Genomic DNA, 144179 nt, shown 5'->3' with positions numbered 1-144179 from the left:
CTTCAATCTTCCTCCCTTATGTTCTTCTTCCGCGCTGCTGCTACTTCACCGTAGCTTTATGTCTTCTTTGCTTCTCTCCGTCTTCTGTTACACTCCCTTCTCTCCGTATGTCTATCTGCTTCACGCCTCACGCCTCTTTTTATTCTCTTAAATGGGCCTCCTCCTTCCTTTCCTTTTTAAGCCCGTGTCCAGTAAATAAAGTTTAGATAAGATATTTATAAAAATTTAAATAGATTTTTCCAAAATTTCAATATCATCAAGGAATAGAATATAAGACTATTTTATTTCTTTTCTTTTGATATTTTGTTCCCTTTGAAATCTAGTAAATTTATATTATCTCTCAATTTAAAGACTTTTCACTTTTATTCAAATCTAAAATTATTAATTCAAACAATCACATAATTAGGGATAAAAATTCTAGATAATGGATTATAAAATTAAATCTCTAAAATCTTTGCAAGATTTGGCCTTATCAATGACCCAGAAAAGTACATGGACAACCCGGATCAGGATAAGCTTACAGAAGGGGCTCATGAGTAGCCGAGTAGGAGAGTGATAGAGACATCATTTATCCAGACAATCAGAGGCCTGAGCTCTCGGGCAAATTCATGGGTGATGGTTCTTTACCCAAGATGTCTCGATAATAGCACTGCACTCGAGTGCACAAGCATATAATATCTTCTCTCGATAAGAGTGCCTGATAAAATCTTGCTGATTTGATATAATGAGAAAGTCAAGACCACGTGACAACAAGTAGGTGGCAGCTACAAGTGATAGGTAGACACTGAAAACAAGGAAAAATCATCCTCTTCCTTCCTATAAATAGCAGGTTTGCTTTGGATTTATTTCATTCAGACATATTGACATATACACACCAGTAACATTTATTTCTATATACTGGTTCACTTCATATTTCACCTGCTAACTTAAGCATCGGAGTGACTACGCCGGACACCCCTCTTGCGCTCATTCACGAGTTCATCTTCTTGTTTGCAGGACACGGTTATAACCGTACCACAGAGATAAATTTTCCACCGAGATATATCTTCTTGCTCATTTTCCCTTAGTAAAATTCTCACCAGATTCAGTGGATTGGCCCGACCCAGCTCACTCGACTCACCTGGATCACATCAATTGATATTAGCTTAAGTCCAATTTTTGTTGAATCTTTGGTTAGATTTTATAAGAATTACTACTCTAATGATTCATCACTCGATTAATATACGTGTTTAGATATTCTGGTTTTACCTGCCATTGCTCACTACAAAACAAAATAGATGTTAGTGGCGGTTTTTCCATTGATGTTAGCGCTAGACTTAACTAGTAATCTAATTACATTCAATTATTTATTTATATTATTTAATTGAATTCCTACTTTATTTTCATTGTAATTTTTTATTTATTATCGTAATTCTAGACAATAATAATTCCAAAATCGTGTTCTTATTTCCGAGATATATATTTTACGTGGACCTAAATATTAGCACGTGATTAACCGCCTAACAAGAATTCTATGCCCATATGCTTTGGTAGGACTTAGAAATTAAAATTATAATTATAATACAAACAAAAACCAACGAAATTTCTCGGAAGCAACAGCGCCGCGCTATCTACTATCGTATAAATTTGAGGTTATCTCAAACATCGATTAAGGGACTGCAAACTTGGTCATCATACACAACACATTTGACATTTGTTTTATCAGACCTTTTCGGCATTCTTACATGCAACAGTACTGTTGATTAAACACGAGAAAAATTTGAGAAATGGCGGAAGCATCGGCCATGGAGAACGGGATCATCAAGGGACTGATCAGCAAGGATATGAGACATGGCCGCACAGCGCACAACATGTCCTCGTCTTCCCTGCGCAATAAATCCGATCTCACTCTTGTTAACAGAGTTAGGGTTGGGTTTCTGCGAAGTTTCCTGGCAAACCTGCAGGAGGTTTTGCTGGGAACCAAGCTCTCCGTGCTGTTCTTGGCAATTCCTTTCGCCATTGTTGCGCAGTATCGCCATTTTGGGAATGTGAGTATACATAATACCACAGACACCACCATCGTTGCATGATGATTTTATATGTTTCAGCATCTCCTCTTATCCATTTATTTGTACTTGGATTGAGTTTTTTGATGGGTGGAGAAGTGGGATTTTTGAAAAAAATGCAGCGTAGAAAAGTTAGAGATAGAGATTATTTTTTTTGTTTACTTCATCGAATATAAAAATATTATTTAGGTGTTAAAGAAATTAGCAAAAACTTTACCACAATATATTCTTAGTAATTTTTTTAGTGAATATTTTTCTTGATTAATACTCATCATATACACTAATTCTCTCGATCATCTTCTTCTCAGCCTTGGGTATTTGCTTTAAGCTTACTCGGAATCACTCCCCTCGCCGAACGAGTCAGTTTTCTCACGGAGTAAGACCACACACCGATACCACACATATATTTCAAGAAATTTATTTATTATCCACTTATAACTATCATATTCCATATTTATTTTCAATTCTAACAATATTTAAAATATTAATTCGAGGATAATTTAGTAATCAGCATCAATCATTCACTCCCTAATGCAGGCAAATCGCTTATTACACAGGGCCAACAGGTAACTAATTATTCTATGCAAATAAACTGTTACATCTCAACCATTTATTTATTGTGTGTGTAAGATTAAAATAATCGATTACATTTTATGTAAATTTGCAGTTGGAGGACTCTTGAACGCAACATGTGGAAATGCTACAGAGATGATAATAGCCATACTGGCACTTGCTAACAACAAAGTTTCTGTGGTCAAATACTCTCTATTGGGATCTATTCTCTCTAATCTTCTTTTGGTTCTTGGCACCTCCCTTTTCTGTGGTGGCATTGCCAACATATCGAAGCAGCAAAAATTCGATAGAGTAAGAAAATATAAGACATATATGTGCCCTTAATTTGCACATACTTAAATGTAGCTAAGAATTCAATGGGATAAGAGTACACAAGACATCTCTGATGATTCACGGGATCTCTTTATCCTAATATAGTTGTCTGTTCGGATTTTTTTCTGTCATTTGTTGGCGTATGTGAGAAAAGAGGGAGTCAGAAGTTGATCGTCGATAAAGATATATTCTTCTTTAATCATGTGTGTGATGTCTAAAAAAAGAACGTGAAGACTTGAATTTGAGTCATTAGCAAGTAAAATGAGCAAATTCTATAATACCCTTGTCCGAATCGAGTTGGAAGAGACATCTGAGTTGATATTGTGTTAACATAGACTCATACACGACGATTTGGATTAACCATTTTTCGTGGGGATTGCATGGATATAGATCGAGTAGTTTCTTGTGGAATTCGTGATGCTCATATAATTGCATAGGCTTGCTTCCAGTCATGGTAATACGAATATATCATTTGTAGGCATTAATATTTTGCATTTAAATGATTTTAGATCCAAACTTATCATAACAGTAAATTTGGGAATATTTTATAAAATCGAACTTACATACTTCAATTTGTGAATGAATGAGAAATTGACCTGATACATATGTAATTTTTTTCTTTCAAAACTACAGAAGCAGGCAGATGTCAACTCATCGCTTTTGTTCTTGGGATTATTGTGCCATGTCCTGCCTTTGATGTTTAAGTTTGCTGGAAAATCTGTGGAACAAACCGCAGTTGGAACACTTCAATTGTCTAGGGCAAGCTGCATTATCATGCTCATTGTATACCTTGCATATCTAATCTTCCAGTTATGGACTCATCGACAATTCTTCGAAGCTCAAGAGGTGAGTCCCTTACAAGATTTCTTTGGCACATTACTAATCTTGTATGAGAACTACTTGTTACCCTAGGATTCAATAAAAATACATTTTTAAAAAACGAAAAGTTAATGAAAAATGGCTTGTTTGCAGGAAGACGATGTTTTTGACGACGATGTATCAGATGACACCCCAGTTATAGGGTTTTGGAGTGGATTTATTTGGTTAGTTCTCATGACCGGAATCATAGCTCTTCTGTCCGAATTCGTAGTTGCCACAATCGAAGTAAGTACACAAACTTAAAAATGCTTATGTTAAAAAGTTTAGCATACTTTGGTTCTTATGTACAATTATGCTGCAAGCTAAGAATATCAAATAATTTGTTCATATTCTAATATATCTTTTGTTCAAAATATACATAGGATGCATCGAATTCTTGGGGGTTATCCGTCAGCTTCATCAGTGTGATTTTACTACCAATTGTGGGAAATGCAGCAGAACATGCCGGGGCCATCATTTTTGCATTCAAGAACAAATTGGTGAGTTTTATTAACTATTAATTAAATATGTGAAACACAATTGATCTGTGATGATTGTTTATTTGTGAATTTTTATGATTTTAGGAGAGAATAATTTTTATGCATGTCTAGTTTATGACTAACAATTGAGAGGAATTATTTGAGAAAAAGACTTGATTGTAGAAAGATAGTTTTATTACTTGAAGAACTTTATACAATTTGTGTTGTCTCTGTGGATACTTGATTGTTGGATTGTATTTTTTCCGATGCTCAGCAAATGAAGGTGTTGGTGCTCTCCCTATTTACAAGTGAATGTCTAATGTGTGCACGCATCGCGTGTCAAGAGATACTAGTTAATACAATGTTATAGAAAATTTTGTACTACTCTAGTATGAGTCTATGAAGTATAAGACTATTGGATTGTTATAGAAATCTCCAGGATTTTCCCTAGTTTTCAAGAGTATTCCAGTCTTCTAAGGTCTTTCATATATAATCTTATAGTGCCTTCCAAACTCTTCACCATTTTTCTAGAGTATTCCGGTTACTTCTACACAATTCTAGAATCTTCTAGAAAGGTGAATCACCATTTAACAGAACTAATTAATATGTTGTGAAACATCATTATAGTGAATTTTATCTAACTTATCTATGGTGCAGGATATATCTTTAGGCGTGGCACTAGGTTCAGCAACACAAATTGCCATGTTCGTGGTACGTTTATATATACATCATTACTCGAAATCGAAATTATTTATAATTAAATCTTCAGAAAATTTATATCTTTTCATTAAAAACAATTTTAAATGTTTAGGTCCCAACAAGTGTACTCGTTTCGTGGATGATGGGTATCGACATGGATCTCGACTTCAGTATCCTCGGAACAAGTACTCTTGCCATATCAATTCTGGTCACAGCATTCACTTTACAAGTAAGTCGTTTATAATATTGATGAAATCTTGTCCAAGAAACAAGGGGAAAAAATTTATATTGATTAAATTGCAATTTTAATTACAAACCCTATAAAAAATTTCGATTTTGTAATGTATTGAGACTAATTTGGGAACTTTTTACAGGATGGAACATCACATTATATGAAGGGTTTGGTTCTTCTGCTGTGCTATGTTGTCATTGGCGCATGCTTCTTCTTGTTCAAAACCAGTAAGATTTTTATTATCCTAAGAGGTCAAATAATAACCATACTACGGTGAAAAAGGTTTAAAAAAGGGAAAAAAAAACAAAGTTATTGTACTAAGAAATTTTTTTTGACAAGTTAGAGGACAAAAATTCAAACGACAACTTAGAGGATTAAATTGATTATTTGCCAAATATTTGTGTGTCCTTTGTTTAACAATCTTATAACTTAATGTCTTTGTTTATTAAATTTTGTTCGCGTGCAGACGAAAGTGGTGCAAACTTAGAGCTTAGCACCTCCCAGGGTCTGGATATCATGAGAATCTGAATCGATTTCCAAGTGAACGCAGGGAGAGTCAGCAGAGTATATTGCTCCGGCAACACATCGTTCATTACTTCAAGCTTTTAGATGGAATCGGAAATCGGGGATCAATGAGATCCATTATTATCATTCTTTGATCGAGATCCCGTCCGGTTCTCAAATTCATGGATGAAACGTAGCTAAATATGTTGGAGTAAATCTGTTTTTGAATAAGGGTTTCCAGATTGTTTTGAGTGGCTTCTTGCTCTGGAATAATACCTGTTGGGCTGTTATATGTAGCAGCCAAGTTGGGGTTTGTTTGTTCTTATCTTTTTTTTTTTTTTAAATTATGGGGTTATTATCTTAATGTTTTATTTTATATTGTATGATAAGATAAAGTTGTAATTTTGGTTGTATTGTTCTTGCCAGTGTCAAATTTTATTAAAATTTATATTTGGTGTTGTATTTTCTTTAATTATTAAAATTTATATTTAATGTGGCTCATGTTAGGGTAAAACCCAGACCCGCAATGGACCCGCCCCATCTGGACGGGTTTGAGCATATTAAATGGGTCATGGGGAGGGTCTCGGGTCTAATTTTTCAGACCCTTCTGGGTATTGGGCGGATCATGGGTCTTATAATACCCGTCTCATACCCGCCCCGTATATGTAGATATAAATATTATAGGGTTTTAGTTTTATTAATTTTCATTTTTAAGCAACCCACTTCAAGGTCAACCATAGACATATTTGATTCTTTAGGTTAATTGAATTTTTAATTGGGTTGGGCATTAGTTTATTATCCAAATAGGTAGATCAATTATAAATAAAACCCTACACCACCATAACTATTAACTATATGCTAAATTCCATCTCCAAAATGGTTAAACGGCATTTGAGAAAAGTTATGAGAAGAAAATCCATTTGTCGTCTATCTATCTAGTTTGACCGATAGTGTTTCAAAGTATCTCTCAAATTATTGTATTGTTAAATGTTACATTGAATAATTGTGATAATTTGGATTTAGGAAACTGTTTTTGAAAAATACCGATTGATTTTGAAGTTAGTCACGGCATTTAGGCCACAGAATTTGATTGATGCCATGTCATATGCTTCTGCTAATCTGCTGCTTCCTCTTGTGTGCCTTCATAAGAAATCAAGATATCAAGAACAATATAATGCCATTACTTCAAAGAAAATTAATGAAAATCTATAGTTTCAGATTACCTTCTTAATGATGCTACATACATATTATATTAATATTCTTGCCTAGTCATGTGCTTCATTTCCTCCACTTCTTTCTGGTAGTTGCTAATCTGAATTAATATTTTGGAGGTAGTAAATTATTATGAGAAATACAAATATTGGAATATTTAATCGAAACATTTTATAAAGCAATTGGCAATCAAGATCACTGACAGGAAAATTTCAAAAAATGTGTTGTATTAAAAATTGGTGTACATAAGTATGAAAAATATCAAAATTTAGGTAATGTATTGTATTAAAAATTGGTGTATTACATACAGATGGAATCTCAAGATGAAGATAATTTTCTATCTTCTACAAATCTTCATGATAGCAATACAATGATTCATTCTCAAGAGAATAATGAAGGTGAAGGTATTGAAAGGAATAAAGATGGTGATGTTAACATAGAAGCTGAGGAGATTTTAGAAATTAATGGTAAAAGAAAACGTACATCAGACGCTTGGAATCATTTTTCAGAAGAGTAATTGTGGATCAAATACAGTATGCTGAGTGTAATTATTGCAAAACTCGTTTGAAAGCTTCTCCGACTTATGGTACTAATCATTTGAGAAAACATTACGATAAGGCTTGTAAAAAGAGACCTAGGAAAATGGATATTCGTCAAAGTTTTCTACTTTCTAGCACGAAAGTTAATGGTAGCCAAGAATTGTCGACACATATTTTTAACCAAGAAGAATCAAGGAACGAGCTAGCTAAAATGGTCATCTTACATGACTATTGTCTTAGTATTGTTGGACATATTGGATTTCGGAAATTTGTTGCTAGTCTTCAAACTTGCTTTAATATGATTTCAAGAAACACACTTAGAAATGATGTTTTGAACATTTGTCATGTTCAAAAGAGTAAGTGTTATAGGATTTGGACAAGCTTAATTCCAGAGTTGCTATCACTACTGATATGTGGACATCAAGCAATAATAAGAAAGGTTTCATGGAAATAACCGGACATTATATTGATGATTCATGGATTTTTCGCAGTTGCATTTTGAGGTATGTGCAATTTTATATTGTCAATCATATATGTTTTTTAAAAGAAAAATAATTACATTTATTTATTTATTGTGGGTTTATGTATGTTCCAGCTCCACATACGTCAGAGGTGTTGTCTGATCTATTGGTTGAATCATTTATGAAGTGGAATATTGATCGTAAATTGTCAACAATCACAGTGGATAATTGCACCACCAATGATTCCATGATTCATCTTCTCATGGACAAGCTTTCGAATCGTGATTTCTAATTGAATGGAAAGGTACTTCATATGCGTTGTTGTGATCATATTCTAAACTTGATTGTGAAATATGGTATGGAAGTAATTAGTGGTGCAATTGAAAGAATACGTGATAGTGTTATCTTTTGGAGTGCTTCACCTGCTAGAATAGAAAATTTTGAGGATGCTGCTCGTCAGTTGCACATCGAATGTACTAAAAAATTATCTCTTGATTGTAAAACTCGTTGGAATTCAACTTATTTGATGTTACAAACTGCTATACAATACAGATATGTGTTCCCAAAGGTTAAATATCGAGAGAGATACTACAAAAATGTGCCAACTGATGAAGATTGGGTGAATGCAATTGATATATGTGGGAAACTGAAAACTTTTTATCAAGTAACTGAGATGTTTTCTGGAACACTTTACCCCACATCTAACTTTTACTTTCCAAAGATTTGTGATATCAAATTAAAGTTAGATGATTGGTTGAAGAGTCCAAATCCAATTATTCGAGGTATGACACAAAAGATGTTGGAAAAATATGATAAATATTGTGATAATTGTCATATTATGATGGGGGTTGCTGCTGTGTTGGATCCTAGATATAAGATGAAGTTTGTTGAATTTTATTTTCCCCTAATTTATGGGGAAAGATCACAATCTAAAGTTGATCAAGTTCGACAGAATTGTTGTGATTTTTTGGTTGATTACCAATCCAGGACAACAAAATTTTTGGGAAATAGCGGTGGTTCAAGGATTGCTGGGACTTCATGTGTTTCTAATATTGATGCATCTGATAGTGATATTTTAGATATGTATGATAAATTTGTGGCTTCAAGTTAAAGCCAAGCTGCGTCAAAATCCCTAACCGAGTTGGATATGTATCTGGAAGAAATTGTCTTGCCAAGAACTCAACATTTTGATGTTCTTAGTTGGTGGAAAACGAATGGTGTCAAATATCCAAATTTACAGAAAATGGAAAAGGATATTTTAGCTATTCCTGTGTCAACTGTTGCATCTGAATCTGCTTTTAGCCATAGTGGAAGAATAGTTGGTCCTCATCGTAGTAGGCTTAATCCAACGACTTTGGAGGCATTGATGTGCTCGCGAAGATGGTTGTGAGGTGAGGTGAAGGTAAATAAATCACATTTTTATTTTGTTATTGTACTTCATTTTAATTTTGTTATTGTACTTTCTCTCTTTAAATTACTTTTTTTACCGTTTTAAATTACAGTTTTATTTTTTCAATATAATTTCTCTCTTAAATTTGTAGGTAATTCTTCAAATAGTTTGCCAACTTGTCCCACCATTCTTTATGAAGAGGAAGATGATCCTGAAGAATGTTTCTGAATTATTATTGATCTGTTTAAGTTCTGTTATGACTTATTTTTGGGGATGTCAAGATTTTTTTTGGAGAGCTAATATCTCTTTTTTATGTAATTCTTTATGTCATAAAAATACTTTGTTTTTTATTATTAAGTGTGGTTGAAGATATGAATTAGTTTTCTATTGTATTGTATTTAGAAACTTTTTTGTTTCATAATTCACTCATGTGAGAAGAATATTATTGTTTTCATTTTTAAAAAATTTGGGTCTCATGGGTCTCACGGTCTACCTGGCCCTGTTTCGTATTCGGGGTGGGGCGGGTCCGAAGAATATTTAACCGAGGTGGGGTGGGTAATGGGTCTAAGTTTTCTTCATGGGACGGGTCTTTGGTTTAGCCATACCCGCCCCATTGACATCCCTAGGGTCTAAGTTTTCTTCATGGGACGGGTCTTTGGTTTAGCCATACCCGCCCCATTGACATCCCTAGGGCAGAGTGCTATAAAATATGAATATTTTTTAAATAAAATGAGATTTGACAATTTGTTTACAAAAGTTCGAAAATGATATAATTTGATACCCCATGGGCCCCCTAAGGCCAGATTACATTTTGGAGGCCCAGACCACATTTGGGTGGGAAGCCCATCAGGGACCAGGTATTCTTCTATAAATACTAGGTTTGGGCGTATGATTTAGAATTCACTATATTGTTTCCAGCAGCACCTTTAGCTGCTCCCCTCATATATCCTCAGTCTCTGACTTGAGCGTCGGAGGGGCTACGCCAGAACACCCTCCTGGCCCCCTTCTAACGGTCTTACTCGTGATTTCAGGCTCGGGACACTTTTGAAACCTGCGTCTGGACTAGTGACACTTGCTGGAATCGGACCCTAAATTTCTCGTGAGTATCACTTGGCGCCGTCTGTGAGAACTCTGAGTTGAGACGTAGAGATGGTAGGCAAGAGAGGGAGTAGAAGAGCTACCTCAGCATCATCGCGTCCTGAGAGGGGACCCGAAAAATCTCATGTTGAGACAAGACAGGAACAACCACATTTTGAGACGAGACAGGAACAACCTCGTCAAGAGACAAGAGCCGAGCAGCCCCTTCACGAGACAAGGGTCGAGCAACCCCGTCCCAATGAGAATGCGGGGAACTTGACCCTGGAGCAGTTGGGCCACTTTATCACTCGGACAATAGATGAGGCTATGAAAAGGAACCAAGAATCTATGTTTGCTGAAGAGCAGGCCACTCGCCATGAGCAAGAGAAAAATGCTGAGGGCCACCAGTGCAGGGTTGAAGAGACACAGCCCCACCAAAGTGGGGAGATTGGTGAGATGAGGGAAATGTGGAAGGAAATACAGATGTTGAGGCAGCATTCAGGAAGCAGAGGCCCGACAACCATTTTCATTAGCCATTTTAGAAGGACTTCCTCCAAATTTTCGACAGTCGAATGTGGGAGAGTACGATGGACATACTGACCCCGAGGAACACTTGGGGAGATTTGAGAATGCGGCCCTGTTACATCAATATTCAGATGGGGTCAGGTGCTGGGTATTTCTAGGCACGTTTGTGAGGTCATCCCAGCAATGGTTTAACACCTTGCAGCCCAACTCCATGTTAGAGTAGGTGCACATCGAGCCAAATGTTGGCCGAGTGTTCACAATGAAACTCTATGTATAAACAGTATTTATTTTAATAATATTAGAAATTATTGTTTTGGCACTTCTTTATCTGTATACCCATGCTAGTTGCATAAATAAAGTCCTTAAATATACAGATAGTAGAAAGAATATGAGATGTTCATATGATGAGTATCATGAAACTCATATTTCGAATAATGTATATTCTAAATAGTTCCTAGTTGATTCAGCCGCCGCTAAGAAGGATATAGGCTGCTCGAGTTCGAGACTAGTACTTGCGATGTGAGTACCATGTTTCATTGGTAGGAGACATTGTAATTTCCGAACATGCAGATAGGTGCTTCTTGTAGAGTGCACTGAACAACCCTCCATAAAGGACTTTCCAAGTGGTTCTAACTTATCGAGTGGAAACGTCCTAGTTTATGGTTGTACACCATTAGTCCTTATGACCCGAGACAACATTGAGACTCTATGTGCTAGCATTACACTTTGACTTGTTTACTGACTCTCATGGGGGCATCAGGTGGCAAGGTTGGGTGTTCTGTCGAAACATATAGGAGTCGATGCATTGTAATCGGGGATTCACCGCTTACCTTCGGGTATGAATATCCTATGTGATCTCATGTGTATGTAGTTTGAAATCTCTGGTCAGAGTATGGTGGTAATTAAGAAAGGGGTTTCTTAAATTACATCATCGATGCAACTACGATATGTTTTATTTTATATTGTATGATAAGATAAAGTTGTAATTTTGGTTGTTTTGTTCTTGCCAGTGTCAAATTTTATTAAAATTATATTTGGTGTTGTATTTTCTTTAATTATTGAAATAGTATGTGAAATTGCACTACAAGAAAAATGATTTTCCGCAGCACGTCATCAACAGCGTGCATTAAACGCATGCTGCGAATACTACCTTTCACGGCGTGCACCCAGATGTGCGCCATTAATAGTGTTGCACTTGATACTATTAACGGCGTGCATTAAAAGCACGCTGCAGATAGTAACTTGATACTATTCACGGCGTGCATTAAAAGCACACTGCGGATATTATTATGTACGGCGTGCATTAAAAGCATGTTGCGGATAGTAATATTTGCATTATGTGTGCTGTTAATAAATTATATAAACGACAGCGCACAATAAAGGCACGCCATTAAAAGTATTATTAACGGCGTGCAAGTTTATGTGTGCTGCAAAAAGTAAATCATTTTTTTTAAAAAAAATCGTGTTCAGAAATTAATGGCGTACATTAATCGTACGCCGTCAATAGTAATATTCACGGCATGCATATTATAAGCACGCTGCGGAAAATGAGTTCGAATTTTAAATTAGCGACGGCTTTAGTAAAATCATCGCTAACTATAAAGTTGCGACGATTATAAGGCCACATTTAGCGACGGTTTTCAAGAAACCGTCGCCGATTTAAAGCAAATTTAGCGACGGTTTAGAACAAACCATCGCCGATTCAAATCGGCGACGGTTGATGATTAACCGTCGCTAATAGACTTACATCGGCAACCGTTTAGTAACAAACCGTCGCTAAAAAATCGTAAATTCTCTATTTATTTCCGATCTCCGTTCCATTTTTCTTCACAACACTTAAAATTTTTTCTCTACTTACATGATTTAAGTTTCGATTTAAATACCTGTTTTTGTTTCAATTTTTGGTTAATTTTATAATTGTTAATTAAGATCATGAGTATTTTTTAATTGTTAATTAAGATCATGAGTATTATTGTTATAGTTGTATTTTATTTTTATAAAAATGTATTAAATTATAAAAGTTATTTTTTTTAAATTTACGGAAAATTTAGCGACGGTTTTGGAACCGTCGTGAAATTATAACACCGTCGTTACATTTTAAGACCGTCGCTAAATTAGCAACGGTTATACACCGTCGCCATTTTGCGATGGTTTTTGGCAAAACCGTCGCTAATATTTTTTGGTTTTATGACTATTAACGGCGTATATGTGCACGCTGCAGAAAGGTGTATTAACAGCGTACATCTGCACGCTGTCAATAGTTTAACTATCAACAACATACTCTGCACGCCGTTATTAGACTAAACCGCAGCGTAAATTGCACGCCGCCAATAGTGTCAAACTTAAGACGGCTTTCAACTTTACCTTCGTCGCAGCGTGCATACCTTTCCGCGGTGCATATTGCACGCTGCGGAAACCCACTTTTCTTGTAGTGTTGTTTAATGGAAATTGTGTTTAATGTGGCTCATGTTAGGTTATTGAAACTTGAAAATACAGGAAGATTTTTGTATCAGTTAAAACAACCTAACTCAGTTTGTTTTAGGTTATGGTTAGACGGATTATTCCATCAATTTTTAAAAATAAAATTGCTACGGAAAAAACCACCACCAACGTATTCTATGCAATTCAACTGTGTGTTTAGAAGAGTGAATAAACAATCTTACAAAATTTTCAGCTGATTGAATTGGGTGAGAAGTTACAATCAAATATATCTCAATCTAGCCGAGTTGCAAATCAGCACGGGTGGAAAATGCGGTGAAATAGATTTGCAAACTCAGTTGAATTAATGATACTTGGGCTAAGTAAATTTGGAAGAGTGCTATAAAATATGAATATTGTTGAAATAAAATGAAAGTTGACAATTTGTTTACAGAAGTTCGAACATGATGCAACTGTTGTTGAATAGGTTAGTGTGTCACAGTGAAGAAAGGAGTAGCAGAAGGGAAGGATGGACCAAGAAGTCAGTGGGTGCCACAAGCCATTGAGTTGGTTGCATCGGTTATATTCTGTTATCCTTGAGGTGAGAAAAAGAAACGGTTGAAGGAGTAATTGGCTAAGCTGTGTCTCTGGACAAGGGATCATGACCTCTCCGTGTATATATATTCAAAGATCTTCATATTGCCCAATACAAAAGAGATTCAATTGAAAAAGACTAGAAATGTTATCAAGGTCTAGTTAGATTTCATCTCGAGAGGAAAATAGATCAAAGAGAAGTAGTCTTGATTGTAAACTCTTGAGTATTATGTTTCTCTCATGTCTTTGTAAATCCAAAATACTTTCTAGTGGTTGAATACAAGAGTTGGTCTTCTTTCTCCCGTGGACGTAGGTCATTTCAGGACCGAACAACGTAATTCATTTCTTGTTCAATTTACGTACGTGTTTGTGTTGGGTGATCTTGGGTGGACTAGAACAACAAGCTCATACCATAGCTATAATCGTTATCTGTGATTTGGTTCAATTCATAACAAGTGGCACCGTCCGTGGAGAACGAACCACAAATCGATATGCAAAATCAAGAAGATGGGGTCTATGAAATATGACATTAAAGAATTCCATAGTTAAAAATGATTTTGGGTTATGGAGAGTAAAGATGCGTGCAATCTTGATTCAGCAAGGACTTTCCGAAGCTCTGAAGGGGGATGAATCATCAAAAGAAGACTCGAAGGAGAAGATGGACAATGCAGCCAAGGTACAAAGTGCCATAAGTCTGTGTTTGGGTGTGAAACCCCTTCGTGAGGTCTCCAAGGAAACCACATCAGCTGCTATGTTGTGTAAACTCAAGAAGTAATACATGACCAGTCCCCTCAACATTAAGCTCACCTGCATCACACACGGCTAGTGAGTCTAAAGACTCAACACACCTGTACCAGGAATAAAAAGTACATATACATGACACACAACAATGAAAAATACCATACTCAACATATCTTGCATTAACTTAAAAGCATAATATAAATGTGTCGTATAAAAACGTAACGTGTCAAAGCATGTCTCATCATGTCATCATATACGTATACATTTTCATTTAATTGAATTCAATTCATTAATTGTGACTTTCGTATCAGCTCTATCATATCAGCTCTATTCGATGGATCTATCTACGTGTAACCACGGTACCGCGGCGAGGACATCAGCGACAACATTACCCGTCCACTGAGCCTTGGCCTGAGCTCATCATATCTCATGTCATCGTATACATATACATCGTCAGTCACAACCAATTCCCTTCCTTCAAAACGTGTCATCATATTCACCATTTAAATAAAAGCATGCATATACATAATTTTTTATTTAAACCAAGCATGCAATCTATTTATTATAATTACATAAAAAGCATAACCGTGATGCATAAGCCTTTAAAACATAATAAAAATGTGCTCAGGGTGCTGCTAGGACCAAAATCTCACCCCGGGTGCAAAATGACCATTTTGCCCTTGGAAACCCAAAATTACAGTTTTACCCCTGTACCTTTTAAAATTTCGACCCAACTGAAGAATGATTTTATATATGATTTAAGGAGTTTGGTAAGTTTCGGGTCGAAATTTACCAAACTCCTTAAATCGTATATAAAATAATTCTTCAGTCGGGTCGAAATTTTAAAAGGTACATGGGTAAAACTGTAATTTTGGGTTTCCAGGGGCAAAATGGTCATTTTGCACCCGGGGTGAGATCGAAACTTACCAAACTCCTTAAATCATATTTAAAATCATCCAAACTTACCAAACTCCTTAAATCATACTTAAAATCATTCTTTAGATGTAAACATGAGCTCGTTGCAAAACTTAATCGATTCGTTTTAAAACTTGGACCGGGGTCCTGGTTTTAACCTGAATCGAACTGAAATTTAACAAAACTTTTCCCAACTCGTTACCACATTTATAAACATCAAAAGGCCCTAAAATTCCCAAAACCAGACCCCTAAACACTAGGAACAGCCCTCACCAGCTGCTGGAAAATTCAAGACTTCCCATATCCTACGAATCCTACTTAGCTCCTTCCATACTTGCGTCTCTAGCCTACAACCGATGGAACCAATGGCGATTCAGCCTACCCTAGGCCAACCTAGGACCCCTCTGGACCCAAGGAACTCACGGCTGCACACCCATGCAAGCCACGGCTCAATCCCGAACGTTATTCTCCCAAATCGCTCAACCCGAGACCAAATCCTTCCCTCCCGATAAGCCGCACTTGGGGTTGGTTCCAGAATGTGTTGAACCCTTCCATGCCTTGTCTTAGACCCACCAGAGTCTGGTCTAAGGCTCGGCTTGGTCCTTGCATTGCTAGCTAACCCCTGCACGCTAAATACCCCAAGAACCGAGCCAAAACTTCAAGGAATACACTCAACTCTCTCCCGCCCCACAACGACTCGAACCAGCTTACCAACCTTCCCTTACTCGGTGATAACAGACCCTCAACATCACATGACAGCAGCCCCCTTGCAACAAATCATGAAAAACGTGAGAGTTAAATAAAAAAAGCAATAATCACATGTAAACTGAAATATTCTTCATGCAATAGGATAGATCGGAATTTTTCATGCATAAATACATTCTCCAGGATATAAAACGTGTGTGACGCGTAAAAAAATGATACAATGCGTGCCTTGATGAATTCCACGCAAGAACGTTGAAGATCGAACATCGGGAGAGGGCCGGGGAATTTTTCTTTGCAAGAAAACTATGGCCGAAGCTTTGCATGTTTATGGCTGATGAAACCCACGAAAATGCTGAAGGGGAGAGGGGTGTCGACCGAGGAGCTTAGATTTAGGTTAAATATTAATTTGATGTTAGGTTTAAGTTTAATTAAAGGGTTAATGAGCCCTAGAATAAAATAAAAAGGTAGAAAATGGATGGGGAGCCCATTAAGCTTAAAAGTAAGCCCATTAAGTCCAAACCCACACCCAAAAAATATTTCGTGTTGGCAAGTTTTTCAAAATAATTCCTGAGCCCTCAAAAGTCCCTCGTTTCGAAAAAATTTGCGTACCGCTGAAAAATATGCTCTGTCGGGTAAACATATCCAGCAAAGACCATTTCTTGAAAAATACCTTTAAAACTTCTTATATTAATTAATAAAAATTAATCATGTAATAAAAATATTTTTTTCCTGATAATTCCTTTATCTTCGTTCCTCGTTTGAGCGCGAAATGCATCTAGAAACCCTAATGCATTAAGTTTTAAAATTTCATGAAATAAATCCTATCATGCAATATTTATGGATAAAATGCACAAAATAATTAAACCCATAATATAAATAAAATACTAGATTACATGCATTCAGGTTACGTGAATTAAATTCTTGGACCTTTCAATTCTCCTCCCCTTAAATAAAATTTCGTCCTCGAAATTTAGAACGTACCTTATAACTCCGGGTAGCGACTCCTCATCTCGGTCTCCCAAGTAGCCTCCTCCCCGGAATGATTCAGCCACTTGACCTTGACCATCTGACTCACCTAGTTCCAGAGCCTCTTCTCTTGCCAGTCCAATATTTGTGTGGGTCTCTCCTCAAATGATAGGTGCGGTGTCAGCTGAAGTGGCACATGGTTAAGCACATGCGAAGGGTTTGACATGTACTTCCGCAGCTTGGAGACGTGGAACACATTATGAACTCCTGCCAGATTCGGCGGTAAAGAAACTTTGTACGCAAATGTCCTCACTCTCTCTAAGATTTCCAATGGTCCGATGAACCTAGGGCTAAGCTTGCCCTTATTCCCGAATCTCATCACAACCTTCATCAGTGCGATCTTTACGAAAACCTGATCCCCTACTGTGAACTAAAGATTTTGCCACCTCTGATCTGCATAACTCTTCTAACGGCTCTTTGCAGTCTTCATCCTGTACCGAATCTTAGCCACTAACTATGCTATCTTTCTGACAATTTCCGGACTGAACTCTACTCGCTCTCCTACCTCGTCCCAATAAACTGGTGATCTGCACTTTCTTCCATACACTGCCTCGTATGGAGCCATACCTATCGATGCCCGATAAATGTTGTTGTAGTGAACTCAACAAGAGGTAACTTTGGCTTCAGCTTCCTTGTAAGTCGATCATGCAAGCTCGGAGTAGGTCCTCCAGAATCTGAATCACCCTCTCTGACTAACCGTCTGTCTGAGGATGGAAAACATTACTGAATAGTAACTTCGTACCAAACGCCTGATGGAGACTCTTCCAGAATGTAGACGTGAACCTCACATCACTTTCTGACATGATGAACACTGGAATCCCGTGCAGTCTGACTATCTCTCTGATGTTCAGCTCTGCGTACTGAGTTATGGTGAATGTCTTCATGATCGGTAAGAAATGAGCTGACTTAGTGAGCCGATCAACAATCACCAAAATGGAATTAAATCCTCCAGTAGTCCTCGGAAGCCCTGTCAAAAATCCATGGTGATATTCTCCCATTTCCACTCGGGAATAGGGAGTGGTCTCAGCTTCCCTGCAGGTCGCTGATGCACTGCCTTGACCTGCTGACAAGTTTGACACTCGGAGACAAATCGCAGAATATCTCACTTCATGTCCAGCCACCAATACAGAGTTCGCAGATCCTTATACAACTTCGTACTCTCTGGATGGATGGAGTACGGGGTGTTGTGGCCTCGCTCAGGATATCTGCCCAAAGGGAATCACTGTCAGGAACCCATAGACGGCCCCTATATCTAACTATGCCAAACACAACTTTATACAGTCTCTGGCCCTTAGCCTTGTCCCTCTGTCTCCACTTCTGTAAGTGCTCGTCAGAAGTTTGCCCTGCTCGAATTCGGTCTCTCAGAGTCGGCTGCACTATCAGAGTAGCAAGATTCGGGGCCTCGCCCCTGGCATAAACTGTAATCTCAAATCTCAGCCTACAACGGTCTCTGCATTGAAAAATGAGCAATCACTGCGTGATTCCTGCTCAAAGCGTATGCAACCACATTAGCCTTACCCCGATGGTAGTTAATGTCACAATCATAATCCTTCACCAGCTCAAGCCACCTCCTCTATTGCATATTCAGCTCTTTCTGTGTGAAAAATTACTTCAGGCTCTTATGATTTGTAAAAATCCCGCACTTCTTCCCATACAGATAGTGTCTCCAGATCTTCAGGGCGAATACCACTACTGCTAGCTCGAGGTCATGAGTCGGGTAATTCTTCTCATGGACCTTCAGCTGTCTGGACGCATAGGCTATCACTCTCTATCTTGCTGCATCAGAACTGCGCCCAAATCAAGCTTCGATGCATCTGTATACACAACAAACTCTCCTTGCCCTGATGGGATAGCTAGTACTGGAGCAGTGGTCAAAGCCTGCTTCAATCTGTCGAAGCTCTCCTGGCACTCAGATCCCCAGATAAACTTGACATTCTTCTTTGTCAGGGCGGTCAAAGGCACCACAATAGAAGAGAAGCTCTGAATGAACTTCATGTAGTAGTCAATCCCAAGAAACTACGGATCTATGTCACGCTCTTAGGAACTGACCAATCTCTGACTGTCTCTACCTTGCTGGGGTCGACCTCTAAGCCATCATGAGATACAATGTGGCCCAAGAATGCCACTCTGTCAAGTCAGAGCTCACACTTGCTGAACTTGGCATACAGTCGTCTGTCCTATAGAGTCTGCAGTACTGTCCTCAGGTGCTGACTGTGCTCATCTCTACTCCTCGAGTAGATCAAAATATCGTCCATGAAAACTATGACGAACTAATCCAAGTATGGCTGAAACACGTGATTCATGAGATCCATGAAGATCACTAGCGCGTTCGTCAGGCCGAAGGACATCACAATAAACTCATAGTCCCGAAAACGCATCCGGAAAGCTATCTTATGCACATCAGACTCCCTCACTTTCAGCTGGCGGTATCCGGATTGAAGGTCTATCTTCGAGAATATAGATGACCCTTGAAGCTGATCAAATAAGTCCTCGATCCTCAGTAACAAATACTTATTCTTGACTTTTACTCTGTTCAGCTCTCTATAATCAATGCACCGTTGCATTCTACCATCCTTCTTCTTGACAAAAAGAATTGGTGCGCCCCAATGAGAAAAACTAGAACGAATGAAGATATTGAATCTGATCTTTGCGCTCTTTCATCTCTGAAAGCGCTAACCGGTAGGGTGCTTTAGATATCAGAACTGTGCCTGGCATGAGCTCAATAGAGAATTCCACCTCTCTGTCTGGTGGAACGCGTGAAACATCGTCAGGGAAAACACAAAGAACTCCCTGACCACGTCAACATCCTCTAGCCTCTGCTTGACTGGCTTAAACACTGACATGATTCTGGCCAAAAACGCCTGGCAGCCTTTCCTCGTAAGCTTCCTCTTACACAGCAGGAAATGACGTGCGGCATCTGCTAATGTCTAGCTGCCTAAAAAAAAAATGGCTTCCCACTGGGCGGTATGACAGACACTGACCTCTGTCAAAAATCTATGACTACTCCATGAGAAGATAGCCAGTCCATGCCCAAGATGATGTCGAACTTCGGTAATGGCAGCACTATCAAATCTGAGTGCACCGAATATTTCTGTAACCGAAGCTCCATTCCCTTCATTATCTGAAAAGTGAACATCTGATCCCTGGATGGGATCGATACTCTAAACCCTGAATCCATCGATACTGGTATGATTCTTAGTCGCTTGAAGAAAGACTCGGATATAAACGAATGCGTAGCCCCTGAATCTAGCATTGCATGCATGGCTACACCTGCAATAGATATCCTCCCTACGACAAAACATACCATCAAATCTAACAGTGTTGAACTTAAGGAATTTCTTATAGGCAATTAACCCAAAATCCTCGAATAATCACTGAAATAACCCAAACATTGATTCCAAAAATTCTATATTTAATCCTCAGAAAATCGAAAATCGAAATTTAGCCCCTTAAAGTTTTGAAAATTGCACTTGGATCCTTCAACCTTTTGAAATTACAATATGAACCTTTCTCAATTTCGAATTCAAATCCTAAAATTCTCGATTTTAGCAATTAGGTCTTCAAATTATCGGTTATTACAAATGAGCCCCTAAAATTCTCAAATCAAATAATTAATTCTTCATCCAAAATAGGTAGAGCATGCATCCAAATTCCTTCTATGTCATCAATCCCGAAATTTAATCCTCATGCATGCATAAAATCCATGCAATTATACGACAATTAAAATCTTAAATAAAAGGGTTACCAGTAATCAGTGTCGAGTCTGGCTCTGCCTCAGCCTCCTTGGCAAGCATCACATAAGACCGGCCAGTAGTGGGGCCCTTGTTCCTAAGGCAATCCGCTGCTTTATGGCCCTCCTATAAAAAGAAAAGCATTTAAAGGTTCCCCACCTGCACTCGCCGAAATTGAACTTGTTGCATTGACCGCAAGGCTGGCCGGCCTCTGGCTTGGGCGTACCTGGCGCCTGTGGAGGTCTCTGTTGCTGTGGCCTCCTAAACTGCCCCTGGGGATTCTGCTGCCTCGGTGGCCCTGAGACCTGCTTCTTCTGAGGCTGAGAGCTAGACTGAGGCTGATGTGTCTTCCTCTGCATCTCAAAGTCTATGTCTCGTAGTGTCTGCTCTGCCTGGAAAGCGCAGGCAGTGGCCTCATCATAACCTGTCGGCCTCATCAGCATGACATCTCGACAAAGGGTGGGTCTCAGTCCATCTAAGAAATGCCTCAACTTCTGGGCGGCATCTCCCGCTATCATGGGAACAAATTACAACCCCTGTCAAACTTGCGGATAAACTCCTTCAAATATAAGTCCCCATGCCGGAGACTCATGAACTCTCTCATCAGGCGGCCCCTGACGTCAGCTGAGAAATACTTCCCGAAGAACATCTCCCAAAACCTGGCCCAAGTGAGAGTAGCCACATCCACTACATGTGCAGCTCCCTCCCACCACAATGACGCGTCATCCCTCAGCATATAAATGGCGCACCTGGCCTGATCGCCATCCATCATTTGTAGGTACTCGAAGTGTAACTCCAGAGACCTAATCCATCCCTCTGCCGCAAATGGATCGATGGTACCCACGAAATCCTTCGAGTTAAGTTGGCAGAACTGCTCAAAAACATATGTCTGAGGCCTAGGAGCCTGCTGTACCTGCTCCAATAGCCTAGCCATACCCTCCAGAACTCGGGTAGTTGGGTCCAAAGGCGGTGGTGGGGTGGAGGGCCTCTGCCACCTCCTAGAAAATCAACTTGTCTGTCAACACTGGGGTCGCGTCTGGGAGGCATGATCTGAATACAATCCAATTTATAAATGTAACCCATCATGCAATTAATCTAGTTTTTAAAATAATAAACCTTAAATCACAACAGTAGTTAAACATGTACAGTAGATCACCGTAAAGCGTAAATCATGTTAACATGTAGGTGTTAACAGTAAATCATTTAAAATGTTTGAAACATAAAAGCTTACAGACTTGAGGTTTAAAGACTGAGCGGCAGAAGCTGGCGGTGGCATAACCCTATACAGGACCCTTGCTCTAATACCAACTGTAACGTCTAATCATTTAAGTGCGGAATATATTTTTTTTAAAGCTCACATTTTTAAATAATATTTAAAATAATCGTAATTTTTTTGACAGTAAAAATAATGCAGTTTAAATTAACCGAACTCATTCAAAATCATACGTAGACATAAACAAGTAAAAATCTTAAAATCATCAACGTAATAAAATATTCATCTCCTCTAAAATAATAATCAAAATGCAAAAAATATGCGGTCCTCGGGTCATGTCACCCCACCAGGTCTGCCTACTCAGAGTTCGGCACCTCCAGTCCCCTCAGCATCAAGTTCACTGCATCAAACACGCCTAGTGAGTCTAAAAACTCAACACACCTGTACCAGAAAAAAAAAGTACATATACATGGCACACAGTAGTGAAAAATATCATACTCAACATATCTTTCATGGACTTAAAAGCATAACATAAACATGTCGTATAAAATCGTAACATGTCAAAGCAATTATCATCATGTCATCATATACGTATACATTTTCATCTAATTGAATTCAGTTTATTAGTAGTGATTTTCGTATCAGCTCTATAGTATCAGCTTTATTCGATGGATCCACCTACGTGTAACCACGACACCGGGCGACGGGGACATCAGCGACAACATTACCCGTCCACTGAGCCTTGTCCTCAGATCATCATATCTCATGTCATCGTATACATATATATCGTCAGTCACAACCAATTTCCTTGCTTAAAAACATGTCATCATATTCACCATTTATAAAAGCATGCATATACATAATTTTTTTTTAAACCAAGCATGTAATGTATTTATCATAATTACATAAAAATCATAAAATTGATTCATAAACGTTTAAAACATGATAAAAATGTGCTCAAAGCGCTTCCAAGACCAAAATCTTACCTCGGGTGCAAAATGACCATTTTGCCTCTAGAAATCCAAAATTACCGTTTTACCCTTGGACCTCTAAAATTTGGACTCGAAGCTTAAAAAACTCCTCAAATCATCCCAAAACATATTTAAAAGCATTCTTTAGACGTAAACTCAAGCTCGTTGCAAAACTTAATCGATTCGTTTTAAAACTTGGACCGTGGTCTCGGTTTTAATCCGAAACCAAATTTTTCCCAACTCTTTACCCCATCAAATAAACATCAAAAGGCCCTACAATTCCCAAAATCAGACCCCTAAACCCTACGAACAGCCCTCACCAACTTCTGGACAATTCAAGACTTCCCATATGCTACGGATCCTACTTGCCTCCTTCCATATTTGCGTCTCTAGCCTACAACCGGGGAACCAGTGGCGAGTCAAACAACACTAGGCCACCCTAGGACCCCTCTGGACCTAAGGAACTCATGGCTGCACACCCATGCAAGCCGCAGCTCAACCCCAAACGTTATTCTCCCAAATCTCTCAAACCGAGACCAAATCTTTCCCTTCCGATCATCCGCACTTGGGGTTAGTTCCAGCACGTGTTGAACCCTTACAAGCCTTGTCTCAGACCCACCGGGGTATGGTCTAAGGCTAGGCTAGGTCCTTGCGTTGCTAGCTAACCCCTGCACGCTAAATACCCCAAGAACCGAGTCAAAACTTCAAGGAATACACTCAACTCTCTCCCGCCCAACAAAGCCTCGAACCAGCTTACCAACCTTCCCTTACTCGGAATAACAGACCCTCAACATCACATAATAGCAGCCCCCTTGCAACAAATCGTGAAAAACATGAGAGTTGAACAAAAAACAGCAATAATCACATGTAAACCGAAATATTCTTCATGCAATAGGCTACATCGGAATTTTTCATGCATAAATACATTCTCCAGCATATAAAATATGTGTGATGCATAAAAAAACTATACAATGCGTGCCTTGATGAATTTCCCGCAAGAACGTTGAAGATCGAACGTCAGGAGAGCGCCGGGGAATTTTTCTTTGCAAGAAAAATATGGCCGAAGCTTTGCTTAGTTATGGCTGCTGAAACCCATGAAAATGCTGAAGAGGAGAGGGGCGTCGGCCGAATGGGAGCTTAGGTTTAGGTTAAATATTAATTGGATGCTAGGTTTAAGTTTAATTAGAGGGTTAATGGGCCTAGTATAAAATAAAATGGTAGAAAATGGATGGAGAGCCCATTATGCTTAAAAGTAAGCCCGTTAAGTCCAAACCTACACCTGAAAAATATTTCGTGTTGGAAAGTTTTTTAAAATAATACCCAAACCCTCAAAAGTCCCTCGTTTCGATAAAATTTCACGTATTGCTGAAAAATATGCTTTGGCGGGTAAAAATACCCAACAAAGCCCATTTCTTGGAAAATACATTTAAAACATCTTATATTAATTAATAAAAATTAATGATGTAATAAAAATAATTTTTCCTGATAATTCCCCGGTTTCCTTTCCTCGTTCGAGCGCGAAATGCATTTAAAAACCCTAATGCATAAACTTTTAAAATTTCATGAAATAAATCTTATCAGTAATAATTATTCATAAAATTAACAAAAATAATTAAACCCATAATTTAAATAAAATCTTAAATTGCATGCATTCAGGTTACGTGAATTAAATTCCTTGACCTTACACAGCAGATTCAAGATGAAAGTTTGAACACCCGGGGAAGGACTGAATGAAAGAAATAAAAGGAGAAAAGGGGCAGATCAAGATCGAAGAGCCATATTAGATATAAGTGCTTCATATTCCACAAAGAAGGACGTTTCAAACGTGAAGGCCCAAAACATAAGAAAAAGGGGTTACACAAAATAAAGGATGATGGCGAGGCATTAGTGACCTCTGATGGTTTTGGATCGGCTGAGGTTCTTGCTATCACATATCAAGACACAATGAATGAGTAGATACTAGACCCAGGGTGCACATTTCACATGTGTCCTACAAAATTATGGTTTGAATCCATGCAAGAATCAGACTTAGGTCTGGTTGTTTGGAGAAACAACAAATGAAACGTCAACTACTCGTTTTTCTTTAAAATGTACTAGAATTTTTTTATTTCCTAAGATTTCGGCCGAATAGGCACACATATATACATACATATATATTTTTAAAATACCTTTCCGCCATTTAAAAATAATCAACCAACGTATTATTTGAAAATCCCAAAAGTACGCAAATGCAAAAAGTGAAATCGTAAAGTGTAACGTCTACTCATTTTAAAAGTGCGAAAATATTATTATTATTTTTATAAAAGCTCGCAATTACAAAATAACATTTAAAATAATAATATTTACTTGACAATAAAAATAGCGTAGTTTAAAATAACCAACATCATCCAAAATCAACGTAAACATAAACGAGTGAAAATCGTAATATCACCAACTTATAAAAATGTTTAACTCTTCTAAAAAACTCATGAATCTATATGCGGAAAATCAAGCGGTCCTCAAGTCGTTTCACCGCACATCCTACCTGCCTGCTCAGTCTTCCGCTCCTCCTATCTCCTGATCAAAATTCTCACCTGCATCACACATACCTAGTGAGTCTAAATATTCAACACACATGTACAAAGAATAACGAGTATATATATGTAGCACACAGCAGTGAAAAATAACATCATCAACATATATTTCATGTCTGCAGTAAAATCGTATGCGTAAACGTGACCTGTCAAATCATGGTAATAATCATATCATGTATCATTGTATCAACATATACGTGTTAATTTTTTAATTTGAATTTCGTTCATTAGCTGTGATTTTCGTATCATCATGTCAGTCGATTGATCCATCTATGTATAACCACGGTACCGGGCGACGGGGAAATCAGCGACACTCTCACCCGTCAACTGAGCCTTGGCGTAACATATAATCATATCATGTCAATTGAAATACGATCATAGGGCTCTCTCTGGGGCCTTCTCCCCTAAACGGGCTCCTCTTGGGCATTTTCCCTCACGATATCTCCAACCATATCATCGTATCATCATATTAATCATAACCAACTCTCATATTTCAAAAACATGTCATCATATTCACCACTTATAAAAATCATGCATATACGAAATTTTCTTTCAAACCAAGCATACAACGTATTTTTCATAATTTCATAAAAAGTCATATACATGATCGTATAAACATTTAAAAGCATGATAAATTTGTGCTCGGGGAACTGCCAGGACTAAAATCTCACCCTAGGTGCAAAATGACCATTTTGTCCGGGGAAACCCAAAATGACCATTTTACCCCTGAACCTCTAAATTGACCCGAAGCTTACCGAACCCCTTAATCGATTCATTTTAAAACTTGGTCCATGGCCCCGGTTTTAACCCGAAACTTAACCAAATTTTTCCTAAGTCGAACCATGACTCAAACCTCCATGACCAGCCTCTAACCCACTTATTTCAGACCACTTAGGACCTAGAAACAAGCACAAAGGTTGCTGGAAATCTCCAGCGTATGCGCACAAATTTTTCATCTTGAGCGATGTTACGATAAAAATAATCTCTCTCTCATTTCTTATCGGAAAATTACGAATTTGATATCGAATCGAAGATAACAGAGAGTGCTACAAATCATATGTTGAACACATTTCCAGAAAACAAAACAATAAGTCGCAGAATTTTAAATAACCGAGGGTGACGGGTTTTGAGACGTAGAAATTTCACACCTTGAGCGACTTTACGAGAAACATCATATATCCCTCGTTTCTTATCAAAAATTTACGAATTTGATATCTAATTGAAGATAACAGAGAGTGCTACAAATCATATGTGGATACATTTTTCAGAAAACCAAAAAAAAGTCTCAGAACCGAAATAAAAGAAGTTGACGGGTTTTGTGACACGAAAATTTCACCCGAAGACTCAAGATATCGATCGGCCCTCTCCTAAAACACACAAAGCTTCGACTCCAGCCTTATGTTCCCCTCTTACTCAACGTGTACAACCATCAACAATATAAAAACCGGCAGCCCCTTTGCAACCATACAAAAAAACGTGAGCAACATGCAAAGGAACCGAAATTTCATGTCAAACTTTCGCAAAAACGCAAGCATGGTGTAGATCATAAAATTCTCATACAAATATATTAAATTCAGTATATATATGACGTGTCAGATGATGAAATGAAAATACAAGTGTGCCTTGATGATTATACGACCAAAAGCTCGAAGAGATGAGCGTCGAGGAAGAACCGGAGGAGCAGGAAGGGACTTGCTTGAAGAAGATGGTGGGGGCCGAATTTTGCAGCAAGGTGCTGCTGGTTTCACGTGAGTGAGGTAGCTGATAGGTGGAGGGGGACGGCTGTTAAGAGGGGAAATGGGTTTAGGGTTTGCTAACAAGGTAATTAAATGGCTTAAATAACATTAATAGGCCCTAACATAAAAATTAAAGGATAGAAAATGGATCTTGAGCCCATTAAGCTTAATAGTAGACCCATTAAGTCCAAACACACTCCCGAAAAATATTTCGTGTTGGAAAGTTTTTGAAAATATTACCCGAGCCCTCAAAAAGTAAAAGTCCCCCAATTCGATAAAATTTACGTACCAGATAAAATAAAATCATGCGGCTAAAATACCCGATAAAATACATTTTTGAAAAAATACACTTAAAAACACTTCATATTGATTCATAAAAATTAATCCTTTCATAAAATAATTTTTCTGATAAATCTCCGATCTCCGCTCCTCGTTCGAGCGCGAAATGCAACCTAAAAATCTTAATAATGCATGAACTTTTAAAAATATAATGAAATAAATCCCTATCATGCAATAATTATGCATAAAATGCATAAAAATAATTAAACCCATAAATTAAATAAAACCCTAGATTGCGTGAACTTTAAATAAACAATGAATTTAAACACAAATTAATGAATAAACATCCCTTTAATGCTTTAAAACAATTTAATAAAATACCAAAGAACTTTAATAACTTGCACGTGGACCATCAAATTTTCGGGACGTTACATAAAGCATCCAACCAAACCTAAAACTAGCATTTTTCAAAATAAAGCATAAACTCTAAAATATCTCAAAACCACTCCAAACATCATAAGTCATAAAATATTTAAAGTAAACTTAAACGAGAAACATAATTTTGCGGAAAACTAGCGCAATCCTCGGTTTGTGTGTATTTTCAGTCCAGCTAGATCAACCATCAAGTCCTCCATTAACATCAACATCATGCTCGCCTGCATCAATAACACGTAGTGAGTTTAAAGACTCAGCAAACCTTAGCCATGATAGCAAGTAATACATATACATTAAAAGCAACAGTGAAAATACTTTTAATAAAATGATTTTCATGAACGTAAACTTAAACATATTTCCTTTCATCGTATACTTTTTTCTTTTTATCATATAGGTATACATTTTTCTTTTTATTGAATTCATATACTCAATTGTAACTTTCGTATTAGATGTAAGTCGATGGATCCATCTACGTATTACCACAGTACCGGGCGACGGGGACATCAGCGACACTCTCACCCGTCGACTGAACCTTGGCAATACATATCATCGTATTAGTCACAATCAATTCACCTCCTTCAACTTTTTTATATTTCCATCACTTATAAAAATTCATTCACATATAAATCATTTTTCTTTTAAACAAAACATGTAACATGTATTTTAGCATTAGCATTTCATCATAAAATTCCATAACACTTTAAATAAACAATTTAATTTATATTATAGCATTCAGAGCACTGTCAGGACGTTTAATATTTTTCAGGTGTCAAATGACCATTTTGCCCTTGAAACTCTAACTTTCCCAACGTATCCTTAGACCATAAAAAGACGACCCAAATCATTCCAAACTTAACATAACACCCTAAAATAAATCCATAAATATTTCTTATATGTAAACTTATGCTCCTCGACTAATGTTCCAATTTGAATTTAAGCTTAGACATACATCTCGATTTTGACTCGTATTGACTCGAAACTTCACCAAACCTTACAAACTTGAACCAAAGCTTATTAACACCTAATTAACCCTCTTTCATCCAAAGCCAAGCCAATTAAACCCTTGAAATAGCCTAGGACACCTACTGAATTTCTTTGGTGCATGTTCGAAAACCCTAGCTAACCAACCTTGAGCCTCTTCAAGCCTAAGTCCTAACCATCAGGTCCAGCCCCTAACCATCGACCCTAGGACCCTAACCGAACCCATAGAAAGCTACTGGACTGAAGCTAACACCACACACATGACCAGCCCTTCACATGTGCCCTAGGAAGCTATGGGCGTCTCCCATGGCTCGGATCGTGCCTAGCCTTCGCTCCAGCCATCTTATGATCAACCTAGGACCTTGGCTAGCCTCTATTTGGACCCTTGAATATGGCCCTACAACAGCGAAGTGCCATGCCCCTCTAGGAAGCCTTGGTTGAAACCTTAACCCCCATAAAACTCCAATTTTCGTTCAAGCCCTCAACCTTAAATGCACAGCCCTTATTTATGCATATATTGACTCTTAACGTGTTTTAAAAACATCCTTTCAAGTACCCTACCATGGCAGCCCATTTGTACATCATTAGGAAGAGTTTTTAAAAAAGAAAACTCTACTTTTATGAATATTAAGCCATAAAAACGAAAATAGAAGTGGTGCATCATATTTTTCATACAAGAATAATTAATTATGCATAATATGGTGTAAAAGATGTTTGAATAAAGATTAAGGTGTGCTTTTGTGATGTGAATCTGGCCGGGCATGGTGTTCAAATTATTGATAAGCAAGGGAGAAGGGCTCGTGATGCATGGGAGCACGTTGGAAAGCCGAAGGAACATTATTCAAGCATTATTTTGAAGAACCGAGGCTGCACGGACCCAAGCACGGACCAGTACACGGGGTCCGTGTCCATTACACTTGAGGAAAAGAAATCCCGAGCCTACACGGACCCGAGCACGGACCTGTACGCGGGGTCCGTGTCCACTACTTTCGAGACATGAAAATTACAGTGCCTACACGGACCCCCTTCTGGACCTCTACACGGGGTCCGTGTCCTTTACGAATTGGAGAGAAGATTTTTCCTATTTTATAGTTTTATTTATTTTGGCAAGTAGATTTGATATCTTTTGATTTTGAGATAATATATACTCGAAAATTTCATCCTTGTAAAGAACATTGATTATTATTCATCTTTTATGATATTGAGAATTCTCTCAACACAAGCTTAAGTTTCGTTATAACTTTTGCGTTGTATCAAATCAAACTTATCAAAAGATTTATCTTTTGTGGCGTTTGTCGATCGATTTTCACGAGGGTTGCCAAGGGCGGGTTCTTTGGAGGTTCTCTTGAAACACGATTGTTTCTCTTGTTGATTAATTGTTGCTAGACCGCATGATCTAGAGGCGATTATCACACCTATCAATTACTTGTTTCAAAGATCCGGAAAACACAACCGTTTCTTTATTCCATCGAATCGAGGGCGTGACCCGAATTTTGAGCGCGTTTGCTTTTCGTGTTGAAGAATCGCGTCACGCCCTCGATTCGATGGAATAAAGAAACGGTTGTGTTTTCCCGATCTTTGAAACAAGTAATTGATAGGTGTGATAATCGCCTCTAGATCATGCGGTCTAGCAACAATTAATCAACAAGAGAAACAATCGCGTTTCAAGAGAACCTCCAAAGAACCCGCCCTTGGCAACCCTCGTGAAAATCGATCGACAAACGCCACAAAAGATAAATCTTTTGATAAGTTTGATTTGATACAGCGCAAAAGTTATAACGAAACTTAAGCTTGTGTTGAGAGAATTCTCAATATCATAAAAGATGAATAATAATCAATGTTCTTTACAATGATGAAATTTTCGAGTATATATTGTCTCAAAATCAAAAGATATCAAATCTACTTGCCAAAATAAATAAAAATCTAAAATAGGAAAAATCTTCTCTCCAATTCGTAAAGGACACGGACCCCGTGTAGAGGTCCGGAAGGGGGTCCGTGTAGGCACTGTAATTTTCATGTCTCGAAAGTAGTGGACACGGACCCCGTGTACAGGTCCGTGCTCGGGTCCGTGTAGGCTCGGGATTTCTCTTCCTCAAGTGTAATGGACACGGACCCCGTGTACTGGTCCGTGCTTGGGTCCGTGCAGCCTCGGTTCTTCAAAATAATGCTTGAATAATGTTCCTTCGGCTTTCCAACGTGCTCCCATGCATCACGAGCCCTTCTCCCTTGCTTATCAATAATTTGAACACCATGCCCGGCCAGATTCACATCATTTTGCGTTTATTATGCACAAAAAACGGCTTGCGATGCAAGAAACGTTGATAGAGAGGGACCCTTGCTGAATTCCTTTGACTTCCACGTGATTTCTCTCCCAAAAATCTCATGATGTGTGTGTGTCTTGGCTGATGAAGAGTCCTTGTGTGTGTTTGTGTGATGTGTGCGTGAGTAGTGTGTGTATTTGTGAGGTTTTTTTGGCTTTTTATTTTAACTAAAACACATGGTGCAAGCTTAGGCCCATTAAGCCCAATAGTTAATATTTAAAATATTTTATTTAGGAAAGTTTGTGAAAATATTAGCAGAATTCTCGAAATTCTATATTTTTATCGAAAATCGGTTACCGGTTTAAAATATGACCCGATGTATAAAAACACCTCTTTTTCGAAAATTTCATTTAAAATACATAGCAGATTAAACAATTAAAAATTATTATTTAATAAAAATATTTTTTCTCATATAGTCCCCGGTCTTCGTTCCTCAACGCATCTCGAATAACATTTAAGACACAATTTTATGCATTCTAATAGAAAACCTTATTTTAAACATGTAATCATACAAATCATAATTAATTCATGCCATTAAAACCATTTAATTAGTCATTTTTTCATTTTTCTCAGATTTGCATGCAGTTGGATTACGTTATCGTATTTCGGACCTTACAATAGGTCATGTATAGTGAAGGGAATTGGAACTATAAGTGTAATATCCAAGCTTTGTGAACGGTAGGGTTTAATATTTCTTGTGTTTATGGACTATTTTGTTAAGTTTAAGTATAGTTTTGATGTCGAGAATTGTGATTTATGGTTTATAGTATTGTTGTTTTTAGTTGATGTGTGGTTATATTGTAGCGTCGTTGCGATTTAATTCATGGTAATTTGTATGTTGAGCCAATTGGTATGAGCCCAATTGGGGTGGTTAGATAAGACATAGAGGTGCAACTTTCTTGTTGGGAGTGTTGCCAGATTATGAAGAGAAGCAACGTTGCGATTCAATTTTAGTTGCAAAGTTTATTGATGGCTTCACGTGTCAGTGCACCAGCACTCCATTTTGCAGTGAACTCGCGGTGATTGGACAGAGGCGTCAGTGCACCCGCACTGGAAAAGCCACCGCACCCGCGGTGTTTGGGCAGAGCAGCCACCGCACCCGCGGTAGAAAAGGAGAGCACCCGCGGTCGTCGCCTTCGGATTTTTGGAAGTGGTACAGATTGCCTAGCGCACCCGCGGTAAGAATTTTAGCGCACCTGCGGTCGTGAAGAGTAAAGTCGTGTTTCGAGTTTTAAGTGATATAAGACAAGGATTTGGCTCATTTTCCCTCATTATTTCCTCTACTTCTCGAAATTTCAGCTCAAGGGAGAGCTAGGGTTCTTATCCCTTCTTTCATTTCTTTGATTCAAGTTTATTGTTGGATTATTGAAGTGAGAACAAGGTTCTTTTGAGTTTAAGGAGCTAAGGTAAGTTTGTGGGTTTGGTTTTTATTTGGATTATGATGTTGGGAAATCATGGGATGTTTAGTTGTGTTGTTTTTATGGGTTTCTGATATGGGTTTGTGATTATTGAGATGTTGATGGTTCAATACATGGTTTATTGTTGTAGGATTTGTACCAAGAGTTTAGAATCAAGTGCTCCAAGTGTAGTAAGTAGAATTCATTTCCTTGTGCTCACATGATAATATATGTATGGTGTTTCAATGGTTTTAACATGTTATTCCCTTCCATTTGATTCATATTATGTATAAATACACTTTGTTGTATATTAGAGGCTTTTATATGTCTCAATTGTGTTAAAGGGAATACAAAAGAAAAGAGTATGCAAATTGTTTGATTTAATGCGCAAAAGAGAGTTCAAATGATTTATTGGATTGATAGATACATAGTCAGAGATTGCATGCAATTAGTTGATCAACGACCATAGGCTTATATCCCAACAGAGTATTGATTTATATCGATGGGATATAGGTACAGAGACAGAGATACTATTTAGATATCAATCCAACAGAGAAAAGAGAAATACCATCATTATTGTTATGTTATACTATGTTATTCATGTTTCAAGAGTTAGATGGTATTTAATGATTTCAAAGCCATGTTTTATAGAGTATGATATGTATCCATTGTTATGTAAGAGTTCCACTTGCTGAGTTTTATACTCATTTCAGTTTCATGTGATGCAGATAAGAGTGACGGGCCATGACGTTGGTTGGAGCCGAGGTCATATGTCTAAGGCGGTGACATATAAAGAGATTGTGGCTAAAGCATTGTTAGCCGAGCAAGATGAGAAGGACATTGCTAGAGAGAGACAGGCAAGGCAGCAGGTTATTACTCAAAGAGGTCAAGGTTCAAGCCAAAGAGGGAAAGGGAATTTTAAAGGGAAAGGGGAGGTAGAGCCGAGTTCTAAAGCACCGACAGTTCTATTTGATCCAGAGAAGCCGTTGTGTCCCAAGTGCAATAGGCATCATAGGGGAGAGTGCAGATTTGGTAGTCACACTTGCTATCGATGTGGTACTGCAGGCCATATTGTCAAGGACTGTCCGAGAGGATCGAGTAAAGAGAAGGTGCAGGGTCGCTTCTTCACCATGACGAAGGAGGTTATAAACCATGATTCTTCTGTAATCTCTAGCACTATTTTAATTTCAGGCAGAGTAGCTACGACATTGATTGATACAGGTGCTACTCATTCTTTTATGTCTGAACTATTTTTGAGATTTTCGGGTTTAGTTCCTTCTATTCTTCCCCTCCAGTTTAATGTTGTTTTGCCTTCTGGGGATGTGTTATGCCCGACGTCTATTGTGTATGCGTGTTTTGTTCAAATTGATGAGCGACTGGTTTTTGCCGATTTTATTGTTATTCCGATGGTTGTGTTTGATATTATACTTAGCATGGATTGGCTATCGACTTATCGTGCAGTGATTGATTGCGTTGCCAAGACTTTGAAATTTGCAGATGATGGAAATAAGGAAGGTATGCTCGCCAGTGCAGGTACTTCGCTAGTCCTTCCTTTTATTTCGTGTCTTGAGGCTAAGAAGTTGTTGTTTAGATGTTGTGATGGGTTTTTGGCTTCGATTATTGTTATGGATAGAATTGTGAAGTTGAATATTGATGATATTGATGTTGTGAGAGAGTTCTCTGATGTATTTGAGGATGATGTTCCGGGTTTACTGCAGGACAAAGATGTAGAGTTTGTGATTGATCTAGTCCCCGGGACGATTCCTATTTCCAAGGCTCCATACAGAATGGCCCCTACAGAGATGAAAGAGTTGAAGACGCAATTGCAGGATCTATTGGATAAAGGTTTCATACGGCCGAGTTCTTCGCCTTGGGGAGCTCCGGTTCTTTTCGTCAAGAAGAAAGATGGGTCTTTGCGGCTTTGCATTGATTACAGAGAAATCAACAAAGTGACTATCAAGAATAAATATTCGTTGCCACGGATAGACGATCTTTTTGATCAACTACAGGGGGATACAGTGTTTTCAAAGATTGATCTGTGATCTGGCTATTATCAGTTGAAAATTAGGGAGTCTGATATCCCTAAGACGGCGTTCCGGACCAGGTACGGTCATTATGAATTTCTTGTTATATCATTCGGTCTGACTAATGCTCCTTCAGTCTTCATGGATCTTATGAACCGAGTGTTCAAGCCGTATTTGGATAGCTTTGTCATTGTTTTCATCGATGACCTATTGATTTATTCCAAGACCAGAGAGCTTCATGTAGAGCACCTCAGGGTTGTTCTTCAGTTGTTGAGAGAGAAGAGGTTGTATGCTAAGTTGAAGAAATGTGTGTTCTGGTTGGAGCAGATTTCTTTCTTAGGCCATGTTGTCTTGAAAGATGGTATAGCTGTTGATCCAGTGAAAATAGAAGAGATACAGAAGTGGCCTATCCCTACACTATATCAGAGGTACGCAGTTTTCTTGGTTTGGCGGGTTATTATCGTCGTTTTATTTCAGATTTTTCCAAGATTGTCATGCAGTTAACCAATCTGACGAGGAAGACTGTGAAGTTTGAGCGGTCCAATGAATCCAAAGTGGATTTCAAGAGTTGAAAGATAAGTTGACGACAGCCCCGGTACTTGGATTGCCTAGTGGTTCAGAGGACTTTGTTGTTTTTACCGATGCCACAGCCCCGGTACTTGCATTGCCTAGTGCTGATGCAACGTGGAAAGGTTATAGCCTATGCTTCTCATCAGTTGAAAGAATACAAAAAAAATTATCCTACGCATGATCTGGAACTGGCAGCTGTGGTTTTCGCCTTGAAAATCTGGAGACATTACTTATATGGCAAAAAGTGTGAAATTTTCACGGACCACAGAGTTTAAGGTACTTGTTTTCTCAGAAAAAACTCAATATGCGTCAGAGACGGTGGTTAGAGCTTTTCAAAGATTATGATGTGTAGATTAGTTATAACCCAGGGAAGGAGAATGTTGTAGCAGATGCATTGAGCCGTAAGTCAAGTTCTTCTTTGAGTTATATGATTCAAAAGCCGTTGTTGTTAGATTTGCAACGAGATGAGATAGTTTTGATGGTTCCGGGAACCATTGCTCGCTTTTCAGCATTGATCATTCGGACTACATTGACAGACAGAATCCATAGAGAGCAGGTCAATGATGTATAGTTGAGAGCGATGAGAGCCAGAGCAGAAGAGAGAGGTAATTCAGATTTTGGGATGAATAGAGATGGTTTGATGACATTCAGAGGCCGTATTTGCTTTTCTAATTGTGATGATATTCGACGAGACGTCTTGACAGAGGCACATACCGTGCAATACTCGATACATCCAGGTGGTACCAAGATGTATCAGGATCTTCGTAGACTCTATTGGTCGCCAGGTATGAAGAAGGATATTGCCATGTTTATTTTCCAGTGCCTAACATGTTAGTAGGTGAAAATCAAACACCAGAAACCTGCTGGGACATTGCTATCATTGCCGATTCCTCAATGGAAATGGGAGCACATTACAATGGATTTCGTGATTGGTCTTCCCAGAATGCAGAAAGTTATAACTCTATTGGGTTATTGTTGATCGATTGACCAAGTCAGCGCATTGTCTCCCAGTCAAGACGATGTATTCCATGAACTAGTATGCCGAAGAGTACATAGCAGAGATTGTTAGACTTCATGGTGTTCCTGTGTCGATTGTGTCTGATCGTGACCCTAGATTTACTTAAGAGTTTTGGAAGAGTTTACACAGAGCCTTGGGTACATGGTTAGCATTCAGTACATCATATCATCCCCAGAGCGACGGTCAATCAGAGAGAGTTATTCAGATATTGGAAAATATTCTCAGAGCTTGTACTATCGACTATCCTGGTAGTTGGGATTCCAAATTTCCTCTTGTTGAGTTCACGTACAATAACAGTTACCAAGCGACGATTGGCATGGCACCATATGAAACACTTTATGGCAGGAAGTGTAGATCTCCCTTGTATTGGGACGAGATTGGCGAGAGGAAGACGTTGGGTCCAGCGTTGATCCAACAGACAGCTGATGTTGTTGCTGTTATTCAATAGAGGATGAAGACAACACAGTCGAGAAAAAAGAGTTATGCTGATGTCAGACAAAGGCCGTTACAGTTTGAAGTTGGCGATCATGTGTTCTTGAAGATTGCACCTCTTAAAGGTGTGATGCGGTTTGGCAAAAAGGGAAAGTTGAGTCTAAGATTTATTGGCCCATTTGAGATCTTGGACAAAGTCGGTGATCGAGCTTACAGGTTAGCCCTACCGCCAGATCTTGACAGAGTTCATAATGTTTTTCATATCTCCATGCTCAGGAAGTATATTGTGAATCCTTCCCATGTTCTTCGTCACGAGCCATTGGATTTGACACCGAATTTTACGTACCAAGAGATTACAGTCCAGATTTTGGATCGCAAAGTTAAAGTGTTGAGAAACAAAGAGATCGGCAGTGTTAAAGTACTTTGGAGGAATCAATTGATTGAAGAAGCCACGTGGGAACCAGAGGATGAGATGAGAGAAAAGTATCCTGAGTTGTTTGCGCAATGACGTCAATTTCGGGGACGAAATTCCTTTAAGGATGGGAGATTGTAATATCCAAGCTTGGTGAACGGTACAGTTTAAGATTTCTTGTGTTTATGGACTATTTGGTTAAGTTTAAGTATAGTTTTGATGTTAAGAATTGTGATTTATGGTTTATAGTATTGTTGTTTTTAGTTGATGTGTGGTTATGTGGTAGCGTCGTTGCGATTTAATTCATGGTAATTTGTATGTTGAGCCAATTGGTATGAGCCCAATTGAGGTGGTTAGATAAGACATGGAGGTGCAACTTTCTTGTTGGGAGTGTTGCCAGATTATGAAGAGAAGCGGCGTTGCGATTCGATTTTATTTGCAAAGTTTATGTTGGCTTCAGGTGTCAGTGCACCAGCACTCCATTTTGCAGTGCACCCGCGGTGATTGGACAGAGGCGTCAGTGCACCCGCATTGGAAAAGCCACCGCACCCGCGGTGTTTGGGCAGAGCAGCCACCGCACCCGTGGTAGAAAAGGAGCGCACCCGCGGTCGTCGCCTTCGGATTTTTGGAAGAGGTAGAGATTGCCTAGCGCACCCACGATAAGAATTTTAGCGCAGCTGCGGTCGTAAACAGTAAACTCTTGTTTCGAGTTTTAAGTGATATAAGACAAGGATTTGGTTCATTTTCCCTCATTCTTTCCTCTACTTCTCAAAATTTCAGCTCAAGGGAGAGCTAGGGTTCTTATTCCCTTCTTTCATTTCTTTGATTCAAGTTTATTGTTGGATTATTGAAGTGAGAACAAGGTTCTTTTGAGTTTAAGGAGCTAAGGTAAGCTTGTGGGTTTGGTTTTTATTTGGATTATGATGTTGGGAAATCATGGTATGTTTAGTTGTGTTGTTTTTATGGGTTTTATGATATGGGTTTGTGATTATTTAGATGTTGATGGTTCGATACATGGTTTATTGTTGTAGGATTTGTACCAAGAGTTTAGAATCAAGTGCTCCAAGTGTAGTAAGTAGAATTCATTTCCTTGTGCTCACATGATAATATATGTATGGTGTTTCAATGGTTTTAACATGTTATTCCCTTCCATTTGATTTATATTATGTATAAATACACTTTGTTGTATAGTAGAGGCTTTTATATGTCTCAATTGTGTAAAAGGGAATACAAAAGAAAAGAGTATGCAAAGTGTTTGATTTAATGCACAAAAGAGAGTTCAAATGATTTATTGGATTGATAGATACATAGTCAGAGATTGCATGCAATTAGTTGATCAACGACCATAGGCTTATATCCCAACAGAGTATTGATTTATATCGATGGGATATGGGTACAGAGATAGAGATACTATTTAGATATCAATCCAACAGAGAAAAGAGAAATACCATTGTTATTGTTATGTTATACTATGTTATTCATGTTTCAAGAGTTAGGTGGTATTTAATGATTTCAAAGCCATGTTTTATAGAGTATGATATGTATCCATTGTTATGTAAGAGTTCCACTTGCTGAGTTTTATACTCATTTCAGTTTCATGTGATGCAGATAAGAGTGACGGGCCATGACGTTGATTGGAGCCGAGGTCATATGCATAGAAGATGGAAGGAGGAAAGATATTTTGCTAGCATTTTGACATGATCAAAAATGATATTTTGTATTTTGTTGCCACACTTTATTGATCATATATATACTTTTGATTGTAAATGTTTTATGTCGAGAAAATTTTTAATCCTTCTTCCCTTCAAGTAAAATTTTTAATTTCCGCTGTGTTATTTTATAAAATTGGTCAGTGGTGTTACAATAAGGCTGAGGATGAATGACGGTGCTGATAGAATCTTGCAACAAGTAAGGTATGTTCCTGAACTTAAGAGGAACCTCCTCATATCCTTAGGCACCCTTGAGTCGAATGGATATTCCTTCAAATCCAATAATGAAAGTATGAAAATGCTCAAAGGGTCTTTTGTTGTCATGAGAGCTGTAAGAAAGAACTCTCTATGTATTATCTTTGAAAATACAGTCATAGGTGGATCTGCGAACATTGAAACCATGACATGAAGTCAAAACTTTGGCATTTGAGACTTGGTCATATAAGTGAAAAAGGGCCACATGAGCTGTCCCAACAAAATCCTCTTTGTGGAGACAAGATACAAGGTCCATAAACTTGTGAGTACTATATTCTGGTAAAGCAAAATGAGTAAGTTTTGGACAAGGGAGCCATTCAACTACCAGGCCCTTTGAGTACGTTCACTTTGATGTGGGGGGGAGGGGGGGGCTTTCAAGGATAGTCACACATGGTGGGGGAAAGTATTTTATGACTTTGGATGATTACTCAAGGAGGCCGTGGGTATAAGTTCTGATGTCAAAGGATGAAGCCTTTTCAAGGATCGAGGAATGGGTGATATTGACTGAAAATCAATTGGATAAAAGGCTCAAACACCTAAGAACATACAATGGCCTTGAATATTGCTCTGAACAATTCAATGAATTCTGTCGGCAAAAGGGTTAGGCACAAGACTGCTTCTGGAACCCTACATCAAAATGGACTTGCAAAACGATTGAATAGGACTTTACTTGAAAGCAGTAAGGTATATGCTATTAAATGCTGGATTGCCAAATAGTTTCTGGGGAGAGGCTGTAACCACTTCCTGTTACTTAATTAATATAAGTTCATCTAGTGTGTTAGGTTTATTTTGTCCAACAGATATCGAAAATAATAAAAAATATCAGTATAGGATGTAAAACAGTAAATGTGTGTTTTATCAGAATTAGGTGTTGTGCCAGATGTTACCACATCTCGGACAACATCTACATGCAGCGGAAAATTAACTTTTATAACACAAATTCGCTTTAAATAAATAAATGGACGAGATTAAATATGCACAAGTATAAATACTTGTGCGATGCCTTATGGCAAAAATTAATCACTAGAAAACCACACTGTTTACACAAAACCTATCACTAGTGATTGTACCAAAATCAATTTCCTCAACGAGTTGAGAAAACAAATGTTTTCTAAAACCAAACGACCATAATAAAAACCAAGACAAGAAAGCAAAATGTGATGCCAAGAGGAAATCCACGAAAACAGTCTTTAGCCAACTTCTCCACAGATGTTGTCTTCAGATGTTCCCAACACTTAAGGCAACTCTTGCTATCGGCAGTCTTCACAGCAGCAGCAATGTTGACACTCTTTTTCCCTGAGATTTTTGCGTGCAAAGTGCGTGTATTATATTTAATAATGAACGGCCGCACTTCAAAGTCCTAGGTCTTCCTTTTTATATATATGAGCCTTATCTCACAAGGAAACCTATTAATCAAGGAAAGTAAGAGTTTTATTAGAAATAAACTCTATTAAACATTGATATCATATCTTATCAAATCATCCACATAAATATGAGATCTTAACTGTGTGCTCAAATATATTTTCACAATTATCTCGTTATCCTAATGAAGGCAAAACCACATAATATAATCATACTTAATTTAAATCAAAAGATATAGTTAGAGAAATAATTTAGCTCTATAATTCTTTTATACTTGACAATATTATTTCCCTTCGATCTCCCCCTTTTTTCCTTTCTTGGACAAAACGAGATCAAACCCATTTATCCTTTGGCAGCTCAAAACAAATCCCCCTGAATTCAAGACTGTTTGTCTCCCCCTGAATAAAATACTGTTAGTAGTAGTGTTGTTAATAATGTTGGCAACATTCAGAACAACACCTGCACCAATTCTTTGATTACACAAGGAGTAAAAACATAAGAACCTAGTCACACTGAGAAAATGCAAAATAGTAGAAGAGCGAGCCGATATCTCATAAACATTACAACAGTAACCCTCATTCATCATCCTCATCACTATCAGTATCATCCTCCTCATTTTCATCACTGTCATCCTTAGTTCCAGAGGGACCAACACCAGCATCAATATCTCCCCCTTTTTGTCCATGAAAGACTCCGACTGCCAACAGTGCTTGGATGGTAATAGTCACATCCTCATAGAAAGCCAAATCAGCTTTGGCTTGTGCTATCTTCTTAAGGGCATGATCAAGAAAACGCTGAGCACCAGTGATTGATATCTTCACATATCCAGACGTGGAGGGAACAGATGTAGAAGGCTCATTAGAAGGGGGTACCGAGGCAGAGGCGGTTTGAGAGGGTCCTGGCGTCGGTTCTGGAGCTGACTCAGACCAGGGGAGGTCAATCTTTCTAGGTCCCTGAAGCAGGACAAGAACAATTTTTAGTAACTGTTTAGGCTCAGTAAATGGTTCTGTGATATCCTTGATGAACCCTTGTGCTTCCAAGATTCCGTAAATAAGAGAGGGAAACAGGAGCTTGGATAATTTGAGACCCCCATTGGCATATTGTAGAACCAAACTAAAGACCATGCGTCCAAAATTATGAGTATGGTTGCCAATGGCAAAGAGAGTTAGGGCCTAAGACTTTGTGACCACGGTGGTGTTAGTGGTTTGGGTCCAGTTTCGGGTTGCAACCTTGTGAAGGACTGAGTACAAGGAAGTGAGTTTGGCAGCCGAGACCTTGGCGGGATGAGCAGGGAATTTACTGACCAGACCACCCATGAGGACGGAGTTGACTTCATTAAGATCTGGTGGAGGCCCTTCTGCTATTGCAGGTGTATTGTAGTGAGCATTTATAATATCAGGATTGAAGTTGTATACCCGATTGCACACAAAAACTTGGCCAAACTTTGCGGATCGCGGATTTCCAACACTCGAGGAGAGATTGCCATAGAATTCAAGCACAGTCTTATGACAGTAAGGTATAACAGAGGAGACTGTGGAAAACATACCTCGAGATCTTAAAAACTCAATTAAATTGTACCGGGAGAAGGTGTCCAGATCCGCATTTCGTTCTTCAATAAACTCTCGATTGACATAGAGAGACCAATTGGAGAAAGATGTTTCAGAATAAAACATGTTGTTGTAGCGGCTAGCCAGATCATATGCGGAAAGGTCAATGGTGTCCTCAGTGTCTTCCACATCTGAGACAACATTCCCAGGGGCAGGGACATCACCTTGCAGCGTATCAGCGGAGGCACTGGATGCAATGGGATCAGCGGTTCCAGAGGGATGAGGAACTTGCTGACTCTTCAGGTTAGCCATGAATTGAGCCAACGTAATTTCCTCATCACGAAGTGGTGAGGCCAATGGTGGAGAGCTTCTGGGTGCGGGTTTATCTGATTCAGTGGTTTCCCTGGACGAAGAGCTTCTCGTCGTAAGGTGAGGGGCAGGCTTCTTGCGCGCCACAAACTCATAGTCAGCATCATTAGAGTCATCCCCAGATGAATATTCAGGATCAACAAGCGATGGTTAGCTGGGTCCCTCTCCTTCGCGACGAAATCGCTTCGAGGTGGTCAAGTCAGGGTTATACCCTGCTTTTCTTTTGGAACGACGGACTGGTTGACGCGGAGGGTCAAACACTTGGATAATCGGAGGATTATCAACATCGTAGGCATTCCCTGGTTCACCAGGGGAAATTACTTCCAGAGGCATTGGTTCTTCAGCCGAAACCACCAGCGGTAGAGGCGTTACGCCAGTAGATGTTGGCTCGTGAGGGGCATCATCTTCTGTGTGTCCCATTTCACTTTGAATATCAAGAGGATCATAACCCTTGCCTGCCATGGACGGTGAATTGGAAATTAAATTGGCGTTGGTAGAGAGGAATTATAGATAAAAGTAAGAGAGTACAAATGAAACTGATTCGAGGGTTTAAAGGGATGCGAGTGAGAAAGGCGGTGTAGAGAAGATGAGATTATCATGAAATCACAGTGCAGCACTAAATTAGTAACTAATTGATCCAACGGTAATTAGGCGATATGAACAACTAGCCGTTAGCCCTGTCCAGTGATTACCGAATTAATTTAGAGCAATACCAATTTCAAATATTCCAGAATTAAACCCACATCGAATTTAACTCCACTCGACAACAAGAATCGCATAAATTCGACATTTTTGCACAGTCTGAGTTTTCACCGAATTTTTCCTTTGTTGAAGTATTAATATCCTTGTGCACAACAATACTCACGGAGATATGTTTATGCATGACTTACATATGCATAAAACAGAATGTAACATAAATAGAAACATAAGAGCAAATATGAGGTATGTGTACAGATGAAGTGTAGTCACAAATGTTGGCAACATCTCCTGACAGCAAGCACAATTCCAGAAAACAAATTTGAATTTTCTTCACACTTGGTGACTTATCCACTTTCTGAACATAGGAGTGGTAGCTCCCACACTAGGAGAACGGTCTTCATTGGACTCTCCTAGGTAGCTGTTTCCATTTTCTCCTATATTTGTGCTAATCTTTGGAAGGGGTAGCTCCCACACTAAAAGCACAGCCTTCATTGGGCTCTTTTAGGTAGCTGTTACCATCTCTCCTTCTAATCACAGACCCGTCTCTTTATTTTTCAATTTTCTTAGGTGACTTGACACATTGGTTAGAGTCAAGTGGCCAGTCTCCAAGTTCTTTGTGACAAAGTTCAAATGTATAGGTGCGAAGATTTAAAGGAAAATAAGGAATTGTACATGCATCAGAAATTTCTGCCACATTGTTTCAACACAGCATATCACCGTATGAATGAAATGTAGTATGCCTAAGTCTTAAAAATGCACATGCAGCTTAGGTGTTGTCCCAGATGTTATAACATCTGGGGCAACATCTATGAATGATCAAGCAGAACACATGCTGAGAGATTTCCTAAGGTTGGAGAATCTCTCGAAATCTAATGCTTTCGTGAATATGTCAGCCAATTGGTTATTTGTACCAACAAACTCAATTCGAATCAATCCTTTCTCCACCAAATCTCAAATAAAGTGATGTCTAATGTCAATGTGTTTAGTTCGAGAGTGTTGTACTGGATTCTTTGAAATATTGATTGCACTTGAATTATCACAATAAACAACTAGAGTTTCACTCTTAAAGCCATAGTCTTCTATCATTTGGTTCATCCACAACAGTTGGGAACAACAGCTTCCAGCTGCCACATATTCAGATTCTGCAGTTGAAAGTGATATACAATTTTGTTTCCTACTATGCCATGAGATTAGATTATTTCCAAGATAAAAGCAACCCCCAGATGTAATTTTTCTATCATCTAAATCACCCGCCCAATCTGCATCAGAAAATCCTACCAAATTTGAGTTGGTTTCGTGTGTATACCATAATCCTAGCTCAATGGATCCGGCTATGTAACGTAGAATACATTTTACAGCTCTTAAGTGTGAAGTTTTAGGATTAGATTGGTATCTAGCACACAAACACACACTAAACATGATGTCAGGGCGACTGGCAGTCAAATACAGGAGGCTACCTATGATGCTACGATATAAGGTGTTGTTACCATTTTCAGCAACATCATCTTTGCACAATTTTTCACTCGAGCCGATAGGAGTTTTCATGTGTTTGGTGTTCTCATTTGCAAATTTCTTAATTAGATTCTTCGCATATTTGCTTTGACACAAAAAGATGCCATCATGCATTTGTTTAATTTTCAAACCAAGAAAGAAGCTTAATTCACCAACCATGCTCATCTTAAATGTAGATGACATGCACTCAACGAAATCATTAACATGCTTTTGAGATGAGGAACCAAAGATTATATCATCAACATAGATTTGGAAAATAAGAATCTCACCTTTGGACTTTTGAATGAAAAGAGTTTTGTCTACCTCACCTCATTTGAAACCAATCTCAAGCAGATATTCAGTCAATCTCCCATACCAAGCACGTGGTGCTTGCTTCAAGTCATAAAGTACCTTCTTCAGCTTGTAGACATGATCCAAATGGTGTGGATTCTCAAACCCCTTAGGTTGTCTAACATATACTTCCTCACTCAAAATTCCATTTAAAAATGCACTTTTAACATCCATTTGAAAGAGTTTAATTTTCAAGTAGCATGCAATGGCTAGTAATAGTCTGACTGACTCTATACGGGCAACAGGAGCAAAGGTCTCATCAAAGTCAACCCCCTCAACCTGTGTATACTCTTGAGCAACCAACCTTGCTTTGTTTCTAATGATGTTTCCTGACTCATCGGTTTTATTTTTAAAGATCCATTTTGTACCAATTATGTTGCCATGGTCAGGTGGTGGAACCAAGTTCCACACATCATTTCGAACAAATTGCTCAAGTTCATCATGCATTGCATTTATCCAAAACTCGTCTTTCAAGGCTTCATCCACATTTTTAGGCTCAATGTCGGATATGAAACATGAAAATCTGACCTGTGAGTATGTGGAGCTCATGCAGATTAGACCAGCCATTTTTCGGTAATCAATTTTTTCTTTCTTTCGAGTTTGGACCTCTTCACGCACATTTCCGATTATCTGAGATGATGGATGATATTTCTGGATTTTATTTGGAATAATCTGTCCATCATCTACTGTATCATCATTGCACTGTGTTTCTTCAGGTTCGGTGACTTCAGTGTCACATGTTGTGCCAGATGGTGCAACATCAGGGGCAAAATCTGTATTTTCCAGTGAGATTGACTTGTCCAGAAGGTCTTCAATATCATCTTCAGCAGTTTTCTTTTTGAGGTCTGCACAATCATCAAAAACAACATTAATGGATTCCATAATAGTCCTAGTTCTAAAGTTAAACATGCGATAAGCTCGACTATTAGTGGCATATCCCAAAAATAAACACTTATCACTCTTTGAGTCAAACTTTGCAAGTTGATCTCTGTCATTCAAAGTGTAACATACATAGCCAAAAATATGAAAATATCTAAGATTAGGCTTCTTTCCCATAATAATTTCATAAGAGGTCATGGTTGATCCACTTCTTAGATACACCCTGTTTGAAATATGACATGCTGTGTTAAGGGCTTCTGCCCAAAAATGCTTTGCAAGGTTCTTTGAAGTTAGCATTACTCTTGCCATTTCTTGCAAAGTCCTGTTCTTACGTTCGGCAATGCCATTTTGTTGTGGTGTTTTTGGTGCTGAAAATTCATGAGAAATACCTTTCCTGTCACAAAAGGATGAGAATGAGCGATTTTCAAATTCTTTACCGTGATCAGTTCTAATCCTTCTTATCTTCAGACTGTGGAGGTTAGTGATTCTTGTGATCAAATTTTTGAATACATCGAACGTATCTGACTTCTCTTTAATAAAATTAACCCATGAAAAACGGGAGAAGTCATCAACACACACGAAAGAGTATTTCTTACCTCCGAAGCTCTCAACTTCCATAGGACCCATAAGATCCATGTGTAGTAATTCCAGACATCGTGTTGTCCCAGGTGTTGGCAACACTGGATGCGGCACGTGAGTCTGTTTACCCTTTTGACAGTCACCGCACACATATGGTACACCAGTAGAGAGATTAGGCATACCTCTTACTGCATCGTACTTACTCAAGTTTTTCAGGGTTTTGAAATTTGCATGTCCGAGTTTTTGATGCCAAAGATCAAGTTCAGTGATTTGCACATGCTTGCATGAAAGGTCTTCTCCTATTTGGTAGCAATTGTCTGAGGACCTTGTACCTGTCATAATACACACATTTGATTCATCAAAGACTTCACAGTTATGTTTATCAAATTTAACAAACAAATTATCATCACATAATTGGCTTATGCTTATCAAATTTGAATTTAATCCTTCAACATGGAGCACATTGTGAAGCCTTTGCAGTCCTTCAACATTCAGTGTACCATTTCCTACAATTCTTCCTTTTGCTCCCCCTCCATAGGTCACTCTACCACACTTTTGTTCAACATAATCGGTTAGATGTTCTTTAGAACCGGTCATATGGCGTGATCTTCCACTATCAAAGTACCAATGACCTGCAGTATTAGTTTTCAACGAAGTATAAACAACTTTACAGTGAGTTTTTACCTTTGGGACCCAAATTTGTCTTACTGTAGGTCGATGATAGAAGGTGTTGCGGGAAATGTTGTACAACATTCGGGGCAACATCTGGCTCGACTTTCGATTCATGCGATCATCCCTGAGTTTAAAACAGTAGGGCCTGATATGACAAGGCTTAAAGCAGTAATGACATACATACCTTCGTTTTCTTCTCTTAGGGACATGTGTAGTATGTTGTCTTTTTGTTGGAGAGCTTTTGGTTGAAGATGTAGTTTGAGATGGTGTGAATGTTTCAGTTTTTCCTTTCACAAACACAGTAGATTTTGAACACTCACCTATTTCAAACACACTGTCTTTGAATCCCAGACCCTTCTTGTCATCTATTCCCATTGAAAAAATGGTTTCAAGCTTTTATGTGCTCGAATTAAACTTGGACAGGGTTTCAGTTGCCTTTTGAAGTTATTCTTTGATATGACCAAGTTCTAAATCCTTTTTGCTCAAAATTACCTCGAGTTTAGCAACCACTGCTTTTAGATCAGCATTTTCTTTCGCCACCGATTTCAGTTCGGCATTTTCTTTCATGAGATTTGCATTAAGCTTGTTTCTCTTGGTCCAATCTTCAAACAATTCTTCATAAAGCTCCTGGACACTTTCAAGAGTAAGTTCTTCACCATCAACCTCCAGATTTTCTTCACTCAAGTTACCAGAAACTGTAGAGTTAAAGCAGACTGATTTTTCACAAATGTTGCGGCCAGGTGTAGCAACACCTAGGGCAACACCTAAAGGATTCACTTGTAGAAAGCGGGTTTCTGTCAGTAGTGCAGTCAGGGAGGTTTGATTGTCTTCATCAGTGGTCTTCTCCTCAAGATCTGATTCTTCATCGCTTAGAGATGCATTGTAGCCTTTGTTCTTGCGTAATCTGTTTGCACACTCATTTGCGTAGTGACCGAAACCTTGGCATTCTCTACATTGCACCGAATCATACTTCCTTGGTTTAAATTGTCCCTTGCCTTCATTCCTTGTTTGAATTTGTAGCTTCGCAGGAAATCTTTGTGGCCTTTCAGGTACAGGGAGGCTCGGAGACTTGGATGACTGTGCATCCTTCTTATCTCGGATTCTCTTCAAGTAATCACCAAATTTCTTTGTGATGAAGGAGATAGAGTCCTCACAGAGATCAGAATCATTGACTTCTTGGGATATTTGAAGGAGTTCATTGTAGGAGTCATTTGAAGTTTGAAGTGCAATTGTCTTCCCTTTATCCTTCTTTTGCATGTCCAGGTTCATCTCAAACGTGCGTAGTGAGCTGATAATATCTTCCACTGACATCTTAGACGTGTCCTTAGCTTCATCTATTGCGCAGATTTTTATGTTGAACCTTTCAGGCAGAGAACGGAGGATTTTGCTTACTAGACGCTCACTTGAGATAGCTTCTCCAGCACTGAATGCCTCATTAGCAATCTCCCGTAGGCGACGATCGTACTCGAGTATGCTTTCAGATTCTTCCATCCTCATCATCTCGAATTTGGAGGTAAGCAGCCTTAGTCTGGTTCGTCTCACACTCTCAGACCCTTCACAATGACATTGAAGGATATCCCATGCACTTTTAGCCGAAGTACAGTTTGTGATTAAACTGAACATGTTCATATCAACCGATGTGAATATAGCATTCCCTTTGAGTTATGGTTTGAATTTTGCACTTCGTCAGCAGTCCAGTCAGTTTCAGGCTTTGGCCGTTTGTCACCTTCTTGATCCATCACGACTGGTGGGGTCCATCCATTGATGACACGCTGCCATGCCTGTTCATCCAGATATTTTATGTATTATCTCATCATAACCTTCCATAGGCTGTAATTAGTACCATCGAGTACTGGTGGTCGAAGTGCAGCGCTTGCAAACGAGATGTCCATTAGTTATTTTTTTTCCTGTCAAACAAAACAAAAACCAGAATCAGCACTTAGTATATAAAGAGTTGGCTCTGATAGCACTTGTTAGGTTTATTTTGTCCAACAGGTATCGAAAATAATGAAAAATATTAGTATATGATGTAAAACAGTAAATGTGTGTTTTATCAGAATTAGGTGTTGTGCCAGATGTTACCACATCTCGGACAACATCTACATGCAGCGGAAAATTAAATTTTATAACACAAATTCGTTTTAAATAAATAAATGGACGAGATTAAATATGCACAAGTATAAATACTTGTGCGATGCCTTATGGCAAAAATTCATCACTAGAAAACCACACAGTTTACACAAAACCTATCACTAGTGATTGTACCAAAATCAATTTCCTCAACGAGTTGAGAAAACAAATGCTTTCTAAAACCAAACGACCAGAATAAAAACCAAGACAAGAAAGCAAAACGTGATGCCAAGAGGAAATCCACGAAAACAGTCTTTAGCCAACTTCTTCACAGATGTTGTCTTCAGATGTTCCCAACACTTAAGGCAACTCTTGCTATCGGCAGTCTTCACAGCAGCAACAACGTTGACACTCTTTTTCCCTGAGATTTTTGCGTGCAAAGTGCGTGTATTATATTTAATAGTGAACGGCCACACTTCAAAGTCCTAGGTATTCCTTTTTATATATATGGGAGCCTTATCTCACAAAGAAACCTATTAATCAAGGAAAGTAAGAGTTTTATTAGAAATAAACTATATTAAACATTGATATCATATCTTATCAAATCATCCACATAAATATGAGATCTTAAATGTGTGCTCAAATATATTTTCACAATTATCTCGTTATCCTAATGAAGGCAAAACCACATAATATAATCATACTTAATTTAAATCAAAAGATATAGTTAGGTAAATAATTTAGCTCTATAATTCTTTTATACTTGACAATATTATTTCCCTTCATAGTGCCTTAAGTTTAAGACACCTATGGAGTACTGGTATGGCAGACCCCCTGACTACACAAATCTAAAGGTGTTTGGGTGTTTGACATATGCTCATGTCAAGCAATATAAACTAGAATCCAGAGCACTAAGGTGTATATTCATTGGTTATCCACTAGGTGTTAAATGGTAGAAGGTGTGTAATCTGGAACAAACTGGCCCAAGGTGCTTTACCACAAGGAATATTATCTTTGATGAGGCCAAGATGGGATACTCTCTTATCAATGGATGCATTACTTCATCACTAACTCCCATGTCATAGTGGAGAATATTGGGGATCCTATATGTGGGGACCCGGGCTCTAATCGATTCAATCTGGGATTTAATGGATCTGTGAGAAAATGTGGGTCAAATTTTTCGCTTTTTAACATTAATTCTAATGTTTATAAGTCAAGCATAAGAGAGTTCTATGTTTTAGTTTACAACATAAAATACATGTCTCATTCTAATACATAAATCCAAACTAGTGTAAAGTTTAATACAAACCATAACTACAAATACTACAAGTCTAGTAAGAGCCACTAGTCATCTTCTGCGCCCGTAGTCACCACGCTATCTCGATCTCATCTCTATCGTGACCCAGATCCTGTCCCACCTGTTGTTATGCACACATACAGACATAACAACAGCCGGAAACTCCGGTGAGAACAAATCCCAGTATAAAACATGTATACATGCTAACATAAAATCATGAATCATGCATAAAAGCAATAATAATGGGTTCCATAGTCTATGAAACCAATCTATATAAGCATGCAATGCAAATCAAATAATGTCTTGACTCAACTCGACTCTACTCTAGGGATCCCGGGGTGAATAAGACGTCACTGTCTGTTACCTACCCTCCCAATCGGGGTAACTGTACGTCTTACTCCTAGACTTTGGTCGTGTCTGTATCGAATGTCTACAATCGGAGGAAGTCTGCTCCTATGTATCAAGAGATTTTTGGGAAACTCCAATCAAATCTGATTCGAGTCGTATCTTCCCCACAATCACATGAATTATACCTTTTGTGTCGAACAATATGTCGTAGTCAAAATCTCGAGTTTAAAGTGGCCAATACAAATCTGAAATGGCAATGTCTAGATGTCATCTATCCACATATATAACTCAAAGCAACTCATATACAATCCACTAATCGATTCTGATACAATTTGACGGCATAACAGCGTAATTTTCGACACCGGTCATATCAACACCACAAAATCAATCTCACATCTCATAATTCTTATCATAACCACATCTCAACAATTCATACTCCCCAAGAACACAATATACCATGCTAAAAATTCATAACAATCGGATAACATATCCGTTTTTCGATCCAGTCGCGAATATACTATGCTCAACATATCAAGAACACATACTAACCATCATATCTAATTTTCCCCAACAGGTATATTTCAAAACAAGCTGAAAGTGAGCAATACTCACATCCTTTTGAAGCTCTTGAGGAGAGGAATACAAATCTCTACTTGGTTCACAATTTGGATATGTAATTCATTCAAAATTACAAGTCTAAGATCAAAAGGAAATGAAGTCTTCTCCCTTGGATTCTCTCGGTTCTCCTGTCTCTGAAATGAGAAAGAATGAATCATATACCAAGTGTATATATACCATTCCATGTGTCAACATAAGGAGTGAAGGTGGATTTCTCGCATGCAGCACCGCGGGTGCGTTGTGCCAATGGAAGCCCTTTTATTTTCCTAAAATCAACGACCGCGGGTGCGGTGTCTTTTAGACCGCGGGTGCGGTCATGGTTCTGTAAACTTTCCTACCCTACTGGCCATCTACCGCGGGTGCGGTAAGTTCCTGAGCGCGGGTGCGGTATTGCTTCGAATAAAAAATCTCATTTTCTGTCCCTGCACCGCGGGGGCGGTAGGAAATGCAGTGCAGGTGCGGTATGGCTTTGGCCATCCCTTCAAAATTCTAGGTTTCATGACAAACTTCTTCATTTCCCACATCTGATCTCTATATACATTATTCATAACATATCTATTAATTCAAAAATGTCAATCAGTGTTCCGGGCATTACACTATAAGACTATCCCTAGACCAAAATGAAATAGGATGAGGAGAAATGTATCCAGTTCAAAGAATCTGAATCTAAATCTGAAACAAAAGAAAATCAGTATATAAACGGCCTCAGAGACATGCCCAATCTGACATGATATCATTTGCACTCACCGTAGCTGAACAGGTGGAGATCTCTCAACCTGTGACACTCAATGAAGCCATGAGATGCAAAGAAAGAAATAATTGGATGAAAGCAATGAATGATGAAATGGAAACTTTGAATAAGAATAATACATGAGACCTTGTTGATAGACCAAAAGGGCAAAGAGTAGTTGAATATAGATGGATTTTTAAGGTAAAGGAAGGTGGTTCAGTCAACTCCACTCTTAGACATAAAGGAAGGTTAGTGGCAAAGGGGTATACACAACTATAGGGAATTGAATGTAATTAAATTTACTCTCCAATTGTTAAACACGGTTCCATTAGACTCAAGTTAGCTCTTGTCACACAACTGGATCTAGAAATGGAAAAACTAGACGTCAAAACTGCTTTCCTCCGTGGAGAACTTGAGGAAACCATATTCATGGATCAACCCAAAGGGTACTCAAGGGAAGAGAACAAAGACAAGGTGCATTTCTTGAAAAAATCCTTGTATGGCCTTAAACAGATTCCTAAACAATGGTACAAGAGGTTCGATGAGTTTATGACACAAATACACTTCACTAGAAGAAAGCTAGACAGTTGTATATATATGAAAGGTGAAGGTGCTCAACCAAGTACACTCCTACTGATATATACTGAAGACATGCTAATTGCAAGAAAAAAAGGGATCTTCAAGCGCTCAAAGAGTTGTTGAGTTCTAAATTCTACATGAATGAGTTGGGGAAAGCCAAGAATATACATGGAATGGAAATAAATAGAGATAAAAAAAGGGGAACATTATTTCTCAATCAAAGCGGATATATCAAGAAGGTACTCCAACAGTTCAAGATGCATGAATCCAAGGAAGTTACTATCCCATTGGGACAACATTACAAACTGTCAAGTGATCAGTCTCCAGCAGAGGATTCTGAAAAGAACCCAATGGAAAAGGTTCCTTATGCAAGTGGGGTGGGGAGCTTGATGTATGAGAAGATCTGTACTAGACCAAATCTGTCATATGCCATGAGTGTGTCTCAAGATTCATGTCAAATCCTAGGAGCACACATTGGGAAGCCTTGAAATTGATCATGAGATACCTAAGGGTACTAGTTACTAGTAGAAAAATCGCTTTTTACTTCGCGTATTCAATGAAGTAATAAGGTAGTTAATTGCCGAAGTATATGGACGTGAAGTAATAGATGTACCTTTTACTTTGCATAATAACCGAAGTTGTATAATTGAAAATACTGAAGTCTTTGGCCGGTTTTCGAAGAAAAACCGGTCCAGAATTGGACCGGTGCCGAAGTAACAAAAATGTTTTACTTCATCGATTATTGTAAATAATGAAGTAATATATTATATGTAACTTCGTCTTAATTATTATTTAGCGAAGTAGTTTATAATAGTTTACTTCATTATTTACAATAATCGACGAAGTAATTCATCTGAAAGACTTTGTAGTTATGTATTTTGATGAGGTAATAAACACAAACAACTTCACAATTTATCCTATTTGTGGAAGTAAATACAATCTATAACTTCAGCATTTATCCTATTTGTTGAAGTATTTTATATTATGTTACCTCACAATTTACATTTAGTGACGAAGTAAGTGGTTCGAAAGACTTCAGTAATTTGTATTTTGATTAAGTAATTGCGCAAAACAACTTCGCTTTTACAGAAAATTTTGAAGTAAATTAATTCTATCACTTCGTCTGATTTCTTATTGACGAAGTATTTAATATTATATCTTCACAATTTGCAAATAACAACGAAGTAATTTACCTGTTACACTACATTTTTTTTATTTTGATGAAGTAATTGTTAAAAAAAGGCTTCGCAATATATGACTTAATACACTAATATAATTAAACTCATAAATTATCCATCTAAAAATTATTAATATCCACGAATCCACAATTACATATTCATCAATCCACAAGTAACCCAAAAAATGTATCCACAAAACCAAAAGTATATCCAAGAGTTATCAAGAAACTGAAATTTACAACCTTTTAAACCATGATTTCTAAGCCGGGTCGTCAAAATACAGAAGAAAGAGGAAAAAGAAACACAAACCTTAGCCTGTGATTATAACTGAGAGGAACGCCTCGCTATGTGTAAAGCAAAATGAAGGAGTGAGAGCAGATTCAATCTACTCGGGTGTTTATATATCCGAGGAAAAGCCACTAAAAAATGGACTGATTCAGATTTACTCTAACAAAATTGGAGCTTTTTGTCACAAATATCTCTTGCAAAACGACGAAAAATGGGAAAAAATATCATCTCTGTTCTGTACACCTAATAAATCATTATTTATTGCTGTATTCCCTACAAAAGTCTCGAGTTCAATCCGTTATGAGGGAACCAATATCTCTTCCACACTCAACAGAGGATTCTCCCATTGGACTTGGAAGCCGTTCACAGAGCTGAAATTTCATTAGTTTTATGTGTCAACCAGTCTAATATCAAAACAAAAAACTTTCATCCCAAAAACAATAAAGTTTACCTCATTGACATAGTTCAAGATGCGATCTTGTGTCTGATTCTACCTCAGTTGATTTTGCATCCAAACAACAGCCATTTCACACGCAGAACACATAGCATCATGCAAACCAGATGATACACCATTTTTCTCATCTACTACACTCTCAATGCCCGCACTATGTGCAGACATCAAGCACAAAAAAAAAGAATCATGAATGGAAATCTAACATTCACAAAACTAATCATTAAGGACACATTAAAATCGGTGTGAGGGAAAGTGAAAGGGACAAACCTAACACCATGACGTCCATCAAAAGTGCATAGACCAACTTGGGACCAAATCTTCTTTGGTTGTGCCTAAGGTCATGTGGAATACCAGGTTCAGAAAAGACAAACAGGAGACACCTGAAACCTTTAAGAAGGTAAACTTAACTTAGTAAACTACCTCTGAAATTAGTAAATCCATAATTGTCTGCCCATATTGTTCGACCACAGCCTTGCATTCTTGGCTGACAATTCCAGCAGCACCAATAGCATGATTAATCATCGCAACCACCGTCTACAGACATACAAGAAATAAGCACAAAACACTATGAGCGAGAACAGTAGGTTACGAAAACCGAAAAACCACTCCCCTCCCATATCACTAATATGATAAAATAATTGAAGTTAATTTAAGACTTGGTTTGGTAGGGTGGAGCCAGCACATACAGTTGGACCTGCTAAGAGAGAAGTTCCAGAGTCTGCGATAGCTGAACATCCACCATTGCAGTAACCTAAGAATACAGAGGTGCAAGGCTAATTCATCACAGTTCATATTATTAGAAAATTCTGAATGAAAACCATCTTACAGACTAACAGAAAGCATATTCTTGATTCATTATATCTTTCTAATCACAGTAAATGAAACAACATGAAGCATTGCAGCATACATACCACTCTCTTCACCATCAATGAGAACATCACCCATGTCAAACTGTAAACAGAAAATTAAGTATTAAAGAAAGAACTATATTAATCAAACCATATCCTTTGTATCTTGACAACCAACCTGCCAATAGCCTTTCTTGGTCACTGGAACGTACGTGTGATTACCCTTGTAAGGATTAGGATCAACTCCACCAAAAACCAGTTCACCCCCTCTTCTTTCTCCGGATTACGGTTAAGCCAAAATGAGAACACGGGCTCCTTGACAAGACCTTGTTCAACCATGTTGTACCTGCACGGAATGCAAACTCACACAATGGCAAAGTATTCTAACTGATGAATGCATGTGTCACCAAAACACTTGTTGATTTGTATGTGCAGCTACTGGAAGTTAGGAGTCGGTTGAGGAGCGGTTGGCCAGCTCAAGGACTGATCGAGAATCTAACAGAGGCAGAAGCTTCACATATATAAGGGTGACTGGAATTCACAGCAGGATAGATTCATTCTTTTGCTTAGAACTTCGATAGGAACACACGAGTGTAGACAAAGATAGAGAAGAGAGTGCATATTCTTGAGTGATAGGAAGAGAGTTATCGCTTCAAGAGACGGACTCTCATATCTTGTACATTCAAGTATATTCTATCAATAAAATCTCGGTTGGTTTCTCCCGTGGACGTAGGTCGATTGACCGAACCACGTAATCTCTTGTGTTGTGTTGTGTGATGAACTATACTTCTTGATTGTATTATTGTGTGGCATATAAGGGACCACTGCCGCTATGTGGTTGAAACTGGAGAAGTTATACATGACAAAATCCCTAGCAAATCGCTTGTATATGAAATAAAGACTCTACTCTTTCAAGATCAGGGACGACAAGAATCTTGGAGATCAAATCGACGAGTTCACCAAGATTCTTGATGATCTCGAAAACCTTGAAGTTAAACTAGAAGATGAAGACAAGGCCCTGATCTTATTGAATGCCTTGCCAAAGAATTTTGAGAACTTCAAGGATACAATGCTGTATGGAAGAGAGTCATCAATCACACTGGAAGAAGTTCAAGCTGCCTTAAATGCCAAGGAACTTCAGAGGAAACTCTTCAATGAGGAGATTCAAGGTGAAGGACTCTCTGTCAGGGGAAGACCAGAAAGGCGTAATTACAAGCCTAATCCAAAGAACAGATCAAGATCTAAAAGTCAAACAAAATACAAGTGCTACCACTGCCATAAAGAAGGACATTTCAAGAGAAATTTCCCTGAAAGAAAGTATAGATCATATGATAAACCAAAGGGGGAAGGAGAGGCAGCAGTGGTGTTAAACAACTATCAAGAAGAAGAAGTACTTGCTGTCACAAATCAAGAGTCAGAGAATGAATGGATCCTGGACTCCGGTTGTTCATTTCATATGTGCCCCACAAAGTCATGGTTTGAACTTCTTAATGACTCAGAGGAGGGCATGGTCCTTTTGGGAAATAACAAGTCTTGCAAGGTAAAAGGGATCGGGTCCATAAGAGTGAGGATGTATAATGGGGTGGATAGAATTCTACAGCAAGTAAGGTTTGTGCCAGAACTTAAGAGAAACCTAATATCTTTAGGGACTCTTGAATCACAAGGATACTCTTTCAAATCTGATGCGGGAACTATTAATGTCTCAAAAGGACAACTAGTTGTAATGAAGGCAATCAAGAGAAACACATTTTACATTTTACAAGGAAATACAGTCATAGGATCTTTATCAGTTGTCCAAAGAAATTAAGATGTAACAGAATTGTCGCATATGAGGCTTGGTCACGTGGGTCTAAGAGTATTGAATGAATTATCCAAGCAAAATCTTCTCTGTGGGGATTCAATCCAAACTTTAGACTCATGTGAATATTGCAAACTTGGAAAATCAAAAAGGGTTCAGTTTGAGACTGGAAAGCACTCAACCAGTGGTCCTTTTGAGTATGCACACTCGGATCTCTGGGGCCAGCAAGAACTCCTACACATGGAGGAGGAAGGTACTTTATGAGCATAATAGATGACTACTCAAGAAGACTTTGGGTATATGTTTTGAAATCCAAAGGTGAATCTTATAAAAAATTCAAGGAGTGGCTGCAGTTGATGGAAACCAAGCTGAACAAAAGACTGAAAAATCTAAGGACAGATAATGGTCTTGAATACCTCTCAGATCAGTTCAACCAACTATGCAAGGCTAAGGGAATTACAAGGCATAGGACAGTCCCGGGGACACCACAACAAAACGGAACAGCCGAGAGGATGAACCGAACATTGCTTGAAAGAGTAAGATGCATGATTTTAAATGGAAAACTGCCAAAATCTTTTTGGGGGGAGGCAGTGGTAACAACAGCATACTTGATTAATAGATGCCCGTCCTCAGCATTGAGCTACAAAAATCCGATGGAACTTTGGAGTGGTTCTCCATCAGATTATTCGAACTTAAGAGTCTTTGGTTGCCTTGCTTATGCTCATATAAAGCAAGATAAACTTGAACCAAGGGCCTTAAGGTGTATCTTCATAGGATATCTTGATGGTATCAAAGGATACAAAGTATGGAATCTTGAAGCTACTGGACCAAGATGTTTTAACACTAGGGATATCACATTTGAAGAATCAAAAATGGGATATGGACTGATGTTGGACACCCATGATCGAAGTCATATTCAAGATACCAGCTCACAAATTGAGGTGAAGGATTCAGAAGAACCTCCAGATCACAATGAGGAGGGTATGACAAAAGCCACAAACGAAATTGAGGGGTCTGATAAGACAACACTCTGGAATGAGGATGCCAGTACTTACATGCTGACAAGAGACAGAGAAAGAAGGACTATAAGACCACCACAAAGGTATGCACAAGCTGATATGGTATCTTATGCACTAGTTACAGCTGAAAGCGAGGAACTTTCTAAACCTGCTAACTATCACGAGGTCGTAAGTGGTAAATTCAAGCATGAATGGTTAAGAGCAATGAACAAAGAAATTGACTCATTAATGAAAAATAATACTTGGGAGCTAGTATGTAAACCGTAGGGATATAAGATGGTGGGATGCAAATGGGTCTATAAGATTAAGAAAACCAACAGTGAAGAAAAAATGCCAAAGTTTAAGGCGAGATTAGTCGCCAAAGGCTTTCCTCAAGTCGAAGGTGTTGATTTTAATGAGATATTTTCACCAGTTGTTAAACACACGTCTATAAGGTTGATGTTGGCATTAGTAGCTCAGTTTGATCTTGAACTTGATCACCTTGATGTAAAAACAGCTTTTCTACATGGTGATCTTGAGGAAACCATATTTATGGAACAACCTCAGGGTTTCATTGAAGCAAGGAACATCAATAAAGTGTGCCTGCTAAGAAAATCTCTTTATGGACTAAAACAAAGACCTCGACAGTGGTATAAAAGATTTGATGATTTTATGATAAGAATAAACTTCATTAGAAGTTCCTTTGATAGCTGCGTCTACATGAAAATATTAAATGATACAGAAACTACCTTCTTATTGCTATACGTTGATGACATGCTGATTGCTAGCACCAACACCAAGGACCTCCAAGTCCTCAAGAAGCTTTTGAATTCAGAGTTTGACATGAAGGAGTTGGGGGAAGCCAAAAGAATTATGGGTATGGAGATATTAAGGAACAAAGGAGAGAAAGTCTTGTTTCTCAGTCAAGCTAGCTATTTCAGTAAGGTATTGGAAAGGTTTAGAATGCACAAATCCAAAAGTCTCTACACCAATAGGGCAACACTTCAAGCTATCAGGGAATCAATCTCCTGAAAATGAAGAAGAACATCGCATAATGAGAAGTGTACCTTATGCAAATGGTGTAGGGTGCATAATGTATGGAATGGTGTGCACTCGCCCAGATCTTTCACATGCTATAAGTCTAATATCGAGGTACATGGCTAATCCAGGGAAGATGCATTGGGAAGGACTGAAGTGGGTCATGAGATACTTAAAGGGAACTGTCGAACTGGGTCTGATGTTTCAAAAACAAGAACAATCAGACCAGCCACTGGAAGGTTTTGTGGACTCAGATTTTGCAGGGAACCTGGATACGAGGAAGTCATTAACAGGGTATATCTTCACTCTACTTGGAACTGCCATCAGTTGGAAAGCCTCTCTACAATCAGTGGTTGCTTTGTCAACTACAGAAGCGGAATATATAGCTCTTACAGAAGCTATTAAGGAAGCAATATGGCTCAAAGGTATAGTGGCAGAGTTTGGTATAAAGCAAGAACAGGTAGTGGTGAATTGTGACAGTCAAAGTGCCATACATCTTACAAAACATCAAGTGTTTCATGAAAAGTGTAAGCACATTGATGTCAAGTTACATTTTGTGAGAGATATAATATCAAAGGGGGATGTTGAAATTCAGAAGATATCTACAGATGATAATCCTGCAGATATGATAACCAAAGCCTTGCCACTAACCAATTTTAGGCAATGCCTTGACTTGGTAAACTTAACAGAAAGAAGATAATCTCTCCTTCAGGAGATTAAGGAGGAACAACCGGGAAAGTTTATGTTTTGATGACAAGGTGAAGATTGATGAATGCATGTGTCACCAAAACACTTGTTGATGTGTATGTGCAGCTACTGGAAGTTAGGAGACGGTTGAGGAGCGGTTGGCCAGCTCAAGGACTGATCGAGAATCTAACAGAGGCAGAAGCTTCACATATATAAGGGTGACTGGAATTCACAGCAGGATAGATTCATTCTTTTGCTTAGAACTTCGATAGGAACACACGAGTGTAGACAAAGATAGAGAAGAGAGTGTATATTCTTGAGTGATAGGAAGAGAGTTATCGCTTCAAGAGACGGACTCTCATATCTTGTACATTCAAGTGCTATCAATAAAATCTCGGTTGGTTTCTCCCGTGGACGTAGGTCGATTGACCGAACCACGTAATCTCTGGTGTTGTGTTGTGTGATGAACTATACTTCTTGATTGTATTATCGTGTGGCATATAAGGGTCGTGATCATCTTTTGAAGTCTTAACACTAACAAACAAAAAAGAAATATGACCATCTCAGTAACCATCTGTGTTCCAAGCCACGCGAAGAAAACTAATGTTTGGATAATGAGAAAAAAATATCAACATCTTTTTTCTCAAAATAACACGCCAAAACACACTACAGAAAAAAGGGCCAAACACTAACCATACTGGGGTGGCATTTCCCACTGAGATCTCTTCGAAACCAAGTCTCAGTAGCCGTCGCTAAAGGATATGTGATATAATCGATATAATGAGCTCGTATATGTGATATAATCGATATAAATCCGCGACGGTGTTTTGAAAAGCTGTCGCTAATAGTGACGGTTTTTTAAAAACCGTCGCGGATTAAATCGGCGACGGTTAAAAACCGTCGCTAAATGTTCAGTATAGTTTAGTTTCCTTTGTTAATATGCGTGATTCATCTTATTACTTCAGCATGAACTTATTTTTCTTATTTTTTACTTCATCAACATTGATATGCCGAAGTAAAATATAATAAAAAAATATAGTGAAGTCCGTGTTTTTAAACATTCGAAGTAAAATATATTATTTTACTTCGCTTGTGTTATTACTGAAGTTATTGGTAATGTATTACTTCGTAATTTATTATTGTCGAAGTAAAGCCTGCCGAAGTAAAATCCGATTTTTCTACTAGTGAGAAGGATGGACCAAGAAGTCAGTGGGTGCCACAAGCCATTGAGTTGGTTGCATCGGTTATATTCTGTTATCCTTGAGGTGAGCAAAAGAAACGCTTGAAGGAGTCATTGGCTAAGCCGTGTCTCTGGACAAGGGATCATGACCTCTATATGTATATATTCTCAGATCTTCACATTGCGAAATACAAGAGAGATTCAATTGAAAAAGATAGAAAGGTTACCAAGGTCTAGTGAGGTATCATCTCGAGAGGACAATAGATCAAAGAGAAGTAGTCTTGATTGTAAACTCTTGAGTATTATGTTTTGCTCATGTCTTTCTAATTCCAAAATACTTTCTAGTGATTGAATACAAGAGCTGGTCAGCTTTCTCCTGTGGATGTAGGTCGTTTTAGGACCGAACCACGTAATTCATTTTTCGTTTAATATACTTTCGTGTTTGTGTTGCGCGATATTGGGTTGACTAGTATAACAGTAAGCTCATACCATAACTGTAATCGTCATCTGTGATTTGGATCATTTAGCCAACATCAATATTTTATATAAATGAATAATTGTCTTTCTATAGAAATTCACCATAGTTCATGGCATAATCGCGGAATAGGATTACAACGAATAACTAATATTATGAAAATAGAATTATGCAGGTGCTTGATCTTAATATTCTGAACTGCATTATCAGCTCAAAACGTCTCTTGCTCATCATCGTTCATTTGTTCCTCAGTCTTATCTGGGAGGCAAGTAAGAGAGGTGAGTGTTTTAAGAAACACTCAACAAGTGAGGGCCGATCATTTACACAAATAACAAAGTATACATATAAACATAAGTTCATAAATTATTCCATATATACATATGTACATAATTTCATAAGTGAATTTTAAATACTCATAGAAACATAATTTCATAATTGACTTTCCAATATTCGTAGAAACAAAACTTTTGCAGTGACTTGTTGCGGGACATGTCAAGACAGGGGTCAAGACATAAAACAGACATATTTTAAAACATAGATAAAAAACATATCATATCGTATATAAAGCACTGAAATTCATATTTTCGTTGATGGTTTATTGATATGTCCCTATATGTTCATTCTCTAAAAGATGATGCCATATAATGGTTTTATCATACTGTGTAGGGGCATTATAACAATTTTATTCTCATTGTGTGAGGGTCATATCACAATTTATCGAATTCATAAAATTCTTTCCATTTCGAAATCGAATCTTAAATGTGCTTTTCAGAATTGAATAATAATAATCGAATCATTCGTTATGAACTAAGTATAGACATATAAAAAAACACAAAGCATTATGTGTACGATCGAATTTTAAAATATAATCTTGCTCGTTTTAAAGAATATATATAAGCCCGATTACCTTTATTTTTAAAAAACAATAGTAGGAAACAACCATTGGAGTGTTTCTTGAACAAAGAATCCGGTTGCTACTCGAGATGGCTCGAGAATATTGAATTTTATGGAATTTCACATGCTTGAAAATCAGTCATATTTCAAAAGCATCTGCAACATATTGAACCGTTGGATCGAGACGAAAGTTGGTCAAGACGTTTATAAAATAGTTTCTAAATTATGAATGTTTAAGATTAGATTTAGAGTTCATATACATGTATATATATGTATGTATGTATGTATGTATGTATGTATGTTTATGGGCAATGAACAGAAGTTACTCTCTTCTCGCATAAAATCTGCATAGTATCCAAGATCAAATTATAATGTCATTTGTAGTGATGAACATATGTTCTGATATGTGGCATTTTTGGTGTTCTTTTCTTCAAGTATAGATGGGGTATTTATAGGAGAACCATGGGCAGCTGAACAACCCCTTCTCACTCAGTTTTTTGGCATCCTATTCACCTTAAATTGGTTTATATAAGTTGGTCAAACATTGGGGATTCAAAGGGACTTTTATCATATCCAAAGGGTTGATTCCTACACTATAAATGTGTCATGCGCAAGCTGAGTTTGCAACTGCATTTTCAATTTATAGGGCAGCAATTTATAGAGTTTTCTTGAGCTAAAATATTGAGTCTATGAGCTATAAACTTCATGTTAATGTGTTGGCACAAATTAGAGCTTCATGATTCGTAAGGTTTTTGACCTACTCGAGCTTCTTGAGCTGAAATATTAAGTTTAAGATTGAGCTTATAGTTTTCTATTACAAGAGCTAAGAATTTCAATTTTCATTTATTAAATGACTTGTTTCGAAAATTACGAGTCGTCACATCCCACCCTCCTTATTGGAAATTTCGTTTTTGAAACTTGAATTCACTGAAACTTTAAAGAGATAAGGATACTTCACAGCCTTATTGAATCGGATCACTCTTTTCATGGGTGAGACTTTCACATAATATTTCTCACCAACTTTGAACTCTACAATCTCGTTTTCAAATCATGCCAGCTTTTCTGCCTATCTTAGGCCGTTTATAGTTTCTCTTTGACAATAGCTACCTTGTTCGTCGTTGCTTGGACAAGGTCCAGTCCGTGATGATTTTTCCCCTACTTCATCCCAATATAATATGATCGACTATTCTGTCCACACAGAGCTTCATACAACTCAATCCCAATGTTGCTATGGCAATCATTGCTGTATTCAAACTTTATCAAAGATAGATGTTCACTTTAGTATCTACTTAAATCCAGGGCATAAGCCCTCTGCATATCCTTAAGGGTATGTATTTTTCTTTCAGTTTGGTCATCAACTTGAAGATGATAAGATGGAATAAGAGTAATTTTAGTCCCCAAAACTTCTTGAAAACTTTTCCAAGATCGAGATACAAATCATGGATCTCTATCAGACAAAATACTAGCTAGAACACCATGTATTCTTATAATAATAAACATGTACAAAACAACCAATTTGTCCATACAATAGTTCATTCTGATGGGTAAGAAATGTGCATATTTTGTTAGTTTATTTACGATTACCCTTATTTCATCATAACTTTGCCTTGATTTTGGTAATCCTAAATCTATGGAAATATGTTATCCTTTCCATGTCAGTATTGCTAATGGTTGCAGAATTCATCCAGGTCATTGGTTTTCAGTCTTGTCATGTTGACATACTTGCCACTTAGAGACGAATTAATGCCACTTCATTCTAAATTTTATACCACTAGAAATTCTCCTTCAAATCATTATGCATCTTTGTGTTTAAGCAATGGATGGGAAATTTGGATTTATGTTCTTCGGACATCGCTTAATGTTGAAGATTATCGATGTCTGGTACACACAATCGTACTTTCATCCAGAGATCTCCGTCATAATTGTCCTTATGAAGATCGGGGGTTTTCCCTTCCTTGACTTACTTTTATAAGTTCAATCCATCGTCTTGTCCTCATGTTTAGTAGCTCTTTATGTATGAACAGGTACTTGAGAGTTTGATGGTTTGTCTATCTTTCATAAGTTCAGTCCATCGTCTTTGCCTCATATTTCCGATAATAGCCCGCTAATCCTAATAAGCTTCAAATTTCAGTCACGAAGCAAACTAGTGTCGGTCCCATTAATTTTCTTGATTTTGAGTTCTAGGTCTCTTATAGTCTTGGTTTGAGTCGACATTTCCGATTTCTTGAGTGAACACACTTGTTTTTCCTGCTTGACAATGTTATTCAAAATTTTTCTATCGGAATTACAAACAGTATCTAAGGTATAGTTCGTATTTCCTTACCCTAACACATACCATCTATAAAATTTTCAGTGTTAAATATCCAATTTATATAATCTCAACTCAAGTCCTGATCTTTTATCATTTTTTTTATTTCCTCGAATGATCATCTAATCAACACTACGAATTCTTTTACTCTAAACGAAATTTTTATATGTTGATCAAAATATTTTAAAATCGTTTAAGACTCAGACCGAAGTATTATTTTTTCAAACTGTATTTATTTTACTCCCTTAACAATAAATATATTGTTTTTTTAAAAAAATAAATATCTATGAAATTATAATTTTCCTAATATGCCCGCATATTTTCATTCAATCCGAAAATATTATTCTTAACAGGGGATTAACTTTCAATCAGATTAAATTCCAAAAGGAAAATCTTACATGAATTTGATACCAATTAACATATTTTTTACCTAAAAAAATTATTTATAACTTTAATCTCCCAATTTATTTATCATTTTAAATCTTAACACTACTCCTCATTAATGCACCCGGCGTGATGGTAGACTGGGTCCATCCAAAATATGTCCCCGTGAATTTGACATTAACTTCAGAGGCTAATAGAATCTCTCTCTCCCCTTGAAATCTTATCCAAACTAGAATGAACTCAAATAGATAAATCAATATTGATTACTATCTCAAAACTTAATAATAATATAAAATCATAGAGTTCAACTCAATATCAATCTATAATCATTTGACTTAAATTCCAAAAATTATAACTTAGTCTTGATAAGATAAAATTCTATTCAATCATGAAAAATTCCAATCCCAACTTATTATTTCTTAAGCTAAATCATACTTTCCTACCAAGACCAAGAACATTGCATGTAAACACAAACGAGTTTCATTAATTGTTTTTCTCCTTGAATTGTTCTTTTCTAAAATAACTCTTCGTACCAAAAGAAAAGTTAAAACTTATTATGTTATACTTTCTCGATACCCAACGATATTTCATAACTTAACTTATTTACATAAGGTGCCTACTTTTTATACCAAAATATTATAAATATCTCAATGTGAATGTATTGTTCAGGGGTGTCAAAATCAGACACGACCCACCAACCCGATACGGTTCAAGCCGAAAAAAATAAGGTTTGGGTTTGGGGATTTCGGGTTCAGGTACTGGACTCGATAGCTGACCCGAAAAAAATGATCGGGTTAGGTTGGGTTTGGGTCAACCCCGGTCAAAATTTACTTTTTTTAAAAAATATATATAATTAATAAATATTACCTACATTTTTTATATATTTTATGTCTGAAAAAATATTTATTTTATATTTATATTATTAATTTTCATAATTTAATATTTATTTTGAATATTTTTTTATTTTTTAAATAATTATTTATTTGATTTAGTAAATATACTTTATTTTAAAAAATATGAGACTTTCAAATTTAAATCATATATATGAGGGAGATTTTATTATTATGTGTTTAAATTAAAATATTATTATTAATTTTTTTTTGAATTTTATTTAATTTTCTTTAAAAAAATTCAAAATCGGGTTGATCGGGTTGATTTGGGTTAATTCAAGTTCGGGTTGAGAGTTTTCGAGTTGTCTCAGGTTCGGGTTGAGCAATTTTTGAATAGTACTATTGCTCAACCCGACCCAACCCACCCAGATTGACACCCCTAGTATTGTTTCTCAAATTCATTTTATACAAAATATTCCAAGATCCTGCATATCTAAGATTAGCTCTTAGAATTCTTACAAACTCAAATTTAGTGTTCACATATTTAATTATAGACAAAAAATCGATTTCTATATTGAAATATCCAAAAAATTATTATGTAATTTAATATCAGATATTCACATATTAGTTTTTTCATAACTAAATTATTATTCCTGAATTAAATATTTCATATTAAGTCAAGTTCTTAAGTCAACTTATATGTGATAGATACATTCCCGATAATACAAGTTGCCATTAATTGCTTCCATTATTAAATAATACAACTCCATAAAATTCGACTATTAATGCAAATGCATTGAACAAGATTTATTTTGAGAAATTTTACAAAAATGGAAAATGAAGAAATCTGCATTTAGATTGAAAATATAAACTATGAGATTTTCGGAACAATTGACGAAATCGAATTTGGATAATTCTATGCTTAGAAATAGGCCATTATAATCGTTCCAAAATGGCAAAAAAGGGATTTCAGGGGTTTAAACTATGGAATTTGGCTAAAAATGGTTATGTCATATAAAAGCGATTAGTATTCCTAGTTGGGTCATTTCGGATAGGAATGCTTGGGTCCTTTGTAAAAATTTGAAATTCCGTCAAATTTCGCATCATAGGATCCCCAGCCAGATTATGAACTTGACGGCTCTGACACCACTTAATTGTCACACCACGAGACTGAAGTGTATGAAATCTGCATTGTTAAAAAACAATAAGCCTATTAGCATATCAAATAGGCAAAAACAGTCTTTTACACAAAAGAATAATTGTCTTTACATTGCCAACACAAATTCACCAGAGTTCATGACATAATTACGGAAGCTGATTACAACGAAAATATGATATTATGAAAATAGAATTAAGCAAATGCTTGGTCTTCAGATTCTAAACTTTATCATCATCCTCGAAAACATTTATTTCTCATCATCGTTTATTTGTTCCTCAGTCTTATTTGGAAGAGAAATAAGGGGTGAGTGTTTGAGAAAACACCCAGCAAGTGTAAAACATCAACTCGTTTTAAAATGCAGAATATTTTTTATATATATGTTGCGACTCTGATTGTTGCACTCCCAAGAGCAGGTTGTCCACAAGTATTATAATTCGGTGAGTCCGAATATCGTATCCACAAGGAAGCTAAGGTAATTACAAGTCCACTACAATGTCTTTTTGTTTTTGTTTTTTATTTCTTTTAATGGTTTGAATCTTTAATTGGTAAGTTTTAATTGTTCAAATTTTAATTTAAGTAGTTGGAGATTAAAGGATCCAATCTTGGTATTTTAATAAAGTTAACATTAATGGACAATATTGAAATCCACTTAATAAAATGGTTCCAATATATTAAATAATCATATTTATATTATGTTATATATTATTATCTTATAAGTATATAATATATACCAAAACTTAGGTGGGGACCCGGGCTCTAACTCATTTCTCTGGGATTAAATGGATCTTTACTATGAAAAGTGGGTCAAATTTTTGCTTTTAACATTACATCAAATGTTAATAAAACTAAGCACAATAGATACTTCTACTTTATTTCATCAAATGTACATACAAGTCTTGTTATTATACATTCGTACAAACTAGTGTTTAAACAAACCACTATCTACAAGTAATACAAAGCTAGTAAAACCACTAGTCCTCTGCTGAGCCCGATGTCACCACGCTATCCCGATCTCATCTCTGTCTCGACCCAGATCCTGTCCCACCTGTTGTTATGCACACATACAGACATAACAACAGCCGAAAACTCCGGTGAGAACAAATCACAGTATAAACATGTATATAATCAATTCAAAACATGAAACATGCTATTATGAATGACAATCATATAAATATGCAATGCGAATCAAACCATGTCTGGACTCGACTCGACTAAAACTCTAGGGATCCCGGTGTAAATAAGACGATCTATCACCTACCCTCCCAATCGGGGTGACGGTACGTCTTATTCCTAGACTTCGGCCTGATCTGTATCCACATCTACAATAGGAGAATGATCTTCCCCTAATCTGTGATATCACCGAACATCTAGAAGTTTGACTGTTTCTGTCAAGACTCCCTATCTTAAATGCAATGCATAACAATCTGTAAACAATGCCTAAGTATCTCAAAAGATTTGAATACAATTCTATAAAAAAATCACAATCATATTACGATATAAACAACAAATATAGTATGTGATTTTGGTTGGGAAACTCAAATGAGATCTCATTTGAGTTGTATCTCCCCAATAAAACATGCATTATACCTTCTTGTCGCTAAACCTTTATCAATGTCGAGGTCTCGATGTCGAAGTGAGGTGTGCCGAATCTGAAATGGCAATGTAGAGATGCATTCTATCAATATACAACTCCAAGCAACTCATATACAATCCATATTCAATCTTGGTAACAATTGACGGCATAACGACGTAGATTTTCGATACCGATCAATCTAATCTCAACATATATCCACACGGTATACACCTCAATTTATAACCAACATAATCTATCTCATAACATCTCAAAATTTACAAAATCTCAACTACAACTATTCTGAAAAATCGTAACAATCGTATACGATATCCGTTCTTCGATTCGTTTACAATTCTACGATTCTCATAACCATAGGAACACATATCTCAAATAAAATCACCATTCCTCCCACATGTATATTTCAAAACATGATGAAATTAAACCATACTCACATCCTCTTGTAGCCCTTGAAGCAAGGAACAAGAATCTCTATTCGGTATAAAAATCGGATGGCTCAATCTTAAGAAATATTACCCCAAAGCCTTGAAGAAATTTGAGGAATTGCTAGTGCTGCTCTCGGTTCTCAGCTACTGAAGGAGAAAGAATGATTCAGCATACTTATATATATATATATATATATATATATATATATATATATATATATATATATATATATATATATATATATATATACTTGCCATGTTTCATCATAAGAACAAAGGTGGCTTTCTCGCATGCAGCACCGCGGGTGCGCTATGCTCTCGGCAACCCTATCATTTTTACAAAATAGCGACCGCGGGTGCGGCCCCTGCAAGACCGCGGGTGCGGTCTTGTCACTGCGGGTGCGATCTTTCTGCACCGCGGGTGCGGTGTGGCTTCGACTTTTCTTGCTAAAATCTATTATTGCATGACCGCGGGTGCACTCCTGTTTTGGGCGCGGGTGCGGTCTTGCAAACTCTTAATTTTCATGTCTTTCTCCTCTCCTCGCACGTCATGCATTCCCATATCTTCCGAGTATCATTTTAATGAAAACTGATAATCTCGAGCCTTACATTTCTCCCCCTTTAAGAAATGATTCCGTTCTCGAAATCGCAGGCAATTTTCAAATATACATGATAAGTAATATAATCAATACTGAAAATTTACTTACATCATGTAAATAATTCGGGATGTTTCTGTCGCATATCTGCTTCTGTCTCCCAAGTCGCTTCTTCGATGCCATGACGACTCCATTGGACTTTTACTAACGGGATAGTTTTCGTCCTGAGCTTCTTTTCTTTCCGATCAAGAATTTGTATCGGTTGTTCAACATAGCTTAAGGTCTGATCAATCTTAGCTTCGTCAGGCTGAATGACATGAGAAATATCTGGCATATACTTACGCAACACTGACACATGAAAAACGTCATGTATCCCGGATAACGAAGGAGGAAGAGCAAGTCGATAGGCTCGGTCGCCAATCTTCTCTAAGATCTCGTAAGGACCGACGTATCTAGGAGACAGCTTCCCACGCTTACCAAATCTGACAACGCCTCTGAATGGGGAAATCTTTAGAAATACTCGGTCTCCTTGCTCGAATACCAACGGTATACGTCTGACATTGGCGTATTTGGCTTGCCTATCTTGTGCCGTCTTCATTCTCTTCTGAATGAGTTTCACCTTCTCAGTCATGTCACGAATCATATCTGGCCCAAGTTCTGGTACCTCTGAGACGTCATCCCAGTACAGCGGAGATCTGCACTTCTTGCCATATAAAGCTTCAAACGGTTCCATCTCAATGCTCGTCTGATAGCTATTATTGTAAGATAATTCACAAAGAGGTAGGGAATCTGCCAACTAGTGCCAAAATCTAGCACTACGGCTCTCAACATATCCTCTAAAGTCTGGATAGTCCGCTCTGACTGTCCGTCTGTCTGAGGATGATAAGCAGTACTCAGGTGTAATGTCGTACCTAAGGCCTGCTGTAAACTGTGCCAGAAGTGTGAAGTGAATCGTGGATCACGATCTGATACAATAGACTTCGGAACACCATGTAATCTGACTACCTCTCGGACATATATCTCCGCCATCTGATCATGTCGATACGTCATTCTGTACGGGATGAAACAAGCTGATTTGGTTAGTCTGTTAATAATGACCCAAATCGCATCACAGCCTCTAGATGATCGAGGTAACTTCGTCACGAAATCCATGGAAATGTGATCCCATTTCCGTTCTGGAATGGCTAAACTTTGAAGTAACCCTCCGGGCTTCTTCCTCTCGGCTTTCACCTGTTGGCAATTCAAACACTTTGACACAAATTTGGCGATATCTGACTTCATCTGCTTCCACCAGAACTGTGTCTTCAAGTCATTGTACATCTTTCGGCCACCAGGATGAATGCTAAACCGACTACAATGTGCTTCTGATATAATCTGATGTCTCAAATCTGAAACATCTGGCACTACCAGACGGTTATTCACATACAGCGCATGATCACGTACTTGGTATTCTGACAAATGCCCTGATCTAACCATCTGAATCGATTTCTGCACATTCTGATCCATTCTTTGTGTTTCTTTAATCCTCCAAATCAAATCAGGTTCAACATGAATGGAATCAAGTCGTAGTGGCCTACTATCTGTATCAAATTCTAATCCAGACAAACAGCAATTTTCAACTAGCTTTGTAACACCTATCGTCGATAAGGATAGGGAACAAACCTTCCGACTCAAGGAGTCTGCTGCTGCATTTGACTTCCCTGGATAGTATTTGATCTCGCAATCAAAGTCTTTCAGAAGATCAAGCCATCTACGCTGCCTCATGTTCAGTTCTGATTGAGAAAATAGATACTTCAGGCTTTTGTGATCGGAGTAAATCTCAAATTTCTCACCGTAGAGATAGTGACGCCAGATCTTTAATGCAAATACGATAGCCGCCAACTCAAGATCATGAATGGGGTATCGAACTTCATGTGGCTTCAGTTGTCTCGAGGCGTATGCGACCACATGACCTCGCTGCATAAGAACACATCCCAAACCTCTGTGAGAGGCATCACAATATACAACGAAATCACCCGTACTTGAAGGTATCGTCAGTACTGGAGCACTAGTTAGCTTCTTCTTCAATTCCACAAAGCTAGACTCACAATCCTCAGACCATATAAATGGCGCATTCTTTTGTGTCAACTGGGTGATTGGTTTTGCAATACTGGAGAAATCTTTGATAAATCTTCTATAGTATCCTGCTAAACCCATGAAACTGCGTATCTCTGGCACAGAAGTTGGTCTCGGCCAGCTGATCACAGCTTCCACTTTACTTGGATCTACAGCAATACCATCTCCAGATATGATATGTCCCAAAAAGACAACTCGATTCAACCAAAATTCACACTTTGACAATTTAGCATACAATCTCTCATTCCTCAAGGTCTGCAACACAATTCTGAGATGCTTTGCATGCTCATTTCTGTTCTTTGAATACACCAAAATGTCATCAATAAAGACAATCACAAAATCATCTAAATACCTCTGAAAGATTCGGTTCATCAAGCTCATAAATACCGCTGGAGCATTTGTTAAACCAAAAGGCATGACAATAAATTCGTAATGTCCATACCTGGTTCGAAATGCTGTCTTCGGTATGTCTACATCTCGAATTCTGAGCTGATGATATCCGGATCGCAAATCGATCTTGGAATAAACAGAGGATCCTTGTAATTGATCAAATAAATCGTCGATGCGTGGCAATGGATATTTATTCTTCACTGTCGCTTTGTTCAATTGTCGATAATCTATACACAATCGCATCGATCCATCTTTCTTTCGCACAAAAAGCACTGGTGCGCCCCAAGGAGATACACTAGGTCAGATATATCCCTTGGCTAGAAGATCTTCTAATTGTGCTTTCAGTTCTTTCAGTTCAGCTGGCGCCATCCTATATGGAGCTCGGGATATAGGAACAGTACCTGGCATAAGATCTATGCTAAAATCTACCTCTCGAGCTGGAGGTAACCCTGGGATTTCATCTGGGAACACATCCGTAAATTCTCGTACTACTGGCAAATCAGCCAATGCCGGGCTCGATTTTTGTTCGTCTACAGCATACACAAGGAACCCATCTGCTCCTCTCTGCAACAATCTATTCATAGTCAAAGCCGAAATCAAGGGAATCCGAGATCTGGAACCCTTACCGTAGAATTTCCACTCTTCTGCCATTTCTGGTCTGAATCTGACAATCTTGTGGAAACAATCCACGGTGGCTCTATACTTTGTTAGCATGTCAATCCCAACAATGCAATCAAAATCATCTAACCCAAGTACTATGCAATCTAGATCAATTTCATGACCCTCAAATTGTAAGATGCAATGTCTAACCGTGGTCACAGCTATCAAACCACTTCCCAACGGAGAAGTAATAGACACTACATCTAACAAAGACTCAACAGGCAGGGAATGCAATAATGCAAATCGTTCTGAGATGAATGTATGCGATGCACCCGTATCTATCAATATATAGGGAGGATAACAGCAAAGAGAACAGTTACCTGCTATGACATCATCTGGGGCATCCTGTGCTTGCTCCTCTGTCAATGCAAATACTTGAGCCTGTTGTCGAGGAGGTTGGCTCACGGTCTGGCTACCTCTGGCTCTGGACTGCGTCTGTGTCTGTGGTGGCTGAAAGGAGTGAACAGATGAAGCTTGCCTCTCAAGCTGAGCTACGGATGCAGATGACCCTGCACCTTGAAATCTCTGTGAGCTTCTCTGGGGACACACTTTGGCGAAGTGCCCCTGTTGTCTACATATGTTACATCTGCCCCCTACACCCTGACACTGCTCTGTGGCATGCCTGCCACCACAAGAACTGCAATATAAACCCGTGTACCTTGTACTCTGATCAAAACCACTCTGTCTGGATCCACTGGAGCTCGACGAACTGCTCCCAGGTCTTTTGAACTGCTTCCCTTTTGTTTTCAACTGATCCTTTCGCCCACTGCTACTACCGCCGCTATCGAATCTAGGAGGAGGTTGTACTGGAGGTAGTGGTGGTCTCGGACTCGGGGCCACATACAGAACACTCCGCTGCCTAAGCAATCCTGCTTCTGCTCCTTTGGCACGGTTCAATGCCTCAGCGAAATTGTTGGGTCTTCCAGTATTTACCAATGTAAAGATATCGGGATTTAAGCCGTTATCTTTACGGTAGGATATAGGAAAGAATTGCTGATAAAACTCTGTCTTGAACACTTTCCATGTAATCTTCGTGCCACGCTGTTCCAATGCTCTTTTGATGTTCAACCACCAATTCTTAGCCACGTCTTGCAATTGATGGCCAATGAGTTTCACTCTTTTCTCATCACTGTATTCTAAAGACTTGAACAACATCTCGATATCCTCCAACCAGCTTTCACATTCGATTGCATTTTCTGTACCTTTTAAGGTAGGTGGTCTGAAAGACTGGAATCGTTTTAACAGAGTCTCCATGGGTGTAGCAGTAACGTCCATTGGATCCCCGGATGTGCTACCCTGTTCTGGTGCTGTGGGTCGCAATGGCACTGCTGCTCTTCGAGGAGGCATGTATCTGATATTCACCAAATTAGTATATCATCTATACAACTGTCTCAGTCCTCCTCTGATCATTTACCTCTGATTCAGAATTGGCTCTGATTCAGTCTTTACTAATACATGCTGTAATACAAGTCAGATAACAATACAACATGCAATAATGAAAGCAATAAATCATTCTAGCACATCATAAAGCAAGGAAGAAGACTCGATCTACCCCGCTCATTCTATCTTATCTCAATCTAAAGGATCTATCGCTCTGATACCACCTGTTGTGGGGACCCGAGCTCTAACTCATTTCTCTGGGATTAAATGGATCTTTACTATGAAAAGTGGGTCAAATTTTTGCTTTTAACATTACATCAAATGTTAATAAAACTAAGCACAATAGATACTTCTACTTTATTTCATCAAATATACATACAAGTCTTATTATTATACATTCGTACAAACTAGTGTTTAAACAAACCACTATCTACAAGTAATACAAAGCTAGTAAAACCACTAGTCCTCTGCTGCGCCCGATGTCACCACGCTATCCCGATCTCATCTCTGTCTCGACCCAGATCCTGCCCCACATGTTGTTATGCACACATACAGACATAACAACAGCCGGAAACTCCGGTGAGAACAAATCCCAGTATAAACATGTATATAATCAATTCAAAACATGAAACATGCTATTATGAATGACAATCATATAAATATGCAATGCGAATCAAACCATGTCTGGACTCGACTCGACTAAAACTCTAGGGATCCCGGTGTGAATAAGACGATCTATCACCTACCCTCCCAATCGGAATGACGGTACGTCTTATTCCTAGACTTCGGCCTGATCTGTATCCACATCTACAATAGGAGAATGATCTTCCCCTAAGCTGTGATATCACCAAACATCTAGAAGTTTGACTGTTTCTGTCAAGACTCCCTATCTTAAATGCAATGCATAACAATCTGTAAACAATGCCTAAGTAGCTCAAAAGATTTGAATACAATTCTATAAACAAATCACAATCATATTACGATATAAACAACAAATCTAGTATGTGATTTTGGTAGGGAAACTCAAATGAGATCTCATTTGAGTTGTATCTCCCCAAACAAAACATGCATTATACTTTCTTGTCGCTAAACCTTTATCGACGTCTAGGTCTCGATGTCGAAGTGAGGTGTGCCGAATCTGAAATGGCAATGTAGAGATGCATTCTATCAATATACAACTCCAAGCAACTCATATACAATCCATATTCAATCTTGGTAACAATTGACGGCATAACGACGTAGTTTTTCGATACCGATCAATCTAATCTCAACATGTATCCACACGGTATACACCTCAATTTATAACCAACATAATCTATCTCATAACATCTCAAAATTTAAAAAATCTCAGATACAACTATTCTGAAAAATCGTAACAATCGTATACGATATCCGTTCTTCGATTCGTTTACAATTCTACGATCCTCATAACCATAGGAACAGATATCTCAAATAAAATCACCATTCCTCCCACATGTATATTTCAAAACATGATGAAATTAAACCATACTCACATCCTCTTGTAGCCCTTGAAGCAAGGAACAAGAATCTCTATTCGGTATAAAAATCGGATGGCTCAATCTTAAGAAATATTACCCCAAAGCCTTGAAGAAATTTGAGGAATTGCTAGTGCTGCTCTCGGTTCTCAGCTACTGAAGGAGAAAGAATGATTCAGCATACTTCTATATATATATATATATATATATATATATATATATATATATATATATATATATATATATATATATATATATATATATATATATATATATATATATATACTTGCCATGTGTCATCATAAGAACAAAGGTGGCTTTCTCGCATGCAGCACCGCGAGTGCGGTCACGTTAGCACCGCGGGTGCGCTATGCTCTCGGCAACCCTATCATTTTTACAAAATAGCGACCGCGGGTGCGGCCCCTGCAAGACCGCGGGTGCGGTCTTGTCACCGCGGGTGCGATCTTTCTGCACCGCGGGTGCGGTGTGGCTTCGACTTTTCTTGCTAAAATCTATTATTGCATGACCGCGGGTGCACTCCTGTTTTGGGCGCGGGTGCGGTCTTGCAAACTCTTAATTTTCATGTCTTTCTCCTCTCCTCGCACGTCATGCATTCCCATATCTTCCGAGTATCATTTTAATGAAAACTAATAATCTCGAGCTTTACAACTTATAAATGTGGTCAAGTATTTATTGTGCTATATATATTTGTAAACACTAAATCAAGGTTCTCACTTTAAATGGTTGGTAAAAACAAACTAACATTTAAATGGTACCAAGAAATTAATATTATGATATATTTATATATGGTAAATCAAGGTTCCCACTTTAAATGGTTGGTAAAACCAAACTAACATTTAAATAGTACCAAGAAATTAATATTATAATATATTCATATATAATAAATCAAGGCATCCACTTTAAATGGTTGGTAATACCAAACTAACATTTAAATGGTTCCAAGAATTTAGTGTAACATATAGCAACAATAAATCAAAACTCCCACTTATAAGTAGGATATAAAAATACTTAAGGAAATAAATATAACATAAACAATAAATAATGATTAAATAATATAAAACATAGATTCTTACCTTTTAGTAACCTTTTTATCATGCCAAGAGTTTCACCTTTTCATCTCAACTTTAGGAAGTTAGCTATTCATTATTCAAAATGTAAAACTTTGAATATGAAATTATCATGCTAATTATATTTAAATGAAGAAATAAAGGAAAAATATAGAGAGAAATATTATGAACTCAAAGGTTTGTTCATAGAATGAGGGATATCTCAATACATTACAATGCACCCTTATTTATAGCCAAATTTGGGGAGACAACCACAAATAAAATATTATTTTTTTACACAAAAGTCTTCATTGGTGTTCCAAGATATTATATTATATTACATATCACTTTTGAAAATCTTGTTCACATAAAAAGAAACATTTGGAGAATTGAGTTGTCTAGTTGTGGTATTTTTTTCAAACTATTTGACCAAGTGATTTGAGAGATATGGTCAAAATACTAGAGCATGGTAAAACTGTCACTCCTTTGGTAACTTTATTTTTTGCTTAATTTGATCCCAATTGTGAGAAGATTTTTATCTCATGCTTGCCATCAATATTGTAGATATTAACATCAACTTTCTACAGGTCCAAGAATCATCTTAATCCCATTTGCAACGCCAAGTTTATTCTTGTTTTATCGAACCTGTAAAAATAGTAAAAACTTGTAATTACACAACAATTTATATTTTATACAATTTATTATAAAACATATAATATTTAAACATTTAATAAAACAAAAACTATATATTTATATTATAAAACATTTAATTAATGTACAATTTTTATGTTTATCGCACCTCCCAACGAGCTTATTGCTAGTCCCTAGAAATTTAAGCGTTAATAGCAATACAAAACATATTAATTAATTTAAATAGAAATGTTATCAGAACTATCTAAGTGTTTAAATTAAATTTGAAAACTGTCAAAGTTATATCAAGATCATCATAATTATAATTTATGAAATAATTTGAGATGATCAATTCAAAGCTTATTTCAGATAGTTAAATGTACATGGTCTTCAAAAATTTCTAGTAAGAGTCTCAACTCCATATCCTTACAGGTTAATAAATGTTTCAATTTATGGCAACAATTTCTCTTATGGAGTTGGAATACAGATAAATGCTCAGAAAAATGGTTTACAGAATGCAGACAGACAAACGAGCCAAACTAATCAAAAGATAGAAAATCCATTGATTCAAAATCTAGTTGTTCTTATTATATATTTTTTTCCTGATATATTTTTTTCTTCTTTTTTTCATAAATCATGGAATCAGACTAAGTTTATGCTTCTTGACCACATATTTATTTAATTTGTACAAAAAATTTCTCTCTTTATTTTTTTTATTTTTTTTATGAGAGATATATGGGTCGTAGCATATACCTTAAAAATTACACAGATCTTCAATATCTTTCTTTTTGTATTTTTTTTTTCAGGAAATATCAATTTTTTTTTTCAAAATAAGATTTCAAGATCTAAACAATAGATAGTCTCTCTCATGATCAATAAAGGCTCGAAAGCTGTTTTCTCAGTCCTCTCCACTCACTCACAAAATATGTGTGAGTTTAAAATTTTAGGCACTCTTATAAGGTATATCTTGGGCCATATACTTTAATACCTGATTTTATCACAATAGTTAATCACTCAAAAAGATTTCATAAATCATATTTTTATATTGATCAGAATATTAAAATTGACTTTTTTTTTCAAATAAAAATTAAACATCCTTATATAGATTAATATATTTTCTAATTTAAACCTTTCAAATATGTAATGTATGATATTTTTGCAAAAATTACAAAGATACAAGCAATAAACATGATTTTATTATAAAATATATACATATATATATATATATATAAATTTTTAAATTTTTTCTCCCCCCAATCAGAATATGACATTGTCCCTAATGTCGAAATAACTATTAATAAAAAGTACATAATAAAAGAGATATCACCTGAAATTTTACTGAAGATAACAAACTGAAACAAACGCAAACCAATCAACGACTTTTGAATCAATGATCCAACTTTCTTTTCTTACTGCTTGATTGCGACCAATTGATCTTTGTTATCATCGGATCATGCTTATGAACAAAAGCTTCCAAATTATCAATTAATTGGTCGGCAGTCGAAGCACAGATGAGCATCCGTCGTGAATTTTCTGAAATGAAATTTTGTTTCACAGCTTTATCAAGAAATGTTAAAAACTGTCATAATAATTATTGATATTCAACAAGCCCACAGGTTTATTATGGATATTAAGTTGTGCCCAAGAAATAGTGTGAAAAATTTCTTCTAATGTACCAAAACCACCTGGTAGTGCGATAAAAGCATCAGAATTTTCAATCATTTGAGTGATTCTTTCATACATAGAAGAAAATTTTAATTTCTCCCCAATCGTAACATCTGTAATATTTCCTTCAGCTAAAACTGTAGGAATAATACCCAAAACCTGACTATCTCCAAGATGAGCAGATGTTGAAACAGATCCCATTAACCCAATATTACCTCCCCCATATACCAAGTGAATTTTTCTCTCAGCCAATATCTTTCCAAGATTATTCGCTGCTTCTACAAACACTTCATTTTTTCCAGGACTCGACCCACAAAATACACAAATATTTTTCAATGTTTGTGTAGAGGATCCAACCATGTTTCTACTTTCTTTTTTGGTCTGCGAAAATAGAGAGAAAGATGAGAGATTTTATTGGGGTAATATGTTATCATAACAAAACTATGGGTCACAGCTGTAAACAGAATAAATAGTAAAAACAATAATGACACACATGCATATAAACAGTAGTGTGATTGTGGCACACAATTTTTCTCTGGTTTTACGTCCAGAAACGGCTTCAACGCCTTCTATGAGTCGAGGATATACTTCCCATCCAATTTTCTTATAAATTGGCAAACATGGTTTTTTTTAGTCGGATTCCCAAGACTATGACGCTCATCTTGGAATTGTTTCCATAAACGGAGAAGTTCAATATGCACATGTCCACTAGAATGCGTCTCAAGAGTCAATAAGATGTTATCTAAAGACTCCTTACTCAGCCCATTCTTAATGAAACCAATTTTATCTTCTCTGTTATTGGAAACACATCCCAAAGATCTGCATCGTTTGTCACAAGTCCATCTTGCACACTTATGACAAACCCCTAAACTTTTGGCCCTTCGTTTTTTCGCATAAGTGCTTTTTCCTAATCCAGGCAAATACCGAATGAGCAATGATTGTGGAATTTCTCCTTCTAATCGGACCTTAGCTTCTATTAGAAGACGAATATCTTCTGGAATTCCTTTTTGCATTAGCAATCTCAATCTTTCACACCTTCCTGCATAAATTTTTCTTAGAACATTTTCAAAAACAAAGGGGAAATATTTACAAATATTTGAGAGAATTTCATCCATTTTGAAAAGAAAAGAAATGATTTTTTTTTAAATTTTTGTATCAGCAATTGTGGAAAGTGATTTAACCGACTATGAGAGTCACGGAGTACCGTTATCTGCCATTTAACCGGGAAATAAAAAGATTAAAGAAACTTGAAATAAAAACAAACAAAATTAAATGCAACATAAAAATTTAAGGATCAGAAAGGGAAATAAACTCTTCTGGAAAGATTTAATTTTCCAAAAATGGTTTAAGCCTTTGTTCATTCACTTTAAAAACATCACCATTTTTAGGATTTTCAATATCCACAGCTCCATAAGGATATACATTCTTTACAACATATGGGCCTGTCCATCTTGATCGTAATTTTCCTGGGAATATGTGAAGTCAAGAATTATAAAGCAAAACTTTTTTACCAATCTCAAAAGATTTTCTAAGAATTTTTTTATCATGAAATGACTTGATTTTTGCTTTATAAATCCTTGAATTCTCATACGCGTCATTTCTGAGTTCATCAAGTTGCAATTTACGCAATTTGTTGGCATCATCCATGCTTGAATTTAAAGTTTTGATCGCCCAATAAGCTTTATGTTCCAATTCCACAGGCAAATGACAATGTTTTCCATAAACCAACCTATAGGGAGACATATTCAATGATGTTTTAAAAGCTGTTCGATATGCCCAAAGTGCATCACTAAGTCGCAGAGACCAATCTTTTCTATTTGAGTTAACAGTTTTTTCCAAAATTTGCTTTATCTCCCTATTAGCTAATTCAACTTGTCCATTTGTTTGGGGATGATAAGGAGTAGTTACTTTATGAGTAATACCATATTTTTCATTAATGAAGCAAATGGTTTATTAACAAAGTGAGTTCCCCTATCACTTATCATGGCTCGAGGAATTCCAAATCTACTAAAAATATTTTCTTTTAAAAATTGGATGACGATTTTATGATCATTTGTTCGACATGGAATTGCCTCTATCCATTTGGAAACATAATCAACTGCAACTAAAATATACAAGTATCCAAACGACGGTGGAAAAGGTCCCATAAAATCAATTCCCCAACAGTCAAAGATTTCAATTTCAATGATAGGATTCAAAGGCATCATGTTTCTTTTTGAAATCGCACCCAAATTTTGACAAATTTCACAGATCTTGCAGATTTCGTGGGTTTCTTTAAACAAAGTGGGCCAATAAAATCCACACTGCAAGATTTTTGCAGCCGTTTTCTTTGAAGAAAAATGTCCTCCGCATGCTTCTGAATGACAAAATATAATGACACTACTTACCTCATTGTCGGGTATGCAACGTCGAAAATGGACAATACTAGAACAGATACGGATCATCCCAATAAAAGTTTTTTACCTCGTTCAAAAATTTTCTTTTATCTTGGGAACTCCATTGCGGTGGCATTTTTCCTGTCACAAGAAAATTTACTATGTTAGGAAACAAATGTGTAGTAGTAACTGAAAATAGATGTTCATCAGGAAAATTATCGTTAATTGGTGTCATTTCACAAGATGATCCTGTTACTAGTCTCGATAAATGATCGGCTACGACATTCTCGGTTCCTTTTTTATCTTTGATCACAATGTCAAATTCTTGGAGCAACAAAATCCATCGTATCAGTCGTGGCTTTGCATCCTGTTTGATCAAAAAATATCTAATAGAAAAATGATCAGTAAACACAATAGTCGTTGATCCAATAAAATAAGAACGAAATTTATCTAATGCAAATATTACAGCAAGTAGTTCTTTTTCAGTTGTGGAGTAATTCATTTGAGCATTGTTTAAAGTTCTACTTGCATAATATATCACATAAGGCTTACCGCTTCTTCTTTGCCCCAGTACTGCACCGACTGCATAATCACTCGCATCACACATGATTTCAAATGGTAAAGACCAGTCAGGAGGTTGCATGATAGGAGCTGATGTTAAATGTCGAATGATTTTATCAAAAGCATTTTGACATTCTTGGGTCCACTCAAATGCAGTGTCTTTTGTTAAGAGGTTACAAATGGGTTTAGAGATTAAACTAAAGTCCTTTATATACCTCCTATAAAATTCAGCATGTCCCAAAAATGAGCGAATTTATTTAATGGTTTTTGGAGGGGGTAAATTGGCAATGACATCAACTTTTGCTTTATCAACTTCAATTCCATGAGATGACGCGACATGTCCCAAAACAATTCCAGAAGTAATCATGTAATGACATTTTTCCCAATTTAAAATAAGACCTTTTTCCTCGCATCTTTTTAAAACTTTTTCCAAATTTTCAAGACAATTATCAAATGTGATCCCAAAAACAGTTAAATCATCCATGAAAATTTCCAAACAATTTTCAACCATGTCGCAAAAAATGCTTAGCATACATCTTTGAAATGTTGTTGGGGCATTGCATAATCCAAATGGCATCCTTCTAAATGCAAATGTTCCAAAAGGACATGTAAATGTAGTTTTATCTTGATCTTCGAGTGCAATGGGAATTTGATAATAACCTGAATATCCATCAAGAAAACAGTAGTATGGATGACCTGCTACTCTTTCTAAAATTTGTTCCAAAAATGGTAATGGAAAATGATCTTTTCTAGTGGCGTCATTTAATTTTCTATAATCAATACACATCCGCCAACTAGATGGGACTCGACTTGTTAACAATTCACCTTTTTCATTTTTTATCACTGTGATGCCAGATTTTATTGGAACTACTTGTGTTGGGCTTACCCACTTACTATCAGAAATATGGTAGATAATCCCAACATCGAGTAGTTTGAGAACTTCAGTTTTCACAACATCTTTCATGTGTGGATTTAATCTCCTTTGTGGTTGTTGAGATGTTTTAGCATTTTCTTCTAAGTGAATTTTGTGAGTGCAAATTAGTGGATTAATGCCCTTAAGATCTTTTAGTGTCCAACCAATTGCATTTTTATGTCTTTTAAGCATATCAACTAATTTACCTTCTTGATTACTTGATAGTTTGGAAGAAATTACCACCGGATATGTTTCATCTTCTCCAAGAAATGCATACTTCAATTCTTCTGGCAAGGGTTTTAACTCCAATATGGGTGGTTCGTCTTTATTCTCATATTTTGCATCAAATTCTTTCTCTGATCCTGGTAACGAGTGATACCTGATAAAATCATCAAGATCAATTTCAGCACTTTCTTTAACAGTTTCAATTGAACAAATATCTAATTGATCACGAGTACTCCCTTCTTGAATGTTTTCTTCCACAAGAGTTTCAATAAGATTTTCATCTTTACTTTCATCTCCTTTGTCATGTGGTTGCTTACAAAGATTAAACACATTAAGCTCCAAGGTCATGTTACCAAATGACAACTTCATTATTCCATTCCTGCAATTTATAAGAGCATTATAAATTGCTAAAAATGGACGACCTAAAATTACAGGAATTGCATTACAAGCTTCAATAGGTTGTGTATCTAAAATTATAAAATCGACAGGATATACAAAGTTATCAACTTGGACCAACACGTCTTCTATCATACCTCTTGGCACTTTAACAGATCTATCAGCAAGTAAAAGTGTTACCGAAGTAGGTTTTAACTCGCCTAGATTGAGTTCTTGATAAACTGAATATGGAACTAAATTTACACTAGCTCCAAGGTCAAGCAATGCTTTTTTAATTTTTCGTTCTCCAATAATACAAGAAATAGTAGGACAACCTGGGTCTTTGTATTTCAAAGTATTATTATTTTGAATGATTGCACTTACTTGTTCGGCTAAAAATGCTTTCTTTTTCACATTCAATTTTCTTTTCACAGTGCACAAGTCTTTCAAAAATTTGGCATATGATGGTACCTGTTTTATTGCATCTATTAAAGGAATATTAACTTTTAATTGTTTAAAAATAACATATATATCAGAATTCAAATTTGATTTTTTTGTATTTTTCAATGCATGAGGGAATGGTGGTGACACTGTCTGTTGAACCTCCTCTTCGCAAGTTATGGGTTCCACTTCCTTACCCTTTGAAGTTGATTTATCATCATCTTCACAAGGTTCAAGAATGGATTTTTCCACAACCTTACCACTTCGAAGGGTAATAACAGATTTTACCTGATCCATCGGTTGAGTTCCAGAAGTTCCAGTTTGTGAATGATGATCTTTGGGATTAGGCAGAGGTTGTGAAGGAAATTTACTTTTTTCATGAACATTAAGTGCAGATGCAAATTTAGCAAGAGTATCTTTCAAATCTGTCATGGTTTGAGCAGTTTGAGTATTGATAGACTCTTGCTTTGCAATGAAAGAATTCAATAAATCTTCCAAATTCCTTTTCGATGGAGGAAAATAAGGTGCATAATTTTGAAAAATTTGTTGATTTTGAAAATGTGGTTGCGGAAATTGTGCAGCATTGTCATTCCTCCAACTAAAATTTGGATGATTTCTCCAACCTGGATTGTAATTTTGAGAAAATGGTTCAAAATTTGGCCTTTTGAAATTGTTCAAAACATTGACTTGTTCATGGAGACATTCTTTAAAAGAGGGTAAAGTGGGACAATTTTTTGTAAAATGATCACTTGTAGCACAGATGTGACGCAATTTCTTGAACAGATTTTAATTGACCATTCTTTTTCAATTCAAGTGCCTCAACTTTTCTTGCCAAAGAGGTAAATCTAGCTTGAAGATCATGTTCATCTTTGAGAGTGTACATACCTCCACCAGATGTAGGAGATTGAATCTTGTTTGATGGTTCGATTGTACCTATAGTGTCCCAATTTTGAGCATTTTCATCTAATGAATTGAGATACTCAATTGCCTCGTTTGGATCTTTATCCTCAAATGTTCCATTACACATAAATTCAACCATTTGCCTATCTTTAGGTGTTAAGCCTTCATAAAATTGAGAAACAACCCTCTAAATTTCAAAACCATGATGTGGACAAAGATTAAGCAATTCTTTATATCTATCCCAACACTGATAAAAAGTTTCTCCTTGTTTTTGAGTGAAAGTGATGATTTGCCTTTTGAAAGAATTTGTTCTATGCGATGGAAAAAACTTTTTCAAAAATTGTTGTTGCAATTCATCCCACGTTCGAATGGATCCCGATCTAAGAATTCGTAGCCAAGTTTTAGCTTTATCTTTTAAAGAAAAAGGAAAAAGCTTAAGTTGAATGGTGTTCATGCTACAATTTAGATCATTATATGTGTTGCACACTTCTTCAAACTCTCGTAAATGCATGTATGGATTTTCAGAATCTAAGCCATGAAAATTGGGTAAAAGTTGGATAATACCAGGCTTAAAATTGAAAGGAGATGAATCAGGAGGAAAAACTAGACATGAAGGTGCACTAGTACGTGTATGATTCATGTGATCTCTAAGTGTTCTTCGTCTATCATGTTCATGTTGAGATTGAATTTCATCTTCATTTTTTTTGGATGGGTTCTTTCGCCATGTTTTGTAAAAATAAAGGGATATTTTGAATGAGTCGACCACTAAGTGTACGTGAACAAATGCAAATGCAAATGCAAAAGAATAAAAACACACAAAAGCAATAAAAATTCAAATAAAGAAAAATAAACTATAAAAGAAATTAAATAGACTTGAAGTTAAATTATAATTCCCCGACAATGGCGCCAAAAACTTGTTGCGGCTCTGATTGTTGCACTCCCAAGAGCAGGTTGTCCACAAGTAGTATAATTCGGTGAGTCCGAATATCGTATCCACAGGGAAGCTAAGGTAATTACAAGTCCACTACAATGTCTTTTTGTTTTTGTTTTTTATTTCTTTTAATGGTTTGAATCTTTAATTGGTAAGTTTTAATTGTTCAAATTTTAATTTAAGTAGTTGAGATTAAAGGATCCACTCTTGGTGTTTTAATAAAGTTAACATTAACGAACAATATTGAAATCCACTTAATAAAATGGTTCCAATATAATAAATAATCATATTTATATTATGTTATATATTATTATCTTATAAGTATATAATATATACCAAAACTTATAAATGTGGTCAAGTATTTATTGTGCTATATATATTTGTAAACACTAAATCAAGGTTCCCACTTTAAATGGTTGGTAAAAACAAACTAACATTTAAATGGTACCAAGAAATTAATAGTATGATATATTTATATATAGTAAATAAAGGTTCCCACTTTAAATAGTTGGTAAAACAAAACTAACATTTAAATAGTACCAAGAAATTAATATTATAATATATTCATATATAATAAATCAAGGCATCCACTTTAAATGGTTGGTAATACCAAACTAACATTTAAATGGTTCCAAGAATTTAGTGTAACATATAGCAACAATAAATCCAAACTTCCACTTATAAGTAGGATATAAAAATACTTAAAGAAATAAATATAACATAAACAATAAATAATGATTAAATAATATAAAACATAGATTCTTACCTTTTAATAACCTTATTATCATGCCAAGAGTTTCACTTTTTCATCTCAACTTTGGGAAGTTGGCTATTCATTATTCAAAGTGTACAACTTTGAATATGAAATTATCATGCTAATTATATTTAAATGAAGAAATAAAGGAAAAATATAGAGAGAAATATTATGAACTTAAAGGTTTGTTCATGGAATGAGGGATATCTCAATACATTACAATGCACCCCTATTTATAGCCAAATTTGGGGAAACAACCACAAATAAAATATTATTTTTTTACACAAAAGTCTTCATTGGTGTTCCAAGATATTATATTATATTACACATCACTTTTGAAAATCTTCTTCACATAAAGAAAAAACATGTGGATAATTGAGTTGTCTAGTTGTGGTATTTTTTTCAAACCATTTGACCAAGTAATTTGAGAGATATGGTCAAAATACTAGAGCATGGTAAAACTGCCACTCCTTTGGTAACTTTATTTTTTGCTTAATTTGATCCCAATTGTGAGAGGATTTTTATCTCATCCTTGCCATCAATATTGTAGATATTAACATCAACTTTCTACAGGTCCAAGAATCATCTTAATCCCATTTGCAACGCCAAGTTTATTCTTGTTTTATCAAACCTGTAAAAATAGTAAAAACTTGTAATTACACAACAATTTATATTTTATACAATTTATTATAAAACATATAATATTTAAACATTTAATAAAACAAAAACTATATATTTATATTATAAAACATTTAATTAATGTACAATTTTTATGTTTATCAATATATAAAAATTCTCATTTTTTAAAATAAACATTTAAATGAATCGCATGCATGCAATCCTACGTAAAAGCATCTTTTAAAAATTATCGTAAGCAATTTCCAATGAAAATATAACGGAGTAAAGAAGTGAGTAAAACCCTAACATCCAACAGTAACATAGAACAGTGTATAAAATCCTCATATCCTCTCCAAAACGTAAAATCGTGTAAGTGCGGAAAAAAATCATAGGTCCTCGGGTCATGTCTCCCACCAGGTCCACTGACTCAAACTCCAGCACCTCCTGTCTGCTGCTCAAAATGCTCACCTGCATCACATACGCCTAGTGAATCTAAAGACTCAACACACCTGTACCAGTAATAAAAAGAACATATACATAACACAGTAGTGAAAAATGGAATAATCAACATACAATTCATGTTTGCAGTAAAATCGTATACATAATCGTTTCCTGTAAAAACATGGTAACAATCATAGCATGTATAATCGTATTAGCATATACGTGTTAAATTTCTTAAATTGAATTTCGTTCATTAGCTGTGACTTTTGTATCATCATGTCAGTCGATGGATCCATCTATGTGCAACAGCGGTACCCGACGGCGAGGATCATCAGCGACAACATTACCCGCCCACTGAGTCCCAGCCTTAAATGTCATCGTGTTAGTCACATCCTTCAAAACATGTCAACATATTCATCACTTAAATAAAAGCATGCATATACGTAATTTTTCTTTTAAACCAAGTATCCATCGTATTTATCATAATTGCGTAAAAATCATAAACATGATGCATTAACATTTAAAATATCATAAATTTGTGCTCAGGGCGATGTTATGACCAAAATTTCACACCGGGTGCCAAATGATCATTTTGCCCCTGAAACCCAAAAATAATTGTTTCACCCCTAAACCTCTAAAATTGACCCGAAGCTTACCAAACTCCTTAAAGTGTCCCAAAAACTCTCGGCTGAAAATCCTCACATTATCCAAAAAACTCTCAGCCCCTTCAATAATTTACCCCATTATACACTTCCTTCCCCAAAACTCACGTCCTCAACCAAACCCGACGTACCAGCCACAAGCCAACCTACTGTGGACCTAGACCAGACCCCAAGGAACACCCCTAACCAAGCCACCAACCCCATGCACGCGATTGACTCCTAAGAACCAAGATTCAAGAAAAGGCTCCTACCGAACCAAACCATCTCGCCTTAGCTCGATCTATGGCCCTGTCACTCCAGCGTGGTATGAGCCGTTCCAGGCCTGTCTCATATCCACCAAGGTCTGGCCTAGGGCTAGATAAGGCCCTCGCATAGCTGGTGTAGCAAGGAAGCATGGATCAAACCCCCACAAGCCACATACTCGATTGGCACTAGTCGACTACCACAAAACCCAACCAGCTACGCACACCATCATTCGAACCTTACCAATCACGATCTGAACAGCCCCTTACCATCACAATACAACAACCCCTTGCACTAAAAACCAGAAAGCGTGAGTATCAAACAAAGGATAGTATGAACACTTGAAAACCGAATACATAAATCACGTACAGTGCTGGATCGAAAGTTTACGTGCATAAATACATGTACATCAGTAATATAAAGTGAGTGATGCGAGAAGGATGTTACAAAGCGTGCCTTGTGATGTTTTGAAGTGCAAGAACGAGACAAGGGACCCAGATGAATTTTTCGTTTAAAAAACAAGCCAAAAACAAAGGCTTCTTCGATGGAGTGCTCTGAAATCGAGAGAGAATGCAGCTAGGGGAGGTGTCGGCCGTACAGGTTATTTAGGTTTAGGTTAAGGAGTGGGTTACAGCTAATTAAATAATAATCAAAAGTTCAATGGGCCCTAATTTTTTCATTAAAGGTTTAAAAGATAATTAAGCCCAATAGGCTTAAAAATTGGCCCTTAAATCTAAAAGCACTCCTGAAAAATATTTCGTGTTGGAAAAATTTTGAAAATATTAGCCGAACCCTCAAAACATCCCTCATTTCGATTAAATTTGCGTACGGATAAAAATAAAATCATGTGGGTAAAAATGCTCGATAAAATCCCCTTTTTGAAAAATTTCCTTAAAAACACCTTATTTTAATTAATAAAAATTAATCATGAAATAAAATAAATTTCCTGAAAATTCTCCGGTCTCCGTTCTTCGTTCGAGCGTTAAATGCATCTAGAAACCCTAATGCATGAACTTTTAAAATTTCATGAATTAAATCCTATCATGCATGAATCATGCATAAAATAATTAAACACATAATAAAAAAAAATAAAACCCTAGATTGCATGCATTCAGGTTACGTGATTTAAATTCCTGGACCATACAACTCCCCCCCCCTAAACAAAATTTCGTCCTCGAAATTAGAACGCACCGAATAACTCCGAGTAGCGACTCCTCATCTCGGTCTCTGTCTCCCACGTGGCCTCCTCCTCGGAGTGATTCACCCACTTGACTTTGACCTTCTTGATCACTTTATTCCGGAGTCTCTTCTCCTGCTTGTCCAAAATCTGCGTAGGTCTCTCCTCAAAAGATAAGTGCGGTGTCAGATAAAGTGGCTCATAGTTAAGCAGATGTGAAGGATTCGACATGTACTTACGCAGCATAGACACGTGGAACACATTATGAAATCCCGCCAGATTCGGCGGTAAAGCAACTCTGTTAGCTAGTGTCCCAACTCTCTCTATGATCTCGAATGGTTCGATGAATCTAGGGTTGAGCTTCCCCTTCTTCTCGAACCTCATCACACCCTTCATAGTTGCGACCTTCACAAAAACATGATCCCCTACTGTGAACTCAAGATCTCGATGTCTCTGATCAGCATAACTCTTCTGATGGCTCTGCGCAGTCCTCATCCTGTCTCTAATCCTGGCCACTAGATCTGCTGTCTGTCTGACAATATCTGGACCCAACTCTGCTCGCTCTCCTACCTCATCCCAATAAACTGTCAACCTACACTTCCTCTCGTACAGTGCCTCGTATGGAGCCATACCTATCGATGCCTGGTAACTGTTGTTGTATGTGAACTCCACAAGAGGTAACTTCGGCTCCCAGCTGCCCTGGAAGTAAATCATGAAAGCTCGGAGTAGGTCCTCTAGAATATGAATCACCCTCTCTGACTGACCGTCTGTCTGAAGATGAAAAGTGGTACTAAACAGTATCTTCGTACCCAAATCCTGGTGAAGACTCTTCCAGAATGCAGACGTGAACCTCGAATCCCTGTCTTACACTTTGGACACTGGAATTCCATGGAGTCTGACTACCTCTCTGATGTACAGCTCTGCGTACTGAGTCATGGTGAATGTCTTCCTGATCGGTAAGAAATGAGCTGACTTAGTGAGCCGATAAACAATCACCCAGATGGCGTTAGATCCTCCAGTATTCCTCGGAAGCCCCTGCCACGAAATCCATAGTAATATTCTCCCATTTGCACTCGGGAATAGGAGTGGTCTCAACTTCCCTGCATGCCTCTGATGCTATGCCTTAACCTACTAAAAAGTCAAACACTCGGAGACGAATCACAAAATATCCTGTTTCATGCCCGGACACCAATACAGAGACTGTAGATCCTTATACATCTTCGTACTCCCTAGATGGATGGAGTACGGGGTGCTATGGGCCTCACTCAATATATCTGCTCGGAGAGAATCACTGTCAGGAACCCATAGGCGGTCTCTATATCTGACTATGCCGTCCACAACTGCATACACTCTCTGGCCATTAGCCTCGTCCTTCTGTCTCCACTTCTGTAACTGCTCATCAGAAGTCTGCCCTGCTCATATTCTATTTCTCAGAGTCAGCTGTACTGTAAGAGTAGCAAGATTCGGGGCCACGCCCCTGGCATAAAATGCGAGCTCAAATATCTGAATCTCAGCCTGTAATGGTCTCTGCACTGACGGATGGGCAATCACTGTGTGCTTCCTGCTAAGAGCATCTGCAACTACATTAGCCTTACCCGGATGGTAGCTAATGTGACAATCATAGTTTTTCACCAGCTCAAACCATCTCCTCTGTAGCATGTTCAGTTCCTTTTGTGTGAAGAAGTACATCAGACTCTTATGATCTGTGAAAATCCCGAACTTCTCTCCAAACAGATAGCGTCTCCAGATCTTCAGGGCAAATACCACTGCTGCTAGCTCTAGGTCATGAGTCAGTTAATTCTTCTCATGGATCTTCAGCTGTCTGGACGCATAGGCTATCACTCTGTCCTGCTGCATCAGAATTGCACCCAACCCAAGCTGAGATACATTTGTATAGACGACAAACTCTCCATGCTTTGATGGCATAGCTAGTATTGGTGCAGTGGTCAATTCTAGCTTCAGTTTGTCAAAGCTCTACTGACACTCTGGTCCCCAGATAAACTTGGTGTTCTTCTTCTTCAAGGCAGTCATAGGTACCCCAATAAAAGAGAAGCTCTGGATAAACTTCCTTTAATAACCTGCCATTCCCAAGAAACTACGGATCTCTGTCACGCTCTTCGGAACTGGCCAATCTCTGACTGCCTTTATTTTGCTCGGGTCGACCTCTATGCCATCCTACGATACAATGTGGCCCAAGAATGCCACTCTGTCAAGCCAAAACTCACACTTGCTGAACTTGGCATACAGTCGTCTATCCTGTAGAGTCTGCAACACTGTCCTCAGATGATGACTGTGCTCCTCTCTGCTATTTGAATAGATCAGGATATCGTCAATGAAGACTATAACGAACTGATCTAGGAATGGCTGAACACGCGATTCATGAGATCCATGAAGATCGCTAGTGTATTCGTCAAACCAAAGGGCATCACCAAAAACTCATAGTGCCCATAACGCATCCGGAAGGCTATCTTATGCACATCTAACTCTCTCACCATCAGCTGATTGTATCCAGATCAGAGGTCTATCTTGAAGAACATTAAGGCTCACTGAAGCTGATCAAATAAGTCCTCGATCCTAGGCAACGGATACTTATTATTAACTGTGACCCTGTTCAGCCCTCAGTAGTCAATGCACAGTCACATGCTGTCATCCTTCTTCTTCACAAAAAGAATTGGTGCACCCCAAGGAGAAAAACTAGGGCGAATGAAACCCTTATCCAGTAGATCTTGAATATGATCCTTGAGCTCTTTCATCTCTGCAGGCGCTAATCGGTAGGATGCCTTAGATATCGGCACTGTCCCTGGCATTAGCTCAATCGAAAAGCCCACCTCTCTGCCTGGTGGTATGCCTGCAACGTCGTCAGGGAAAACTCCGGAGAACTCCCTGACCACATCAATGTCCTCCAACTTCTGACTGACTGGCTCTGTCACTAATATGATGCCGGCTAAGAATTCTTGGCAGTATTTCTTGATAAGCTTCCTCGCACACATGCAGTAAATGATGTGCAGGAACTGCTGATATCTAAATGCCTAAAAAACAAACGGTTTTCCACTGGGAGGTTTGACAGACACTGACCTCTGGCAAAAATCTATGACTGCTCCTTGAGAAGAGAGCAGGTCTAGCAATGCATACGTGGCTACACCTGCAATATATATCCTCCCTGCGAAAAAACATACCATCAAATATAATACTGTTGGACTTAATGAATTTCTTATCAGCAGTTAACCCCAAAATCCTCGAAAAATCACTGAATTAAACCAAATATTGATCCTCAAAAGTTCGAAATTCAACCTAAGAAAAATCAAAAATGGCAATTTAATCCCCTTAAAGTTCGAAAATTGCACAATTCTCCTTAAATTATCCGTCATTACAATTAGGTCCCTATAATTCCTCAGATCAAACAATTAAATTATTAATCCCAACCAGGTAGAACATGCATCCTAAATCTTTCTATGTTACCGATCCCAACAATCAATTCACAAACTGATCAAACAATTACATGCAATCAAAGCGATAAACACAAAGACTTAAGCGTAAAAGTTACCAGTGATCAAAGTAGAGTCAGGTTCCGCATCACCCTCCTCGGCATGAATCACATATGTCCTGCCGGTAGTGGGACCCGTGCTCTGAGGGCAATCTACAGCCTTGTGCACCTCCCGCTTATCATAAACAATTACAATTAAAATATAACGGGGTAAAGAAGTGAGTAAAACCTTAACATCAAACTGTAATATAGAACAGTGTATAAAATCCTCATATCCTCTCCAAAACGTAAAATCGTATAAGTGCGGAAAAAAATCATAGGTCCTCGGGTCGTGTCACCCACCAGGTCCGCTGACTCAGAGTCCAGCACCTCATGTCTCCTGCTCAAAATGCTTACTGCATCACACACGCCTAGTGAGTCTAAAGACTCAACACACCTGTACAAGTAATAACAAGTACATATACGTAACACACAGCAGTGAAAAATGGTATAATCAACATACATTTCATGTCGACAGTAAAATCATATACATAATCGTGTCTTGCAAAAACATGGTAATAATCATAGCATGTATAATCGTATCAGCATATACGTGTTAAATTTCTTAATTTGAATTTCGTTCATTAGCTGTGACTTTCGTATCATCATGTTAGTTGATGGATCCATCTACGTGTAACCGCGGTACCCGGCGGCGAGGATCATCAACGACAACATTACCCGCCCACTGATTCCCAACCTTACATGTCATCGTGCCACCGTGTTAGTTACAACTAAATCACTTCCTTCAAAACGTGTCAACATATTCATAACTTAAATAAAAGCATGCATATACGTAATTTTTCCTTCAAACCTAGCATGCACCGTATTTATCATAATTACTTAAAAATCGTAAACATGATGCATTAACGTTTAAAATATCATAAATTTGTGCTCAGGGCACTGTTATGACCAAAATCTCACACCAGCTGCAAAATGACCATTTTGCCCCTGGAAACCCAAAAATTATCGTTTCACCCCTGGACCTCTAAAATAGACCCGAAACTTACCAAACTCCTTAAAGTGTCCCAAAAACATTTTAAAAGAATTCCTAGATGTATACTCGAGCCCAATTCATAACTTAACCAATTCGTTTTAAAACTTGGATCGGGGTCCCGGTTTTAATCCAAATCGACTCAAAATTTAACCAAATTTTTTTCCTAATTTTTACCATATCTTAAAAACACTCAAATGATTCTAAAACTATAATATCCAACCAAAACTCTCAGCTGAAAATCCTCACATTACCCAAAAAAATCTCGGCCCCTTCCATAATTCACCGCATTGTGCACTTCCTTCCCCAAAACTCACACCCTCAACCAAACCCGACGTACTAGCCACAAGACAGTCTACTGTGGACCTAGACCAGACCCCAAGGAACACCCCAAAACCAAGCCACTAGCCCCATGCACGCGACTGACTCCTAAGAACCGAGATTCAAGAAAAGGCTCCTACCGAACCAAAAAATCTCGCCTTAGCTCGATCTGTGGCCCTGTCACTCCAGCGTGGTTCGAACTTTAATCCCGAATAATTTCAAACTTTAATATAAAATTCCTAAATTAAAAATTTAGACTTTTTATATTATTTTACCCCTCGTGCACCACGACTCGAACCCGGGAGCCATGTTTCGATTTTATTTTCACAAAGCAGACCCTAAACTCTCGAACCAACCCACCTTGAGCCATCTTGATTTTTTGATCGAGCCAGCCTGAGCCAACATCGAGCCAACTCTTCCCTAGACCCTTCTGGACCCTAAGAACCAAAATAACTAGACCTTAAGTTGAAAACCGAATCTCCCCAACCCTGCACGTGCATGGCCGAGAACTCCTCATGTGAGTGGACTCCAAGTTTGTGCGCCTAGGACTTAGCCAACCGACCTAGTCCCTGAACCATCCTCTTGTGCATCCACCTAGGACCCTAAGGATCAAACCTTGTCCAGCACAAAGCCCCCTGGCATAGCATTTCCTCCCGTGCGCGGCTGCACCAAGCGCCAACACTTGTGTTCTCAGGTTGGAGTCCTAGCTCACTAGGACTCCTCCCCAGCCCTCTTAACTCGAGTCCTAGCGTAACTAGTACTCTCTTCCTGACTCACACATGACCCAAGCCCAGCCCTGGTCCCAGCCGTGACACAAGCCTAGCAACATGCCCCATAATCGAGCCCTTTGATCAACCCCGACAAGATTCCAGTTCCAGCTTCTGTTATGTGTGTGCAGCATGATCTCGTGCATGTTCTAGGACCCTAAAGTTTCGTATAAACACCATTAATAATATTCCTAACATGGCAGCCGTATTAAACACATAAAAATTATGATTTTGCAACAAATTCAAGCCTTAAAAATTGACATATGACATAAAACTGAAAATATTTCATGTTGCAACTTGTTTACCATGCAAACCAATTTTTAAATAATTACTATGCTGTGAATGATGAGTAAAAAAGAGAACATGACGTGCCTTTGCGTAGATTACACACGAAAAATCGTTGACGATTGAAGAACGACGACGAGAAGGACCTTGGCTTGAAGAACTAAGAAGAACTTGATGCTTTTCCCTTCAAATCTCCTTGTGGGTGCCGTGTATATGCTGGTGGGGGAGAGTTTGTACGTTCAAGGGGTGTGGGGTGTGGGATGATATGAGGTTTAGGGTAGGTTTTAGTATATTATATAGTTAATTAATCACTAAACAAGCTTAGATCCATTAGTGGAGTTAATTAATCCCATTAGTGTTTAACTAAAATATTAAAAATTAATTTGAGAAGAAAGAATTTATTATCCGTGTAGCCTATACATTCGTATTTTTGTTGAAAAACAAACACCGATAAAATTTGTGTCCTGACATATAAAATCACCTCAAAACCCATTATTTTCAAAAATAAAAAAAAGCATCAATCGTATTTTAAATAATTTAAAAAAATTATTTAATAAAAACATTTTCTATTTTTCAGCCCTCGGTCTCCGTTCCTAGATCGCAACTCGAATAACCCTTAAAACTACATTTTAATAAATGTAAGTAGTAAAATGGACAAGATTAAATCACGAAATATTATATTTTGTAATACAAATTGACTTTAAATAAATAAATGGACAAGATTAAGTTTGCACAAGTATTTACCTTATGGCAAAAATAAATCACTAGAAAACCAAAACGTTTACAAAAACCTATCATTAGTGATTAAGAATAAAATCATTTTACTCAACAAGTTGAGAAAATAAATGCTTTCTAAAATAAATAACCAGAATAAAAACTTAATCAAGAAAGATAAAAACGTGAGCAAAAAGACTGGAGTAACAGAAACGATCTTCAGCCAACTTCGTTACGAATGTTGTTGGCAGATGTTCCCAACATTCAAGGCAACACACGGTATCTGCACTCTTCACAACAGCACGTCCCTCGAAGGTTTATTTCTCTGACTTTTTTCACGGCGTGCACAAGTGCATGTAAGTGTGTATGATTGAGAGAGGAGAGCACCATGAAAAACACCCACGAAAATCACCTCCACGAAAAACTATCTCCACAAAAAAACTCTCTCCACGAAAAACTCCACCACTAAAACTCCTCCATTAAAATTCTCTGAACTTCTCATCGTCTCTCTCAATTCTCTCTCCTTTTTTCTTTTGAATCTCTATCTCCTATTATAAATGCTTCATCTTCTATGATTTATCTTGACGGAGATCTATAAGATATGGTATATAAGAATTCTATTAGAAACAAATCAATAATATCATATCATGTAAATCATTATCATAAATATTATATCTAGAAGATCTTTATCATAAAGATAATATCTAGAAAGGTAAAACTCAATATTCCACATGATATTATATCACAATAAAATTTTACCATAATTATCTAGAAAGGCAAAACAATAATTAAATATTATACTCAATCAAATCAACAAGGAAAAGAAAATATTAGGGAAATCAATTTAATATGGAAATTATATTTCCCTTCAATCTCCCCCTTTTTGCCTTTCTGGACAAAATCAAATCAAACTCATTTTCTCAGTTACACTCCAGTTAACTCCCCCTTAATATGAGAATTTTCTCCCCATAAATAAAATCAAGTTAGTACGGGTGTTGTTCGTTGTGTTGGCAACACCTGAGAGAACACATGCAAAAATCATTAACAGTTCATTAAAACAGAAACACATCAGAGAAGCAGAACCTTAACAGAGCAAAACATTAAAAAAAAGAAATCAAGCAAATGTATCAGATAGATGGTATCATTTGATCCTTTCAATTCACAGTCCCTTGAGTTTGAGTCGCTTTTTCTCCCCTTTTTTGTCCAGAATGGACATCTACCAGATGATAGTCAGAAACTAAGTTCTCATAGGAGACAAGATTAGCTTTAGCCCGTAGTCACTATCCAAAATTACTGAGATAATTGCGTCAAAAATCATTTCAAAAAAAAAAAATTCAAGAATTGAAACTCACATCGAATTAACACCACTAAAACATCAAAGATCACATATATTCAATTTTTCGTAAAATCCAGATTTTCAACGAATTTTCTCTGTTGAAATACTCATACCTCATGACACAACAATATTCACAATGTTATGTTTATGCATGACCTATTTATGCCTAATAACAAAATGTGAGATATGTTCACAAATGAAGTGTTTTCACAAATGTTGGCAACATCTTCTGACAACAGGCACAATTCCAGAAAAACAATTTTGATTTTCTTCACACTTGGTGACTTAACAGCTGTCTGATCATAGAAGTGGTAGCTCCCACACTAGAAGAACGGTATTCTTTAGGACTCCTCTAGGTAGTTTTTTCCAATTTCTTCTATTTTACCTTCTGTATGAAATTCAGAAGAGGTAGCTCTCACATTAAAAGCACAGTCTTCATTGGACTCTTTTAGGTGGCTTTTTCCAATCTTTTCTTCTGACACAGAGCATATGCATAATTGATTTTTTTTTGTATTTTTACTTAATCTTTTTAAGTCACCTTTCGTATGGGTCAATGTCATGGAGTACATGATCATCCCTCAACTACTTTGTGATTTAAACAGATCATCAATCATGTCCAAGTGTGTTAAGTTTAAATAGAACAAGAAATTGTAAGTGCACCAGAATATTATGCATCATTGTGATAACACATCATATAATAGTATGAATGCAAATGCAATATGTCTAAGTCCTAGAAATGCACATGCATGTTAGGTGTTGTCCGAGATGTTGTAACATCTGAGAACAACATCTATGAATGATCAGGCAGAACACATGCTGAGAGATTTCCTAAGGTTGGAGAACCTCTCAAAGTCTAATGCTTTTGTGAATATGTCAGCCAGTTGGTTATTTGTATCAACAAATTCAATTCGAATCAATCTTTTTTTCTACTAAATCTCGAATAAAGTGATGTCTAATGTCAATGTGTTTTGTTCGAGAGTGTTTTAATGGATTTTTTGAAATATCAATTGTACTAGAATTATCATAGTACACAACTAAAGTTTCACTTGTAAGTCCATAATCTTCTATCATTTGTTTCATCCACAAAAGTTAAGTGCAACCACTTCTTGCTGCAACATATTCGGATTCAACCGTTGAAAGTGACACAAAAAGATGTCCTCATGCATTTGTTTTATTTGTAAACCAAGAAAGAAACTTAATTTACCAACCATGCTCATTTCAAATGTTGATGACATGCACTCAACAAAATTATCAGCATGATTTTGAGATGAGGAACCAAAGATTATATCATCAACACAGACTTGAAAAATAATAATTTCACATTTGGACTTTTGAATAAAAAGAGATTTGTCTACCTCACCTCGTTTGAAATCGATTTCAAGTAGATATTCTGTTAATATCCCATACCATGCACGTGGTGCTTGCTGTAAGTATAAGGAGCTCATGAAAATAAGTCCAGCCATCTTTCGGTAATCCAATTTTTCTTTCTTTCAAGTTTGAACACCTTCATGCATACTTACAATTATTTGAGATGAATGATGATTTTTCTGGATTTTAGTTGGAATTTTCTGTCCATCATCTACTGCATTATCATCACTGTTTTTCACTTCCTCAGATCCAGTGACTTCAGTGTCACGTGTTGTGCTAGATGTTGCAACATCTAGGGCAACATCTGTATTTTCTAGTAATATCGGAATTTCCAGAAGCTCATCCACATCATCCTCAACAGTTTTTGTAATGTACCGTACTTTTACTATTTAAAATTTGCGGAAAAATTAAAAATTCCCTTAAATAAAACATGAACGTTCAAAATTCGATAAAATAATTGTACGTCTCAATCATTTGTCACAAACAAAGGTCTAAAAATAGAGTTTGACAAAAGTGTTTGAACATTTTCATAAAAACTTCAAAACATGGGCGGTCCTCGGGTTTAGCCTCCCGCTCAGTCCAAGCCAGCTCCTCGGTCAACACCTTCACTCTCCTCATAAACGTCCTCACCTGTATCGATCAAGTCTAGTGAGTCTAAAGACTCAACACGTATAAACTGGTAGTAACGAGTAGTACATAATAAAATCACATGCAACTTTAAAATAGGACATACATACTTAAAACTTGAACTTGCTTGATAAACATGAGCATACGTACATACATACTTAGACGTGCCATAAAATTTTCTTAAACATGCTTGCATACTTGAACATACTTAAACATACATGGCTTCATCATTTTTGCGTAGAGGATGTTTCAAATCAAGTGACCCATAACATAATTTGCCTGATCAGACTAAACCACAATACTGGGATGACAATGACGTATCCACTGCCACATACATGAGATCTCCGTTCATAATTTAGCGGGCTGATTGGTCCACGTTCATAATTTAACGCTTTCCAATCACGATCTAAACCCGTTCATAATTTAACGGGGCAGAGAGGTCCTCGGCCACGTTCACCAACTTCCAAACCCATTCATAATTTTCTCACAAGACAATTAGCATACCTCAAAAACTTGAAATATTTTCTTTTGCACGTCAACATACTTACTTGGCGTTGGGGGATTCGTTGGAATTCGATTGGGGGCGTTGCTGCACATACTAACCATGAATTTACAATACTTAACTTGCATTGCTTAGACGTAGGTACACATGCTCACCACCAAACTCCATAAATAACTTAAGACGTTCTAAAACACTCGGGAATTGACCTCATTTAAATCAATGTACTAAACCATCACAAGAAATCCCAAAGCAAACGTTTAAGTTTTCACAAAACATGAAGTACACAGACCCCAGGTCCAGGTCCGTGCATGGGTCTGTGTGTGCGTGCAAAAAAAATACCAACAAAAAGAAGGGACACGGACCCCGTGCCCGGGTCCGGCTCCGGGTCCGTGTAGACTCGGTAAAAATACACTTCGAAGGATATAAAGGCACGGACCCCGTGCCCTGGTCTGTGTGGTGGTCTTTGTACTCTCGCAAAAAAGACACTCAAGAAGAAACAAAGACACGGACCCCGTGCCAGGGCCCGTGTTCAAGTCCGTGTACTCTCGTTGGACGCGAACTCACGAAAATCCTGTACATGTCATGCTTATATTCTAGACTTGTTCGTACGGACCATGAACCGACACCTCGAGACACATCCTAGCATGCCAAATCATAGAACCAACTTCATACAAGCACCCAAAGCAATGACGTCCACCTTACGATACATACAATTCAAAAACGTGGCAATTGACACCAAATCGGTTCCTATGACTTCTAGTGTATTCGAGTGCCTATCAACGCTGAACGACATGTCAAATAACAATTCAACATCATACTGATCATACCTAGACGCATCAACGATCACCCGTCGATTCCCAACGAAGCCTGCCACAATAAAATCTCAAAAACGCATCAATACATAATTTTCTGAAAAATGTAGTTTGAGCAGTCCCACGAAAAACGTCATAACTCACTCAATTTTTATCCAAATATTTCGAATTTTATATCAAATGAAGGTATCAAAAAGTTCTACAATTTGCACGTTTAAAGTTTTCTCAGATTCACGACCTAAAAGTCGTCGTTTTAAAAATGATAGCGAAAATGAGTTTTCCGATCTAAAATTTTCTCAAGACTGATCCGAACCGTTTTTCGCTCAAACGACGAACGTCACACATATATTTTTATGCATAAACAACGCAACACATAATATGACATGATCGAGGCAGCAAAAGAAATATTATATGTGCCTTTTGATGATAAACTTTACCGACACGGCGATACCGAAGCGTAGAAAGAAGCGAGGTTGATCCGGGACAATGGTGGCTCGATTTTGTCGCAATAAAATCGCCGAAAACTTGCTAGAAAATAGAGGGGAAGGGGGCGGCTGCTTGTTCTCTCAAGAACCCTAAGTTTTCTTTCTTTAAAAATCTGAAAATGAATGTGTAGGTGTGCTGTGTGTTTTAGTGTGTGTAAAAACATGTAAGTGTGTGTGAATGTGTGTACGTGGGTGTGGGTTTTTGATTAGGAGAAATTTGGGCTAATTTAATTGATAAAAATACTAATAAAGGTTAACCCACACTAATTTTAACAAGACTCTTAAATGAAAATAACACCCAAAATTCTAAATTTAAAAGTTTAAAACTCTTAAAGTTACCAACTAAATGATTTAGGCTCAAAGATGCTAAAACTAAATAAAACATTAAATTTCCCCATTCTCAACTTAAAATAAATTACCACACTTTCGAATTACCAAAAATCATCACCGGTCTTTTCCTCTATCCTGCCTCGAATAATCGCCTGAAACATGAAACTCGAAAACATTTTAACGTGCATCTCATAAACTCGAATAATTTAAAATAATGCATTTAAATAAATCATGTATGGCTTAAAACTCATTTTTAAAATTAGTTAAATGAATTAATAATTAAATAACTTCATGGGTTATACGTGTACTGAATTTGGGCACTACAGTTCCTCTCCCATTTATAAAAATTTCGTCCTCGAAATTAAGTCTTACCGAACAATTCCGGGTAGCGGATTCTCATGTCTGCTTCAGTCTCCCAAGTGGCCTCCTCCACTGATTGGTTTAGCCACCGAACTTTGACCAACTTGGTCACTTTGTTCCGAAGTCTACGCTCCTGTCTGCCTAGGATTTGGACGGGTCTTTTCTCATAGGACAGGTCTGGAGCCAACTGCAACGGCTCGTAGCTCAGAACATGCGAAGGATTAGCTAGATACTTCCTTAGCATCGAGACGTGGAACACATTGTGTACCCCAGCCAGATTCGGCGGAAGGGCAACACGATAACCTAGTGTCCCAACTCTGTCAAGAATATCAAACGGCCCAATAAACCTAGGACTTAGCTTGCCTCTTTTCCCGAATCTCATAACACCCTTCACGGGCGCTATCTTTACAAAAACGTGATCGCCTACGGCAAACTCGAGATCTCTCCTTCTCTTATCGGCACAGCTCTTTTGGCGACTCTGGGCGGTCTTCATTCTGTCTTGAATATTGACCACCACATCTGCAGTCTGCTGAACTATCTCCGGACCAAGTTCTGCTCTTTCACCAACCTCATCCCAATGAACTGGTGATCTGCACTTCCGTCCGTACAACGCCTCGTAGGGGGCCATACCTATAGATGCTTGGAAACTGTTTTTATAGGTAAACCCCACTAGAGGTAAATTTGATTCCCAAGTTCCCTGGAAATCGATCATACAGGCCCGCAATAAATCCTCCAAAATCTGAATCACTCGCTCAGACTGGCCATCTATCTGCGGGTGAAAAGCTGTACTGAAAAGCAATTTCGTCCCCATGGCTGCATGTAAACTCTTCCAAAAGGACGATGTAAACCTTGGGTCCCTATCGGACACAATAGAAACTGGGACTCCATGCAATCGGACTATCTCCTTGATATAGAGCTCCGCATACTGCGTCACGGAGAAAGTCGTCTTCACTGGCAAGAAGTGTGCTGACTTCGTGAGTCGATCCACTATAACCCAAATAGAATTAAATCCTCTGACTGACCTTGGCAGACCAACCACAAAGTCCATGGTAACATTCTCTCATTTCCACTCTGGGATGAGGAGTGGCTTAACCAATCCTGCTGGCCTCTGATGATCTGCCTTCACCTGCTGACAAGTGAGGCATTCAGACACAAATCTGCGGATGTCTCTCTTCATCCCTGGCCACCAATACAGAATCTATAAGTCTTTATACATCTTGGTACCTCCTGGGTGAATATAATACGGAGATGCGTGTGCCTCTGTCAGAATATCCTCTCTGCTCGAATCAACACTAGGCACCCACATTCTATCTCTGTACCTCACAATACCATCTGACAATGTATAGAGAACACTTCCCTTGGCTTCATCCTTCAGCCTCCATTTCTGTAACTGCTCATCTGAAGGCTGACCTGTACGAATACGGTCTAACAAAGAAGATTGGACTGTCAGATTAGACAGCATCGGAGCTCTACCCTTGCGAAAAACTTCTAAACCAAACTTTCGAATCTCAGATTGAAAAGGTCTCTGCACTGACAACTGAGCTATGACTGCAACTTTCCAGCTCAAGGCATCTGCCACTACATTAGCTTTCCCCGGATGGTAGGTAATCTCGCAGTCAAAGTCTTTCACTAACTCCAACCACCCTCTCTGCCTCATATTCAGTTCTTTCTGTGTGAAAAAATACTTGAGACTCTTGTGATCTGTGAATATCTGGCACTTCTCGCCGTACAAGTAGTGTCTCCAAATCTTCAATGCAAAAACGATGACGGCTATTTCTAAGTCATGCGTCGGATAATTCTTCTCACGAACCTTTAACTGTTTGGAAGCATAAGCTATCACCCGACCCTGCTGCATCAAGACTGTGCCTAAACCGAGCTTAGATGCATCGGTGTATAACACAAAATTCCCTTGCCCTGATGGCATGGCTAACACTGGCACTGAAATAAGGGCTTGCTTCAACGTATCAAAGCCCTTCTGACATTCATCACTCCACACAAACTTAGAATTCTTTTTGGTCAGTGCCGTGAGTGTCACTGCTATCGATGAAAATCCTTGGATTAACTTACGGTAGTAACCGGATAAACCCAGAAAACTGCGGATTTCCGATGCATTCTTCAGTTCAACCCAATCCTTAACTGCCGCTAACTTGGTTGGATCCACCTCAATTCCACTGCTAGAAATAATATGACCCAAAAACGCTACCTTCTCCAACCAAAACTCGCACTTACAGAACTTCGCAAACAACTTGCGACCCTGCAAAACCTGCAATAATGTCATCAAATGATGGCTATGCTCCTCATGGCTCTTCGAGTAAATGAGAATATCGTCAATGAATACTATGACGAACTGATCAAGGTAAGGCTGAAATATTCGGTTCATTAGGTCTATGAAAATAGCTGGGGCGTTCGTCAGTCCGAACGGCCTTACTAAGAACTCGTAATGCCCATATCTGGTTCTGAAGGCTGTTTTTTTGCACATCTGCATCTTTCACCTTCAGCTGGTGATACCCTGATCGAAGATCTATCTTAGGGAACAATGTAGCTCTTTGCAACTGATCAACAAGTCTTCGATCCTAGGAAGTGGGTACTTGTTCATTATCGTTACCTTGTTCAACTCTCGGTAATCGATGCACAGCCTCATACTCCCATCCTTCTTCTTCACAAAAAGCACTGGTGCGCCCCAAGGCGAGCAATTAGGGCGGATAAATTCCTTGTCGAGAAGCTCCTGAATCTGCTGTTTGAGTTCTAACATTTCAGCTAGAGCTAATCGGTACGGTGCCTTAGAGATTGGCACAGTGCCTGGCATAAGGTTGATCGCAAACTCCACCTCTCTTTCTGGTGGAAGACCTGTGACGTCATCAAGAAAGACGTCTGGGAAATCTCTGGCTATTGGCACCTCTGATATAGATGGAGTGGGCACATCGGTTCTGAAATGATGCTGGCCAAGAATGCCTGACACCCCTTAGAAATAAGTCTCCGTGCCTGCATGCAAGAGATCATGCGCGGGAAACTCCTCCATCTGGCTGGCTCAAAAAGAAACTGCTCCATGCCAGGCGGTCTAACCAATACTGACCTCTTCTGAAAATCAATCAGAACTCTGTTCTTCGTCAGCCAGTCCATTCCCAAAATAATGTCAAACTCTGGCATCGGCAAGACGATCAAATCAGCATACACCAAGTGGCCGTGCAATTTTAGATCAATGTCTCTGACCATAATAGTAGCTGACAGCTCTTCCCCTGATGGGACGGTTACTGAATAATTCACGTCGAGTCCAATGGTCTTGATATCCAAGTGACTAGAGAACGCTTCTGATATAAATGAATGGGTGGCACCTGAGTCTATCAGGGCCTGAGTAGCTATTCTCTTAATGAAAATATTTCCTGGGAGACGTTAGCAAAACACAAACTTATATCCCAAAAATTCTAACATTAACATCAAACATAGCAGAAAATTATTAATAATCCCAAATAAAGTTCCACATGCAAGGCAAAATTAATACTGAGCTTAGGTAGAAAAATTTACCTGTCAGTAAAGTCGTGTCTGGGTTCGCCTCTTGTGCATGCATAGCGAATACTCTGCCCTGAGTAGGCTGCTTCCACTGTGGGCACTCCTTCAGCATGTGGTCGGTAGCTCCACATTTAAAACACTTGCCGGATCCCCATAAGCATTGTCTGGGATGCTAGCGATTGCACTTCTGACACAATGGGAAATTACCGGGCTTCTGAGACGCCCCCTGCTGCTGAATTGGACCTTTGCCCTTTGGCGGTCCTTGATATGGTTTCTTCCTCGGCGGCCCCTGAAACGCCTTCTTAAACTGGGGTCTCTGATGCTGCTGCTGCTGGTGTTGTGGTGGTGCTTGGTAGGGCCTCTTGCCCTGCCTGTCCATCTCGATATCCCTCAGATCCTGCTCTGCCACCAACGCTCTAGATACGGAGACTGCATAGCTAGTAGGACAAGCTACTCTCACATCGCGGCGCAAGATCGGCCGCAATCCATCCATGAAATGCCTCAGCTTACTCTGGGCATCATTAGCTATCAGGGGTATGAAATGACACCCCCTCTCAAACTTCCTCACAAAGTCTGCAACACTACTGTCTCCCTGTCGCAGTGTCATAAACTCTCTGGTTAGACGGGAACGTACTTCTTCAGTGAAGTACTTAGAGTAGAAAACCTCCTTGAAACCATTCCAAGGCAAAACATGTAAGTTGACTGCCACTGATGTACTCTCCCACCATAGTCTGGCGTCCCCTGACAGAAGGAACGTGGCACACCTGACCCTATCTGCATCGGTCAGTTCCATAAAGTCAAAAATTACCTCGATGGACTTAATCCATCCCTCAACTATCATCGGGTCGGTGGTACCCGAAAACTCCTTAGGATTCATCCTCCTAAATCTCTCACACACTGCTTCCGGTCTGGGCCTCTCCCCCGCATATACTGGAGTCTGGTTCCTCGCAAACTGTGCAAAGAACTGAGTCATTCTTGCAAGCATCTGTGCCTGCATATCTGGCGGTGGAGGTAGAGGTGGAGGAGCGTCTCCCCTCTCCTCCCGAGGCTCTCTGTCCTAATCCCTCCTTTCCCGGTCAACCACACGTCTAGGAGGTATTATGTTCCAACAATTTACCCAACACGTAAACCAACGATGCAAGAATATATAATAACAATAGCATAGATGCACATACTCTGAACTCAAAAATGTAAACATGCCGAAATCATGACAATGCGCTTACTACATAACATAATTCAAAACTTTAAACTTACAGACTTGAGGTGTGACTTCGTGAGCTTCTTGCGACTTGCAGTAGGCATAACCCTTTATAGGAACAACGCTCTGATACCAACTGTAACGTACCGTAATTTAACTATTTAAAATTTGCGAAAAAATTAAAAATTCTCTTAATAAAACATGAACGTTCAAAATTCGATAAAATAAATGTACGTCTCAATCATTTGTCACAAACAAAGGTCTAAAAATAGAGTTTGAAAAAATTGTTTGAACATTTTCATAAAAAATTCAAAACATGGGCGGTCCTCGGGTTTAACCTCCCGCTCAGTCCAAGCCAGCTCCTCGGTCAACACCTTCACCCTCCTCATAAACGTCCTCACCTGCATCGATCAAGTCTAGTGTGTCTAAAGAATCAACACGTATAAACTGGTAGTAACGAGTAGTACATAATAAAATCACATGCAACTTTAAAATAAGACATACATACTTAAAACTTGAACTTTCTTGATAAACCTGAGCATACGTACATACATACTTAGACGTGCCATAAACTTTTCTTAAACATGCTTGCATACTTGAACATACTTAAACATACATGGCTTCATCATTTTTGCATAGAGGATGTTTCAAAGCAAGTGACCCATAACATAATTTGCCTGATCAGACTAAACCAAAATACTGGGATGATAGGGACGTATCCAATGCCACATACATGATATCCCCGTTCATAATTTAACGGGAAGATTGGTCCACGTTCATAATTTAACGCTTTACAATCACGATCTAAACCTGTTTATAATTTAACGGGGTGGAGAGGTCCTCGGCCACGTTCACCGACTTCCAAACCCATTCATAATTTGGTCACAAGACAATTAGCGTACCTCAAAAACTTGAAATATTTCTTTTGCACGTTAACATACTTACTTGGCGTTGGGGGATTCGTTGGAATTCGATTGGGGCCGTTGCTGCACATACTAACCATGAATTTACAATACTTAACTTGCATTGCTTAGACGTAGGTACACATGCTCACCACCAAACTCCATAAATAACTTAAAACGTTCTAAAACACTCGGGAATTGACCTCATTTAGATCAATGTACTAAACCATCACAAGAAATCCCAAAGCAAACGTTTAAGTTTTCCCAAAACATGAAGTACACGGACCCCGGGTCCGAGTCCGTGCATGGGTCCGTGTGTGTGCGCAAAGAAAGTACCAACAAAAGGAAGGGACACGGACCCCGTGCCCGGTTCCGGCTCCGGGTCCGTGTAGACTCGGTAAAAATACACTTCGAAGGATATAAAAGCACGGACCGCGTGCCCTGGTCTGTGTGGGGGTCCGTTGATATGTGTCGTTTTTACGTGTTTTATTGCATTAATCTGTGTGTGTTTTGCATTGCGCATCGTTTTTTTCAATCACATTCTGTTCATTTTAGAATAAATATTTGCATTTTATCCTATCTCACTCGGGCATGATGAATTTGCAGGAAACACGACCGGAAGAAACAAAATCGGAGCCAAGTGCCAAGTCAAGACAAAAATGGCAGAGGAGTTGGTGCTCGGGCGGTGAAATTGTATTGCCCGAGCGCGAGGAGAGAAATGCCGAAACATCTCAACAGAAAGGTCGGCGCTCGGGCGGTAATTTTCTACCGCCCGAGCGCGAGAGATGTCATACAATGCCCAATTACAGAAGAGTCCGCGCTCGAGCGGTAGTTTTCTACCGCCCGAGCGCGAATGCCGAACTCCCCAAGGAGATTTACAGAAGGTGTGGCGCTCGAGCGGTAGTTTTCTACTGCCCGAGCGCCACCTATTTTTGGAAAAAGATCAATCTCGATTCCATTCCTTAATTATGAAGAGGGAAGATATGGTAGGGGAGAGGCACGAATTCAGGATTATTCAGACTTGATTTGGCAGCCGTCACAAGCTTTTGGGAGAGAACTTTGCGCTTGGATTGAAGATTTGAAGCTTTCCGGGCACCGTTCTTCGCAGATTTCGTCTCGCCTAGTATTTCTAATCTAGTTTATTTCATTTTAAACATTGTTGCATTTTTTTTTACAATGAATTCTAGTAGCTAACTCTATTATTTGTTGGGATTAAAGGGGATCCTACCCCGAACGTTGTTTGAATTAATTTATATTTCTATTGTGCGTTATTATTGATTTTACTACTGTTTTATCGTGTCATTGAAGCGTAGCTAACTTTAACGACGTTTTCATATCACGAGTGAGTTCGAGAGAATAACGAGTGATAGGATCGAGTAGTAGAATTCGCGGATCTACAATTTACATAGATATATGAAATTGGATACGTGCCGATAGTCATAGTCCTAATGGTCGAAAACTAGGGGATTTTATAGATCGAAATGCGATTCGCTCGTGATAAATAATTAAAGATATTTAATTACTTCATTGAGTGGAATTAGTTTGGCATAGCTCGAGAGAGTGTGTTCAATAGATTAGGAAATCCTGTCGGAAGCGTAGATCACGATCGAACGAATTAATAAATTAACGAGGGGTAGGTGAACCGAGATTCCCAACAAATCCATTTTTCATTGAATTTTACTCAACCATTTTAGACATTATATCTCATTACTTGATTTTGAATCTTTTTATTTGCATTCTTATTTGATTTTAGTAGTAATAAAACAATCAACTCAATTTTCGTTGCTAAATGTTAAATAACTGAAAATAACAATTGTAAAACACAGTCTTCAGTGGAACGATACTCGTACTCACGTACACTATATTATTACTTGACATCGTGCACTTGCGATTAATTTTTGAGCATACAAAATAATATTTTATTGGGGATTTCACTGTGCAAGTTTTGCTCGATCAAGTTTTTGGCGCCGTTGCCGGGGACTGTTAATCTACAATTTTATTTTTAGTTATTTCCTTTAGCATTATTTTATTTCTCTTGAGATAACACTTCATATTTTATTACAGATATCTCTTCCAGTGCATGCCAAAGTCACTTGACGTGGAGCTTGAGTTTGATCCTGAAATTGAAAGAACCTTCCGCAGGAGAAGACAACAACAGAGGCTTAAAGAACTGATGGAGAGACACGAGCCAGAACGTGAGGAGGAACAGTGTGAAAATAGACAAGTCGAGATGCCACGTCGCATACCAATGCTGGAGTATGCCCAACCTTCGTTGGAGGGTGCACGCCCTAGCATTGTGAGACCGATCGTGCAGGCAAATCACTTTGAAATCAAGCCAGCCATAATCCAGATGATTCAGAATACAGTACAATTCGGGGGAACTGCAGTAGATGATCCAAACACGCACATCGCAGATTTTCTTGAAATTTGCGATACTTTTAAATTCAATGGAGTTTCTGATGATGCTGTTAGGTTGCGTTTATTTCCTTTCTCTTTACGTGATAAAGCTAAAGCGTGGTTAAATTGTTTGCCTGTAGGTTCGATCGCTACGTGGGACGACATGGCGAAAGCTTTTCTCATCAAATACTTCCCTCCCTCCAAGACCATAAAGCTGCGGGCAGACATTACAACATTCGCTCAATTCGATCAGGAATCTTTATATGAGGCATGGGAACGCTTCAAGGACCTACTACGAAGATGCCCACATCACGAGTTACCACTTGGGTTAGTCGTTCAAACATTTTATTATGGTTTGCTTACTCCTAACCGTACTATGATAGATGCGACTGCTTGTGGAAACCTATTGAGAAAGACCGCGGAGGAAGGATATGAATTGTTAGAGGAAATGGCTGCTAGCAGCTATCATCCTCAATCTGACAGGAACAACCAGCGGAGAAGTGCAGGAGTTCACCAGGTAACTGATTTTTCTGCTATTACTGCACAACTTGACGCTTTAAACAAGAAAATAGACGGCTTGAATGTGGGTGGCACGGCTATGCGTCTTCAAGAGATATTCTGTGAAAAGTGTGGAGGAGAGCACTATGTGAAAGACTGTCAAGATGGAAATCCCTTCTATGTGCAAAATGAGGCACCGGTGAATCAAGTGGGAGTCCAAAACCGCCCAAGGAATGACCCTTATTCGAACACATACAATCCTGTGTGGAGGAAACATCCCAACTTCTCGTGGGTCGGTCAAAACAGTCAGAATAGACCGCAAGGAGGACAACAATATGGAAAACAACCGATGTATAGATCCGATCCTCCTAGAGAAGAAAAGTCCAACTTGGAACAAATGATGTCTAAGTTTATTTCATCCACTGAAACTTGACTCCAAAACCAAGATGCATCAATAAAGGGGCTCGAGAATCAAATTGGACAGTTGGACAAGATGATAGCAAGTAGAGAGCCGGGCACCTTGCCAAGTAATACCGAGACTAATCCAAAAGAGCAAGTGAAGGCCATTGAGTTGAAGAGCGGAAAAGTTTTGGAGAATAGAGAAAAAGAGAAAAGCCAAGTGCCGGATGACCAAGATGCGACATCAAAAGGTAAGTCATCTAACCCTACACCGGCACACACTACGCAGGCTAAGATTGTTATCCCTCCACCTTTCCCTGCAGCATTGAAAAAAGCAAAACTAGATGCACAATTCGGTAAATTTCTTGAGGTATTTAAAAAATTGCATATCAATATTCCTTTTGCCGATGCGTTGATGCAAATGCCTAGTTATGCTAAATTTCTTAAGGACATCTTAGCAAACAAGAGGAAGTTGGAGGATCACATGACGGTAAATTTGACTGAAAGCTGCTCTGCCTTAGTGCAAAACAAAATCCCACCGAAACTGAAAGACCCAGGGAGTTTCTCTATTCCTTGCATGATTGGGGATGTTGTTTTTCATAAAGCATTGTGTGATCTCGGTGCCAGTATTAATCTTATGCCATTGTCTGTGTTTAGGAAACTTAGGTTGGGAGAACCAAAGCCGACGAGGATGTCTCTACAACTAGCTGACAGATCTGTCAAGTACCCCCGCGGAGTGATTGAGGATGTGCTAGTGAAAGTGGACAAATTCTTTTTCCCTGCGGACTTCGTGGTGCTTGACATGGAGGAGGATGCGGAGATGCCTCTGATTTTGGGTAGACCGTTCCTTGCAACTGGCAAGACACTGATTGATGTGCAAGAGGGGAAGTTGAAACTGAGAGTGGGCGAGGATGAGATTACTTTTGATGTTTTTCATGCACTTAAGCACACACTGCATTCTGATAGTTGTTTTAGAATTGATGCTTTTGACTCTCTTGCGTCTCACTATGTGCAGGATGCTCTTAGGGACACTTTGGAGGCCACTATAAATACTGAATTGGCAGAGGAGGAGTTGGATGAAGAAAGAGCTGAAATAGTGGCACACTTTAATGCCAACCATCCATGGATAAACCAATGAGGATGCGACTGGAGGATCTAGGAGAACGGAGGGATTTGACCCCTCAAAGGTCAAGCATCGAGGATCCACCAATACTTGAGCTGAAGCTGTTGCCTCCACACCTCAAGTACGTATACTTAGGTGAGAATAACACTTTACCTGTCATTATTTCTGCTGCTTTGACAGATGTGATGGAGGACAAACTGTTGGAGGTATTGAAAGCACACAAGGGTGAAATTTGCGTGGAAGGTGGCGGATATCAAAGGGATTAATCCATCAGTCTGCATGCACAAGATCTTGATGGAAGAGAAGTACTCACCTCATGTGCAACCTCAGCGAAGACTGAATCCAAAGATGCAAGAGGTAGTAAAGGCTGAAACAATTAAGCTTCTCGATGCAGGTATTATCTATCCTATATTTGATAGTGCATGGGTAAGTTCTATTCAGTGTGTGCCAAAAAAGGGTGGGATTACTGTGATTACAAATGAGAATAATGAATTAATACCCACTAGGACTGTTACGGGATGGCGTGTGTGCATTGATTATAGGAAATTAAATGATGCCACCCGTAAAGTTCACTTTCCCCTTCCCTTTATCGATCAAATGCTTGAAAGGTTAGCGGGTCATGAATTTTATTGCTTTTTAGATGGGTATTCAGGGTACAACCAAATTATGATTGCTCCGGAGGACCAAGAGAAGACCACTTTCACTTGTCCTTACGGCACTTTTGCTTTTAGACGAATGCCCTTTGGTTTGTGTAATGCGCCGGCCACTTTTCAGCGATGCATGACTGCTATATTTCACGACATGATAGAAACGTTTCTTGAAATTTTCATGGATGACTTCTCGATATTTGGCTCTTCTTTTGATGATTGTTTGCAGAATTTGAAGGTGGTGTTGAAGAGATGCGAGGAGACGAATTTGGTACTTAATTGGGAAAAATGCCACTTCATGGTACAAGAGGGAATTGTCCTAGGGCACAAGATTTCGGGGCACGGAATAGAGGTGGACAAGGCGAAAGTTGAAGTTATCAAGAACTTACCACCTCCGGCGTCCATAAAGGGAGTTAGAAGTATTCTAGGCCACGTCGGCTTCTACCGGCGTTTTATCAAAGATTTTTCTAAAATTGCAAAACCTCTATCTTCTTTACTCATGAAAGATGCACCTTTTGATTTTAATTCGGATTGTTTGCAGGCATACGAGAAGTTGAAGGAGCGCTTGGTGACGGCTCCTGTCTTGGTGGCACCGGATTGGGATCTACCTTTCGAGGTCATGTGCGATGCCAGTGATACTGCGGTTGGTGCTGTCCTCGGCCAAAGACTAAACAAGGTATTTCACACTATATACTATGCAAGTAGGACTCTAGATGAAGCACAATTAAATTATGCCACCACTGAAAAAGAGTTACTTGCAGTAGTGTATGCACTTGACAAGTTCCACTCATACCTTGTTTTGTCAAAAGTAACTGTGTTTACTGATCACTCTGCCCTTAAATATTTACTTGCCAAGAAAGATGCAAAGCCACGCTTACTTCGGTGGATTTTATTATTGAAAGAATTTGACGTAGAAAAAAAGATAAGAAGGGTGTTTAGAATGTGGTTGCGGATCATTTGTCTAGATTGGAATTTATCAGTGATGATTGTGTGAATGATGCGATTAATGATTGGTTTCCAGATGAGCAGTTGTTTGAGGTGAAAAATTGTCCATGGTATGCAAATTTTCTTGTTACAGGCTCAAACCCCCCCCCCCCCCCCCCAAATTTAACATTTCACCAAAGAAAGAAATTCTTTTCGGATGTGAAGTATTATTTTTGGGAGGAACCTTTTTTGTTCAGAATTTGTGCAGATGCCATGATTCGGAGATGTGTCGCAGAGGAAGAGTTTGGGCAAATCCTCAACCATTGCCATGACCGTGAGGTAGGTGGTCATTTCGCACCAACAAGGACGACATCCAAGGTACTCGAATGTGGCTTTTATTGGCCAACTCTTTTCAAAGATGCTCGTTCTTATGTGCTACACTGTGATAAATGCCAGCGGTCAGGTAACATCTCTAACCGTCATGAAATGCAGTTAAATAATATTATTGAATGTGAGGTTTTTGATGTGTGGGGAATAGACTTCATGGGACCATTCCCCAGTTCTTTCACGAAAAAATACATCTTGGTGGCGGTTGATTATGTGTCTAAGTGGGTAGAGGCGGAAGCGTATGCCACTAATGATGCTCAAGTGGTCCTAAAATTTTTAAAGAAAAACATTTTTAACCGATTTGGAACACCACGAGCAATCATTAGTGATGGTGGCACGCATTTTTGCAACAAACTCTTTGAAAAACTTTTAAGCAAATATGGTGTCACACATAAAATCTCTACCCCTTATCACCCTCAGATGAGTGGGCAAGTTGAGGTGTCTAACCGAGAAATTAAGCGGATTTTGGAAAAAGTGGTAGGTGTCAATAAGAAAGATTGGTCGGTGAGGTTAGATGATGCTCTTTGGGCATATAGGACTGCTTTCAAAACACCAATAGGCACGACACCGTACAGATTATTGTTTGGTAAAGCATGTCACTTACCTGTAGAGTTAGAGCATCGGGCATATTGGGCAACAAAAGCACTAAACTTTAACTTTACTGATGCAGGTGAACGACGTTTACTTCAACTAGATCAGTTGGAGGAATTCCGGAATCTGGCCTATGATCTCGCACTAACCTACAAGGAAAAGACGAAGAAGGCCCATGACAAGCGGATCATCGAGAGAGAGTTCAAAGAAGGTGAAAGTGTCCTACTCTACAACTCCCGGTTGCGACTATTTCCCGGAAAATTGAAGTCGCGATGGTCTGGTCCATTCGTGATCTCAAAGGTTTATCCATCGGGAGCTGTAGAAGTGAAAGATGGGAAGGATGGGACATTTACAGTCAATTCCCATCGCCTGAAGCACTACATGGGTGGCACAATTGAGCCACAACTTGGAATCACCCGGTTCCAAGACATGCCGAACTGAGACAGACCGACAGTCAAGCTCTCGACTATAAATTGAGAACTATTTTCTTCCCCTTCTCTCTCATTTGATTTAGATTTCCCTTCGTGTCAATTTAGTTATTTTCTATTCCTTTTGTTTTATTTTTTTTTTTTAAAAAAAAAAACAAAACAAAACAAAAAAAATTTCTAAAGAAAAACAGAAGGGTTCGCGCTCGAGCGGTAGTTTTATACCGCCCGAGCGCGAACGCCTACCTCGAGATACAAATTCCCGAGAGATTGGCGCTCGAGCGGTAGTTTTCTACCGCCCGAGCGCGAGGGTGTACCTCTGGAAATAAACTCCAGTGAGGTTCACGCTCGAGCGGTAGTTTTCTACCGCTCGAGCGCGACAATTTTTAAAAGCGCGGACCCCTTCCCCTTTCCTCATTCTGCACGAATTATTTCCCCCAAATTCACCCCCAAATCCCTAACTCCTCTCAATTTGCTTTCTTCTCCTCGATTCTCTTGTGCAGGCACCACCATCTCCACTCCTCTTTCCGGCGGAAAGGAGCACTCTCCCTTAGGAAGCAAGAACATCCCTCTCCAATTCAAGGCACCAACTCTTCCAACAAAATGGCTCCCAAGAAGCAAAAAGGTAACCCCGGTTCTTCCTCTTCATCCTCATTTGATAGACACCATTTTGTTAGTATGGAGGCTAGGGCTCGATACGAGCATGCAAAAATTCATCGCAACCCAATAGCCGAGAGGGGATTCCGGCGACAGTTAGAGGACAGATACTTGGATATTATTGTTGATTTGCAAAGGCGTGGATGGGAACAATACGGTGAGCAACCTAAGGCGGCGGTAGTCTCTGGGGTTTGCGAATTTTATGCCAATGCAGCGGAGGGGCGAAATGGTTTGGTGTTCGTTAGGGGTAAACATGTGCCGTATGACTCGGTGACGATCAATGCACTGTTAGGTACAGCGGAGGTTGACGAATCCCACTTCCAGACATTAGTTGCCAACCCGAATTATGATACGATTCTCGCCACATTGTGCCATCCGGGCGCAATATGGAAACCATTGGGCGGCTCGCCGAGTTGTTTTGACGAGAAGTATTTGAAAGCCGAAGTTGCCCTTTGGTATTTATTTGTGGCTCGGAGAATGATGCTGGTCTCGCATAAGAGCGAGGTCCAGAAAGAGCGGGCGGTGCTGCTTTATGCTTTGACCGAGGGATACGCAATCAACGTGGGCACACTTATCAATTCACAAATCACACTGAGTGCCCACAACAGTCATGTGGGCCTGTTCTTCCCCACCATTATCTCCGAGTTGTGCGCTAGAGCGGGAGTCGTATTTCGCGATGATGAGGAGTGGTTGCAGCCTATGTAGCCTATTTGTGTCGAAGACCTCCAGCGGAAACGAGCTAAGCAAATCAGTGCATTTCCCCCTCGGGAGGAGGACGCCGGTGGATCTAGCACTGCCATCCCACGCCGCCGCCCACCACAACCCCGCAGGCGAACTCAGAATGACAAGATGGATGAAAATCTAGCCTTCCAAGCGCATCAGAGTCAGTTCAACTCTTACGTCACGGACCATTTATCGCACATTGACTCCATGATGCGCTCTTTGCTTGTGCACGGGGGCGTTGACCCGTCGACCATTCCACCGACTCCACTACCTCCTCCCCTATTCCAGTTCCAGTATGATTATTCTCAGCAGGGGGACGCTGCCGGAGTGCCACCACCCGAGCACGACGATGACGACGAGTCTTGATCAGGGGAGTTTACTGTTTCCCCTTTCTTTTTATTCTTTCTGCTTATTCTGTCGTTGCATTTGCATTCTTGAGTTTTTTGGTTTTTAATGTTTGTTTCGTTTTGTGCACTGAGGGCATTGCACAACTCTAGTATGAGGGGGGGTAGATTGTTTTGGTTGTTTAGTTAATTGGTTTAAGATTCGTTGCATTTCTTTTGTTTGGTGTCGTTTATGGTGAGAAGACATAGTTTATGAGCCAATGATGATGTTGAATTGATAGTTTACAAAATTATTGATTGGGTCACTTCGTGAATGGTACTCTTGATTGTTAAAGCATGAATTTTGGTACAAATTTGAACTTTTTGAGCACATATGTGTGGGGACTAGAATTTTGTAGGAATAATGGTGAAATTTGAAAGTTTTGTGTGGTTAACTTGAAAGGCACCATTTATGAGTTGATTTAGCATGTAAACCCGTGAAAATAAGTCGCTAATTGGGACCTCGAATGAGAAAATTTGTTTTGCCTTGAACTTTACATTTACCTCCTTTCCAATGCACTGAATTAAAATGTCATACTCCTAACCAGCTGTAATCAAAAGGATTATATTCTTAGCCTAGGGAGTACATGTGTGAAAATTGTGCATTTAAAAAAAAAAAAGAAAAAGAGAAGAAAGAAGGAGATGTAAGGTGAGGGGGAGCCGAAATAAAAGGAATGAAATTCTATTCCTAGGCTAAAAGTTGGAGATGTAAGGAGACGAGGAAAGTCAGACGAAAAGTCTTGACGATTGCACAATGAAAATGATCGGTGTACTCCCAACTTTTAGCCACTTGAGCTTATTTTCTTTCTTTTCGACACCCTTATCTGCACTTAAAAGTTGAATAAAGTTCAATTAATGGCTAGTGATAAATGGACACGGGGATGCATGCTAGTGAGACTTGTATTGAAGTGTTAATTGAGTGACTCGCATGATTTGATAATTGATCTATTTGAAATACGAATGACTAGACCCATCATGACACACACACACACGTTCAAATTAGTGTCGAGATTCATGTGTAGATGAGAATGAGTATTCGTTTGTGATTTAACTTGATTATGATTTGTACGTGAGAAAGTTCACTGAGGCATGAGCATAAAATTTGTTAACTCACCATTGACATTTACTTGTGTTGGTTATTTCTCGTGTGAGTATTGGGTGTTTGTTGTGTTTGTTTAGAATCTCGTGCTTTAACCTATTTTACTTGAGGGCAAGCAAAAGGTTTGTATGAGGGGGTTGATATGTGTCGTTTTTACGTGTTTTATTACATTAATCTGTGTGTGTTTTGCATTGCGCATCGTTTGTTTCAATCACATTCTGTTCATTTTAGAATAAATATTTGCATTTTATCCTATCTCACTCGGGCATGATGAATTTGCAGGAAACAGGACCGGAAGAACCAAAATCGGAGCCAAGTGCCAAGTCAAGACAAAAAGGGCAGAGGAGTTGGCGCTCGGGCGGTAAAATTGTACCGCCCGAGCGCGATGAGAGAAATGCCGAAACATCTCGACAGAAAGGTCGGCGCTCGGGCAGTAATTATCTACCGTCCGAGCACGAGAGATGTCATACAATGCCCAATTACAGAAGAGTCCGCGCTCGAGCGGTAGTTTTCTGCCGCCCGAGCGTGAATGCCGAACGCCCCAAGGAGATTTACAGAAGGTGTGGCGCTCGAGCGGTACTTTTCTACCGCCCGAGCGCCACCTATTTTTGGAAAAAGATCAATCTCGATTCAATTCCTTAATTCTGAAGAGGGAAGATATGATAGGGGAGAGGCACGAATTCAGGATTATTCAGACTCGATTTGGCAGCCGTCACAAGCTTTTGGAAGAGAACTTTGCGTTTGGATTGAAGATTTGAAGCTTTCCGGGCACCGTTCTTCGCAGATTTCGTCTCGCCTAGTATTTCTAATCTAGTTTATTTCATTTTAAACATTGTTGCATTTATTTTTACAATGAATTTTAGTAGCTAACTCTATTATTTGTTGGGATTAAAGGGGATCCTACCCCGAACGTTGTTTGAATTAATTTATATTTCGATTGTGCGTTATTATTGATTTTACTACTGTTTTATCGTGTCATTGAAGCGTAGCTAACTTTAACGACGTTTTCATATCACGAGTGAGTTCGAGAGAATAACGAGTGATAGGATCGAGTAGTAGAATTCGCGGATCTACAATTTACATAGATATATGAAATTGGATATGTGCCGATAGTCATAGTCCTAAGGGTCGAAAACTAGGGGATTTTATAGATCGAAATGTGATTCGCTCGTGATAAATAATTAAAGATATTTAATTACTTCATTGAGTGGAATTAGTTTGGCATAGCTCGAGAGAGTGTGTTCAATAGATTAGGAAATCCTGTCGGAAGCGTAGATCACGATCGAACGAATTAATAAATTAACGAAGGGTAGGTGAACCGAGATTCCCAACAAATCCATTTTTCATTGAATTTTACTCAACCATTTTAGACATTATATCTCATTACTTGATTTTGAATCTTTTTATTTGCATTCTTATTTGATTTTAGTAGTAATAAAACAATCAACTCAATTTTCGTTGCTAAATGTTAAATAACTGAAAATAACAATTGTAAAACACAGTTTTCAGTGGAACGATACTCGTACTCACGTACACTATATTATTACTTGACATCGTGCACTTGCGATTAATTTTTGAGCATACAAAATAATATTTTATTGGGGATTTCACTGTGCAAGTTTTGCTCGATCATCCATGTACTCTCGCAAAAAGGACAGTCAAGAAGAAACAAAGACACGGACCCCGTGCCAGGGTCCGTGTACTCTCGTTGGACGCGAACTCACGAAAATCCTGTACATGTCATGCTTACATTCTAGACTTGTTCGTACGGACCATGAACCGACACCTCGAGACACATCCTAGCATGCCAAATCATAGAACCAACTTCATACATGCACCCAAAGCAATGACGTCCACCTTACGATACATACAATTCAAAAACGTGGCAATTGACACCAAATCGGTTCGTACGACTTCTCGTGTATTCGAGTGCCTATCAACGCCGAACGACATGTCAAATAACAACTCAACATCATACTGATCATACCTAGACGCAGCAACGATCACCCGTCGATTCCCAACGAAGCCTGCCACAATAAAATCTCAAAAACGCATCAATACATAATTTTCTGAAAAATGTAGTTTGAGCAGTCCCACGAAAAACGTCATAACTCACTCAATTTTTATCCAAATATTTCGAATTTTATATCAAATCGAAGGTATCAAAAAGTTCTACAATTTGCACGTTTAAAGTTTTCTCAGATTCACGACCGAAAATTCGTCGTTTTAAAAATGATAGCGAAAATGAGTTTTCCGATCTAAAATTTTCTCAAAACTGATCCGAACCGTTTTTCGCTCAAACGATGAACGGTACACATATATTTTTATGCATAAACAACGCAACACATAATATGACATGATCGAGGCAGCATAAGAAAGAATATATGTGCCTTTTGATGATAAACTTTACCGACACGGCGATACCGAAGCGTAGAAAGAAGCGAGGTTGATCCGGGACCATGGTGGCTCGATTATGTTGCAATAAAATCGCCGAAAACTTGCTAGGAAATAGAAGGGAAGGGGGCGGCTGCTTGTTCTCTCAAGAACCCTAAGTTTTCTTTCTTTAAAAATCTGAAAATGAATGTGTAGGTGTGTTGTGTGTTTTAGTGTGTGTAAAAACGTGTAAGTGTGTGTACGTGTGTGTGGTTTTTTGATTAGGAGAAATTAGTGCTAACTTAATTGATAAAAATAATAATAAACGTTAACCCACACTAATTTTAACAAGACTGTTAAATTAAAATAAAATCCATCAAAATGCTAATTTTAAAAGTTTTAAACTCTTAAAGTTACCAACTAAATGATTTAGGCTCAAAGATGCTAAAACTAAATAAAAGATTAAATTGCCCCATCTTCAACTCAAAATAAATTACCACACTTTCGAATTGCCAAAAATCGTCACGAGTCTTTTCCTCTATCTCGCCTCGAATAATCACCTGAAACATGAAACTCGAAAACATTTTAACGTGCATCTCATAAACTCGAATAATTTAAAATAATGCATTTAAATAAATCATGCATGGCTTAAAACTCATTTTAAAATTAGTTAAATGATTTAATAATTAAATAAATGTATGGTTATACGTGTACTGAATTTGGGCACTACAGTTTTCTTTTTCAGATCTATATGATCATCAAAAACAACATTAATAGATTCCATAATAGTCCTAGTTCTAAGATTAAACATCCGATAAGCACGACTATTAGTGGCATATCTTAAAAACAAACACTTATCATTCTTTGAGTCAAATTTTTTAAGTTGATTCTTGTCATTCAAAATATAGCACACACAACCAAAAACATGAAAATATTTAAGGTTATGCTTCTTTCCCATAATTATCTCATACGATGTCATAGTCGAACCACTTCTCAAATACACTCTATTTGAAATGTGGCAACTGGTGTTAAGGGCTTCTGCCCAAAAATGCTTTGAAATACACTTTGAAGTCAACATCACCCTTGCCATTTCTTGAAGTGTTCTATTCTTACGTTCGGCTATCCTATTTTGTTGTGGTGTCTTTCGAGCAGAAAATTCATTTGAAATACTTTTTTTGTCACAAAAAGATGAGAATGAAGGGTTTTCGAATTCCTTACCATGGTCAGGCCTTATCCTTCTCACCTTCAAATTATGAAACTTTGTAATCCTTGTGATCAATTTTTTAAACACATCGAAAGTGTCTGACTTTTCCCTAATAAAACTTATCCAAGAAAATTGTGAAAAGTCATCTACACACACAAAGGAATATTTCTTACCTCTGAAACTTTCAACTTCCATAGGCCCCCTAAGATCCATATGTAGTAACTCTAGACAGCGTGTTGTCCCAGATGATGGCAACACTGGGTGTGACGCGTGAGTCTGTTTACTTTTTTGACAATCTCCACACACAAATGTTATACCAAATGAAAGATTAGGCATACCTCGTACTGCATCGTATTTACTCAAGTTCTTTAAGGTTTTGAAGTTTGTATGTTCGAGTTTTTGATGCCAAACGTCAAGTTCGGTGATTTGCGCATGTTTGCATGAAAGATCTTCATAATGCAAACGTTAGTTTCATCAAAAACTTAACAATTATGTTTATCAAACTTAACAAGCAAATTATCATCACACAATTGGCTTATTCTTATAATATTTGAATTTAATCCTTCAACATGAAGCACATTGTGGAGTTTTGGCAGTCCTTCAACATTCAAAGTGCACTTTCCAACAATTTTTCCTTCAGCTCCCCCTCCATAGATTACTCTACCACATTTTTGTTCAAAATAATCAATGAGATGTTCTCTTGAACCTGTCATGTGGCATGAGCTTCTACTATCAAAGTACCAATGACCTGCAGTGTTAGTTTTCAATGAAGTATATACAACATTACAGTGAGTTTCTAAGGACCGTGTATCGTATTATCGTAAATCTTATGTGATTATCGATAATTCATGAATTTGATATGTGATTATGCATTTGATGTATATTATGACAATGAAATTGAGAAAATGAATATTGAATATGACTTGACGTTGTAAGAGCTCGAGCGAAGAGTCCGGACGCCAATTTAGTACAAACATAAATATTTGTACAGAAGATGTGGCGCCCGGGCGGTAGGAAGTGACCGCTCGAGCGCCAGGGTATATGAACGTGAGTACTCGGATAGAACATGCCGCGCCCGAGCGGTAGTTTTTGACAGCCCGAGCGCGGTGCATATGAAACTCGGGGACAGAATGTCTGGCGCTCGGGCGCGAGAATTCTACCGCCCGAGCGCTTAAGCGGTGGAGATAAGAATACGCTCTTCTTCTTTCTTTCTTCACTTTTCTTTCAACGACTTCGAGAGATAAGTTCGAGATTTTAAATTTCTTCCATCCGAATCGACATCGAAACACTGCCTAAACGCGAAACAAATTATATATTTGTGATCGTCGCGTCGAGGGCTTCTGACTGAGGTAATTTTCTTCGAGTTCCAGCAGCTTGAAATATCAAAATGATGGAATAGCATGTATTTGAAGTTGAATTTCCTATATGTAGTAAAATAACCGACAATAAACTCGTATTCGAAGTCGGAATTGAATTATGATCTGATTTTGATTTGATATGGATTTTTGAAGTTTCAAATGATATTTGAAACTCATATTAATGATTTTGGATTATGTTATTGATTGGAATGAGTATGTTATTGATGTAGATAAAGTGTAATATCAATATCTTCATGCTACATCAACTGGAAACGAAAAATTGAGGTATGTTGCGACCGGGTAACATACGATAGGTATCTGTATTATATGATATATATCGGCTTGATTGGATTGATTGGAATGAGATTATGTGTCTAAATGCCTTATTTGTTGATTTATGTGGCATACATGACATTGAGATTGAGATATCGATGTATAACTAAATGTTTTGTTAACACACATCATTTGATGCATACATCAATACATGACATGCACGTTGAGCTATGATCCTTGATTACCCTGATATGATTTGATTGGATTCTGGGGTTTGTGAACAAAATTGCTATGCTGGTATTATATGACCCGTAAAGCATAGACATTTGTGGCCTCGATGATTGGATATGAGATTTGGGATTTGATGGCGCTTTGTCGACGATACCATACGAGTATCCCTTATTGAGGCCGGTGTGCCAGCTCGAGCATTGATTTGATAGCGATTCGTTTGATTCTGACATGTGCTCAGTGGATGGGCATTTGACCTGATACCTCCACGACATATATGCATTGCATAACAAATATCATTGTTTAGATATCTGTGGTATATATGATTGGTTGTTCCATACGGAGCTTTGCTCACCCCCAAGGGGGGCTATTGTTGTCTTTGTGTTTGGACAATGGCAGGTACTCTAGGATATCAGGAGACCGGAGAGGGTACTTCTGGAGGGAGCCACAGCTTGGGCTGAGGTTTTATATTTATGTCTTGTTCCCAGTATATATGTATATGTATCTATATACCGGGGAATGTCCCGAGGATATGAGTTGTTTGTTTGTGATTGGGTTTGATTATGTGTGGGCGTGTTTTATGATTTGAAATTAAATACTATTTTTAGTATTCAAATATCAGAAGAAATATTATGGGCTCATCGTAAAGAAAATTTAAACTTGTTTTCCGATGTAATTAATTAACCCTAATCAGATTGTGTTGTAATAACGATTAGGAGCTAAGGGCCCCACACTAGATGGTATCAGAGCATTGCTGGGAATGCTCGATTGAGTCTTGTGTAAACTTGAATAGGCGCAAATGAATTGTGCGTATGTGTTTGATTTATTTGTATTACTTGCTCCTACTTGATTTGGTTTGACTAAGTATCTGATGAGATTGATGCTATGAGATGATGCTATTATGAATTGATATGAAATTGTGATATTCATCTTTTGATTTGTAGATGGATCACACAAATGAAACTGCGAGTAGCAGTGCTGAGAGAATAGTTGGACAATTTGAAGGGTTGTCCATGGATGTTGTGATGGCTCGATTCCAGGATCTGAAACCACCGAGGTTCTTCGGCACTGAGAGTGCGGAAAGAGCTTAAGCTTGGTTGAAGGATATCGAGCACTTGTTTAATATTGTTGAGTATTCTAAGGCTCGGAGACTGAAACTTGCTTTGTATCAGCTGAAAGACCGAGCTAAATCTTGGTGGGAAGCCGCTGAGATTGGACTGAAAGAAGCCGGGATTGAAGTCACATCTGATGTATTCAAGGCCCAGTTTTTGGAGCAGTATTCCCCTCTTTCTTATTATACTGTTCAGGAGAATGAATTCAATAATCTGCAGCAGGGAACGATGTCCATTGCAGAGTATGATTCGAAGTTTTCTAATTTACTGAAGTATGCACCTCACGTAGCTGGGAATGCGAGGGCAAAATATAACAGGTTTGTAATTGGTTTACATCCTGCTTTGTAAACATATGTTGTTTCTGGATTACCTACCAGCTACGCAGAGGCAGTTGAACGAGCCAAGACAGCCGAGGCTGGACTTAGGCGGGGAGGTCCACAGTATACTCCTCCACCTCCGGTGTCAGCTCAGCAGCCTACTTTGCGACCGAGGGGTAAAAAGTTCAAGAAGACTGGCTTTGCTTCTTCGTCTTCTTCGAGTTCTAGTGGATCACAGAAAGGGAGTCCTGTGATTGCATCCTATTATAGCCATTGTGGGGGTAAACATACTATCGAGTAGTGTCGAGGTATGTTTGGTACTTGTTATCAGTGTGGGCAGGAATGTCATTTCTCTCGAGTATGTCCGAACAGGAGTACGACTTCCGCTCAACCCCAGCCAAGATTTAGAGGTGGCCCTGGTATGATGAGACCTGCTGTTCCTGTTCCATCTTTTCAGCAGTCGAATGTCCCACGATATCGAGGACCGGGTGGTCAGAGTGCCCAAGTTCCTCCTCAAGTAAGAGTGTATGCCATGACTGAGGATCAGGCGAGAGAAGCTCCTGGTGGCGTGATTGCAGGTATTTGCACGCTTTGCGATTATCCTGCACGTGTTTTATTTGATACAGGAGCATCTCATTCATTCATATCTCATGCATTTGTTGCATCTCACGATATTGAATGTACCCCGTTGTATGATACTTTGTCGATAGCCATGCCAGCAGGGAAGATTATTTTGTCGGAGAAAGTTGTGCATAATTGTGTATTGATATTGAGGATAATGTGGTATTTTTGAATTTGATTGTTCTCCCAATGCACGACTTAGATTGTATTGTTGGCATGGATATCTTGACGACAAATCGAGCTACTGTTGATTGTTGTCATGGAGTGGTTCGATTTCGACCGATTCATGGACCTAAGTGTAATTTTTATGGCAAGGGTTCCCAAGCCAAAATTCCATTGGTATCTTCCTTGGAAATGACCCGATTGTTGAATAGCGGAGATGAGGGTTATCTTATCTGCGTTATTGATATTTCGAAGAAGGAATCTTCTTTATCTGAGATTCCAGTTGCGAAAGAATTCCTGGATATATTTCCCGATGAGATTCCTGATTTTCCTCCTCATCGAGAAGTTGAGTTTAGTATTGATCTTGTACCGGGGACTGCACCTATTTCGAAAGCTCCCTATCGCATGGCACCATTGGAATTGAAAGAATTGAGAGAACAATTACAGGATCTTCTCGATAGGGATATATTCGACCGAGTATATCACCTTGGGGAGCTCCAGTTTTATTTGTTCGGAAGAAAGATGGTACTATGCGAATGTGTATCGATTATAGGCAATTGAATCGGGATACTGTGAAAAACAAGTACCCACTTCCTTGTATTGATGATTTATTTGATCAGCTTCAGGGTACTTCTGTATACTCGAAGATTGATCTTCGTTCTGGGTATCATCAAGTACGAGTTCGAGACGAAGATGTGCCCAAAACCGCTTTTCGTACTAGGTATGGCCACTATGAATTCTTGGTTATGCCTTTTGGTCTTACGAATGCTCCTGCTGTTTTTATGGACTTAATGAATCGTGTCTTCCGAGATTATCTTGACCGATTCGTTATCGTCTTTATTGATGATATTCTTGTATATTCGAAATAGAAGAAGGAGCATACTGAACATTTGAGACTGATACTTCAAACTCTTTGTACTAGTCATTTGTATGCCAAATTGTCCAAATGTGAAATTTAAATGGACAAAGTGGTATTTATGGGCCACGTCATTTCGAGACATGGCATATCTGTTGATCCTGCGAAGGTCAAAGCTGTATTGAATTGGCCGAGACCTACGAATGTTCCTGAGATTCGTAGCTTCATGGGTTTGGCTGGATATTATCGTCGCTTTATTGAAGGGTTTTCAAAGATAGCCAAACCTATTACTCAACTGACACAGAAGAATCAGCGATTCATTTGGTCAGATGAATGTGAAGCTAGATTTCTTGAATTGAAGACGATATTGACCACAGCACCTGTGCTTACTATTCCTTCAGGTACCGGAAGATTTGTGGTGTGTACAGATGTGTCTGGTAAAGGTTTGGGCTGTGTTCTGATGCAACACGACAAAGTGGTTGCTTATGCGTCTCGTCAATTGAAATCTCATGAAACACGTTATCTTGTTCATGATCTTGAATTGGCCGCCATTGTGTTTTCTTTGAAGATTTGGCGCCATTACTTGTACGGGGAAAATTTTGTTATTTATTCGGACCATAAAAGTCTGAAATATCTCTTTTCTCAATCTGATCTGAATATGAGGCAACGCAGGTGGATGGATCTCCTGAAGGGTTTTGATTGTGAGATTCAATATCACCCTGGATCGGTGAATGTTACTGCGGATGCCCTGAGCCGTAAAGTTTTTGATTCTGTGCTAACTTCTGTCAGTGTCGATAAAGTACACGAGGATATATGTAGTTCTGGCTGGACTTTTCACTCGAATTGGAATTCTGTCACTGTCTCTGCATTGCAAATTGAGCCGAATTTGATATCGAAAATATGAAAGGCCCAACGAAGCGATGCTCAGATCCAGAAGTCGAAAGAACTTGTATCTGCAGGACATCAGTCTGGATTCCAGATTTCTTCTGATGGTTCTTTATGACTTAACGGTCGGCTGGTAGTCCCTGATGATTCTGATTTGAAATCTGCCCTTCTTCGAGAAGCACATTGTAGCAAATACAGTATTCACCCTGGAGGTCGGAAGATGTATCTGACATTGAGACCTCAATTCTGGTGGAGACGTATGAAGAAGGACATTGCTGAGTTTATTTCGAAATGTCTTGTCTGCCAGCAAGTGAAAGCCGAGAGAATGAAACCTGGAGGATATCTCCATAGTCTTGAAATCCCGAAATGGAATTGAGAACATATTTCTATGGATTTTGTGACTCATTTACCTCGTTCGCCCAAGGGCTGTGATGCTATTTGGGTGATTATTGATCGGCTTTCGAAATCTGTGCATTTCATTCCGTATGAGCGGACTTATCCTTATAAGAGAATGACCCGTTTATACATTGAAAATATTGTGAGACTGCACGGTGTTCCAGTCACAATTGTATCTGATCGTGATCCCAGGTTTGCTTCTAAATTCTGGGGTAGTTTTCAGGAGGCAATGGGTACGCGTTTGGCTATGAGTATTGCTTATCATCCTCAAACTGATGGCCAAACTGAGCGTACGATTCAGACTCTAGAGGATATGTTGCGTGCGATTGGATGGATTTTAGAATGGGATGGCAAGATGCCTTACCATTGGTCGAATTTTCTTATAATAATAGCTTTCAGACGAGTATCGGTATGGCACCGTTTGAAGCTCTATATGGGAGACGATGTAGATCATTGTTATTCTGGGATGAGATTGGTGAGAAACAATTGACTGGACCTGAAATGATACAGGAAATGAATGATAAAGTTCAGTTGATTCGGCAGCGGATGAAAGCTGCTCAGGATCGTCAAACGAGTTATGCAAATAAACAAAGACGACCCTTGGAATCCCAGAAAGGTGACAGAGTGTTCTTGAAAATATCTCCCTTTATAGGCACTGTTCGATTTGGCATGCGAGGGAAGTTATCTCCTCGTTATGTTGGCCCATACGAGATTCTCGATCGAGTTGGTGATCTTGCGTATAGATTGGCATTGCCACCAGCTCTATCTACTATTCACGATGTGTTTCATGTTTCTATGTTGAGGAAATATGAACCGGATCCATCACATGTACTTGCACCTGATGAGGTTGAACTAGATCCTTCTCTTTCCTATGTTGAACAACCTGTTCGCATTATGGATCGAAAGGAAAAGATATTGAGAAACAAATCGATTCCTCTAGTTCGAGTGCAATGGACACGACATGGTGTTGAAGAATCAACGTGGGAATTGGAGAGCAAAATGCGAGAATCATATCCGCATTTATTTGATGCTAGTCCATCTGTTCCATTGTATTCGATGTATTCTGATCCGTATACTGATTTTAGTTTTGATATGTACTATAACTTATGACATATGTATGTTTACCAATGTTATGTATATAGAAATGTTTGAGATTTCGATAACAAAATCTTTTAGTAGGGGGAGAAATGTAAGGACCGTGTATCGTATTATCGTAAATCTTATGTGTTTATCGATAATTCATGAATTTGATATGTGATTATGCATTTGATGTATATTATGACAATGAAATTGAGAAAATGAATATTGAATATGACTTGACGTTGTAAGAGCTCAAGTGAAGAGGCCGGACGCCAATTTAGTACAAACATAAATATTTTTGCAGAAGATGTGGCGCCCGGGCGGTAGGAAGTGACCGCCCGCGTGCCAGGGTATATGAACGTGAGTACTCGGACAGAACATGCCGCGCCCGAGCGGTATTTATTGACAGCCCGAGCACGGTGCATCTGAAACTCGGGGACAGAATGTCTCGTGCTCGGGCGCGAGAATTCTACCGCCTGAGCGCTGAAGCGGTGGAGATAAGAATACGCTCTTCTTCTTTCTTTCTAAACTTTTCTTTCAGCAACTTCGAGAGATAAGTTCGAGATTTTAAATTTCTTCCGTCCGAATCGACTTCGAAACGCTGCCTAAACGCGAAACAAATTATATATTTGTGATCGTCGCGACGAGGGCTTCTGACTGAGGTAATTTTCTTCCAGTTCCAGCAGCTCGAAATATAAAAATGCTGGAATAGCATGTATTTGAAGTTGAATTTCCTATATGTAGTAGAATAACCGACAATAAACTTGTATTCGAAGTCGGAATTGAATTATGATCTGATTTTGATTTGATATGGATTTTTGAAGTTTCAAATGATATTTGAAACCAATATTAATGATTTTGGATTATGTTATTGATTGGAATGAGTATGTTATTGATGTAGATAAAGTGTAATATCAATATCTTCAGGCTACATCAACTGGAAACGAAGAATTGAGGTATGTTGCGACTGGGTAACATACGACAGGTATCTGTATTATATGATATATGTCGGATTGATTGGATTGATTGGAATGAGATTATGTGTCTATATGCCTTATTTATTGATTTATGTGGCATACATGACATTGAGATTGAGATATCGATGTATAAAATAAATGTTTTGTTAACACACATCATTTGATGCATACATCGATACATGACATGCACGTTGAGATATGATCCTTGAATACCCTAATATGATTTGATTGGATTGGATTCTGGGGTTTGTGAACACAATTGCTATGCTGGTATTATATGACCCGTAAAGCATAGACATTTGTGGCCCCGATGATTGAATATGAGATTTGGGATTTGATGGCGCTTTGTCGACGCTACCATACGAGTATCCCTTATTGAGGCCGGTGTGCCAGCTCGAGCATTGATTTGATAGCGATTCGTTTGATTTTGACATGTGCTCAGTGGATGGCATTTGACCTGATACCTCCACGACATATATGCATTGCATACCAAATATCATTGTTTAGATATCTGTGGTATATATGATTGGTTGTTCCATACGGAGCTTTGCTCACCCCAAAGGGGGGCTGTTGTTGTCTTTGTGTTTGGACAATGGCAGGTACTCTAGGATATCAGGAGACCGGAGAGGGTACTTCTGGAGGGAGCCACAGCTTGGGCTGAGGTTTTATGTTTATTTCTTGTTCCCAGTATATATGTATATGTATCTATATACCGGGGAATGTCCCGAGGATATGAGTTGTTTGTTTGTGATTGGGTTTGATTATGTGTGGGAGTGTTTTATGATTTGAAATTAAATACTATTTTTAGTATTCAAATATCAGAAGAAATATTATGGGCTCATCGTAAAGAAAATTTAAACTCGTTTTCCGCTGTAATTAATTAACCCTAATCAGATTGTGTTGTAATAACGATTAGGAGCTAAAGGCCCCACACGAGTTTTTACCTTTGGTACCCAAATTTGTCTTACTGTAGGTCGATGGTGGGAGGTGATGCGGGAAATGTTGGACAACATTCGGGGCAACATCGACTCGTCTTTCAATTCAAGAAGTCATCCCGGAGTTTAATGCAGTAGGGCCTGATATGACCAGGCTTAAAACATTAATGACATACATACCTGCGGTTTCTTTTCTTAGGCATGGGTGCAACATGTTGTCTTTTTGGAGGAGATCTTTTGATCGGCGGTTTGGATTGTGGTTGTGTGGATGTATCATCCTTTCCCTTCACAAAGATAGTCGACTTGGAAGATTCACCAATCTCAAACATACTGTCTTTGAAGCCTAAGTCTTTTTTGTCATCTCTTCCCATTAAAAGTATGGAATCAAGCTTGGATGTGCTTGAATTAAACTTGGACAAATTTTCAGTTGTCTTTTGAAGTTCTTCTTTGGTTTTACCAAGTTACAAATCCTTTTTGCTCAAAATTATCTCAAGTTTGGCAACTACGGCTTTTAGATCAATGTTCTCCTTCATAAGACTTGAGTTCAACTTGTTTCTTTTGGTCCAATTTTCAAACAACTCTTCATAAAGCTTTTGCACACTCTCAAAAGTGATTTCTTCATCATCAGCTTCTGATTCATCATCTCCACTCGAATTTCTAGAAGTTGTGGATTTCAAACACACTGCCTTTTTGCAGATGTTACGGCCAGGTGTGGCAACACCTAGGGCAACACCTAAAGGATTCACCTGCAGCCAGCGATTTTCTGTCAACAGTGCAGTCAAGGAGGTGTGATTGTCTTCATCAATGGATTTATCCTCCTCATCAGATTCATCATCGCATAGAGACACATTATAACCTTTGTTCTTTCGTAATCTGTTAGCACATTTATTGACATAGTGTCCAAAGCCCTTGCACTCTCTACACTTGTCTGCAAGTGATGTGTCCATTAGATATTTCTATCAAACAAAACAAAAGCCATAATCATCACTTAATATATCAAGAGTAGGATCTGATACCACTGGTTAGGTTTATTTTGTCCGAGAGATGATAAAAATAATAAGAATATCAGAATAGGATGTAAAATAGTGAATTTGTGTTTTATCAGAATTAAGTGTTGTGCCAGATGTTACAACATTCCGGACAACATGCAGCGGAATATTATAATTTGTAACACAAATTGAATTTAAATAAATAAATGGACAAGATTAAATTTGCACAATTATAAATACTTGTGCGGCGCCTTATGGAAAAAAAAATCACTAGAAAACCAAAACGTTTACAAAAACCTATCACTAGTGATTAAGACTAAAATCAATTTCCTCAACAAGTTGAGAAAACAAATGTTTTCTATAAAAAATGACCATAATAAAAACTTAATCAAAAAAGTTAAAAACGTGAGCCAAAATACTGAGTAACAGAAACGATCTTCAGCCAACTTCGTTACGATGTTGTCTGCAGATGTTCCCAACATTCAAGGCAACACGCGGTATCTGTACTCTTCATAACAGCACGTCCCTCGAAGGATTATTTCTCTGACTTTTTCACGGCGTGCACAAGTGCGTGTAAGTATGTATGATTGAGAGAGGAGAGCACCACGAAAAATTCCCACGAAAATCACCTCCACGAAAAACTATATCCACAAAAAAACTCTCTCCACGAAAAACTCCACTACTAAAACTCTCTGAATTTCTCTTCGTCTCTCTCAATTCTCTCTCCATTTTTCTTTTGAATCTCTATCTCCTATTTATAAATGCCTCATCTTCTATGATTTATCTTGACAAAGATCTATAAGATATGATATACAAGAATTTTATTAGAAACAAATCAATAATATCATATCATGTAAATCATTATCATAAATATTATATCTAGAAGATCTTTAACATAAAGATAGTATCAAGAAAGGTAAAACTCAATATTCCACATGATATTATATCACAATAAAATTTTAACATAATTATCTAGAAAGGCAAAACAATAATTAAATATTATACTCAATCAAATCAACAAGGAAAAGATAATATTAGGGAAATCAATTTAATATGGAAATTATATTTCCCTTCTAAAATGAATACGTATATGATTATGATGAGATACGTTTGAATATGTTAATGTTAGGATATGTTTAAGTTCATGCTTTTAAGATCATGAATTTTATTTTAATTACAATACTTTTCACTATTGCATGTTATGTATACATACTTGTTATAACGGTTGAGGTGTGTTTAGTCTTTAGACTCACTAGGTGTGATTGATGCAGGTGAGCATGATGAGGTAGAGACTAGAGACACCGAAGACTGAGTAGGTGGAGCTGGGAGTGCGCACGATAACCCGGGGACTTTACATTTTCTGTACTTTATGTTTATGAGCCACGGATGAAACAATGTTTTTATACATTTTACATCTTTTTATGCGTTGATGATTTGACAGGCTTTTGAATGTTGGATTCGAGTTCTTTTCAAAACAGTAGTATATGGGTTGATATTTAGGAACAATTTTAATACAGTTCAACCATTGGAGGATCTTTTTATCACGCATAGTTGATGGTTTTTTATTCCATGCATGTGCATGAATATTTCCGAAAATAACTTGCAAAAAAAATCTTGTATTATTTTAGTAGTAGATGTCACATCTACTCTAAATATTAATTACCGCATAACTAAAACACACACACGATTTTGTCTCGTGACATAATTTCTCTCTTCATGTTTTTCCTCACCGGTGATCAAATCAAACTATTTTAATACAGAATCACCAATCTATCCTTCAAAGATAGATGATTTTAATTTCACTTAAAATAACCCACTGTTTGTTTTTTGTTTTTGTTTTTTTTTTTTTGTTTTTTGAACGGGAGATCTTGAAATATTTGGTAAAATTTTGTTAGTTTCAAATTTAAAAATATTATTCTTCTTATTTTTCTGCATGAAAAATAATTAAGTCATGCAATAATAGAAAGCCCATTAGCGAAGCTCATTTCATATTTAGAACAGCCCATCTTATGCTTGTCACCTCGCGCATAATGTGAAGAAGGAGAGCAACAGAACAATGAAGTTTCCTGTGAATATATGAGCAGCGATCGAGCTATGTACACTGCTATGGCGGAGAATTCCGAGCCTTGATCCGAATGACGATACGAAACCCCACCAATGCAATGCCAAATGGTTCACTGCAGCCTGAAATGGCCGTGGTCGTGGCGGTAGGCGTGATTTTGCCCATATTTAGTTGTTTTGTTATTGCAAAGACTCGATACTAATTATTTTTTATCTGAAAATAATTAAAATTAATTATTTTAAATTGAGAAATTAAAATAATTCAGTCAAGCAGTATGTTTTTTAGAAATATCTAAAGACACGAACTTTTTTACACGCTACAATGTGGTTAACTTTTTAATCACACAATGAATGTCGCATGCACCAAAATAGTTATTGATACCCCATGGATGGGCCCACTACCCCTGGCCCATCCCAAGCCCAAATGGAAGACAGGCCCATCAAGGGCCCAAATATTCTCTTATAAATACCAGGTTTGAGTGTTAATTCAGGCATTCAATATTGTTTTCAGCAGCACCCTTAGCTGCTCCCCCCATATATCCTCAGTCACTGACTTGAGCATCGGAGGGGCTACGCCAGGACACCCTCCTGGCCCCCTCCTAACGATCTTATTTGTGATTTCAGGCTCAGGGTAATTTCAAAACCTGTGTCTGGACTACTGACACTTGCTGGATCGGACCCTAAATTTCCCGTGAGTATCACTTGGCGCCGTCTGTGGGAACGTTGAGTTGAGACGTAGAGATGGTAGGCAGGAGAGGAAGCAGAAGAGTTAACTCAGCGTCATCGCATCCTCAGAGGGGACCCGAACCGTCTCATGTTGAGGCGATTCAGTAACAACTCCATCCGGAGACGAGAACTGAACAGCCTCGTCAAGAGAACAGGGTCGAGCTACCCCGTCCTAATGAAAATGTGGGGAACTTGACCCTGGAACAGTTGGGCCACTTTATCACTCGGACAGTGGATGAGGCTATGAGAGGAACAAAGAACCTATGTTTGCTGAAGAACAGGCCACTCGCCAAGAGCAAAAAGAAAAAGCTGAGGGCCACCAGAGCAGGGTTGAAGAGACACAACAACACCAAAGTGGGGAGATTGGTGAGATGAGAGAAATGTGGAAGGAAATACAGATGTTGAGGCAGCAGTTGGGAAGCAGAGCGCCGACACCCAAGAGAGGAAGTCCCTTTTCACTAGCCACTTTAGGAGAAGGACTTCTTCCAAATTTTTGACAGTCGAATGTGGGAGAGCACGATGAACATACTGACCCCGAAGAACACTTGGGGAGATTTGAGAATGCGGCCATGTTACATCAATATTCAGATGGGGTCAGGTGCAGGGTGTTTCTCGGCACGTTGGTGAGGTCAGCCCAGCAATGGTTTAACACCTTGCAGCCCAACTCTATACGATCTTTCGAGGATTTTTCAGCTGCTTTCTTGCACAGATTCGCTAGCAGCAAAAACACCAAAAAAAACTATTTGAGCCTGTTTGTGGTGAAACAACAAGAAGCTGAAACTTTGCGAGAGTTTGTTCAGCGTTTTAACAACGCAGCATTAGAGATACCAGCGGCCACTCCTGGCATCATGATAAGTGCCTTTACCCAGGGACTCAGAGTAGGAGAGTTCTTTAAATCGTTAGTGAAGAAACCTCCATCAAGTTATGATGATCTGTTATCTCGGGCGGAAAAATATGTAAATCTCGAAGATGCCCAGCGGCATAAGAGGATGGAGCAGCGACTTGGGGGAAGCAGAGTTGAGGGAGCGGAAAGAGGAATTAGGAAGAGAGGCGCGGGCGAGAGGGAGGATGATAAGGCTAGGGGCAGGGGACAATTCTCATCCCATGTTCCTCTGGATGGGAGTCGGGACAAGGTGATGGAAGTGAGGGAGTCTGAGGGGAGGTGGGAGAAGTCGCAAAGGGTTAAGTGCAGTGCTAGATTGCCTTCGCGGGATATACGAGAAGGATCCTCATCCAGGAGCCGACAGAGGTCTCGCTCGTCCCATAGGCGTGGTCAAGGCCCTCCATGGCCAGGTCTGAGGATCGGGGAGCAGAGAGAGGAAGGTCGATGTTAAGATGTCCCTCAAGAGCCTGTCGAACCGAGGAGGGGAATGTATGAGGATAACCACCCTATGAGAGGAATGATTCATATGATCTCGGGGGGTGCTACTGATGGAGACTCGGGGCGAGCTCGGAAGGCACATGGGAGAAGGTTGGAGAACTTTGAGATATCTAGGGGTGCAGACTTACCACAAGACCCCGTCATCAGCTTTGGGCCGGAAGACCTTCGAGGCGTTGTGACTCCACATAACGATGCCTTGGTGGTAATGGCCACCATTGCAAATTATGATGTGGCGAGAATATTTATTGATAATGGAAACTCCGTGAACGTCTTGTTCAAGAGCACGTTGGATCAAGTGAAGATGGGAGGATTTGAGTTTGAGCCGGTATCCACCCCACTATATGGGTTTGCAGGACACGCCATCCCGCATTTGGGTCAGATTGTTCTTCCCCCAAAGATGATAGCCTTCACTGTGGTAGATACCCCGTCAGCATATAATGGAATCATAGGGCGGCCATCCCTGAAGGATTTCAGATCCGTAGCTTCCACTTATCATCAGAAGCTTAAGTTTCCTGTGGGAAAAGGAGTTGGAGTCTTTGATAAGTGCAATTTATTGTACTTTTATTACTTGTTTTTAACTTGGAATTTTGTGATTTTTGAGCAGGTTTTATTTGATATGTTGTTGTTTTTGTTATTGTAGTTTGGAAGCTTAGAAATGAGAGTTTGGAGTGATATAGTGATGAATTAGAAGGTGTAAAGGACAAAGAGACACAAAGCAAGAGACCGCACCCGCGCTGCTTACATCGCCGCCCCCACGCTGATTGTCGAAGCATGACCGCACCCGCGGTCATGCAAGCGCCGCACCCGCGGTGTCACCTATGCAGCAACAGATTTTTTGGCGAACATGCACCGCACCCGCGGTCATGTTAGTACCGCACCCGCGGTCATGCACAGACAACTTCCGGAAATTGTGAAACTATGGTGTGTTGCGCATGGGACTTGAAGACTTTGGTGTTTTGCGTGCAAGACTTGTTGAGGACTATAAAAAGCCTCCATTATTCATCATCTAGGGCATCTTGGATCAAAAGGAAAGGATTGGAGGCTACAACAAAGGGATAAAAGATCAAGTGCATCCTTGGGAAAGTTCTTGCACATCTTTGGATAAAAGCTTCATTTGAACTCCAAAACTCTTGTTCTAAGTTCTTCTTTCTTTACTTTCATTGTTATTTACTATGTTTTGTTCAAGATTTGTGTGTTGTGTTATTTTTATTATGAACTAATTTTTATTTCTAGAGGAACGATGGATCAAAACTAGAAACCATGTGTGATGATTTATGATTTATGCTATATGAGATTACTTTATTGTTCATTTGTATGTTTCCAATTTTAATGCTTTCAATTTATTGGCCATATCTTGAATGATGCTTATGTTTATAAATTATCACTTGGAAAAGGGAATTTATAAACAAAAAAGGGAAAAATACATCGATAGTAGTTTTATAGTTCGGGAGGACATATAGTGCTATTGAAGCCATTAAAAGATTTGAGTGATTATTGTGTTATTTAATTTTAGATTGTTGATGGGAACGTTACAATCTTTTGTTAGATAATTAGTATCTGCTTAACATTCGGGAGAGGGAGTAGATGATTTTAGAATTCTTGGCTAATGAATAAGAAAGACAAATATAATATAGCTACACAAAAATACACATGGTGGATAGTTGCGTGAAATCGGACCTCTAGATCTTTTATTCCATTGTTGTTCAACTCTGTTTGGTATTACAATTAAATTTATTTTCAAATCAGTTATTGATGCGAACAAATCTGTTATTTGATTATTCTAAATAAAATCAAGACTATTTTAATTACAAGCATTAATATAAATTTAGAAATACATTCCTCGTGGGATCGACACTTGTACTCAAAATTACATTTTACTATAATTTGACGTTGTGCACTTGCAAGCAATTAAGAAAACACGCAACAAGAAGTTTTTGGCGCCGTTGCCGGGGAGTGTAAAATTTGAATTTATATTAGTATTGTTATCAATTAGTCTAGATTTTAATTTAGAGCTATTTTTATTATACTACATTAAACACTGATTTGTTTATTGTTTTTGTTTGACAGTGCATGCGAAGATCGCAAAATCTTGACTTGCTTATCTTTGATCCTGAAATCGAAAGAACCGCAAGAAGATTAAGAAAGGCAAGAAGAGAAGAGATTCGAGCAATGGCTGAAAACAGAGACAATGAAAATCCACCCCCTGCAATACCCATCAGAGATCATTTTAGACCAGTATTGAATGCTCATTATTCTGGTATAGCACGAGGAACTATTAATGCAAACAACTTTGAGCTCAAGCCTGCATTGATAAACATGGTTCAACAGAATCAGTTTAATGGAGCCGCTACTGCAGATCCTCATCTACATCTCAGAACATTCCTTGAAATTACTGATACGGTAAAAATAAATGGTGTTTCTGATGATATAATTCGAATGCGTTTGTTTCCTTTTTCTCTTAGGGACCAAGCAAGAGGATGGCTCCAATCGCTTCCTTTGGGGAGTATCACTACATGGCAGGAGTTAGCAACTAAGTTTCTTGCAAAATATTTCCCACCTGCAAAGTCTGCACAGTTAAAAATCGAGATAAGTACTTTTAGGCAGACTGATTTTGAGCAACTATATGAGGCATGGGAACGGTATAAGGAGTTGTTAAGAAGATGTCCAAACCATGGTTTTGAAGATTGGGTACAGATTGAATTGTTTTACAATGGTTTGAATGGACAGACAAGAGGCACTGTTGATGCAGCAGCTGGTGGCACAATATTTGCTAAATCACCCGATCAAGCATATGATTTGCTAGAACAGATGACCATTAACAGTTATCAGTGGCCGTCTGAAAGGTCAGGAGTAAAAAAGCAAGCTGGAATTTATGCCATAGATCCTATTACCTCACTTACTGCTCAAGTTTCAGCTTTGACAAATCAAATTGCAGCAATGAATAAGACTGGTACATCAGAGGTTGAAAATGCATCGGTTGTTACTGAAGAACCACAAATTCCTGATGAGGCTCATTATATCAACAATAGGAATTTTGGTGGCTACGGAGGATATCGAGGTAACCCTCCCTCTAACACTTATCATCCTGGTTTGAGAAATCATGAAAATTTTTCATATGCTAATAATAAGAATGTGTTGAATCCTCCACCGGGGTTCAATACATCAAAGGGGGAGGGAAAACCTTCATTTGAAGATTTGGTAGGTACATTTGTTGCTGAGTCTGGAAAAAGGATGGCGAGAACTGAATCTCGTCTTGACAATATGGAGACTCACATGGGAAACATGGGTGCCACAATGAAATCTTTGGAAACGCAAATCGGACAGTTGGCCAACGCTCTAAAAGATCAGAACAAGGGGCAATTTCCCAGTAACACAGAGGTGAACCCAAAAGAGCAGTGCAAGGCAGTGACTTTGAGGAGTGGAAAAGAACTTGATGGTAAAAATTCAAATGATAAGGATGAAAAGGAGGTAACTGTTGAAGAAGTCGAAACTGAGGGTTCTAAAGTTGAAGTTGAAGTTGAACAACCTCCGGTATTTCAGCCAATACTTCCATATCCGCAGAGGTTTAAAAAGAAGAAATTGGATGAGCAATTTGCCAAATTTTTGGAAATTTTCAAGAAGATTCATATCAACATCCCATTTGCTGATGCTTTAGAGCAAATGCCAAATTATGCAAAGTTCATAAAAGATGTGATGTCAAAAAAGAGAAAGTTGCATGAGTTTGAGACAGTGAAATTGACGGAAGAGTGCAGCGCCATACTGCAAAGGAAACTACCACAGAAACTCAAAGATCCAGGGAGTTTTACTATCCCTTGTGTTATTGGTGGTTCTAGAATAAATAAAGCTTTGTGTGATTTAGGTGCCAGTATTAATTTAATGCCTTTTTCTATTTACAGGACTTTAGAGCTTGGCGAGGTGAAGCCTAGCACTATTACCTTGCAGCTGGTGGATAGATCACTTACATATCCACGGGGTATAGTGGAGGATGTTCTGGTAAAGGTAGACAAATTTATATTTCCTGCTGATTTTGTCATTCTAGATATGGAAGAAGACAAGGACACCCCACTTATCTTTGGAAGGCCATTTTTGGCCACTGGAAAAGCTTTGATCGATGTGCACAAGGGTGAGCTTACATTGAGAGTAGGTGGAGAAGAAGTCATGTTCAACATCTACAACACAATCAAAGAACCAAATGAGGTAAGTACTTGTAATAGCATTGATGTAATTGACTCATGTGTATCTCATGTTGGTGCAGGAAAATTGACAAAGGATTCCTTGGAGAGATGCTTGTTGGAATCGGCGTCTATACTGGATGAAGATGATTGGGATGTGCAAGAGGAATTACTTGCTCTCGATACATTGCCTAGAGAAAAGATTGATGTGCATAATGTAGAATTACTTGAAGATGCAACTATAGAGGTGCCAAAAGTATCCCCTGAATTGAAGGAACTTCCAAGTCACCTCTGTTATGCATTTTTAGGTGAAAATTCAACATATCCGGTAATCATCTCTTCTTTTCTTACTTGTAATGAAAAAGAAAAATTGTTGAGGGTGTTGAGAGAATTTAAATCTGCTCTGGGATGGACAATTGCTGATATAAGGGGAATTAGCCCTACTGTTTGTATGCATAAAATTTTGATGCAGGAATCATATTCACCTTATGTTGATCATCAGAGAAGGCTTAATCCTGCAATGAAAGAGGTTGTAAGGGCTGAGGTGTTAAAATTGTTAAATGCTGGTGTTATTTTTGCTATATCTGATAGCTCATGGGTTTCACCAGTACAAGTAGTGCCTAAGAAGGGAGGAATAACTGTGGTGAAAAATGAGAACAATGAATTGATTTCAACTCGCCCAGTGACTGGTTGGCGAGTATGCATAGACTACAGGAAATTGAATGATGCTACTAGGAAAGATCATTTCCCACTTCCATTTATTGACCAGATGCTTGATAGAGTTGGTGGTTATCATTATTATTGTTTTCTAGATGGTTATTCAGGTTATAATCAGATTGTCATAGCACCGGAGGATCAGGAGAAGACTACTTTCACTTGCCCTTACGGTACATTTGCTTTCAAGAGAATGCCATTTGGACTATGCAATGCACCTGCTACTTTTCAGAGGTGTATGATGGCCATATTTTCTGACATGGTTGAGGAAATAATGGAGGTTTTTATGGATGACATTTCTGTATTTGGTACATCTTTTGATCATTGTTTGCAAAATTTAATGCTTGTTTTGCAGAGATGTCAGGCGAAAAATCTAGTTCTGAATTGGGAAAAATGTCATTTCATGGTTCCCGAAAGTATTGTGCTTGGCCACAAAATTTCAGCTAAAGGAATAGAAGTTGACAGGGCCAAAGTTGTGGCAATTGAAAATCTACCACCGCCAAAGAATGTGAAAGGGATCAGAAGTTTCTTGGGACATGCCGGGTTTTATCGTCGTTATATCAAAGATTTCTCTAAAATTACTAGACCTTTATGTAATTTGTTGGAGAAAGATTCAACATTTATTTTTGACGATGATTGTTTGCAGGCATTTAACAAGATCAAGAAAGCACTGATTTCTGCTCCCATTATGATAGTGCCTGATTGGAAGGAGCCTTTTGAGCTCATGTGCGATGCTAGCGACTATGCTGTGGGAGCAGCATTGGGACAGAGGAGAGATAAGATGTTCAAGGCTATATATTATGCAAGTCGTACACTTAATGCAGCTCAACAGAACTATACAACTACTGAGAAAGAGATGCTAGCAGTAGTGTTCGCATTTGACAAGTTCAGAACATATCTTATTGGCACCAAGGTAACTGTTTTCACTGACCATGCAGCGCTTCGATACTTATTTGCCAAAAAGGATGCCAAGCCCAGGTTGATACGATGGATACTCCTACTTCAAGAATTCGATTTTGAAGTAAAAGACAAGAAAGGTTGTGAAAATCAGGTGGCAGATCACTTATCACGACTAGAGTTAGAAGAAAGAACGGAAAGTGGAGTTATAAATGAGTTGTTCCCAGACGAACAACTGTTTGAGGTAAGTTCTAAACTCCCGTGGTTTGCTGATATAGCTAACTTCTTGTCTTGTGGTACTTTTCCTCCAGATCTTAATCATCACCAGAAAAAGAAGTTCTTCCATGATATCAAATTTTTCTTTTGGGATGTTCCTTGTGTGTATAAGAGATGTGCTGACCAAGTGATTAGGAGATGTGTTGATGGAGAAGATGCACACAAAATTCTGGAACAATGTCATTCATCACCGTATGGTGGACATTTTGGGGTAACACGAACAGCAGCTAAGGTATTGCAATCAGGTTTTTATTGGCCTACTTTGTTCAAGGATAGCTATACCTTAGTGAAATCATGTGATAGATGCCAAAGGTTAGGGAACATTTCTAGGCGTCACGAATTACCACTGACAAATATTTTGGAAGTGGAACTTTTTGATGTCTGGGGCATAGATTTCATGGGACCTTTTCCCCCTTCTTTTGGTCAATCTTACATATTATTAGCTGTAGATTATGTTTCGAAATGGGTGGAAGCAATCGCCACCAGTACTAACGATGCTCGTGTTGTAGTTAAATTTGTGCACAAGAACATTTTCACAAGGTTTGGAACACCAAGAGCTATCATAAGTGATGAAGGTACGCACTTTTGCAATAAAATTTTCAATTCACTGATGGCTAAATACAATGTGAAGCACAGAGTGGCATTGGCATATCATCCTCAGTCGAACGGACAAGCTGAAATATCCAACCGGGAAATCAAACAAATCTTAGAAAAGACTGTCAATACAAACTGGAAGGATTGGGCTATAAAGTTGGATGATGCACTGTGGGCTTATAGGACAGCATTCAAAACACCTATAGGGATGTCTCCATATAGGTTGGTTTTTGGTAAAGCCTGTCACTTGCCGCTGGAATTGGAGCATCGAGCATTCTGGGCAGTTAAGAAATTGAATTTTGACTTGAAAGCCGCTGGTGATGAAAGAAAATTACAGTTAAATGAAATGGAGGAGTTCCGCAATGAAGCCTACGAAAATGCCAAGATTTATAAAGAACATACCAAAAAGTGGCATGATAAGCTCATTGTACGAAAGGAACTAAAACCAGGACAACAAGTACTCTTGTTCAATTCCCGTCTTAAGTTGTTTCCTGGTAAGTTGAAATCGCATTGGTCAGGCCCATTTTTGGTGGAGACAGTGTATTCTCATGGGGCCATCGAGTTGAAGTGCAATGATGGACGAACTTTTAAGGTGAACGGGCAAAGAGTTAAGCCATACTATGGGAATGAAGTAAGGCACCTCGACAACATTCTTTTGGGCGGGTCAACTTGATATCGACTCATGGTAGTCAGGCTGATGACGTTAAAACAAGCGCTTATTGGGAGGCAACCCAATTCTTTGTTTCTTGTTTGCATTGTGATTTCAGTTTTTATTTTATTTTAATCATGTTATTTTTAGTTGTGTATTTTTAATATAGTGTATGTTTATATCTTCCCGAATTTAATGAATCCTAATTGTTTTCTTTTCAGGACTGAAAATTTGAGAAGAAAATATTTTGACGAAACAGGAGTGCCCCTACAGTCTCATGAGCACTGCACCTATGCTTGAGGTGCATTCAAACACAGAAAATTCGAAGCAGGAGTGCACCCGCAGCACAAAGACAGCGCCCCCGCACTAGGAATGCCGAAGTGACACCGCACCCGCGGTTCTTACATGACCGCACCCGCGGTCATGCATTATGGAGAAATGCGCGTAGTTACCGAACAAACACCGCACCCGCGGTGCTTACACTACCGCCCCTGCGGTAATTTTACAAGAAAAATTTCAAAAGCTGCCGAACATTTACCGCACCCGCGGTATCCTAACG

General features: G+C 38.3%; 4 protein-coding genes, 1 long non-coding RNA gene, 1 other non-coding gene and 1 pseudogene across 6 annotated transcripts; 3 read left to right on the top strand and 4 right to left on the bottom strand.

Moving 5' to 3' along the window:
* The first annotated feature begins 1640 nt into the window (after nucleotides 1-1640).
* Nucleotides 1641-6148, top strand: LOC140818037 (vacuolar cation/proton exchanger 3-like). Its single transcript, XM_073177843.1, has 11 exons — nucleotides 1641-2027; nucleotides 2354-2421; nucleotides 2583-2611; nucleotides 2713-2909; nucleotides 3564-3776; nucleotides 3903-4034; nucleotides 4172-4288; nucleotides 4925-4978; nucleotides 5079-5195; nucleotides 5341-5425; nucleotides 5665-6148. The coding sequence occupies exons 1-11, from the start codon at nucleotides 1767-1769 to the stop codon at nucleotides 5724-5726; spliced, it is 1335 nt and encodes a 444-aa protein (XP_073033944.1). The 5' UTR covers nucleotides 1641-1766; the 3' UTR covers nucleotides 5727-6148.
* Nucleotides 6149-40623: 34475 nt separating this feature from the next.
* Nucleotides 40624-54611, bottom strand: LOC140818289 (uncharacterized). The gene is made up of 3 exons (XR_012114940.1): nucleotides 54441-54611; nucleotides 49155-49218; nucleotides 40624-40768 (listed from the first exon to the last, which is right to left on the bottom strand). It is a non-coding gene; the product is annotated as an uncharacterized lncRNA (long non-coding RNA).
* A 98-nt stretch (nucleotides 54612-54709) lies between these two features.
* On the bottom strand, nucleotides 54710-88887 carry LOC140817995 (aspartic proteinase-like; annotated as a pseudogene).
* Nucleotides 88888-90106: 1219 nt separating this feature from the next.
* On the bottom strand, nucleotides 90107-90733 carry LOC140817994 (uncharacterized). Its single transcript, XM_073177790.1, has one exon. It carries the CDS (start codon nucleotides 90731-90733, stop codon nucleotides 90107-90109), a length of 627 nt encoding a protein of 208 aa, XP_073033891.1.
* Nucleotides 90734-110740: 20007 nt separating this feature from the next.
* Nucleotides 110741-110846, bottom strand: LOC140818874 (small nucleolar RNA R71). Its single transcript, XR_012115105.1, has one exon. It is a non-coding gene; the product is annotated as a small nucleolar RNA R71 (small nucleolar RNA).
* Nucleotides 110847-136307: 25461 nt separating this feature from the next.
* On the top strand, nucleotides 136308-137436 carry LOC140817993 (uncharacterized). The gene is made up of 2 exons (XM_073177789.1): nucleotides 136308-136850; nucleotides 137329-137436. Exons 1-2 carry the CDS (start codon nucleotides 136308-136310, stop codon nucleotides 137434-137436), a joined length of 651 nt encoding a protein of 216 aa, XP_073033890.1.
* Nucleotides 137437-143179: 5743 nt separating this feature from the next.
* Nucleotides 143180-143644, top strand: LOC140817992 (uncharacterized). The gene has a single exon (XM_073177788.1). The coding sequence runs from the start codon at nucleotides 143180-143182 to the stop codon at nucleotides 143642-143644; it is 465 nt and encodes a 154-aa protein (XP_073033889.1).
* The last annotated feature ends 535 nt before the right edge of the window (nucleotides 143645-144179 follow it).

The sequence above is a fragment of the Primulina eburnea genome, chromosome 17 (genome assembly GCF_022965805.1).
Source record: "Primulina eburnea isolate SZY01 chromosome 17, ASM2296580v1, whole genome shotgun sequence".
NCBI classification, from domain to species: domain Eukaryota; kingdom Viridiplantae; phylum Streptophyta; class Magnoliopsida; order Lamiales; family Gesneriaceae; genus Primulina; species Primulina eburnea.
Note: the sequence above shows the minus strand (reverse complement) of the source record. Positions and strands in the feature narration are given on the sequence as shown.

Coding starts and splice junctions, on each gene's coding strand:
- LOC140817994 (XM_073177790.1), bottom strand. CDS start 90,733: ATGGCTCCATACGAGGCACTGTACGAGAGGAAGTGTAGGTTGACAGTT.
- LOC140817993 (XM_073177789.1), top strand. CDS start 136,308: ATGTATGAGGATAACCACCCTATGAGAGGAATGATTCATATGATCTCG. Junction 136,851..137,328: donor CTGTGGGAAAAGGAGTTGGA/GTCTTTGATAAG, acceptor TTCATCATCTAG/GGCATCTTGGATCAAAAGGA.
- LOC140818037 (XM_073177843.1), top strand. CDS start 1,767: ATGGCGGAAGCATCGGCCATGGAGAACGGGATCATCAAGGGACTGATC. Junction 2,612..2,712: donor TTATTACACAGGGCCAACAG/GTAACTAATTAT, acceptor GTAAATTTGCAG/TTGGAGGACTCTTGAACGCA. Junction 2,910..3,563: donor AGCAGCAAAAATTCGATAGA/GTAAGAAAATAT, acceptor TCAAAACTACAG/AAGCAGGCAGATGTCAACTC.
- LOC140817992 (XM_073177788.1), top strand. CDS start 143,180: ATGTCTCCATATAGGTTGGTTTTTGGTAAAGCCTGTCACTTGCCGCTG.